Below are 144,179 nucleotides of genomic sequence, written 5' to 3' on the forward strand. Positions count from 1 at the left end.
AATGTGGGTCGTTTCTGGCAAACATGCAATGCTCTCAGCAACTTTTAATCTGGTTGTGAACCTAAAGTGGCCCATGTGATAAATGGTAAATATGGTTTTATAGCACAATTCAGGATGCCTTTAGCACCTGTGGTTGACATGCGGTATTGCTATAGCTATAAGCTATGGCCCAGAGCTGGCAAACAGGAGCAGACCGCCCAAGTGCCATCATCCACACAGTATATGGACTTGATGTGGGTCAAATCTGAGATAAAACTAGTTTGCTATGTGGGATGAGAGTTCTTGATGGATGCTGAACCCAGAATGTGGGAAAGGGACCCACACGATATGTGTACCTAAATTAGAATGTAAGTAAAGTGGAACGATTGGGTTCATGTCTGCTTGTTCATTCATTAGAAAAGAGGCTAAACAGTGGTGACAGACCAATTCTGCCTCTGAGTATCATAAAACACCATTCCACCCTCCTGGTAATCCAGATTGTCAATAGCATCAACATGAACTAAGCTAAACAAATAAAAGAGCATAATTGACTGTATCTTTGTGAGCTGGTATTGATCACATATCAATACCAATGCCTCACTGATTACGTGAACACTAAGTGTAATTGTGACATTTGGCGTGTTGTGTTTTAACACAGTGATTTCCTCATCACTCTGCTCTGTGGTGATTTGCAGTGTGCGCCAGTAGCTTACGTCACACTAAGCCCCTTTTGTTACAGAAGATGAACGCACTTGATCTGATCATTAGTGTGTTGGTATGAAGTCAGACGTCTCAGTATACATACAAAAAATACACACCGAACATGACTGTAGAACGGTACCACACTCTACAGAACACACTGACGTACACACACACACCAGTACACACAGCAGCTTGAGTAATACAACAGAGATTGTGAGTCCTCAATTGCGACCATGAGACGACATTCAGAGAGCTGAGGCTTGGGATGCATGTAACCTATTTCTTTTTGATGTGTGAACCCAAATGTGTCCTGGGCCACATATGAAGAACCGTCTACTCAGCTGACGTCCTCTGACCTGCTACAGTTTCACAGTGAATCTTAAGTGTTTTTTACTCTTCTCAGAGTATGCATCCAAACACTTTCTCCACTTGGAGGAGATGTTATCTGGGGAAGTATCCTCTGCAATTAAAACAGAGAAACACAGAACAAGAACATACTCAAAGTACTTAAGTACATTTAAATTAGCTCGGTGCAAGATTAATAGTGGAAAAACAAGTCACTGCACGGGGCACATGGTCCAAAAGTTTTTTGTGTTTTGGATGCAACAAGTATAAAACGAATCTGACTGCCGTCTCCCATTCTCTGAACAGCCCTGCTTTCAAAACATGATTCTCTGCGTGTGACCCTGTGGCCCTTAATAATACATTACCTGCTAATGGTGCCAGAGGAAAAGCCAAAGGGTCACCAATGTCATGATGATTCTTCTGGGCACCATGATATTACAAAATATCATTTAAATTCATCTCAATTTATGTTCTGTGTTCTATCTTTCCTTGTTTGTAAAGCACATGTGTGGCAATGACACTAATATGAAACTTATCAAACAAACCAACAGAAAACTCCTAATCAAAACAAAATATAACAGAAATCGAGTGTTTTTTCCTTTACTGGCTCATAGGAAAATACATTTAAAATGAAAAGGACTGAATAAAGCTGCTTCTTTCTGATGAACAGAGTAAGAGAAGTTGAACAGTTATACAATAACAAAACATGACACTAATATTCCCAAATGCATGTGTGAATTACATTCAAAAGATGTCTCTATTTTATGAATGGCAACCATGAAATGACACTGATCATTTTAATGGCGTTGGAAATGTCTCTATTACCAGTACTGCAACTGATAAATGGAGATCTTGGTCATGGAATACGATAATAACACTGCACAATACAGATCTAAGACATTAAGTGGAACACAAAGCAATCCCTTCAACGCATTAAAGGCGTATAGGACTGTGTGACTGTTACAGACAGATGTGTTTGCACTGGAGCAGCATCTTCAGCATCCTGAGGCGTGTGTCCTGTGATGGTGAGGATGCATGGTGGATGTGGAAACACAACAAAGCGTGCAGTGTTGGTCTTTCTTTGTTGCTGCGAGAAGCTGCCTGTTAAGCACTGTGCGTTATTCTCGCCATCAGGAGCTGTTTAGTATGCTCCGGGTGTAAATGGGAGATTGGCAGGGCACTGGGTGGCAGAGCGGCCACTCTATCATCAGCGTGCCCATCGCTGTTATCACACGCCTAATGACATCGCTCTCAGACGGCATGCTGGGAGCTCGACCGCGGGGAGCCCGGCTCAAATGTCTGCAGGCGCCGGCGCCTCCCATCATCAATTCTCCAGATAATGTCTTTCACGGTTCAGCAGTCTTACAGGGCTTCCCTCCTGTCTGGCCTTGAAATGGGCAAATTAATAGTTCCTTCGAAACAAATTGGAATTACACCCCTCGATGCCTTAATGTCAGAATGCAAGAGCGTTGATGTCCTGGGTCTGACTGCTGATGGAATATGAAGATCTGAGAAACACACTGCAGAGGAGCGCAGTGTTGGGAGGGGGTGTAAAGATATGTATGAGCCCCCTCGCTCACATATTCCCTCCCCCCCCTACTCAGAATGGACCTATACTGTGCTCTGTTGTCTGTGTGAGTGAAGACTGAAGGAAGAGTTTTAATCCTGAAGAGGGAAACCAACCCTGTGAAACGCTGTGGAAGCTCATGGCACATTATCCATACTGTGTGATTCTGATCAGTTTCGATCGAGCTGGTTATGTGGCAACAGAACAAGTTTAAGAAAAAAAGTTGGCGGTGTCTGCAAAGCTTTTATTTGTTCATAATGTTTTACTTCCTATCATATGTTTTGAAGATCTGATGAGTAAGATTCCTCCCAATTACAGGATTGATATTTAGCCCACGGTGGTCACAAGTTTTTATTTCAGAATGACATGTTTTTCAAATGTTGTCACACTCATTCCGTTGTAGCTGTGTTCATGTACGTCTACCCAGAATACATTGCAAATCCGTCATTCTTCAGCGATGGTCATTACAAAACCATAACAGTTGATTTCCATGAAATTCCCTGGATGGACTCAAGGAGGCAAAATCCAAACCCACATGACCCTGCACCTTACAGCCTGACAGCTGAGAGTAGTGAAGGTAGGCAAATATATCTTTGAAATATGTCACTATTTTGTTTGATGTACATGGATGAAAGTTTAATTACTGGACTGGTTATTACCCCACACATGTGGAAGCATGGTATATTTTCACCCCTGTGTGTGTGTTTGTGTGTGTACAAAATAACTCAGCACACGCATATGTTTACATGCAATACACATGTACGTAATTTTGATCATTATGTATATATTTATTTTTTTACCCAGTCTGACTTTACACATGTGTCTGTTGCCAACTTGTCTGCTAGTGTAAGTGTGAAAGAGAGGGGCTGAATTAATAAATGCACTGCTTGCAGCTCTCCTATGATGACAGATTTTAGCAAATTGAAACAAATAGGTGCTGGTCATTGATGTTGTTGTGGCCATGGCCACAAACAGTCAACATAGGAACTCTGAGAAGACTAAAGAAACTTATAGATTGATTGGGAACCTGTAGCGGATCAGAAGACGTCAGCTTAATAGGTGATGTTTCATATGTGGCCCAGGATGCATTCATGTTCACACAGAGAAGAGAATCAGGCTACATGCAGGCCTCACACCTCTCAATGTGGTCTGAGTGGTCGGGATTGAGGAATCAACTGGGTGAATTAAGACCTGTACTTGAGTACAGTTCTTAATTCACCCAGTTGATTGTACTCTGATCAGATCACTCAGGACGAATGTGATTAACAAGTCTTATCAGGATCCAAGATATCTGTTTATGTCATGAAGAAGTGTAATAAAAAATGAAATTATGCATGGTTAAAAAACTAAATGTTCTCAAGTATCTCTGCAGCCTTTAAGAATATAGACCAGACCTGAATCTTACACAGATTGAAAAATATCTTATGGCTATACAGTTGTATTTTACAGCTGTACATGCATTTGCATCTGTATATATGCTGACAGCAGCCTGAAATGTACTTTCATATTTTACTCAGTGTAAGAAAAAACTGATGGAGCGTATACATGTGTATACACATGAAATGAATGAAACTACCTGCCAATGTTGAGTCACTACAGTCAGACACCACAAATGCAGAAAACCACAGCGACTGAGAGATTTTTTACATTTATTGTACATCAAATAGCAGTGAAAGAGAAGAAATACTTTTTTGCAGTTCAGATTTATTTGGCACTTTAAGGGTTCAATTTAATGCTTTGGCCTGACAGCAGTCGAATACTCCAGCTGAGGAGACATCCAGTCATTCGTTGGCTCTTTGATAAATTATAAGATGTGGTTTCTAAAAATCAACTTTACATCGCCTCTTATTTGAGGCAAGTCCTCCTGATGTAGCATCAGACTGTTTGAAGTGGTTGATTTGATAATTAGACTATTGAGACTTCGGCTCTCTCTGCTGTGGCTTCACTTCTTCTGCTACACTTTGCTGACGAGTGAGTGATGAGACTCAGAGAGTGCAGAGGCCACGGGCCACAGCCCACGGTCAGGTCAAAGAACCATCTGGGAAAGAAAAAGTGCCCAAAACTAATTTGACTTTACAAAGAACATAAATATAATCTCTGAGTGGTCACATTTAATAAACATGGAGGATTTTATTTCAAATCCAATGATAGCATATTGGGTATAGCACTGAGATACTCATGCTGGAAAACAAACTCAATATTTCACATGAGCTTATATAATAAGTGCGAAAATAAGTATATATTTTAAATGAGGGGAGTAAGAAGATATACATAAAATATAAAAATAAAATCCGCCAGTCGAATGTAGAGTGAGATGCATTCACGTCACTGCTGCCGTCAAACCGGTGTGAGTGTGCGTTGCGGGCTCAGCCCCGCTCGGCCAGCTTCTCCTTGTAAACAGGACACTCTGTGTGAACACACTGCCTGATGAACATTAGTGTATGAAAATAGATTGCATGGAAAGTGTCATTAGTACATCAGGTGGCTGGGCGGGAACAGTCAGACACATATCCCTGCTGCAGAAGAAGCACTGTGGTGTGTGTGTGTGTGCACCTGCAGCTGGATGCTTTAATGTGCGGCTTCGTGAAGATGTCAGTGTGTTGAGCCCCGTCCATAAAAACTACAAACTCTGCCCTTATATTCAAAGATATCTCCTCTGAAATAGTGTTTTCTAAAAGACACCTCTGGTTGCTGAGCTCACTGAAGTGGAAACTAACTGCTGGCTGTCTACAAACTTTGGGAGGCTAGTAGAAAGTTGCATGTGCAATAAACTGAGGGTGAAGCCACAGAGTGTTTACGTCCCACTATGGGGTTTAGTTTGGAATCTCCTGCTCGGCCGTTTCCTCTTTAACAGAATCATCTTCCTCTTGGTGCTGCTCCTCCTCTTCCTCCTGAAAACACAGGACACATCACACGTTATATATCACACAGGCAGTCTGAACTACATCAGCCTTTTTGATTCACAGAGAAAAACTGAAGTGGGTGAGAGGAAACTTAGAAGTAAAAGTCTGATGCTGTCTGATCCATGTCTGTTCCAGCGACTGCAGGGATGTAGGCACACCGATGGATGTATACATGTGTAGAGTCTGGCACAAAATAATTTGGTTTTATGGCTGGAGCAGCGAAAACTCATGTCTGATTCTGATGAGCTCATACTCAAGTACACATATTCTCCAAGAGTGTGATATATAAATTAGCTGTTTTGACACTTGTAGTATTTCTTGAAATGAGGGAGTGCAAATAAATGTTGTTTTCTTGCAGCTGCAGCTTATAAAACCTGAGCATTTAGCTTACAAAGACCATCGGGCAAGTATTCAACATACCATTTTTTTTTTTTAGGGAATTAAATGTGGCTATTGCGTCAACTTGCTAATCAAGACTGAATGTGAAAAATAGGTTCTGCTTCAACAACATCTACGCTTTGTTTCAACCGTCTTTCTGAAAAGTGGCAGCTGTGGCTCAGGAGGTAGAGCATGTTATCTAACCAGAAGGTTATTGGTTCAATAGCAGGTCAGCATTGCTTGGGCAGGACACTGAACCCCAAGTTAGCCTTGACCGCTGTGCCAGCAGTGTATGAGTGATGTGTGATACGGAGAATGCTGCACACAGATGCACTGCATAATTTGTGTGTTTGCTTTGAGTGGTGATCAGGACAAGAAAAGCAATACAGATGATTTATCTCCCTCCATCTCAACTTTTCACATTTTCTTAAGCAATGTTTAGCCATCACATGTAGAGGAAATTCATGGAAACAGTTTATGAAGAAGAGTATTTGTGTTTGATGGAGAAGAATTCGCAGGACTCAGCCCCTGATGGTTAACAATCCAGCCAATGCCCCAGCACAGAGCAGAAATCACGGTGGGCCAGCCCAGGAGCCAGCAGAATTAGTAAAGCAGACTAAGTGAAAGTGACAGTGATGAGAGCTGCAGCGGTGATTAAACGACTCTGACAGATACAATTATCCCCTCTCCAAAGGTTAATAAACACATCTACACACCAGAATGTGTGATTACCAGGTTACGATCTGAGGACCACAACACCTCATGAATCCACATTCATACAGCGCAGAGCCCACACAGGGCAGATTGTAATTCCCAGCCATTTAAGCCTGCTTTTACGCCGATATGCATTTACTCACTCAATTATACATATATCGTTAGTTAAATATTGCTAATTTCATAATCTGAGCACATTGTGATCCATCTGACAATGTAAAATTTGAAACAGCTTAAAAGACAAACTTATGAATGTGGTCAGCTTTTAAAACAGACAAACTAGACTCTGAAAAGGTTCAGAAGACATGTTGCTGAAGGGATTGGGTGTGTAAACTCTACAGCTGTGCTTAAGAGATGCATTGCAATGTCGTTAAAATGTTTTAGCTTTTAGTTTTTCCCCCCAAATCAAATAAATAACTACATTTGAAACTAAATGTCTTTGCCTTTTTCCAGTCTAAATTGTGTTTGGCCTTCCGACACCAAATGGAATCCGGTTTGGTAGAAGGTTGTACAGTTAATTCCATATTGTGGTGACACCTCCCATGATTGTGGCTGGAGCTGTGGGACAATGCAGCTTCCCTCAGTGAGTGCAATTTCAGTGAGCAGATATAATGCTCTGATGTGTTAGTAGTTAGCATGCTAGCAGCTAGCACCATTCTAAGCAACATTAAACAATGAAGTAAATCTGCCGTGATGGGAATATTATTTTAGCTCTGCAGATATTTGGTCAAAAACCAAAGCAATGGAAAAAAGTGAACGTGAACCTGATGCAGGAGCTTGTTAAAAAACATTGCTGCAATTAACTTGTGTAAAAAAGATACATAATTATGGAGACTAGAATGTGAGCAACGGGCCCCACTGATACTGGTTTACTGAGTATCAGTGAAACACAGCGCTTGTAATGTTAGTCCCCATTCAGCATTAATGTCTGTGGAGTCTTCAAGCAGCTCTGAAGGGAAATTCCAAAGAAGCAATGAGTGACAAATTCATCCTCCACACTCGAGCAGAGTTATCATATGTTTTTGTATTTATATGTAATAAATACCTTGTGGAGTCACAACTTGTTTTATTGAATTGAATGTGATTAAACAGGATTTCAATGGTCAAATGTTTCTTTCATGTGTTCTGCCGGTGAAATTACTAAAGATTAAACTCAAACTCTTTTTCTTTAAGAAACAAAAGCTTTTTGGAGGACAATGAGTATCTAGCATATTATTTCAAAGTTCAAACAGCTCATTGATTGCTTTGATGTCTTGATTTTAGCCATATGCAGATACACTGTCATCATGACAAGTCACGGCCACACACTACACAGGGTATCACAAGGTCATTAACAACTTAGAACTCTCTGGATGGTACAATGAGCAATTTTAAATCTTAAGTCATCACAAAGACTTTAATAAAAACTTTTCTGATGCATTACCTAGAATATAAATAATGCCTAATGAAGGTATACACATAAACACCTACACACACTTTAATCTTGATAACCATTTAAAATGCTGACTTCCTGGTTAGAGGACCCAGGAGCTCCACCTCCTGAGCCACAGGCGCCCCAATATGTGGCACACAGGTACACAAAGTATATCTGAAGTTATCTAAACCCAAACTGTCAGTGTCTCTGTCGTGTAAACCTCTGTATCGCAGATGGAGAATTAAACTGTCAGAGACTGGGATGAAGATAAGCTGAACTGGTCTATTTCCTGGAATCTAATGTAAATAATTTAGAGTGGTTGCTGTACAGAGCTATTTGAAGAAGCTGTTGAGGTGCGTGTAGACAGTGAATTAAGGTCCGGGGTAATGTAAAGGGCGGCTCATACATCATCTCTTTACTAACAGAAACCTTGTCTTCTGAAGCCGTCTTGATATGCAGTCTCCCCCGGAGAAAAATATGCCCCTTTTCCTGAACTCTGGATACTTAGGGGTGATGGTCCATAGGGTTGATATATAAATCTAGCTGTGGGGTGACACCTCATGAACTCCGCCATCGTATACACTCATGCCATCCACCAAATCTCCCTGACAGCCCTGCCAATTTTCCAATTACCTGTGGCACCATCCGTTATCGGAGCACCAGTCAGCTCTTAAATGGGAAACAAGAGGGGAGGAGGGGCCAGCGCATGCTAACTATCTCATAAAGCCAGAGATGTGCCTCCTGAGCCTCCTCCACTGATTTAGCGTGTGTCCCTGGGGAGAGGGGTGACACAGTCCTCCTGGCCTCTCAGGGCCTTCTCTTGATCTGTCACATGCACTTTATCTGCCTCGCTCAAACCCCTCAGCCACGTATCAGTCGCGTCTCAGCTGGAGGGAAAGCAGACAGGCCTAAGTGCTCCGCAGCTTCACTGTTGCTGGTATTATCCCGCTGTCTATCTGGATGCAGAGCAGCCTCCTCCAGTCTGGGTGGGAGTCCAGCAGCGGAGACAGACACGGCCCAATCTTCATCTGTTTTCATGTTTCCATGAATGCCAATGAAGTGCAGTGCGGGAAGTGATAGTACATCTGAAGATTGCCTTGCGTTAGATCCGATCCTCATTTATCTGCTCTTATAGTCAGGCTTATGGAGTGAGTCTACAGATTTCGCCTGTGCAGCATGCAATTTAAAGCCTCCGACAGATGGAGCAGACTGCTGTTAATCATATTTGAAATGTTCATGTCACCTGGGGAGTGTCGGACGAGTTATTTGGATAGGGGTGTAATTGCTGGTGGAAAGCCTTTATTAGTCAGTCGAGGTTTTAATTCTTCAAAACAGCTCCCCCACGTGTCATAGTATCATTTCGCTGCACTGAAGTAAACTACAGTAGAATTTAAAGATGATCTAAACCTCCTTGAGAATGATCCCATCATTTACAACTGCATCCAGCCACTTCATGGTCACTCACCACAAAGTGGGAATCCATATTGTAATTTATGTATGCTCAACAACTTGAGCTATAGTTAATAAAAACTGCAATAATATTACATTTTGCTAACCCGCAGCACTTCTTGTTGTCTTCACTAATAAATAGCTCACTGCTGTTATATTGTTAGGTTAGAATTCCTTCAGTCTCAGCATTTAGGAGCTTTTTCGACAGGAGATTAATGATCTCCTCTCCAAAGCAAATGGAGCTGATCGTTTTAACCTCTCTTGATGCTTCTCTGTGTCTACATTTCTGCAAATCAACTTAGATTTCTGACATCTCTGCATTGAATGGTTCCCATCTTTTTTCACTTCTCACCGTTAAACATCTCAAATAACACACATGAGCGCTGTTTGTCAGGTGTGAATTAGCAATTCAAGCTAAAGGCAAGTCTGTTTCTCTTAATTAACTAACCAGACTTAGACAACAAATCTGAACCAGACAACTTTATGGATCAGTGCAGGGAAGGTGCTTTATACGAATTGCAGAGTAAACAAGTAAAATCTGCTATAAATACTAATGATGTTTAGGGGACTGATATTTACGAGTGATTGCAGATACAACATAACATCTTGATCTAGTGAATCTAGTGATCTGTGGTTTCATCAGGGGACTTCTGGGCCACAAATCTGAATCCTCTGTGTCCTCCTCCTGATTTCTGCTGCTCTTGTTGCCATGCTGTCCATATTGAGTGTGATCAGCTGGTCACTGTTGTACATGATTTATATTTGTATCCGCCCAAAATTGCAGACACTAGTGAGTATGAATTCCCTGATGTCTGTTTTTTCCCCCCATAATGATTGGTGAATTATTGCCTGAGAAATCAACGAAAATGTTGAAAAACACCAGTTGAAAAAAATCCTGGATCCACATACTGATCCGGATACAGACCAAAATGTAATGAATTCTTTCCTGACTCATAGAGCATCTTTCCACCAAGTTTTGTGATGGTCAGGTATGAACATCAAATGATGGGGAGGGATGACATTATATGATGTTAGATAATAGAAGCGCTGTATAAATGTGACTTAAACTGCCAAGTGCTTTGAGTACAGACTTCAGTAGTGCTACATAAATACAGTCAATTTATCATTCTATTTAATAGAAGAACTTAACCAGATGCTGATCAATGCCCATTAATTAATTCAGATATTTACGGCAGTTAATTTATTTGTCTGTAGCTCATTACAGATATTTTAGTTTTGAATTACTGATGTATGAGTTTATAATGACAGTTTTCACATTTACACTTGTTTCCCATAATTTGTACGTTTAAAGACAGTTTTAATGGTGCTATTGATTCTACTCTTAGGGTAGTTATGTCATTTTATTGCAAATGCATGTCCTTATTCCTGTGTAGTTACAAAGTTGAACATTGATATTTTCTGCGTGTGTTGTTTGAGGATTGTGTTAAAATATGTAGCAGGTCTAAAGTGAAGTTACAATGTCTGATCCACAGACACACGTAGCAGCGATGTTGAGCCTTTTGTGGACTGCTCAAGTTGCAGTGAGGAACTGTGTTTTGCATCACTTGCCACTGCTTCAGACATTTGCTTTGTGGAGAGCGGAGAGTCAGACGCTCTCCCACTGTCAGGCCTGCAGGAGCTGATGGGCTCTGGCATTGTGGGATATCTCCATTGAATCCCTCTGGGGAAACGAGGGAGAGGAGACAGGAGGAGGGTGGTTTTGTTTCCCCCACTTACTTTCTATAGGCTGGCAGGCCCTCTGGCACCAGCATATACAAATATGATAAGGAAATGTCACATTTTTCTTTGGAGCTGAGGTCGCCATTTTAAAGGGCAGGAGCAGAGCGTCGTCTCTGTCATGTGACGCAGAGAGAGAAGAGCTCGGGCTGAGCTCTTAAGGCAACAACTACCAATCCAGCTCTACCGCTGCTCAGCCTCAGGTCCCTGTTGCCTACAACATTAATTGCTACTCCTGAATGTGAAGATGTGCACACACTTACACACACACAAAGAGTGCGAGAGAGAGAGCAAGAGAGAGAGAGAGAGAGAGAGAGAGAGAGAGAGAGAGAGAGAGAGAGAGAGAGAGAGAACGAGAGAGAGAACGAGAGAGAGAGATCTGCTAACAGCTCACCCTATGCAATCAACCTCACAGGCTGGGATTAAAATTCCACTGTAAAGGAATAATGTGCAACAATGAGTGTACTTTAATAAGCTTTGCCGTCCTTTATCAAGCCTTTACAGTCCTCAAAAGAATTAGCAGTTAATTAGTGTGACAGATTTTCTTATCATGTTTTTTTTGCTTTCGCTGTATTTATTTATGAGCGTATCACAACGTGCGTGTGCTTTGTTGTATCCTCTCACTTATGATGGATTCACTGCTCTCAAAGCTGAATACTGAGCTGCACACATGATAGCATACCTATGCACAGTGCAATGCTACCAAATGAGGCTGAGTGGAACCAACAAGCACTATTGTGAGGTGAGAGGTAATTACAGATTTAATTTGGGTTTTATAATAAAACCAGATTTGGCTTGAAACTTATCTTGGTTTAAGGGTCAGTGTAATTATTTAAATACCAGTTTAAATGCAAAAGGATTTCGATCTAAAATGGTCATCATTACTTTAGGTAGCTGTAGCTCATTACAGATGAATATTTTCATTTTAAAAAGACTTTGATTCCCTGTATTTATGTCAAGCTGTTAAATCTTCATTTCATACTTTTGATGACATATTCCTTGAATCACAATGTTTTTTCTAATTAGTAGGTGCAATTCGTTCTATATTGTTAATGATTTTTAAATGACTGGCATGCCAAATACATTGGATTTGATGCTATCTAATCTAACTTCTTTGGATGATAATTTTTCTGTGGGTGTTTTACTCAAAACCACAGACATTATTTTTCATTTCAACTGATGTGTACACAACAAATTAAACTTCTGCATCAGATTGGACTGTACATCAACTTTGAAAGAGCTTACTATGCTGACTAGTTAGGTAGAGTCATGCATTTACTGTAAGTGTAATGACGTGTTTACTGCATCTATAACTCATCAGTTCATTTCCACATGTTAATAAATTAGTTGGCACATGAACACTCTGAGCAGTCACACACATTTTCTTCAAGAAATCTGTCTCTGAATCATTGCAAGATGCCTAATTCATGTATAGAATTTGGGGCATTTGGTGTGTATATAAGCTTGCTAATGTTTTCATTGGTTAATATGCCACAGCAGCAAATCATAAATCCTGCATCTCACTATAGACACACTTGTTCTATATGACCATTGTCTTTAAACTGTATTTTCCCTGTTGGTTTGGTGGCTGTACTAAACGTGTGCCTGTGTGTTTGAGTGTCGCCAAGTGTGCACTGGCATATTTTTGCCATTCAAGAGATGACACAGTTGCAGTGGGTCATAAACAGTGGCTTCATTAGCCTGCTCTGGCAGTACGTTACTCGCTACATTTAACCACCTCTGCACCCAGCGTTTCTCCTGCACTTCTGCTTTAGCACCCACAAACCAGTCACCGGAGAGCACAATTAAATTTCATGACGGTGCATATTTGCAATTCCCATTTCATTTATTACAAAGGGCATTCTTTAATGTCCAATTTTTTTCACAAAACGTATTTCCATTTTAGTGAGGCATGACTGATACCGAGGTGAACTTACCAGGCAACGGCTAATTTAATCAGAGGTAAAATGCACAAGCAGGTTTTCCTTTTTATTGCCTCAATAACTACAGATTCATCCAAGCAGAGGATATAGAGTCAGGAGTGGGAAAGCGACTTACTCTGTTTCCAATATGAAGCATTTAGACTAGAACAGAGACTCATAAACAGCTCTCCGTGTTCAGGCACTGTGGGGAAACTGGCTGTGTATCTCTATGTTATATGTAATGCAGTGCTGACAACTCTTCTCAAAATTTTAAACTTCTCCTCTGATGAATACAGAGGGTGGTGGAATTGTTTATATTGTATATTAAGTTAAATTAGCAGATTCCCCCAAATCTTACTCTATAAGTGCACAAATGACGAGGCACAGGAAACACAGATTCCTAGAGGCATTCAATTCATTGGCCCTTCTTCTCATTTCTTGGCATGTGAAGAAAAAGTTGCTTTTATACATTTAATCATTAAAAATTCTTTCTTAATAGTCTATTGAGTAAGTATTAACTCATTATTTTTTTTAAACTCCATTCCATCATACATGTGCAACAACCAGTATTTCAGTCTCCTTGGGTTTGATACAAAAAAGGTTTCCAAACTGAGCCTCCACAACATTTTGAACGTAACTTCTTTCGTTTAAACTGCAGCTTCAAGTCAAAAAGCAAAACAAATGAAATAAAGTGGCAGTCTGGCAGATTTCAGTCTTGATTGATTAGGTGACCCCTGTAGTTCCTGGTTGTTACAACAACCGTGGTTTAAAACTACAGCTTCCAGGGTTCTGGGGGAAGTAAAAAATACTTGTGGTTTTAATGGTTAATAATTTTTCTAGCACTCTGTGTTCTGATTTTAAAGTTGCACATGGCAGCGGTGTGTGAACAGCAGGGCACAGGGAGAGGAGCTGCTTATCATGCTGATGCTGCTGAAGTTGGAGGTTTACTGCTCTTCATCCAGCAGCTCACTGCAGCTCCTCCTCATTGCTTCAAACTGATCTGCAATGGCCGTTGTGTTTTGGGGTTTTTGATGAATGATAGCAATAAGTGCTGAGCTCATTGAGAAACACATTACATTTCCTGAAACCGCTTCATAATAAATGTCAGCCTGTTTTAGTCAGTTAAATTATTTTAATGGCAAGCCGCATCTGTGGCAAATTTACACAGCTTGTTCATCTGGGAATGTATCCACAGTTATCCAGTTCATAAAACTGCAAATATAAAGTTAGATATAGACAATACTTTCATCTGTTGGCGATAACCTCAGTCACCACTGTGTTACTTCTTTCAGCGACAGAGACTTAATAGACATCCAGTTAAATGAAAATCTTCAAGATTGCTGCTATGAAGAGCTTTTCCTAGATTGAAGCGTCCACATTCTCAGTGATGGCAAATCCTCCAAATAGCAGCTCCAGTAATGAGCCAGAGCGGTGAAGGGAGGTCTACAGCAGGCAGCATTGACATACAGCACATGTACAGAAGCAATAAGAAAAGCCGAGCTGGTAGCAGAGGAATGAAGACTTCAGCACGCTGCAGTTTATGAGACCTTTCTGTTATGATCAAGAGGCTTTCTGCTCATCCCCATTAGTGTGATTTATAGCACAGATGAGACGCAGTCCTGCACACCAGCATTTTGTTAAATGTATCTGTGTCTGCACAGTAAGTGTGTGGCTCGACACATGTTTTCATGAGCAAATCAGTTCAGTCTTACCTATCCCACATCATTATGAATTGGTCTCATTTACAGAATAAAGAGAGAACATTTTTATTTGATTTAGAAAAATCAAACAAATGCATGCTGAGTTAAACATCAACCCAGAAATTGTGTGTATTTTACAAATTATATTATACAATTATATATTCTCCGTCTGTCTCAAGTCTTAGATAAATAGCTTAATTAGAACAATGCCATGAGGTTTATGCCTACGTGTATTCTATTTAGTTTTCTACTTTGGCTGGTTCAAGGAAGTCATTACTTGATGAAGCTGGACTGTGTTGCCCTCTGGAGCAGGTTGGGTTCCAATAGCTGGCTCCATTTCGGATCTGTTTTCCAGGATTTGAATGAATATCCTATTGAAACTGCATCTCTCCTTGTTCTTTTTTATCTACAAAGAGCGGTGCACTCATTTTTCAGGCCACATTAGCAGGCTTCTCATGTTTCAGCTATAGCTGTGGAAACCCTAAAGGACAAACATCTAATCATAATCATAATTTGAGAACTAGCCTAATGGAACATTTTGCTGGTGTCCGTATAATGTGCTCACTGCGACCTGTGTCCGTGTCGGTTTGTGTTGTCTCATTGGAGTGAATGAGGCACCGTTGTGTTTTCGAACATGTGCTACTTAGAGCTAAAAATATAAAAAACTGGAAGATCATGGGCCAACATACTTATCATTCATGTCTCATGTACAGGTCCCACATCCATTAGTCCTCATTAGACCAGTTCCCTAAAAATGTCATAAACTCATTCATACATGACTCTGCATCAATAATTAATGACCTGTCTATTTATAGGGTTCATTATTGGCTAATGTTTACTTATACATATGCAGGACAAAAGATGCACTACCTGTGATCATCAGTGAAGACAGAGGCTCGGACATGATCACGTTATGTGTGAGAGTTGTTCTGTCTGATAAACAAATCCAACCTTAAACTTCCAGGCATCACAATATACAAACTAAAATAGTTACTGAAAGAGCTAAGTAGTACTCAGTGAATGCTGAAATAACTATTACAGCTGTTTGTTTTATACTTTTACACTGTGCCTGATTGTTTTACAAATGTGCTTTTCTTCTTTTCCAGCCAACTAGGAGATAAATACAACTGTTGTAAACGTTTTGAGGAATCATTAAATACTTCAATTTAAGTTCAAATATGAAACTCAAAGTTGAGGTTAAGGCTAAACATGTATCTATTAACACCATATTCAACTGTGGTGGGTTTCGGAAAAAGAAATGTTAAAGTAAACTTTATTATGTATTTCTATAGAAGTGTTGTTGTGTGGATGCAGAATACCCCCAGAATATAGATGCTTTCTACCCACGCAGCAGGAGCCCTGTTATCCTAACGAAGGCTGCTGGTGTGGCTGCTCAGCGCCTGCTACACAGTTTATGGCCATAAAATACCGTGGGGGTCCAAAAAGTGGCTTCATGTACACTCGCCGCTAAGAGGGTTATTAGAATGGTCCAGAGAAATGGATTGTCGGGGCCACCAGGGACCCCAGCAGCAATCACACACTCCTGTTTACTCCACAAATTGGCCCCTGAGAGGGGCGTGGGCGTCTGTAGCGCCTAGTTAAAGTGATTGAGGTGACTCCCAGCCATTGATTTTTCCCTTCGTCTTTGGCATCCTGCCTGGCCACCACTGACCATGTCGCGCTCTCCCTGCAGGCTAATTTAGCAGCTCCTGCTCGCCTTTAAATCATATTAAACTGTAGTTAAACTTTGGCCACGTCTAAAAGACAACCATCATTGACGAGGTCATCATGTTATAAGTACCTCATTCGCTTGAGTAAACGAGCAAACTCGACTGCGGGGCTTATCGATTGCGTATCCCTTATGGCATTAAGATTAAATATAAATACAGATAAACATTTTTTAGAGAGAAACAAATCCAAATCACACACAGGGATTAATATTCCTTCTATGAAGGCACCAATGCTCCTGATTAAACCAATCAGACGGGGCAGGAATAATGCCTCATTGAGAAAATAAAAACAGGCTAAAGGTCAGAATGTTCCACTAAGATAAACACTCACAACACAAGGAGCTGGTAAAGAAAGCATTCCCTGCCCTGCACTCTAAATACCAGACCATGTGATGAGTAATGATGCCTATTTTTATCTCAATTTACTCCACATAGTAAAGTCAGCCAAGTGTGACACTTCATTAACTCAATTAGGCTAACTTAATTACATTCTTTCACAGGTCAAGTGATGAAGCCTCTGATTGATGGCACAGCTTGTAAAGGTAATCTTTCACTGAATTGGGTTTGACATTAAAATGTACATTAGCGGCTACAAACTATTGAATAATTACAGAATCTTAAAGTACACGGGTCCTTGCTGTGTGAAAAGGCAAAAACTAACCTTAAGCACATAACTGTCAATATATGCACAAACAGAGCTGCATTCTCTGAGGTCATGACAGAACTTACAAACTGTTAGCTGAGGAGGAGTAGGCCTATACGTCTGTGGAGGAAGTGGAGAAAATGAAACTTTTACGGACAGTAATTTCCACAGTTCCAATCCTTTTGATGACAACAAGTCTGAGTGCAGCTAAAGTAGTGCATCCCACACAAGTTCACAGTTGAGTACTCTAAACACTGCTTGAGCTACTTTAAGAGCTTTTGGCATTTCAAACCTTTTATCCAAATCTTCTGGTGTGATTCACCGTGGAGCCCAGCATGCCAGGCAGCGCTGCAAGGGTGTAAATAAAGCCTTAAACAAGCACCCCTTGGCAAGGTAACAGGCTTGAATTAAAGGCCATCCGTATATTATGGCAAGACTGTCACTTTAGTACTGAAATCAATTCTGTGAGGGCTGGGGGCGACAGCGGGAGGGATGTGGCCTTGGTCGGAGCGAGGTTTATCTAAGTCGAGCAGGCTGAGAGAAACACAGCGTCTATAATGAACTCAAGCCTGTCTAATAAACCTTTTATTGCCCCTTTGCACGACTACAATGTGTGCAACAGCACCAACGCTCAGCTTCTGCATTTTCCTGCAACACTGTAAACCAGTGGCTCCTCTGTAATTTCTACTGTTGGACAAACAGCACAACAACACAAATCAGAGACACAAAGCCTCATCAAAAAGATATTTTGTTATTAATCACAACCTCACAGACCGAATCCCATTTACTGTGACCTTTAATCGAGAGACAATAAGAGAACACCCACGGTAACAAAAAGACTTGTATCTTAGGGTTTGTTTTCTTTGGCAGAACCACAGTAATGACATTCTGGTGTATTTGTATAAGGGTTGGTCACACATTCAACAAATGAACTGAGGATCGCAATAAAGATGCAAAGTTTTGTTGAACCCCCCCCCCCCTTCTCATACCTCAAATTTATGCCAAGAGCTCAAAATGTGATAAGAGTTTTTCTACAATGTGTTTTTCAGATACTCAAAGCCTTTGTTTACACCTCTGAACAATTGGCAGATTAATGAAAAATATGTGGTAGCGTGCTCAATAATGCCGTTCAGTTGGAGGACGATCAATTGATTGCACTTTTGTAGAAGAATGAGGATGTTACACTCTCACATTCCGGAAAATTGGCTTCAGAAAACACATTTTGTGTTGTAGATAACATTTTACAGGATTAGCAGAAATTGAAAATTCAGCAACCTATTATGACACAATGAAACAATGTAACAACCATATATGAATCATCATATCACTTCTGAGTAGCAACAGGCCATGCTTTAAATAAATAATCTGGCTATAGACCCTTTAGTCTTGTTGTGCAAGTTTTGCATCTATCGAAGTGCTTTGATTTGTCAGGTATTTCATTTGCTAGATTAAACAAAAAAACACCTATCAGGATTTTGTTCATTTACATTTTCTATTTAAATGGTGATTGAGTATATTATCCATATCTACCACAACTAATGAGTCGCTATTTCCATTTCTATGATTCATTGCATCTTGCCACGGTTTACGACTTATTGCCCCACCTTTAACTGTGGCAATCTGGAACAGGTAATAACAATCTGGCATTCCCCAGCTCTTCTCCAGGACAAGCTGACACAGCTGAGCGTGCCTGAGCCCACCTGCAGGTGGATCACTAACTTCCTGACCGACAGGAAGCAGCGCGTGAGGCTGGGGAAGCTTGTCTCTGAGACCCGAACCATCAGCACTGGAGCCCCACAGGGCTGTGTGCTCTCTCCTCTCCTCTTCTCCCTCTACACGAACAACTGCACCTCCAACCATCCCTCTGTAAAACTTCTGAAGTTTGCTGACGACACAACCCTTATTGGATTAATTTCCAATGGGGACGAGGCCGCCTACAGAGAGGAAGTAAACAGCCTGGCTTCCTGGTGCAGCCAGAACCACCTGGAGCTGAACGCTTTAAAAACTGTAGAGATGGTAGCAGACTTCAGGAGGAGATCAGCCCAAACCGCCCCCCTCATCATGTGCGACTCCCCAGTTAAAACAGTGGAGTCATTCAGATTCCTGGGGACGATCATCGCACAGGACCTGAGATGGGCGGAGAACATCACCTCCATCATCAAGAAGGCCCAGCAGAGGATGTTCTTCCTGCGGCAACTGAGGAAATTCAGCATGCCACGGAAAGTGATGGTTGACTTCTACACAGCCATCATTGAGTCCATCCTCACCTCATCCATCACCGTCTGGTTCGCTGCCTCCACTGCCAAGGACAAGGGCAGACTGCAGCGGATCATCCGGTCAGCTGAGAAAGTCATCGGCTGTGACCTGCCGGCTCTCCTAGACCTGTTCCACTCCAGGACCAGTAGGAGAGCCCGCAAGATCATTGCTGATCATTCCCATCCCGCTCACCACCTGTTCCAGAGACTACCGTCTGGAAAAAGGTTCCGGGCCATCAGGACTAAAACCTCGCGTCACCTGAACAGTTTTTTCCCCATGGCAGTGGGGCTCACAAACAAGCCCCCTGCATCACACTGACTCTGCTGACCCCCCCACCCCCCACCCACCCTTGCACATAATTTATAACTCTATATTACTGGCACTATTACCAATCTCTGCACCTTAAAACCGCACGTAACTCTTTAACTGTATATACTGTTGTTTTTTTTTATATTGTTATATTGTTCAATATTGTGTTTTTTAATTTGTTGTTTGTAAAGTGCACCAACCACACCAAGGCAATTTCCTGTATGTGCAAATATACATGGCAATAAAAAGAATTCTGATTCTGATTCTGATTTAGAATTTGATGGACGACAAAGATATAATTTTGATATTATTGTTTGAAAATCTGTTCAAATTATGTTGCCAATATTTCAAGCAAACCTTTAGAATCTTCAGTGGAAAACATAAGATGGCTGGCTTTCAAACAAGAGACCTGAACCAGAGCTGTGGTCAGCATCACATACTGTAAGATACTCGCTGCTCCTTCCTGCACCTCTTCCTTCAGATATCATGCATCTTCCTCTCAGATAAGAGCAGGGCTGCAGGGTGCTCTGACAAATCACTTCCTGTACCGTTCTTTGTAGCAGCCTGTCAGGAAGAGGGGCTCACCACCCACTATCTCTGCCAGCAGCTGAATCTCAGTCGCGACGATCAGGTAATATTCTGCACTTAATGTTGACATTTACGAAACATTCTCCCCCCACAGGCAAAAACGGTGCATGGCTTGGCATTTAAAAGTAGATAATAAAACTTTCCTTAAATACTGCTCTCATCTTCAGAGTGCTTTTTAGATGCCCTTAGTAGAGTCAATTATCTCCACACACTTGCTATTACAGAGACACTTTGTACACCACGCTTTCTCAAAAATGTCACATTCTTTACTGTCTCTCAAAATGGAGCCCTTGAAATGTTAGAGATGTTGTACACGTGTTGGCTTCTTTCTTCCATTTGTTGCTTAAACATGTCTCTTCAATGTGCTGAATAAATACCAAAAGTTCTCTTGAATTAGAAATTATTTACCCCTTTATGTATACATATAAGATAATTTCTAAAGTAAAACATGAACTGAATGGTAAAGACTGAGGGGCCTATAGTTATTGATGTTCGCTTGCTAAAGAAATGGAGAAAACGTTCACACTAATTTGTCACATCAACACAGAAAAACCTTGTATGTTGTCACCAGTGAAATGTCGACCTGCTCTGGGGCGGAGAGAGCCGAAGCCCTGAAGTCCTTTCATTTGATGTAAACAAGTGGGAGGAGGGGGAGGAGGATGGGAGCAACTTCACAGGGACAAGAAAGTCCAGAAGGAATGAAAACTAAGTTTATGAGATGGTAGGAGGGGGCGGAAGTAGCAGAGACTTGTTTAAATCTCACTATTCGTTTTAACTCTATAGAATAAATTATGAATCAATTGTAAATGCTCTGAGTTTATATAGTGTCTAATTAACAACTTAAATTGCTATGTATATATATATATATATATATATATATATATATATATGTAATGACATGAAACCTTTGACACAGAAAAACAAAGTTCCCTTCCCATTACCAACCAAAAGTCAATGTTGTAGTTATGACCTATCATCACAACGCAATGATGCAACTGACAGAGGGTTCTTAACCATCCCAACTGTCATGTTCAATGTGATGTTATATAACCTGAAAGGCACAGCATTGGTATGAACAAATGTCAAGCATCAGAGTGAAGCTCAAACCATAATTGGCGACATTCTTGAATTCTGGCAATTGGTCAATTACGTTGGCCTCAAGTAAAGTGGTCAAGTGTGAGATGGTGTGGTGGTAGTAAGACAATTGTTCAACAGTCCGATCCATACATCAGGTTGAAAAAAAACTGATGAACCATGAAGCTTTGAACCATATAATATCAGCAAATCGACCAGCCTGACATAACAGGAAGATGTACAATATACGTTTTTTAAAGGTTTACTCTTGCACTGCTTTAAAATCATATTTTGTACATTCTGACACATATTGAAAAGACTGCTGTGACTTTTTGTGTTCATGAGCAGATAACAAATCTTACTACTTTTGATTTCCCTCCTTAATTGCCATCACAGGCCAACATTTAATGCTTTAGACAATCAGCATAAAATCCATGAAATGAAATTAGCTTTACTCAAAACAGTACAACTTCAGATAATGTATTTTCTTTGATCTATGTGCATATGTAACCTTGACAACTTTGGGAATTCGGAAGTGTTCACTGCACTTTGTGTCATCAAATATTAAAGTTCTGTTAAAAATAAAAACATATCAAAGTATTAGTATGTTCTGGCAAGGTCTGATTAAATAGGGCTGGACCTGAGGCTCCTCTCAGAGACTTGACTGTCTCTTCAAGCTGCGAGTAAGAACATCTCTAAACAGTTTTGTTTAATCCTTGTATCCTCCTCCTCCTTCAACTCCTGCTGCTAAAAGCTGTTGCCTCTGTTCTAGCTCTCGTTCTGCCACGTCTGGTAAGTGCTTGCACGTACCAGCAAGTGACCAAAATAAAGCACTTCCTTTTTTGTTTTGTCTTATATAAACCTACGACAACACCGCCAATATAAATTGCAATGTCCCACGCGGACAGTTACAGTAATCTCAAAGTAAATTGAGCAAACAGGATGCACCAGACCACAGTTTGGAGTGACAAAGTGTCTTAATGCTTTTTTATATGAATGATTTCAGTTTTAATAAGTTTGAGAAAAACAACTATAAAAATGTAACAAACTGAGAGGCAAGAAAAGCAAATATATTCATTTAAAATTAGATCCATAACACAATAAAGTCATCTAAAAATGAAGGGGTCTGAAAAAGAAAAAGTCAGAAATTATATATTTTACCTTTTGTCTGTGTTTTGCTCTTTGGGTGGCCGCATAATTGTGATCCAACTGCTGCTACTTGCATGCTCTCATACTCACAATGCAAGTTATATAATTTTAACATTTAGGTTTTAGAAATCTGGATGTCTGACATGTCTGCCCAGACTGGAGTGAGTATAAAATTGTCTTAGCAGGACATATTAAAGATTTATAACATTTACAGAAGTTTGTACTTACAGCACTTTAATTTTTACAGGACACAATTACCTGAACTACTGTTGTGTTGCATCCCCCCACGTGAATGCAATAGATTGTGTAACGTGCTCCTCAGGCTGAGGGCCTCTGCTCTGGATCCTCCCTGCTTGTGTTAATGGTGCCTCTGAGGACCTGCTTGGATTAGCTTGTGTCAGGCTAAAACTAGAACTGGTTGTCCTTACTTTGTTAAATTCACAAGTGGATTCTCGTCCAGTCATTGGTTGTGTGGTTTCATGCTTACTTTGAACCCCTTACCAGGAGAACCAGCAGCTATTCTATTTCGAATTTCGTTTTCGCCTGTTCTTCATCCAGTGTTATGTTGCTCCTCTTTCTCTTGGGTTCGCAACAATTTGCAACTGAGTGGAACCATAATCAGACGACATTCATCTTTTCTTCATGTGTTATTCATTGGTATGAGTACAGGTCAATTATACCAAAGAGCACAGATAAGATTTTCAGCATAGCTAAAATTGGAATAACTTAATGGTAAGTGGTCTGTAAATGGTCTGTCACTCAAAGCGCTTTACAGTACCGTTTTTACATCCACACATTCACACACACATTTAAACAGTGCATCTCTGGGCAGATTTTTTTTTCTCTTAATCAGTTCAATATATAATTTAATATATCAGCAAATATGTGTAGTGTGTAAACACTACTGAATGTCAAACAGAAACGTAAATGAGTTGTTGCCTAAATTCAGGTAAAAACCCTAGTAGTACATATTGAGACACATCGTTTTATATGATGACTACTTCACAGTGAAAGAGAGCTTTAACCTTTAGTTTTTTTCATAAAAGAATATCTATCTTTTCTAATATGGCTTTTATAATTCCCCTCCTCTTTGCCAGCATCAATCAGCCCCCATTTTCCACATAGATTTAGCCGAGCAGGACAGACTTCTAGTTTCTAGTTAGCTGGAAATTGGGATACATTTATCACTTAGGTTGAGAGGCGGCCAAATGTTGCCCTTTATTGCAAAATAATTCAATAAAAACAAGCAAACAAGTAAGAAAGGAAATATTAATTCTGCTTTCAAATATGAACAAGTACTGTGCTGTGTTTATTAGCATCAAGCATCATTTTCATCATCGGTAGTGTGTAAATTGCTAATTTATGAGAGTGACTGAGGACAAGACTTTTGTCCTCATTACACAGAGAGGACCAAGTGTAGAGCAGAGGTGTGAAGTCATTGTTTTATATATCACATGGAATTCTCAAATCTTTCCATTTAAGCATTGGAAAAAGTCAAGTCAAGTCAGGTGAGAACTAAGTCCAATCTCAAGACCCAAACTGAGCTTTTTTGAGTAATTATTTGCATGTATGTATGATATAATTTACCTGGTTACTAATTAAGTTGCTTTAATTAATTGTATCTGCATGTCTTTACACCGAAATGCTCACCAACTCACAGAAATTGCATGGAAAATGTTGCTGCTTTCATCTTCATGATGTGGTCCTATTCCTTTTTCATTCAAGTACTAGCCATGAGCAGAACCTTTATTTTGTTGTTTATTCACCAGACAAGTCTTCCCAATTCCAGAATTATGAAGAGAAACAAAGCCAACATCCTTGGTGCAGTACTAACTAGTGAACATGATACTGTATGAATTATGAGTATTTATTCAACCAGATGATCACATAACAATATTCAACATTTGGCAGGACCAGCATGACCTACACGTCTGTGATCCACTCAGCGAATTTAAACTATTCAGCCCTTTTTTCCTACTATGATGAGTTTACTAGATATTCCTTTTCTATCCTATTACTTCAACACCTGCTGACTCACTGGTAGCAAGTGGGCACTGTTGTGTTGGTTATGACTTATTAGAAGTCAGAGGTCTATAAGTGTCAGCTGGCTTTGTTTGCTCTAGATAATTGTTTGATTGTAAAGGACTAAGATTGACAATTCACATTATACTATTGGACCGTACACCACATTTTCTGAAAAGTCACAGTCATTATACTGATTCTAATTCAGTGGGTTCGTCTGATATAACAGAGCTATTTCAGAGTTGCTCATATAAGCTAATTATTTGTATAACAACAAGGTAAGCAGTGCTGCAGTTATAGGTGAGGCCTGTTAGACTTTTGGAGGTGATATAACAAACTATTATTTCCACACAGACAAGTGATTTCAGTCGGTACCAATGAAACAAAAAACAAATCAACAATAACAAATCACAACAAGTTTGTTGTGATGCAGCATAACAATTAAAATTTTCAAGAACACAAGCCAAAAAAGGAAAGATGCAGGTTTTAATTTCTGTCCAAGCAGGAAGCTAAACCACAAGCTAACTCATCTCTTGCATTCTGAAAGATATATATGCACACACTGACCTTGGAGGAGGAATTGTCACACTCCTGGCAGATCCAGCCATATCCTGTCTGCTTAGGGGATTTCTTCAGTGGGGGGTCCAGGCACCCAAAGTGATAGCAGAGCCGGCACTCGTCACACCTGAGGCACAGACAGGAAGGGCACATGTTACATGTTACATAAATAAAGCCAGGGTCTTCCTTTAGCGAGGAGGCCAGCACCAGAGCACTGATGGATGATGACAAGGCAGCCAGTTGTCTGTCGGTCAGACTTTGTTAATGCATTGCAAAGTCCCTCTAATGCCTCCGCTCCCTTGACCTTACACGGCCATTGAATGTGCAATGGTTCATTCCAGTGACCAGATAAATACAGGCCTTGTTAGTGCCTGTCAGGTCTCCTAACACTGGACAGCCTCTGTCTTCAGATGATTCAACATGGGTCAGACCACACAGAGGACACACACTGACAGACAACATGCCTGCAGAAGATGATTACCATGCTAATATCTAGAGGTTGCACAGAATGATGATATACTGAATTAAATTTAAAGCTTTAACAGACACTTTGAAAATCAACAGTGCAGGTTTAATATGTGTAGAAGTTAACGAAAAAGGTAGCTTATTGTATCCTAAACTGTACATTTTACAGTATGATTGTGGAAGTGTGTAACCAACATAGGTTCCAAGTAACGAAGTACAAATACTTTGTTACCTTACTTAAGTAGAAATTTTGGGTATGTATACTTTACTGAGTATATATTTTTCAGACGACTTTTTACTTCTACTCCTTACATTATCATGCAAATATCTGTACTTTCTACTCCTTAAAAATAGCCTCGTTACTCCTATTTCGTTTTGGCTTGTTTTCATTCCGGTTTGTCATCGTTCAAAAACACACACAAAAAAAAAATTACTTTTTCACATAGGGCCAGGTAGGCTCGGATAGCTTTATTCCCTTAATAAATGATATCATCATATAAAAACTGCATTTTATATTTACTCGGGTTATCTTTGTCTAATATAAAAATTGGTTTAATGATCTGAAACATTTAACTGTGACAAATATGCAAAAAATTAAGAAACCAGGAAGGGGGCAAATAATTTTTCACAGCACTTTATTTATATATATATATATATATAAAAAGTATTTGCCCCCTTCCTGGTTTCTTAACAAATACTTAACATTAAAGAAAACTACAAATAGCTTGGAAAATTCCTGCATGTTTTTAATAGGACCACATGACACTGTTTCAGACACATATTTACCTTTAACAAAATCTTATTGTCCTCGAGTTAGGGCAACTCACCCCAAAGGAAATCATCACACCAATAGCAGGATAGCTTGTGAGATCCTAGGCAACCTCCCCCTTGCCTTGACAACTTAAATCAGTTTAGATTCATTCAAGTAAAGTCCAATCTTGACTGAGACACTGCTGTGATATTAATCTGAGCTCCGCTGCAGAATAAAAAACACAATATTGTCTCTTATTTTACCCTTTGCTCAACATTGGTAGTTGTGTGGTTGAATAAACTAAAAAACACGTAGTAAATGGTCTAAATGGTAAATGGCCTGTATTTATATAGCACTTCCCTTCTACAGTTTTACCACCCACCCATTCACACTCCCACTCGTACAGTGCATCTATGTGCAGCATTTGTCTATCATACATCAATCATACACTGCCGACACAGTCGTCAGGGGCAATTTGGGGTTCAGTCACTTGCCCAAGGCCACTTCGACAAGCTGGATGGGGGAGATTACCCGCTCTACCCCTGAGCCACGGGCGCCCATGTGAGTTTACACGATTTAGAAGATTAAGAAATATGCCCAGTGTCCGCCCGGCTTTAGAAGAAGCAGTAGCTGTCTAAAAACACAAGGTACAGCTGAAACAAATGGAAAGTCATGAGGACGTCAACTCCAGACCTGTACCAAAGTGATAAGGAGATGTTAATGCAGAATCAATACCACATTTCATTAATCTATCCAATGGCTGTTGAGATATTTCATTCAGTTATATAATTGAATACATCTTTAAATAAATCTGATAAAAGCTACACTATAACCCCACAGGGTCTTAAAAGTAAATCCACTCATGAGAATGTCTTCCACTGTGGAATGGAGGGTTTCCAAGCACTACAAGTCTGAAATTGATATTTCATTCACACGTGGTGCTCGTTAATAATTTTACATTTGCAATTGATTTCAAACTCTGTCCTGGTTAGATTATTAAGCGCTTAAAAACTATCTTTGAACCAGTGAGATACACTTGTCATTACTGTCTTCCAGCCCCTCAGTAATGGAGATGAATAGAGAGGGTTCAGGCTGACCTCCTGGTTGTTATCGCTGTTATCAGATCTCCACTGAAGAATGTGAATCTGCTTCATCGATTAGGATATAACTGGCTCTAATTGTGGAGTGTGTGTGTTTACCGGGCTGGGGGAGCTTGTTGAAGGGCAGACAGCCTCATAAGTGATTAAAAGAAAAAATCTGCTCTCCCACAGGTCAATTTCCTTGTTTTTCTCTCAGACCCATGCCTTTAATGTATTTTATTGTGTTTCAATGCTGTTTGTTTTTCAAACAAACAGCAAACGAGCCGGAATGACATTGTGTTGTTCTGACCAAACAAATTGAAAAGATGATCAACTTTTGATGATGAATTCACTTAGCCCTTTATCAGCTTTTTAAAATGTTCTTGTTTGAATAATAATATTACTAGTGTTATTATGTTGTTGTTGTTATTATTAAGCAGTTATTGAAGTAGTCCACAATACAACTTAATATATAAAGCAGTCATGAGTCATACATCGTCTGTAGGGTAAAGTTAGCATGCCAAGATGCTAAACTGAAATCAAGAAAATGGTAAACATTGTATTTAACATCTAAATAATCCTGTGCATAATTTCCCCCATAATCTGTCATTACAAAACACATATTTAAAACTGTAGACGGGGTCAATTAATAACATATGTGTTATAAATTGTAAACTGGGTGACACGGTAGGACAGTGCTTAGCACTTTCACCTCACTGCTGGAAGGTTCTGGGTTCGAATGCTATATCTGACCAGGGCTAGTGTTGAGTTTGTATGTTCTCTCCATTTCTACATCGGTTTTGTTGTTTTTGCTGTTTTTGAATAGTGTTCCTTTTCCAACTCAAGTACTGTGAACAGGGTTGATAATAACCTATAATAACAATGTCCTGGATGTAGACTGAAGCCGATTCGTTGGCAGCACGGTACGCTAATACTAGTTTTTTGAAGCGGATACAGGCAGCTACTGGTGACCAGTGAAGGAAGCGGAGGAGCAATGTAATGTGAGTGAACTTAGGTAGACCAGTTGAGCTGCTGCATTCTGGATGAGCTGCAGAGGTCTGATGGCACTAGCAGGTAGACTAGCCAGGACGGAGTTGCAGTAGGCTCAGCGTAAAATTAGTGTAAGTAGCTCAGTCATGTCAAAAATAGCTATTACATATCCATAAGAGAAAAAATATTGCATGAGAAGCACTCCATCATTTAAATGAAGATAATAGCTACAGGTACACTTTTTACTGCGACTATTAACTGATGTGAGTATAGTTGCTATGGTTACCATGGGTTTTACTTTATGGACCTATGGTGCAATAAGCAATTCAATTGAACAGTCTACAAAATTAGGTTAACTGTACCTTTAAATTATGTTTTGTTTTTAACAGACACCCCTGTAGAGTAACAGCATTGAGGAAGTGGCTGATCCCCCCCTCCTCACCTCACTATGATTCGGTTTCATTTTATTGGGATTGTTTAGGCTTTTTATGACGTGGTTTCAGGAGGAATTTTGTACAGTTTGTCCAAGAAGTTGTCTGTAAATGATTTATGGCAGACAGCATTTGGATATCAGCTACCAGTGAAGCCAGCTTTGTGTTGGACGTGTGTGCAGAAAGGAATTAGGTAGTTTGACAGTACCAGATCTAATGGATCTAAAGACCAACAAATTATAGTGGATGGCAGCGGTGTCTCATGCTTTGATAAAATGGCTGACTCACCTTCAATCTAAACAAAGATGACATCATCTGCCTAGGCCCTAGGGTCATTATTCAGTTGTTCACTTTGAATCATGAGGAGCCAGTACCACCTCACATAGTAAATATTTGATAAATTCATTTTTTATGGAACTAACACTGACAACCATTATAACCTTATTGTTTATAAACTATGAGACGGTGATAGACCTGATTTCCTCAATAACAGCAAAAAGACCATTTCTAATTGGCCCGCATCAATGTCTTAAAATCTAACATATAAAAAAATATAATAAAAATGTTTTAACTAACAATTTAGTAGCACTTAAATGGCACTTACTTATAGCACTTTGTTTTGCTTTATTTTTGAAGAAATTTTACTTTCTTGATTCTTGTTGTTCTGGGTTTGTACCCTCGGGGTTGATGCACTTAAGGCCGGTGGATGCTTCTGCGTTTTCAGAGACATGCAAGAAGGGGTACGCTCAAAAGCCCCTTGCGTGCGTTGCCAAATTTTTGTAACTATACGACAAAGCTACGCAAGCCTCACGCAGCCCGCAAGGCTATGATTGGTCCGCTAACTACATCCTTTCTGGAGTCACATTTCCGGTTTCATGCCTCATAATACCGGCAGAAACCACTGAAGATTTAGTAGAACGAATATGGACCAAATAGAAGAGCGTTTGGCAGAAGAGGTCCGAAAGTATGACCACTTGTATAACCCATCATTGACGGAATACGCGGACACGCAGATGGCCTGCATTTCCTGGAAGGACATCTCGGCTAACGTCGGTTTGCATGTCGACAAGTGTAAGACGCTGTGGAGAAGGATCAGGGACAAATTGTCTTCCAGAAAAAGTAATAAAGTAATAAACAGTTGACGACGACTGCCACACACAAAGAAGGCGTCTGTAAGGTCGTCTTTGACAAAAAACGTTACTCCACCTAGTGTTCTGGTCTTTATTGTAAGTCGCTTTGGATAAAGGCATCAGATAAATGAATTGTACTGTAATATAATGGACTATGGCCCACTGTATTGAACTTCTCAGCCCTGACTTGCCAGCTGTCCCTCAGAACGCCGCCACGCTGCCACGCACCCCCATCCTGAGCGACGCGGTTGAGTCGCACTGTCAACAGTCCGCTCCAGGGCAGGGGGTGTGGTGGGTTAGTGGCCCAGTCCTTCAGATTTGTTTCTGTATGTGGCCCTCGGGAAAAAAAGTTTGGACACCCCTGGTCTAACATAATGTAATAGATAGGCACTCCAGGAAGATTCAATGTCACAATCGGAATAATCAACGCAATTCATTCTGCGCGATTCCCTGCAATCTTTTCCAATCACAGCAGCTTTTCTACATATTTGACCAATCACTGATGTTTTATGCCAGATTCACCAATCACAGCAGTCCCTCTTGTAAAATAAGTAATTTACATGTACAGAGAAGGTCGTCCATTAACCAGGAGGTCTGGGGTTCTTCAGTGTTTTTCCTGTCCGCATTCGGAATTGTTCTTGGGCAAGATTACTGAACCCCAAGTTGTCCCTGATCGCTGTGCAAACAGTTTATGAATGTGTGTGTGTGTGTGTATATGTGTGTGTGTATGTGTGTGTGTGAATGAGTGAATATCACATTGTACTGAAAAGTGCTTTGAGTGGGCGATAGGACTAGAAGAGTTCTGATTTCCGACATTTCCAATTCAAGTCAGCAAACTTCCTTGCTTGTGGTTGTGGAAATCCCAGCATGTCTAACACTAATGTTGCACATTCACAGATCATAAATACTGCTAAAGACTATGTGAGACAATTCACAGATTTTCCTCATTAGAAAACTTCTTTTGCTCCATGTGCAATGTTTCATCACAGACAAGTTCAAAAACATAACTGTGTGCGTTTGTGTGACTGTATCTCTATTAAAAAGGTTTACATTGTGTGAAAATCGCTGTAAAATCATTCAGTGCAGTGGCCCAGGTCCACATGAGACCTCCAGAGGCAGGCAACTGTAGCAGTAATTATAACATTTTCAATATCAAATTTTAATTTTCAACTGAACAAGGTTTGATAACATCAATAGATGATGCATATTAATTGAAAGCCTTGTATACTGTAAGTGTCAGTCAGATTTTTCTGAAGATTAAACTGAAAGTGTGCAAATCAAAAACATTTACAGCAAACCAGAGAATCCTAGTGGAGCTATGAGCTGTACAGAAGGTATATGTTGAACTGGAGAATTGGTCTGTCAACTGAGAACATTTACAACAGGCAAGGCAATCGTTTCTACCAATCACAATCGTTTTCTGCTAAACAATTACCTGGGGGTGCGTTTTTGACTGTTAATGTTTCTTGCAACAGTAGACACAATGATCCCACATCTCTGTGATGCATGTGGTGACTTGTTATAACTAAAGGCCAATGTATGCTTCTCCGTTTTGACGAACACGGACAGACAGGACCGCCCTCTCCGTGCCTCTCCGCGGCTCCTCGCAGAGCTTTTCGTGCAGCTCTCATTTTTCTAACTACACGTCAAAATGACGGACAGCCCACGGATAGCCCTTGGCTGTGATTGGTCCGCTAACGCCAGCATTTCGGAATGGAAACTTCCTGTTCCATTCCCTACATCACAATAAACCAAAATCACAACTACGACTCTATGATTAATGTGACAAGTGTGTTAAGCCAGCGGCGTTGTCCGGCTGACGGTGGCTGGTTAGAGCACTTACAGCATGTGTGTACGGTCACATGAGGTTATAACGAACTTTCATAACGGGGCTAGCGGGCTAACCACCATGCTAACTGCGGTGGGAACAGCGCAAAAACCCGCTGACTTTAATCCCACGGCTGTCATGACACTGTTTCTCAAACACCGTCAGGTTAGAAGCAAACACTTGGTAGTAGTTAGTATCGGGTGTCCCTGCTGACTGTGTGTGGAAGCTGGGGGGGAGCTAGCTGCCTCCGTGTAGCTTCAAGCTGTTGCAGCTGTTGAATTAGTAACGCAGTTTGGAAACAAGACCGGGGAACCGCTGCGTTAAGACACGATAACAAAAGCATTTTGACCCGCTGGGTGTCACTTTATTCAGCAAAAACTGTCGCGTCATCAACATCCTTTTTCTGTTAGTTGCCATCGTTCACTGTGTGTGAGGAGCCGGGAGGACGTAAATAAACCAGCGTGGACTTCTTCTATATACCTCATGAGGTAGGCTTCTCTAAGCTCGACTTCAGTTGCGCCATCTACTGTTCTGGCGGTGAATTGTTTTCACAACAAAAAGGCTCGTAGAACTATAAATCAAAAAGGGTCCGTCCGATCCGTCCGTCAGTCAGTCCGCAACGGACTCGGAGAAGCATACTAAGGCCTTAAGGACGATGGCCACAACACAAAAATCCCAACGGTGTTGTAATAAACCAGAATGATCAACCAACAGTGAGCACTTAACCACCATTTAGACTGAGAATAGTTAAACTCTAATTCGCATTAAGTCATGGAATGCAGCCCTCTGGCACTGGACTAAAAAAAGCTGCAAAGCAGGTTTAATATTATACCTGTAGTGTTTACACATTAAGCATGGTAGATTTACTCAAATCAGACTAGAAATTTAATTGGCATAGATAATTGGCATCTTATGAGTTGTAGGCGCATAAGCAAACAGCTGCTGCACATAAGCACAAATATGCCGAGGCAGGTGGATCTCTCTCACACACTTACTGCAAGCCCCACACACACGCGCACACACACACACACACACACACACACACACACATAGAAATAATCTTGGATGGGCTGAGCATGCATATCTGCCATGGAACGATGGGAATTTAAAGTGCCCTCTTGCCACCTAGCAAATAGAAGAAATATGACCAAAGAGCACGAGCTCCACTAATGAGCACACTCCCATTGTTGCACAGAAACTGGCAATTGATTTCACATGAATCTCCAACCAAGGCAAAAAGGAAAGGGACAAACTGTTTAGTTTCGCTGCTGAAGACTCTCGAAGACCTTCCAAACTTCACAGGAGTGCTCTTTTCATTTACGCAAAACTGTCATGACTGCCCACATGCTGCCCTGATTACTGTACCTTAATGATGCCTTGGGAATGGCTGTTGTGTATCATGGGGAAGATGTTTGAGTTAAAGCACCTACTGCTCACTGACGCAGACAGGCTTTCGTCTCTCTATGTGCGAGAAAATGTGGTTTTTAATCTCCATTTATCCATGTGGGTGGGCTCAAACCTCTTTTTCTGCAAAACTGATGTTTACAGCTGGGCAGTTCATACAAGTACAAGAGACACACTTTTTGAGGCATTTTTGCTTGAAATACAAAGTGTCTTAGCCCAACACTCACAGGAATCATGGTTACGGCTTGCTTGTTGCAACTAATAGCCATCTAATGCCTATCTTACTTAAATATTACACGAAGGATGTCACGACTTGAGGAAAGGAGATGGACCCAGTAGCAGAGGTATATAACAAAAGGTGTATTTAATACAAAAAGAGACTTTAACTTAACAAAACACAAAACAAACACTAAAGGAATTACAACACTGAAAAGACATGAACTAGAACAAGAAGACAAAAACACAAGGAAGCTTACTAGACTCAGGAGAACAGGACATGGCAGGAACGCAGGACAGGAAAGCACCAAAAACACAGCAGGAAAAACGGCAACATGGAACACAGCGAGAACCGCAACATGGAACAAAGCTTGAAAAACAGACAACCCGACAGCGGACAAGGGGAAGGACAGAGGCTTAAATACACACAGGGAAGGCAGGGGTAATTGGCCACAGGTGCAACACATGAGGAGTTAGAAACACAATCACCAAGACAGGAAGTGAAGACAGAAACCACCCACAAGGAACAGAGACTACAAAATAAAACAGGAAACTGAAAACACAGAGGCAGAAATACACAAACTAAACTGACAGAACCTGACAGTACCCCCCCCTCAAGGACCGGATTCAAGACAGTCCAAAATGTGAACCGAGACGGGAGGGAGGAGGGGGGAACCGGAGAAGGGAATCCGGGAGATGCCCAGGGTCTCGGGCCGATGGCTCAGTGGCCTCTCAAGGGCAGAGTTCATAGGCTCGGGAGGACGGTGCCGTGGCTGCTCAGGGACAGAGTTCACAGGCACAGGAGGGTGGCACCGTGGCCGCTCAGGGGCAGAGTTCAGGGGCTCCGGAGGACGGCGCCGTGGCTGCTCAGGGACCGAGTTCATAGGCACGGGAGGACGGCACCGTGGCCGCTCAGGTGCAGAGTTCAGAGACTCTGTAGGGCGGCACCGTGGCCGCTCAAGGGCAGAGTCCAAGAGCTCCGGCTTCCGCCCTGCACATGGGGCAGGAACCGGAGTCGCAGCCGGAACCGGGACCAGAATAGGCGCTGTAAGGACTGCCAACGCTGGAACCTGAGCGACGCCAGTCAGGACCCTCCGGCGCGGGACAGGGACTGGAGCAGACTCCGCAGAGGCCTCTGACACCTCGACAGGAGTGTCGTCTGCCGGGACCCTCTGGCATGGAACAGGGACTGGAGCGTGAACTGGACCAGGGACTGGACCAGGGACTGGAGCTGGCACCGGGAGGACCTCCGACGCAGAAACACAGGGGACGCCAGCCGAGAGCCTCCAGCGCGGAGCAGGCACTGGAGCAGGCACTGGAGCAGGCACCGCGAGGACCTCCGACGCCGGAACACAGGGGACGTCAGCCGAGAGCCTCCGGCGCGGAGCAGGCACTGGAGCAAGAACTGGAGCAAGGACTGGAGCTGGCACCGCGAGGACCTCCGACGCCGAAACACAGGGGACGTCAGCCGAGAGCCTCCGGCCCGAAGCACGCACTGGAGCAAGGACTGGAGCAGGGACTGGAGCCAACGCCGCTGTGAGGATCTCCAACGCCGAAACACATGGGAAGTCAGCCGTGAGCCTCCGTCGCGGAGCAGGCACTGGAGCAGGCACTGGAGCAGGGACTGGAGCCAACGCCGGTGTGAGGATCTCCGACGCCGCAACACACGGGACGTCAGCCGAGAGCCTCCGGCGCGGAGCAGGGACTGGAGCAGGTGCTGGAGAAGGGGCTGGAGCTGGCACCGCGAGGACCTCCGACGCCGTAACACAGGGGACGTCAGCCGAGAGCCTCCGGCGCGGAGCAGGCACTGGAGCAGGGACTGGAGAACGAGCTGGAGCTGGCACCGCGAGGATCTCCGACGCCGGAACACAGGGGACGTCAGACGAGAGCCTCCGGCACGGAGCAGGCACTGGAGCAGGGACTGGAGACAGAGCTGAAGCAGACGCCGCTGTGAGGACCACTGACGTTGGAGAGCGAGAGACATCAGCTTGGGCCCTCCGGCGCGTGGCAGGGACTGCGTCTGGCTTGGGCCCAGTCGGAACTGGATGTGGCTGGGACCTTGGAGCATGCTGCTGGAGGGAGAGGCTTCTGCTATGGATGCCCCCTCTCCAACGTCCACCACCCTGAGCAGAACCCTTCTTGAGGCTGCGGGGTCCGCCAAATGCCAAGCGGCTGCCCCGATACGGGTTAGTGGATGAGGCTGGAGGGTTGAGGTATTTCTTTAGTCTGTCCCGCACCTCCACGAGGTACGGGACAAAATGGCTCACCCAAGGCCGATCCTTTAGCCATACCTCAACCACTGCAATTTCCTCCAGGGTCTCTGACTTGCTCGTGTGTCCCGGAAAACATAGCTCATCCACCAAAAATTCTAAATAAAAAACTTGCTCTTGAAACAAACTAATCTCCGCTGAGTCCATTTTCTGGTCGGGTTGTACTGTCACGACTTGAGGAAAGGAGATGGACCCAGTAGCAGAGGTATATAACAAAAGGTGTATTTAATACAAAAAGAGACTTTAACTTAACAAAACGCAAAACAAACACTAAAGGAATTGAAACACTGAAAAGACATGAACTAGAACAAGAAGACAAAAACACAAGGAAGCTTACTAGACTCAGGAGAAAAGGACATGGCAGGAACGCAGGACAGGAAAGCACCAAAAACACAGCAGGAAAAACCGCAACATGGAACACAGCGAGAACCGCAACATGGAACAAAGCTTGAAAAACAGACAACCCGACAGCGGACAAGGGGAAGGACAGAGGCTTAAATACACACAGGGAAGGCAGGGGTAATTGGCCACAGGTGCAACACATGAGGAGTTAGAAACACAATCACCAAGACAGGAAGTGAAGACAGAAACCACCCAAAAGGAACAGAGACTACAAAATAAAACAGGAAACAGAAAACACAGAGGCAGAAATACACAAACTAAACTGACAGAACCTGACAAAGGACACATTAGCTGTGTCTGAAATGACCCACTCATTCACTTGCCCCTTCAATTATGCCATCGGAAATAATAAAATAATAAATATAACCCAGTCTGACTTTCAACCTCGCGATAATTCTGATATTTTTTATACGAATAAGGAGGAACTTGAGAGAGTTCTGCACGCTCTCCGCTCGTCTTTTTTTCCCCTCAACATAGCGAGCGTAATGCATGAAGTTATATATTGCTAGGTAAGTGACTGCTGTTTGAGCATTACTTTTCATGAAAGCTGTAGCAAACAAGACTGACCGGGGGGAATTCACAGAAAGATATCATTGTGGAAAAGTTTGCAAAAACATCAGAGTGCTCAAGATACACCAGAGCAAGTCTATGTGTGGAACAGCAGTTTCTCCAGACAGGAAGCACCTCAGAGAGCTGAAGATGTCTTGGCACCTGAGTCAAACCTGACTCCTGAGAGTGACAGCAGGGATTAGACCAAGTGAACCCCCCCCTCGGTTCCCCAAATCCATTTGTCAAGGGAAGACATGATCAAATGGCCTAGATCAGCAGACGACCCAATGTGGACACAGTTCGATGAAGACCTAGACGGTATCCTGGAAACCGCCCTAACATGTCTGGCCCACAGAAAAATCTATGAACTCACAACCATAGTATACAACATTGCCAAGAAGCAATTTGGCCCATTCAGGCAGAGAAGGCAGCCCCAACCACCACCGCAACCAACAGGAGAAAAGGGGAAATGAACCACCTGAGAAGGGAGATAAAAGCGCTCAACAAGCTGTTTAAAACCAGCTCGCCGGCTGAAAGAGAAGGTTTTTAGAACCTAACAACAAGAAGAAAAAAGACCAGCACTTTTTTTTTTTTCTTTTCAGCCAGCCCAAGTCTGGCATACTAACCAGTTCAAGACCAGAGGTAGAGGAGTTCCTATGAGAAGCTCACAATGATTCAGGCAGGTGCCGAGAACTTTGTGCCAATCAGACCATTCACAGACCTGGAGAACCATCAACTGTGCTAAATGTGAAGGAGCGGACATTACAGGAAATTCAAGCCATCATCCGGAAGGCCAAAGCTCCAGCCGGCCCAGGCCCAAGCGGTATACCGTATAAGGTTTACAAAAAAGGCCTCACATTTCTCAGGAGGCTATAGAAGATGTTGAGGGAGATCTGGGCCAAAGGCACAAACCTAACTAGCTGGAAGCTGGAAGAGGGATGTTTTGTTCCAAAAGAAGATCATTCAGTTCAGGGAACCCTAGACCAATTTGTTGTCCACCAGGCAACGCCCGAGGCACTACAAATATGCACTATTTCAGGATGGATGTTCTGCTTTCTATCTATTGTTTTATATTAATGTATACAGTTTTAAGTTAAGCAAGACAGGTTTCTGTTTAAGAAAGATGCCTATTTTATTCAGTTAATTTAGTTTATTATTAAAGTGAATTGCTGGATAATAATTTGTTTTCCATGTGTTCATGTCACTCCAAAATATGCATATAATTTGATTCAGGGTCAAATAGTTAAAAAATCGTTTCGGAAGGGTGAAGGCAATCGGGTCGGCCGGCCCTGCCATGAGGTGTCCCTTATTTATTTTTCAGGGAGTTGGCAACCCTAGCTAGCATGTTAGTGTTGAATCAACACCCTTAAGCACCAGTGCTCATCATCACTATATAATGCCAGTGTTGATGAGCACTGGCTTTATAATGTGCGTTATTATAGTTTTTTTTATATTTATATTATGAAAAATAGATGGTTTAATGTTGTTTTTTGAAAAATGTACTTAGATAGGTGAAATATTTTAAATAAAAAAAAGGTTAACACTTTCTACCCTTCGTCGGTGTAAAATATTATTTCTAACATGATGTTGACGAATGCTGTTGAGGGACCCACCTGGGAATTTTTGATTTGGTCCCCAATAGACTCGAGAATCCCCACTGGGTAAAATAAGCTGAAATACGTCACTAAACACAAGGACAGCACTAGAAGTTATTATTGAGTGATTTTGAAAGAGCCATTGTCCACGTTCTCCTACAGTCTGTGGTTTCACTCAGCATTAGGCTGTTGAACTATGGATGGTAGTGAGGAAACATGCATCTGGCCACATACCTTGCTGTCTCAGCATTGCTCCTTTGGAGGGTGGCGAATTTGAAGCCTCTCTGGCTGTTCACCGTAGCATGTTCTCAGTCTCTCAGACAGTGTCTGAGTCACACAGCCTTACCAGCAGCCTCTATCTGGTTTACTGCCCTTACACACCCAGCCACTGCAAGGTCCTTGATGTTATCAAAGCAATTGGGCCCTGCTTTAATCATTGGGAAAATTGAGTAACCCCCCAACCCCTCCTCACACCACACCTTGTACTTTTGAAGCTGACAAATCCAATCACTCATAAGAGAGGTTATTGATTGATGTAATCTTATTGGAGGTGAGGTGGTGGAGGGGACATGATTGATCGCTTTTGTCTGCTACACGTGTTGCTCTTAGTTGACGATTCGTGTCCACTTTTATCTGGTGTTTAATCTCTGAGTAAAGTTCGCAGACCCACCGCCCCCATAGCATCACCCTGGGACCCGTTCCTCGAATGGGTCTCATAGCCTGCAAATCGGAGCCGACTTTGATCTCATCTACCTCTTCAACATCGATGTCGCATTTCTGTCTAGGTCTCATGACGAGTAAAGAGTCATCACTCTAGCAAATGCACAGAGCATCCATTCATTCATATAGCCTGCAGAAACATTCACCGATGTATCACTACAACTAAATCCCACTGATGAGGACAAAGATAAAACTACATTAGATTGAGTATGTTGAGTATGAAAAGATAATTCAACTAGGGACAACAAACATGCTGAAGCAGGGGAAAGCAACAAATTGTACTAATACTAAGTGACATTATAATAGGTTTAGGATAGGAAGTGCTCCCAGCAAACCTTTTTTGTGTTCAAACAAATCTACATGATATTAATTTCAAATGTAGAGAAAAATATGTCTCCTGTCATTTGTTTGTGTACAGTCCATGAATGGTTTCCTGAGACTGCTCCAACACGTGCACTCCCATTTGAAAGATGATCACATCTCAACCCTACGACGGAGGGCCTTTTGTCACCGCCTCTGACAGCAGAGGTTCAGAACAGCTGCTTCCCTTTTGTTGTCAGACACGAACACGTCCACATGTCAACAGATGTGCTAGTTGCTCTACACTGTCATCAATAGCCACGCACTAAATTCTTACATGTGATTTACATGTGGACAGATGTAACAATTATGTGATGATGCTAAATCTGAAAATGCCCGAACAAAGCCTTTCAGTGTACCGAACTGCAAATGAGTTTGTTTAAATTATTCATTTGGATTTAAAAAACATTATTTGTAAGAGAAGATTTTGTTATTCTAGACTGTAAAAAAACTCACTTTTCTCACTTCATGTTAACATATCAGTGAAATGTGTATTTGTCAAGGAATTAATCATTCTTCAATTCTTTCTTAACTATTGTGATAAGCTTCTTTGTGCCTGAACCTATTAAGTAGGAGATATTTAGTTTGTATATTATACTTCGGTTTTCAATTTATTTTCTAAATCAAATCAGATTACAAAAACAATGACCAAAATCAACATCGCTGAAACACAGATTAATGAGATGTAAAACCTATGGAGGTACTGATGCTTGTTGCTTCCCCAACGCTTTGTACCATCACTTTTGCGTCCATGTATCGATAGTAGGTTTGTGGCTTCAAGAACTTCTTTTGTCTCCTGCAGCCTTGGTGTCTGCAACAAAGTGGCTGAAACAAGGCAGTAAATTTATCACAAGTGGGCATTGCAATTACCTTGGGGCTGCTCACGTGACAGGAATCAATATGACACAAAGCGCTTACCCATTGACTCTCATCCATGACAAAGTGCGCTGGTGTCTTTCCGTAGAAAGGAGTGCATTATTGGACTCTGTGAGGCCCCTACATTTTGATTTACTGTTGGGTCATTGCAACATTATAAAAGAGCCATTGTTTCCCAAGACGGGGAAGTAACGCATTGATTGCTGAAGAAGGACCTATGGAGACAGCCCAGGCAGAGCTGGACACAACTCATTCACAGCTGGGATGAAAGGGAAAGAGAGGGATCTCTACAGTCTTTTCCTGCTGCTTTGTGTCTGGCTCAAGTTTGTCATGTTTTCCAGCAGGGGGCCTCAGTGAACTGAGTACAAGGCTCGAGCTGGCTGTCTTTCAGCAGCGCCTCCGTGTCCTCACCTCCATGGGATACACTGAAACTCTGACCTCTCCGAAAAGCTTGGTCTACTCTACCAGAGCATCACTAAAGAAATTAAAAGAGAAATACATGCAGCTTGAAGCACGCTGCAACTTTAAAAGAAGTCTAAGATGTGACACTCATTAAGATATATAAAGCACCCATCGGCTTTTGTGGTTCATGTTCTGTGTGTAATGATTAAAAATTGGGATAGGAGGAAATAGTTCAGTTAAGAGAGGATGAGACAGAAACCATTAAAGGAGGAGGAGGGAAGAGCATTTACCCCAGGAAGTATTTGAGCAAAGCTATACTCTGGCAGAATCAGTGGGATAAAGAGAAGGGGGAAGAAGCAGGGGAGTAATAGATTTTAGCTGCTTGGCCACACTTCCCACACAGCCACAGTACCAGCTCTTGTGTTTTCTGTTTTAATAGGGGACAAAAAAGGGTGAAGTCAGCAAAAACAAAATGCCGCCATTAAATCATCTCCCCGGATCCGGTGTCAGAGCAGTAATGGGAAACGCACTCATCATCGGAAAGGTTACTGCTTTCCAGAACCTCCCTGCTAGCTTTTCTCTCTCTTTATCCCTGGGCCCCTCCTCCTCTTGCACCTTGTGGCCTCAGTCTCATCCCCTAACCAGGAACCAGCTGTAGCTGAGCTCATCTCATGGTTTGTCAGCTGCTGTTCAGTCCCCGGAGACCCTGGGGTTGAGAGTGAGGGATTGGGGCATCTACAGTTTGCCACGGTCAGTTAGTCCCATCTTGTGGAGATGCCACCAAATCATGCAGACACCTTGCTGAAAACCAAAATACATCTCTTTCCGCCTTCTCCCAGAGCTGTTTAAAGAGCAAAGTGCCCATCCAATTGAAAAACAAAGTTGCAAGTGGATATTGGCTTTATACTCGACTGTGGAAAGCAGCTAAATATCTCAAGAGCCCGAAAACAGATATGCATTAAATCCAACTGCCAATTCTTTTGGGCTCCATCAACTGGTAAAACTCGAAAAAATCTGTTCCAGAAAAAGAGCTGGTGCTGAGGATATTGGGGAAAATGTCCATGAGCAGTAATGAACATTCAAGCTGATCCTATGCCATACAATTTTTGTTGTGAATCATTTCTAACTTCCCTCTGACACAATTACCAAGCGCATTTAAGCTTAGAGCCTGTCTTAAATAATTAGAATTATTGGATCATATTGGTTCAGTTCAATTTCATTGTTTATCCAACGGCCAACCAACATCCTACACATGACCTTTTTTTCACACGGTGTATAGTAATTGATGCAAATTCCCTTGAGTCAGTCAAGCAAATGAAAGTGAGAGAAGGCTGACTTTTACAACAGGACAATATTAAATGACTTCAAAACCACCATGAACCACTTACAAAATCCTTTGAGAATCTGTGGGTAGAATCGAAACATATTATGTGTGTAGGGAGGCTGTTGTATATTATTATTTCTAAATCTAAATTAGACAAATTCTTAACTGGGTACGAAAAAAGAATCTCCAAGCTTCTATATCTTCCAAAATGAGGATAACTAACTATTTGAATGACTTCAAAGGTATGTCCCAATTTTAATATTTCTATTACTTTCAATTCACACACAGGTTCCTTCACCTTTGCTTTATCCGTGTTGTCATTTTCCATCATTACATGACTTGGTAAATACTTTAGAACTGATTAATTCTTATTATTCATCTTTGGACTGTCAGCTTTTGTATCCTATGTCTTAAGTCTCATTTTCAGAAGGTTTTTTCAGGACTCGAATTAGAGAATTAGACCGTACTCTATGTGGGATGAGCGGCAACGTTTCCCGACAAGAAGGCCACTTCCCAGGTGATAAATCACAGATGACAGAGGGCATTACACGCACAAACGGACCGCCGCCGCTGCACCTTTGGAACGATTAATTAGCTGGCTGACACTCATATATCACTGCAGCAATAAGGTGAAAAAGTCAAGAGTTTATTAAAGCTCCGCTTAATTTTCAAGAGCTATAGGCCAGAGGCTGAGACACTTCACATACACAACAGCAGCAACATTCATATTCTTACTTCACACAGTATCACAGTAACACAGTACACATTAGTCTGAAAATTCCCTCCAAAGCATTTCTGTAAACAAATGTAAACAAATGTTTGACAATTAAAAGAAAATATGGTAGTCGCTTCAAGGCTCCACCACAAATCAGAGTTCAACTTTGTTCACAACGCAAGTGTATGATAATACGTATAATCAAGTATGAAGGTACAAAAAGAAAAGAACACGTTTGGCCTCTTCAATAAATACTGTACACATCCTCGCTCTACGCAACTACCTGGCATTCAGCTTCTACAAGACCACGCCACTTATTTTTTGTCATTATACAGACCTGGGTAAACAGATAAAGCCATGCATTGTAGAAGTGGCACATGGTCTTTGAGACAGACTGAATATGAGTGATGGGAGAGAACTGGTCAGGAGTCAGCAAGTCATTCTGCATCTCATCTCTGAGGACAAACCCACTGTGGTGGTATTCATGGACACACACCGGAGAAGCAAAAGGCAGCAGAACCGTACGAGTCTGACTGCTCCCAAAAGCATGCATATTGGGCCCTGGATAGGCAAGAGAGTGGCACATGAGGGCAGAATGTGACACTTGTCATGAGCCCTGACAGAGCAGCAAGTAGCTGTTTTGACAGCACTGACTATGGGCCACCAGGGACGTGGAGACAAAGCTTGGTTTCTGTCTGAGGACGTGTCAGTTTAACTGTCACTTTAAGATATGGAGACAAAGGAAGACTTCTAAATGCCTAAAGATACTTAAGACATTTGGACTAATAGTAAGGGTGCTATTACCGCTAACTACACTAGTTTGTATCTACTACAGATGCTTTATGATACTATTACTTTACTGCTAAGACAAGAAAGAGTTGGCTTTTCAATAAACAATTACTTTTCTAAATACTCCTGGTCCCTCACTTACTTAAAAAACACAAACCAAAAACTCACATCTTAGAAAGACTAGGTTCAAGTGTGTCTGCAATTAACCAAATTCACACTGAAATTCTTCGAGTGTTTGGGTGGAAAAGACTTCAATCAATACTACTGATTGGCACTGATGAGAAGTCGTACGGGGAGGTCACAAGTGCAGAGCAGCAGACAGAGACCAATGACAAAAAGAAATCTGTTGATCTCAGGTATTTCAACATGTGTGGGGGAAGCAAGTGAGCGCCTAGAGGCATAGAGAGGATTGATTCAGGAGTCGGATGTCAGTTGCTGTCAAGAGTCAAGCAGTGACTTTTACACTTTCTGCTGTGCTTCCACACTAAAATACCACCAACAAGCCACTCTGTTTGCCACGGGGTAAAGAATGGAACTTAGCTGCCATACATCAATTATGCACAACCAGCTTTCAACACATTTAAAATATCTTAAGACCTAAAAACCGTAACCTTCCTGGAAACCAGTCGATCTTCAGTGGTGACTTTATTTTTGCATTGTGTGTAGGTGTTATTCCTTAACTGTGAAGCCTCTGCCTGTATAACATGTACTCCATAGCAATCTGACCATAGTTGACAGAACATTGGTTTATACTTAAGACTGATGGCTCACTGACAACGTCTAATACCCCAACATCCTATTTCAAAATAAACATTTAAGGAAGCAATGATGGAGTTAAAGATTACAGGGCTCAGTGTCTAATAAATGATATATACGAAATAGTTGCATCAATCTATCAGTTCTAACTTCACTGGACAAGCAGAACAGTTTTATGTTTAGTCACCAAAATGTTTCAACACATGAACTGTAAAAATAGAAAACTAGTCAGAACTTTGTAGATGCAGACGTCTGCATAGATGCAACTGAAGCCACAATTGTTAAAAAAAAAACAATAAAACATACTTGTGGTGGATAAAAAGCAGATGGAAATTCAACATAAGCCAAACATTATTGGCTTAAAGCAACCTTTCGAGGTTTGGATTCCATAATCTATATTTAGACAGTTCCGCTGAATTTTCGTTGGACAGTTGTTGGTCCAGTTAGGGTCAGGGTTGGTTGTAGGGTGGCGTGACGGTCTCGTTCTTCAGCCTGACCCGAGAGCCTTTCTTCAAACGCCTCAATTTGTCTCTCTCTGTCTCTAAGCCAACGGTCATCTGTCCCAAGTTTGTATGGGAGGTGAGGTGGCTGCCCCGGCTCTCACAACCTGTGCAATGCAAAGATAGAAAGAGTCAGGGCAGCACACCTCACACCACGACACCTCACAACCCTCACAAATTAAACGCTGCTTCAACAGCACGACAAGTACAACACAAACACTTTGGTATTCAAGTGTTTTCATGGTCTTTCAAAGGACACAGGTTCATTATAAAAAGTCTGAACAAGCTGTCACTGTAAGGATAGAAATTAAGTTTACGATACTTTTTTATTCACTTGTGTAGATTAGATTTGTGGCCTTAATTTAAAGCTATGTCAACTCAAAAAGCAGACTTACAGAGGACTTCATATCTGAAATCTTGGATAAAAAACAGTATTCAAAAAAACATTATAATAATAAATTATCTTTTATAATAAGCCAAGAAAAAATAAAGGCTTGCTGATAACATCAGGCAGGTAATGTGAAATGAACTACCTTACATCTTAAATTCAGCATATTGTACAGTTTGACAGCGTTAATTTAATTTAGTAAGACATAAGGGTCATATGATATTACATTACACTACATATTCATTACACGTGGCATCTATTGCACCTCTGTTCATACTGGGAGAGGGATCCCTCACATGTGGCTCGCTCTGAGGTTTCCACGTTTTTTTTCCCTGTTGAAAGTTTGTTTTCGTAGTTTTTCCTTACTCTTTATAAGGTTAAAGGGCAGAGGATGTCACACCTCTGCCCTGTGAGACAAATTGTGTTTTGTGAATATGGGCTTTACAAATCAAATTTGATTGATTGATTCATTGAGGATGCTGGTCTGAAGTTTCTCCATTTTACACAAACATGTACACAGAATGATTCAAAGTGCCTCGACTGTGTCATTGCATTTGCATTATTGTGAAAGCATAAATTTAACCCAGCAAAGTGAATTAACAATTCCTGCAAATATCTGACACTAACAGTCTGCCTGTAAATGAGGGGACTTAGTGCTGCAATTAATTAGGATTAATATGATTAATCCCTTGATTGTTTTCTGATAACTGGTCCATCACTTGGCATAAAAAAACATCAGAAAATAATGAGAATATCGGATTTTTGCTTAAAAAGGCAACTTAGATGATTCTACAATTGTTAAAGGAGAAGGCAATTTAATTTTCTGCTGACTCACTAAATTGGAATATTGTTATTTCTATTGCTCGACTGTTAAAGATTTGAACAAAGGGAGATTTAGTTTTGACTGAAAAAAGTCGATGAAGGCGGACTGAATTTGTGATTTAAGTGATAGCAGTGGTGGTGTTAGCATGACAGGACTGTTGAAGTAATGCAATCAGCTCTGCAGAATGTACAACACTCTGGATTTATAAAAACATCTTGTAAAGATGGTGGAAGTGATGGGTTTGCATCAACAGAGGTTAGATAGATGGCAGATGATGTAGTAAAATAACTGTTTAACTGTTGTTCTGACTGCAGCTTAATAATAGGTAGAATGGAGAAAAAAAATGGGAAAAGAGTATCGCACTCAAATGGTGAGTTGTTTCAACCCAGTAATTCCAGAAGTCGTTAAAGTGGTTGTGAATTCTGTTCAGTCAGAGGTCTGGTGAGATTGGAGAGAATCTTTGTGTACGAGATTTATCGCATGACAATGGGCTGACAGGCTGCCTGTTGTAATCTATATTTTTTTGTCCCTCCACAGAATTCCAATATCAGAAAAGAATCCTGTTTATTAGATGCCTGACACCTGAAATCCCAAGGCAGGAGCAGAATAAACTGAGCTATTCATTAGGCCATAATGAACTGTTCAAATGTATGTGGCAGGTCAATATAGGAGGCCTATGGAGAAGATACCCTCAGCCCCCTCGTTCTGCACAGCACAGGCGGCCAGAGCCTAATGAAGACTGAACTTTAATCACCAGGAGGATATGGCTGCCTCATGAGATACACATACACACACCATCACATCACCGCACCCACACATAATGTAAAATAACCCCACCTCCCTGCTCCCTCTCTGATCACATAGAAGCATGCACACGCGCACACAAACATTCTCTCACCTCACTAGGTTTTCATTGTCGCCCGGTCCTTTGCAGGTTGTACAGTCGGTTCTCATGTCTTCGGCTTTAGGTTTTTTATGCAGTGCAGACTGCCGCTGACGGCGTTCCCGTGGCAGTGGTTCCTATGGAAACACGGCTGATTAGAATCGAGAGCTGGATGGGCACTTGTTGGAGAATGGGATGTAAACAGAAATTATATGTTAATCTGGGAAAATACAGAAACTACAATTCCTGAATGCAATTCATCAAAGTGACTATGAGGGTTAAACTGACATTTTCTGACTTTAAATTGCAGCGTTGCAGTTTTAAGGTGTAATCTATAAGACTGGAGATCAAATTAATGGAGCTTTTGCTTTTAATTTACACCGTAGTGATTTATCTGACTTGATATTGACAAATACTAAAAACTTACTGAGCTGACCGGGGTTGATGAAATGCATCAACCGATATGTTAGTTTTAACAAGAAAAAACATGATGGGGAAATAAATTGGCCTGAGACAAATAAACCTGTATAACTCAAGAAAGTAAAGGAGGTTAAACACGGGTGATGTTTCTGATCAGAGCTGAACTAGTTTATGAGGAACAGAATATGTCAGTAGAATGTAAACTACAACAGCAGTGTCTTTGAATAGCAGCATTAGGAGATAAACCTCTGTTTTGTCTTCTTTGTCTTCACAGATGGGAACTCTCTTCCTCTTCTGTCCTCTGGTTCTCTGTGAAACACAAACAAAGCAGAGTTCAGACACATAATGCCCTGCAAAGTTACATTCTCATTCAGGTTAGTGGCTAAACAACTTCTTAGGATCAGAGCTAAGGATTTCAGTTTTAATTTACTCTCTACAATCTCTGTAAACAGTGTACGGCTGACAAAGGTCTGAGCTGATAAAAATAATGATCTAGGCTGCCTTTGGTTATTACAATGCACTCACAGTGATAAGCTTTGCAAGTTGCACCGACTTCTGTATAAACTTTTTTGCCCAGGATTTTGTTTCTCAGGCAACAACCCCATTCTATATGATTTGTGACTATAAGTTGAGATGGAGCTCTGCAGACACAGCTCAGGGCTTAAACAAGTACTTCCGTGATAGATACTTATCTTTCTCTGTAAAACATGAAGCCAGAGTTGTCTAGGGGAAGAACCTACCTGATAATGAGCAGACCTAAAAGGTGACTGTTGTGTGAGTGAACTGTTTTGTATAATAGTTAGAGAGTTCTGCAATTAATGTCCCCCATCTTTCGTGTTGTAAATATGACCTTTAACATCTGTTGTTTCTCAGTTTGGGTTCTGGTTGGGTTTGGAATAAAGTGGATCCCTGCTTTGATTTTTTACAATTCACACACAGGGAGAAACATGTGGTTCACATTATGCACCTAGCAGTTGGGTGGTAAAGCACTGATAAATGTAGTAATGCAGAAGAGTGAATGTAAGCTAGGGATGGGCATAATTAATCGACGATCGATTAATTGATCATTAAGAATTTCGTCTATGACATCATTTTTTCATCCATAAAACGATTGCATGTTCGCTATGTGGCGGGAGGCCGTAATATCCGAGTTGCCCTGAACGCAGCACAGCGAGGATGTTAGCAGCTGGAGAAAGCAGCCCGGAGCTAGCCTCCGCTGCTCGGCTTCATGTCCGCACACGGACCGTCAGTCCACTTGGAAGGGAACCCGGACAGACCCGGGTCTGGGTGAGGGGTTCCGGGAGTGAAGACGTGACAAAAACCTGACGTGTAATAAAGACCTCAATGAGGAAACACGCTGTATTTTTTCTAATTTCACTGCATTTTAATATAGTGAATTTTAATATAAAAATATCAATGATTAATCGAAAATCAATCGTTAATTCTCCGACGATCGATTAAAACAATTTAATCGAATACCCATCCCTAATATAAACCTTCATAGTCAACATATTTGTACAATCATCTTCCTACTATGAGTAACATAATTACTCATGACAAACTCAGCATTCATGGTTATTTCGTGGACATGAAATGTCTGCAGTTGGGGTCTTGTTCTTCCATGCCGTTACAGGAAAAAAACCTTGACTTCACTGCCCCCCCACTTCTGAAGCCCTTATATTAGGAGGGCCACATTCCACTCAGTCAGTGGGAGTAAATATATGTGTTCATATGAAATGCGATTTTATATTTTACCATTTGTGAAGATGTTGTGGTTTTGATTGTGAGGAGCTGAGCTGATCGATTCAGCGCCCCTCTGTGTTGTAACCACTAATCTCTTGATTTGAACAAATGAAAGCAGCCGTACTCAGCAGCATTGACAGCAAATCACTTGCATTGCTGCTCATGCTGTGGCAAATAATGTGACTTCATTATTTCTGTGAAAACTAAACAGAACTGGATGAACATCTAGCAACGCCACCATCTACTGAACAGGTCTGAGGGACAAAGAACCAAGCATGAAAAGAAAAAGAAATCAAACATCTCCTCCTTTCAGCAAGCAAGCAAGTGTTGGAGCTGCTAAGGAGGGTTTAAAAGGGCTAGAAAAATCTACAACATATTTAAACAGATTGTGAAAACAATTCCATCTGTTGCCTTTGGCTCGCCACTGCTCGCCAGATGGAGCACTTATCATTAAGAATGCTAACTGTAAGAATGCTGCCAGTTGGCATTCGCAGACCCTCACCGTATCTCATGCAAAAGCAGCACCGGACAAAAGGCAAGACATTATTTAATCATTTCTGCTTTAAAGTGGCGTCTGTGAAGGTAATCTATAAGGCCAGTGAGAGCTGGCTCAGCTGAATGAAGCTCAGCCACACTGCACAGCTAATCTCAGGCTCTACTCAGGTGAGGAAATTAAAACTGCAGGCAGTTTATGAGTACCAGGCAAAATCAATCTTTTAATTAAGTACATCAGTGCATCTTTAACAAGCATGAATCATTTCACACAGGATTAGAGAAATTAACAGAGCATAGGAAGCGGCAGTAACTAGATATAGTAACTTAATTCTCCTAATTTCTAAATGATTAATGGCATATGTTGATATGGGAGGTTTTGATGAGAGCGCTGTTGTGGGCTGCTGCAGCAGCAAAACAGGTCCCATTAGCAGGATTATTTCGTTTCCACCTTAAGCAAGCTCTCAAACCCGAAATTCTATTTTAAATTCCCTCGGATATATCAATGGTTTTATATCCTTTCACAAATAGAGTCTAATTTCTACATTTCTGCATATTATTATTTTTAAGAACCATTTAACTGCAGCTGAAATAATTAGAATTATTTGGCAACAATTCTAAAGGATGAGGTGAAAAAAAAGCTGTGACACAACTCCCCCTTATGTTAACTGAGGGCAGTTATGGTAGCATTTACATTGTATTTATGATTGTAAATAATTGTTGGACTCATGTATGGAACAACAATTTGTAAGTCCTGCCACAAATTCTGACCTCGATCAAGTCATGGACACTAATATTGAATACATAAAGAAGCAAATATGACTGAACTCATCATTTGGATTCCTAGGTTTGCCCATTTGTTTTTTTCCCCCCAATTCTAAATAATTTATATCAAAACTATAGATTGTGTGACCCTCCACAGAAGGTACAGTAACTGCTGTAAATGGAACGGCTGCGTCCATGTTCAATGTCACAAAGGTCCCGCTCAAACTTATATCTGTGTGTGTGTGTGTTTGTGTGTTTGTGTGTGTGTGTGTGTGTGTGTGCGCGTTGTGTGTGAGAGAGATAGAGGGCTGAGTCGATAAAAGGGCAAATAATTTGAAAGATTGCCCCCAGGACACATTTGCTTTCACGCAGTAAAAAGAATGGGGCTACAAGCATCCCAGACACCTCTGAATGTGGTCTAAGTGATCAGATCTCATACGTGTCCTCAATAGATCATGGGTGTGTTTAAACCTGAACACAGCTACTTGTGATTGGATCACTCAGGTCTGATGTCAATGTTAACCTTGAACCCTCTGAACCTATTGTTTATCTATTTACAAGTGTATGGAAAAGTCACAATTGCTGTTTTCAGACATGACCTCCAGATGGTGTCCGCATTATTGGGTCTAGACTTTCTTTGGCGGTTGTCCGTCACACATGAACAACGCAGCGGGAGATTCTTGGCTCAGACGCATTCACAACATAGAAATCTAGGGAGTGGTCAATCAAGGGGTGGTGCAGCAAGCTGAGGCCGGATCTAACTATCACGTGAGATTACGTATTTTTCGTTTACTGCACATTGATACCGACATCGGCTCTCATCACCAAAAGCTTTCTTAACATCTTCAACGGTATCGTCAATGTGTGCACCGTTTTTTTTTTCTTCATTTCCTGAACTGTCGCATGTTAAAAAACGTCATCAACCAACCCACTCCCTCGCACTCAACAACTAATCCATGATAAAGTTCCCAAGGCAGAGGTCATGTTTCAGTTACATCTCCCACACTGAAGAACAAATGTGTGTTAATGGACTGTGCTTGAATGAAGCTCAGGCTTGCTACGTTCAGCAGGGCAGTGTAAAATCTGACAGTCTCATGGAGCATTAATTTTACAGCTGCGACAGTACGCACACAAAATGCAAATTAAAATCCAGCTCGCAGGTTGACTTTAGCAGTTTTACTCCAGTAGGCAGTACTAACTACAGGCAATGAGTTACAGTCAGACTTGTTAACTGAGGGCCATATTAGCCTTTTTAGCCAGGATATGCATGTGTGTTCATGTTTATACACACACAGTCCTATCGGCCATATGAACTGCCTGACTCACACACACACAAAGACACACGGCAGCCGCGGAGGCCAGCAGGAGGTCGATTAGCCAGTCCTGATAAATTGAAACATGGCTTTAGAGAAGTGCCAGCGCTTGGGTGCCCTGGTAAAAGCATTAAACATGCAAAGCAGGGCCCTTTTAGCGGCTGCCATTGCACGCCTTGCATTTGAAGATAAATGCTGCACTGAAGTACTTCGCCCGAGTGGCTGTGGCTCCATAAAAAAAAAAAAAACCTCCTAATCCCTGAGAGCTCAAGCAGTCCTCAGCACATGTCTGGACACAGGTTTCTAAACCTGAACAGAAAAACAAATTAACCCAGACTGACACTGTGCTCCAACACTACACTATATTACCCTCTGAGAAAGATAGAGTGCAGAGTGTGGAGAAATGTCTGGGACACTCCTCCTTCTCTTTGTTAATTTCTCTATTTGTAACAAGAGACTGTAGACTAGAACAGCTTCAGTGGCTCTCACGCCACTGTGAGCATTCAGTTACAACAGAAAAGAGCCCTCAAATCCCAGGTGAGTGGCAACGGGTCACACACTGACAGTGGAAAAACAAAGGAGAAGTGACAGACAACCCCAGCCCCCCTCCTACCAGGCCCCTCCTCACCAGCAGGCTGTCGGATATCAATCTGGAGGGTTTTTCTTGAGGGAGCGAGGAGGCAGCTCAGTATCACAAGATCAGAGTATGGTCGGTAGAGATAAGTGAGAGCCAGTGAGGGGTGGAAAGAGGGTTCTGTTCCCTCTCACAGCTGACACAAAATATTACACCACCAGCCGACACAGTCCTCACGCTGTCGCTCTTTTATGGACAATGGAAAAAGTCACATGGAAACTAACAGAGGATTTATGGCCACATGGACACAGTCGTAGTCTGGATGACTTTCAAAATCACGTGATCATCTATCACACTGAACTAACACTTTTTGTGCGTGAAACTATAAATATGAACATATCTATTGTTTATCTGTTGTCATTATTCTATATTGAGTCAGATTATTAGGTTTTGCTCAATCTTGAAGATGAACAGATAAATTAAAAGGATTCAGTTTTGATTATTTGGTAGAAACCCCAAAAACCTGCTGAAGATTGATGTGCATTAGGGATTTCAATCAGTGACCATTTGACCATTAGCAAACAATTACAAATTTGAACTATTAAACATTCATCTGTCATCTCAGTATACTTGGGATATCCGTTCAATCTGAGCCCGTGCGCTGAGTTCTGACTGAGGATTGTAAAAAATCTTCAGATCCAAACAGATATCTAGCCCAGTTCGCCCATCTCAAGTCGTGATATCAAGGGGATCAAGAAAATGTATATGCTGATTACATATTCATATTTAATTTCAAATGTAACTATATATTTTATCTTTTTAGCTTAAAACAAATTTGGCTGAAATATGCCCTTTCTGAATTTAAGTTGATTGATTTGATCTTTGCAACAGCTCCCTCCGTCGGGGAACAACAGATCTATTATTTGGTGTGTGAATGCAGTGTGGGTCCACATTTTTGGGGCAGACTGAGAGTAAATGTCTCCATCTCCTAAAGATTGATTATATAAAATCATCTGACCGCCGACCCTCCCACAAAAGATAACACAAAAGTTCTCTAGATTTGGTTTAGTTTTTGAGATTGTGAGTTACTGACTTGTATATTTCGCCACACTGCCTTCTGCAACAAAAGCTTACAAATGTTGATTTTGAGCTCTGGGGAAAAACTACCACCTTGTGTATCTTTGTGATAACCTTAAGAAAAGACTGAGACTAATGAGAACTTGAGTTAATCATTGGAAATCAATAAATATCGATAAGTTAGAAAAGAGTTTCATCAGTAAAACTCTGATTAGATTAGAGGATGCTAACTTGCCTGCATACCTTTTTAGTTAAAAAAACAACAGGTTTTCTTTAAGAAATTTGTTTCTGCTGATCACATTTAACATTTCTCACTTGTTGTTTCTTGGGTTCTGGCGACATCTCCTGTGGGATGAATTTGATTGGTCCTTTGATCTGTCTCCTGGACCTCTTGGTGCCATCAGGTAGCGTCTCCATGGCAATATCGGCCTCATCACTGCTGGCCTGGTCACACTCGGAGCATTGCCTGAGGAGGAGGAAGAGAGCAGCTAATGTCGTAAAATGTTCTTGTAAATACATAACACTGTCCTCTGAAAATATGAGGTCTGACTGACTGCTTGGACATTAAAAACGTTATGGACCATAACAAAAGTATCTGGTAGCATGAGCATGCAGTGGCATAACAGCAAATAGTGCTGCCCACTTACTACACACTGTTATTATTATTATCTGTTATTATGAGAAGTGTATAAATGTTTTGGTTCATTATGAAACCCTGGCGGGACAAATTAAAATATGTTAGGCTGCCACAGTCTAGATTATTTAGGGGAAACACTCCAGTAAACCTGAGATAATTAAAATGAAAGCAATCTTCATCCAGACAAGCGCTTGAAGGTATAGTTCACCCAAAAATGAAAATTCCCTCATTATCTACTCGCCACTATGCCAATGGAGGTTGAAATGTTTGAGTCCACAACAAACTTGTGGAGTGTCAAGGGTAAACAGCTATGCAGCCTCCATCAGCATAGTGGTCAGTAGATAATGAGTGAATTTAAACTAGGCCACCTATCAGGAATAAGCGCTGTCCATTCGAAACATACAGTTTCACATACACTTTCATGTGCATGCCACTGTAAAGGGGAAGCAGATTGTTTACTCTACAGAATGTTGTTTTGTTACAGAAAATACTAAGAATGAGGAGCAGTAATAGTGAAATGAAGGAGCAGGGATTTCTCTTCTTAATGACAAACTGATGAGGAGGAGGAACAGTGATGTTGTTGCTGTCAGTGAAGAATAATGATTTCTAGTTGACGAACAGTACCAGGAACTAATCCTGGGTTAACTGTGGAGTCCATTTGTAATAGCCTTTATACAAAGTGTATATAAATGAAGATCAACAGATTAATACTCACAAATCGTAAAGTGGAATCTTTCTAAAAAGGTAATAAACTACATCCAGGTAGAATTTATTGAAGGGGAATTGTAGTACACTGCATTGTAAGGGTACTTGAAGTTAAAGTTCTAGTTTAAGTCCGAAGGTCAAATCCTGAAACCTTTTCGGAAACTGTAGTATATTTTGAGAGGAGATGGGGGTCGTCATTGTGATTTAGTGCCAACAATGGATCACACATCCCATCACATTTCATCCACAAGGTGAAGAGAAATGGAGATAAACATCCTCACCTCCTGGATTAGTTTTACCCTTTGGAAACTATAAACAAACCTTATCGGAGGTCCTTGCCCATACACAACCCACACAACCAGATAATACTGATATTTACTGCATCAAGTCAAAGTGAGACCCGAGTCAAAGATTATGCCTCCTCTGTTTGTGTATCATAATGGCACAGTCTCAGTTCTATAATTACTTATTATTCTGGCATCCACACATCTATTATTTACAATTGTTTCTAATAAATGAAACGAGCTTTGTGCTCATTTTCTTCTGAACGTCCATGCACAAACAAACTATGCTACACACTCACAAACACACCCTGACATGTAACTGCAGAGTGATCTCTGCATTTCATCAATTTACAAGAGCAAGAGGAAATGCTTCTTCCTTTTTTTCATCACCAAATCTCCTCTCTAGATAAGGAACTGTAATCGAGACTAGAGCCTCTAACATTTCTCCCATCTCCGCATCAATCACTTGATAATCCTACTGCCACTGCCTGGCCTCACATGTCAGGATTAATATGAATAAACAAACTCTAACGTCATGATATATTACGGCTCAAATCTGACGGAGAATGAGAATCAAACCCTGTTCACACTCACATAATGAAAGTGCTCTGTGACTCGAACTGTCAGAAGAATTCTTTTTTTATTTTCACATCAAAACAAGAGAGCGCTACAGCTGAAAAAGGCTGCAGTGAAACTGAGACAATCACCAGGAATGTGCCTGCTGATGACCGATGACTTTAGACAGTTAGGCCCTGTCCCAATTCCTCTGTCTTGGCCCTACCCCTAGATAGGAATTGCCCTTCGCTGGGAGTGCCCCCCTCCAAACAAAGCCACAGGGGAGAGGGCGAGTTAATCTTACCCCAATAATAAGGCCATCACTGGCTACATAATCAGTCAACCAACATTATGACAGGGACAAACAATATCAACCAACGCTATTATACTGACACGTCACAACGATTGATCTATTGATCGATACACAGTCAGTCAGTGTATTTACATCAGTCATTTCACTGTTATGTTATCCTGTACATAGAAACTTCTGCCCAGTATTAAAAACGTTATAACATGATTGGAGGAGGATTTTTTTCTTTAATTCATATACCGGGGACGCAGGAGTTACAGACGTTGCTCTCACTCAGTCTGTTTGCATGCTCGTTTTGACAGCCTGAATTGCGTTTTTTCTGTAACCTTTGTCAGAAAGGTTCAATGACATCTCAATTGCTACCGGATTAAAATAAAATATTCCGCGGGGTTTCAAAAAAAAATGTTTGGTTATTTCGCAAGATTGAATTCTTACATTTCTGAGCATTTTACCTGCAGCAGTCGCCATCTTGATTCGCTTTGTTTGTATGTAAAGTATTATAGTAGTATAAAAGGTATTTCTTTCTATCCCTTCATTTCTAGGGTCATCCTGAATACACATTGGTTTAAGGGTTGTTTGAAGGGTTAGATGGCCACAACCGCTACATCACATGGAGAAACGGGACAACTCTATCCCTTCACGGCCACGCACAAAACTATAGGGGGAGGGGCAATTGGTAGGGCTGAGGAGTGAATAGGGACAAGACCTTACTGTACGCAGAGGAATTTTACACCAAGTATGAAATATGATGATTTTCATTATGTGTGACACTACCTTTGAAAATATAACCTGAGGAAAGTTATTTCTATATTGATGTAAATCTTCTCAAATGAAAGCTGAGACTGGTCACTTTAATGTATTATCTATTATTACATTTCAAACTGAATTGAGTGAAACTAAGGCTGAAGAACAAAGTGTTTAACTGTCTAAAATATATATGTTATGAACTGTATATCTATTGCTTTATGTCCTTTAATTAGTATGTTGTGTTCAAGCTTTTGTGTAAAAAAAAAACCCCACAGCTTACATACAGTGGCCCTGCCTCTACCTGCCCTGTCCCTCTGATATACAATGTGTCGTTTTCACTGTCATGTTCAATCATGACAGCCTCTGCCTCCCGGAGCACCACATTAATATGCAAATGTTGCTTCTGTGGAATCTTAACCTTCACAAATGGCTTCCTAGAGCAGTCTGGTTTATGCTGCAGTTACCTCAAGATTAGAATGGTTTTCCGGTCTGTACAGAGCTAAGAACACTTTAATACGTTGAAACGTCTCAGCTTATGACAATTTACACTACAGAATTTTTCATCAGAGAGTTTTAAGCTCACATAATATAAAGACCATGTTATTTCCTGTGGATTCCTTGATTAAAAATCTGTGCAAAGTGTATTTCAATGTCTCACCAGTAACTGTTCTTGGTCTTCTTGGGCATGCGTGTAAGTGGTGGCTCCAGGCAGCCCAGGTGGTAGTAAAGCTTACAGGTGTCACACAGCACCAGCAGATGTTGGTCCTGGTTCTTCTTACAGATGCCACAGCTGCAGGAGCACATGAGGTCAAATGTTGAGGTACAATCCATCATTTAATAATAAAATTAGCATCTGAGAAAGCATGTTTTTGTCTTACTATAAAAAAAAACACAAGCGTTAATTTCAAACTCACACATTCACTTATGAGTTTCTCTTCAAGAAGTTCCTGAAACTGCATATTTGCTCACTCTATATCATATTATATTATTGTTATTTAAATCCTCTATTACACAATACCAGTTATTTTTGCACAAATATGTCTCACCCAGATGTGTGTAAGTTTTGTGTTGGTGAAGGTCAGCCTCTTCTTGTTAAATGCATTGGTGGGTTTTTAGGAAATTTTTGAATCGAAGAATGTTTTGAGGATTAGGCCTAACAATGGACATATGCAATGAAGCATGTTGCTTCTGCCCAGGGCATTTCCTGATATTCTACAAAAGACAGCACATTAAACAAGTGCACCCTGGTTTTCACTGTCATTACTTTATCATTTAGTCATCATTGCTAAATCTGCCTTTGCCCTTGCATATCTTTAGACCCTTTGTGTTCACCTGTAGAGGATTGCTGGCATGTTTGATGACTTCCCTGGGGTTCCTCCCTCCTTTTTGCTGGGCTTCCTCTCTTTTGGGGCTTTCAGAACAGCTGGAGTGTTTAGTTTCTAACAAAACAAACAAAAAAACAGTTTCATTAATATTTGCATTTAACAGCAATGAACGGCAATCAGTAATAAATGACGTGAAATTGACATTTTCTACAGAAATGACCCACAATGTGAAAATTTATAGCAAATTTATTAAAAACAGATTTTTTTTTTTCAGTATTCAAAAGCCTATTCTGACACTCCCTGTGGTCTAGTGCATCCTTTCTGCTTTTATTATCCTTCAGATGTGTCTGGGACTCTGTCCAAACATAATCACTACTGACTATGTACATTGATTTTACCATTTTGTGGTGCCGTCCAAACGCTTTGTAAGAATTATCAATCCCCATGTAGTGGAATCATTTTATCCCACAATGAAAACCAATTGTCACTAGCCGGATTTCCATGGATAGCTTGGGAAAAACGATTTAGAAATAGCTACCACTGTTTATCTATTTTTGAAAAATATGAACCAATGACAGCTCAGCAAGTAGTTTGCTCATCCGATCAGAAATGGGAAGAGTTTGTGCCGCTGAAAGAACAAACTTTATCCTTCATCATTAATTGCACCCGAGGAAGAAAAGTGAAATGATATGCACATGTTGCTCAGGTAAGTGTTGTAGTAACTGAAATATAAAGATTCAACAAGAATCAAGTGACACTTATTGACTGTTAGCACAGTTTGTACAGTCAAAATAAAGAGTCTGTAAAGTTCCCTTACAGCAGAGTTGTGTGGAGAGGGGAACCTGCTGTATGTGGCAAGTGAAAAGCAGCAGCAGATTGTCTGTTTATTCTCACTGCATCTCAGGTGCATTGCTGCCATACGGGTTAATTAGAAAACTTATCTCATAGGGACAAAGTGTGACACTAAACAGACAAAGTTTTCCCCCGAGGAAGCTCTAATCTGAGCATGCTCCCTCTGCCTGTAGCACAGAGGGAGCGTCACCGCAGGGAGACCTGATAGATGGGGGGACACAGTGACCAAAGCACAAGGGGCTACTGGGGTTATCTCTCCGACCAGGACTGCAAGTCTGCCTGCATCCAACCACAAGAAAGTCTCTCTATTGCTGATATGGAACAGCTTCAACGTTGTTAACATGCTTTATCGGACAGATGAAGAAGTTTAAAGGTAAATTTTAGATAGCAAACAGTGAGTGGAGGCAGTCAGGAACGCAGACAAGCTGTAAGCTGTGTGGCCTCCTGCCACTCTGCCGAGTGTCTCATGGAAAACATATCAAAACAAAACAGTGCAGGAGCAACTGTGCACATTCTGTGGCTGACCGCATTTTTATCATATTCAATAGAGTAAACTTGTAAATATCAAGTGGTTGAACAGAGTAACACTCAAAAATACTTGAAGACAGAAAGCTCCTTCATCTTTACGTTTAACGCCCGCGCCACACACACGCACATACACGTTACAGTGGCCACACAGCCTGCTCGAGACACGCTGCTATTCTAAAGTGCTGGAGTCCATGCATGTTTCATACAGTTCACAGTTAAATAGACAGTGATAATCATCTTTCCCCACAGGTTTAATCCGTCAAATGTGTAAAAATAAATATTTACAACACATCAGTTCCTGAGCATAACACTCAAGTGTTTTTTTTTTTTGAGTGATTAATTTGTTAAAACTATGTTTTTATTGTTATTGTGGAACTAGAAGATGCGCAGAACTATTACATGTATTGGTCTTGACCAAGTGGTTAGCTACTCTGTAGACAGTAAAAAACCTGAATCATGTCTTAACAAAATTTCTCGATAATACTGTCTTAACAAGGATGAACAATGTAATTAACATTTGTATGATTATAGTTTAATGTTGTTTTCAAGAGGCATTTCTGAAACGTAATGAGTATTGTTTGCTCAGCCTCCACCATCTGCTTGAAGGTCTATTAAGCATTTTTTTTTTCTACTGATCAATACAGAAGTAGAGTGCATTGTAACACATATGACTGTTGTATCCTACCCTAGCTGTTTGAGCCTCGAAGCATTATATCTAGGTTGGTGGATAAGGAGGACATGTGCATTTTTTTTTGTGAAGTTGCCAGGAGTGCTAAACTTCGAAGAGCATAAGGAACAAAAACACTGACTGTGTACTGGAAGAGGGATGAGAGTCCCAGTTGAGGACATCAATAATTTCTGCAAATGCACAGGCAGGATGACAAATAGAAGATGAAAATTTGGCAGATAGATGGCACAAAGGCAGGCCGTGCTGTGACTGATGTTGCTACTTAAACCATGCGTGTTCATAATTAGGTGATTTATGGTGGTCATTGCAGATTCACTGCCAGTCTCTTTCTCGTTCCTGTCCATTTTGCTGCCTCCCCGCCATATTAACATCATCTCACCATTTATCTACACGGCTCATACTCAGCGATTCTACTTTTAATGAGGCTTTTAAGGGATTTAGCTGTGAAATACAATATAATATATTTATAGGGTGACTGGGAGATGCTTTTGAAAAATCTGAAAAAGCTAGAATATAGACCCTAAGATTAATATGTTAAAACTATGTTCTGATCCTTGTTTTTATTGATCATGCATGTTGCCACCATTCGCTACAACCATTGCACCAAAAGCTACTTATGTTTTATTTGTAACTATAGGTTATCCCTTACTAATACATAAATATAATTATAAGCAACGCTCAAGATGAGCATTTCACCCAGTGATGACATGGAGCAGTTGCACAAAGTAAAATCTTTTATCTCTCACACCGACCTGGAAAATTAATTCAAGCCCTCATTTCCTCTCGCCTCGACTACTGAAGCTCCCTTTATCAATCAAATCAATCCACAATCTTGCTAGCCATTCCAAACTCAAGTCTGAAAACCAAAGAATATAGAATGTTTGCAGTGATGACCCCTTTGGAACAATGTGCCAAGAGATCAGACTAGCAGAATCGGTTAACTGTTTTATCTCTCTTCTTAAAACACATCTCGATAGCAAACTTTTATTGTAAGACATCTATGACTTTCATTATTTGTATCTTTATTTATTAAAATGTCTTTACTCTGATCTGTTTTAGCAATTTCATATTGTTTGTTGTAAAGCACCTTGTAACTTGTATTGACAAGTGCTATACAAATAAAGCTATTATTACTGTTTTTTTTTATTACTATTTCAGGCTTGTTAATACGGACAGAGATTTTGTTAAACTTATCAAAAATAATTAATGTGAACGCAGTCTGAAATGACCTGGGAGCTGCACAGGTTGTTATCTCGTCTCAGAGCTGCTTGAACAGTTGACAGAAATAAACACAGACCAAAGCCGAGCAACTCATCTTTCCCTCACCTCTCCCTGACTCCCTGGTACCTGTCATACTGCCCTGCATGTTTAATGATCAATGCTGCTTATGACTGCTGTGGAAGAGCAGCCCTCTCCTTGTAGATCAGACGGGGAGCAGTCACATTAAACTCTACAAAAGAATAATGAACTGTCCACCTACTCAAACAGCATATCTTCCGGGTAAAGCTCTCTACTAAACCTAAAAAAATTAACTATTTTTTACCAATGACCTTTCAATCCTTGTTAAATTAATAAAACATTAATATAAAATCAAATGCGGAAAAAAATATAAAATAAAATGTTGCAGAACCGCCGACCTTCTGGTTAGAGGATGACTGCTCTTACCCGAGCCACAGCCGCCTTGTGTTTTTGGATTGTAAAATGTCCCTCTTATATGTCTTCAGTTGACTGTTGTACTGTAATATAAATTCTGTAATTCAATATTGTAAAAATAAGAATGTTAAACAATAAATAATTATGAAAACCTATAGATTTTAAATGTGCAACTCAGTGGTTAGACTGAGCTCAATACATTGTAGGTATCAGCTGTGAGCGGGAGCTTTGAAATTATATGTGAAATAAAAATCCTGACAGTGTCTTTGTGAGTAGATTCAAGTTTGAGTCTGTTATATCCTTAAAGTCTATTTCTGTATTTCTTAATACATTAAATAGCTCTTAAACCTTTGTGGCACGTCTTGATAATTGGTTGCCATAGGAACAAGAAGTGGAAGAGCGATTTTACCTTCACAGTCAGGTGTGAGTTTATGGAAAATGACAGGTCAATGAGTTAGCACAGAATAAAATGATTTTTTTATGAACATCAGGGGAGTCCTAACAGGTATTGCGCAGAAATTATTTGTAGGGGCTAAAATAATATGTTAATATTACATCACAGGTACAGAAGCCGGTTTAAATGAACTGAATGCAGCCAGTGGGAGAAATAACATGAGAGCAAAAGCAGGAAACTGAAAGAGGTTAGAATGCAGCTGACTAATAAAAACAGAGAGTCACTTCGGATACAAGAATCACTTATGTTTTAAAAGATTGACACATACAATGGATGTGAAGGAATATCAGGGTCCCAGCTTTACTTTCACTTTCCAATATCTAAAGATAAGTTGAATTAGCTTAGTAGGGAATAACCCTTGAAACGCCACGTTTATCTCACAAACAAAACCGTTAGACAGTAGGTGTCTATGTATCCCAAATCTGAGCAAATAATTCTGGCCAGGGTGCTTAAAGAATCAGTTATCAGTTCCATTTTGTTTTAGTGTTATTACATGTTTATATCTGAAATATTAAAAGTCCTCAAACTTAGTTGTATTCTTTGAACACATTTAAGACTTTAAGGCTTTCAGACTTTTCAAGACCCCCACTGAGTTCCATGTGTTAATTGCATTTTTTTTTTTTTTAAGTGGGAGGGAACTTCAGACCAGCCATGACTGCATAAACTTCTAAATCCATATTTGGACAAGTTTTAAAGTGTTAAATTAACGTAACAATTATGGGTCAGGTTATGGTACTCATATTTGATTGAGAAATAAGTTCAAGTAATAGGTTGGATCCGTGCAGGACTCTGCAGCCTGCCTTCATTTTACATTACAGACCTCAGTATCACATCACTGTTGGCCATGCCTGTTGCTACTTGCAACCAGCAAAAAAGGAAATCTACCAACAGTGTTGAAGAGTGTTCTGCAAATGTTCACAACAATGAGTGTGTGAATGTTGAGCAGAGTGGTTGGAGTTGAAAGGAGGATATGGTAAGTGGACTGTGGTAGTACCTGGCCGAGGATGTCCCCCAGCAGAGTCCACATGGCCTGGCCTTCACCCCGCAGCTCTCCATTCACATTCAGCAGCTCCTCCAGAGACTCACAGAGCTGCAGTGGAAGAGAGGAGACAACATGAGACAAGGACACCAATGTCTCCGCCCATTTTAGTGCAAACACACACACAGACAATTAGATATTGTAAAACATACACATTATGTACTATTCCTACTCAAACAGATATTACACTCCACTGCTATGCGGATGACACCCAGTTATACTTGTCATTAAAACCTGAACAAAGTAATCAATTAACTAAACTTCGAACATGTCTCAAGGACATACAAACCTGGATGACCCGCAATTTTCTCTTATTAAACTCAGATAAAACAGAGGTTATAATACTTGGCCCTAAACACCTTAGAGATACATTATCTCATGATATAGCTGCGCTAGACGACATTGCCCTTGCTTCCAATGAAACCGTCAGGAACATGGGAGTAGGGTTGCAAAGGGGCGGAAAATGTCCGGTAAATTTTCGGTAAATTTCCAGAAACTTTCCATGGGAATATTTATCTCGGGAATTTTGGGAATTTTGAAGAAAAAAAAATTACACAAATTAAACGCTGAGGACTAAAAACATCATTCAAAACTATATTTTAAAGATGTATGGAATGCAACACACGCTGCACGTTTGAATTTCAACCCTGCACTGTACATTTCTCCATCACATGCACAGATAATTGCCAGCATCCTGCACACTACAGCAGAGCTATTGAGGCCTGCTGTAGTGTGCAGGACTAGTCAGTTAAGTTTAAAATAGGCAAGGTATGACAAGGTAAATACAGTTAGTATAAATTACCCACACAATTTCCAGTTTATTCCCATTAAATCCCATGGAAAGTTTCCAGCTTTGAATATTCCCAGAATTGGGAGTGATCTTTGATCCTGATTTGTCCTTTAATTCACACCTAAAACAAATTTCTAGGACAGCCTTTTTCCACTTGCGTAATATTTCTAAAATTAGACATGTCCTTTCGCAAAAAGATGCAGAAAAACTAGTCCACGCCTTTGATACATCGAGACTGGACTATTGTAATTCATTACTATCAGGCTCCAGCAGTAAGTCGTTAAAGACTCTGCAGCTTGTCCAAAATGCCGCAGCACGTGTCCTGACGAGAACAAAGAAAAGAGAGCACATTTCTCCAGTATTAGCATCGCTACACTGGCTTCCGGTTAAATCTAGAATATAATTAAAATTCTCCTCCTCACCTTCAAGGCCCTGAATAATATAGCGCATTTTTACCTTAAAGAGCTGTTAGTACCTTATCAACCCACTAGAGCACTCCGCTCCCAGAATTCAGGCTTACTTGTTGTCCCTAAAGTCTCTAAAAGTAGAGTAGGAGCCAGAGCTTTTAGCCATCAAGCCCCTCTCCTGTGGAATAATCTCTCACTTTCAGTGAAGTTCGGGAAGCAGACACTATCTGTTCGTTTAAGAGTAGGCTCAAAACCTTCCTTTTTGATAAAGCTTATAGTTAGAGCTAATTAGTGCGGCAGAACATTACTTGTCCTATGTTCTAAAATAGGAAGAGTTTAGTTTAAAAAGGCATAGAGGTATTGATGGCTGATCTACTGAGTGGGCCACATGGTTTTCATCGTACTATCATACAAACCAGTATCCAGTCAGATTTACCTTGAGCCTCAGTGTACCCCCAAGTTCGGCCTGGTAAGGCAAAAAACCCTGATGACGCTTAGACGCAAAGGGAATTTATGACACCTGGCACACGGAGCTTGTACATGTTACTGACTTGACCCCTTCCCCGAGTCCCTTTGCTTTATAGCCCGCAGATCCGGGCCCGCTGTGGCCGCACCATGGACTACGATTTGTGGATCGCGCATCAGAGGTCGCAATGGTGGATCCAGTATGGCGGATTCTATATCGTGCGGGCTGATCGTAGTGGTAATGGCGGATCCTGTGTTGCGTTGGCATCATATAATGGTGGTGGACCATGACCGAGGCGGCGGCTGATGATGGATCCTAATAAGCGGCAGTGGACAATGACTGTGGACTATAGTGGCATCCGATCTGGATGGCGGATTGTGGTCCTGCTGGTTGCTGACCATAGACATGATTGCAGCAGGACTGCTTGACATATACTATTGAAGTTATCCTTCAAAATGTTTACCCTCATCAATGCTGCTAAAACCTTTAATCTTTATGATGTTTTCCTACACCTGACATCTATTGCACTTCTGTCCGTCCTGGGAGAGGGATCCCTCACATGTGGCTCTCTCTGAGGTTTCTACGTATTTTTACCTGTTAAAAGGGTTTTTAGTAGTTTTTCCTTACTCTTGCTGAGGGTTAAGGACAGAGGATGTCACACCAATGTTAAAGCCCTATGAGAGGAATTGTGATCTGTGAATATGGGCTATACAAATAAAATTTGATTGATTGTTTGATTGAATAGATCTAAAGTTAACCGTCCAGGCAGGGGAGCAACATAAATATAAACCCTCCTGGATTTGTGTAAAATTTATAAAAATGCTGTCCCCCCCTGGCCTTCATTTAATTGGCTCAATGTCGACCAGATACAGCAGTAATGGGAAGGGTCACAGCTGGGTATAAACATAAGTGATTATAAAACCTGATTAGTCGTATAAATGTTATACAGTGGAGCAGGTGAACCTTTGAACCAATGTTGCAGTCAGTGTAACTGTTTAATGTCAACATTACATATGATGTGCAGGACTTGGGCCTTGTGTCATGAGTAAACCTTGTACTGGGCTCCATGACTATATATCAGTTAAAGCTAGCCTGGATGCCAGACGAACTTAGCCCCGCCCACAACATTTTGGTCGGGCAGTTCGGTCTGGAGTCGCTCCATTGGGAAAAAATTATGGGGCGTGTTTCAACTGACCAGGAAGTAAAATTCCTCTTCGCTCAATTGGATAGACCTACAACCAATCAGAGCAACGTATGTGACGTATGCTAAGCAACGCATTGTGAGTTATTTACTAACGACGGGTTCACACCGGACGCTTCAGCGCAGCGCCAAGCCTTAAATAACAGCTGGCTCCCATCCACTCCCATGTTAAAACTTTGTGCCGGTCACACCGGAGGCTGAAGCACCGCGAGGCAGCCTTGACGCAGCGCGGTGCTTCAGCCTCCGGTGTGACCGGCACAAAGCCGTGCAGCGATCTACTGGATCAACGGATGATATTATTAGCGCTGCCCGTCGGTTCAGCGTCGCTTCAGTGTCCGTTGTGAACAGCCAAGCGCCGGGGTGATAGGGATTAGCGCGGTGCTTTGGCGTCGCCTCCACGTTCTGTGTTCCTCTTTCAAAATGAATGCGCTGTCGATGTCTTCTAAAACAGACTCAATGGCAGCATCTACACATCTCAGCTCGCCAGCGGCAGGCATGTTTGTTGAAAACGAATTCAACCCGAGGGCACTGTGATGACGTGGTTGATTACGTTACCGTTGATCATCTGTCAATCATCGTATAAAGCCCGCCCTGACAATCTGATTGGCCCGGTCCGGCCATAATTTTTTCCCAATGGAGCGACTCCAGACCGAACTGCCCGACCAAATCTGTTGTGGGCGGGGCTAAATTCGTCTGGCATCCAGGCTAAGTTAAAGCTACACTTGTAATGAAATTCCATCACTGGCATTTTCTCCAAGGCCAAAGCCATGTAAAACCAACTCAAGCAGTGCAATTAGCAACACACACTCCATTAATAACTCTGTACAAGCACGGCAGAAGACTGAACGCAACATTAGCTCTTGTGACTTTTACTCTGCTGTCGTATTCCCTTACTCATGTTGACAGATGGAGCGGCAGCCTCTCCGCAGAGGTCATGTTTGAGGAGAGACAGGGGTTTATAGGGGTTTTATCATGTATCTGAGTGAGGCCATAATAATATGGTGAAGCAGTTTTAAAAAGCTGAGCTGAACATTGTCCATTAAAACACCTGTTGGGACCTACAGCCACAGAGAACCATAAAATGAGGACTGGTGGAAGATTCCACTCCAGCCTAAAGTACGGGGGGGGGAGCAGGCTACAGTTGGAACTGTCAATGACCCCTGCTGTGTCTCTAGCCGCGCCTCAGATTTTGAACTCTGACCCTCCTATTGGCCTAAGACCCTTAACCCTGCTAGAAGGCGGGAGTAACCTCTAAGGTGCTATTTAAGGGCAAACACACCGAAAATAGTTCTTTCCAGTTCCACTCACATTAGAGCTAGCATCTCCAGTTTAGTTCTCAGTGATTCACAGGACACAAAGGAAACAAACTTAACAGCTGTTTGATTTTTCATAAGTTTATTTTAAACTTATCTTTTCGTAGTTTCACTTTTAGTTTAAAGCTATTTTTTTCTAATCCAGTTTAAGCTTAACTTATCCTTTTTTAGTACATCGTAAACTTATTTTTCCTATTTTTACTTAAAGCTTTTAATCTGAATAGCGCGCGGCAGAAACTCCCCCTCACTCGCTGGCCGAGAACAGAGACACTTTCCCCGCTATCCACGGACAATCCGGCGACGGTTGTTCCTTCCTGCAGACGGGCAAAGACCTTGCCAAGGAGAACGAGAAGCATTCTCTCCGAGACGGGCAAAGACCTTGCCAAGGAGAACGAGAAGAATCCTCTCCGATTCGGCCCAGCGCAATCTCGCCGTCGCCCCCAGCGGCTCCGCGATCAGCGGCCCGAGGCCAGGACATCATCCACTTCCTCCTTCCGGGATTCGCGCTACTCCGGTCGTGCACGAAACCCCGCGAAGCAACACGAAGTAAGAGACATATGTCTGGGCAGAGTCTAGTTTAATAATTAGCGTGTTTTTGTATATGATTGTACTTTTATAGAAAGACCGCCGTGTCGATCTTATTGTGAAAAGCGCGCGGTGACGATCCGGCGCTTCCTGTTTGATTCGTGTTTCCGTCAGGCCGATCTCACAGAAGACGTGCATCTGTTAAAAGACACCTCTTACGTAGCTGGATTGCCGGCCTCACTGTGTGATCGCCTCTGACGGCGTTTTTAAGATCATCTCCGATCTGTGTTACTATATGTTTCTCTCTTTCTCTCTATTGTATTCTCTCACATCCGCCGACATACACATCCTCGCCCACGCACCCACACATAGTCGCATTACATATAGTCATTCTGATATCAAGGAGGGCCTGAACGCACCTCGACGCCATTCGGCGCTAAAGCTAAGCTAAGACAAAGAATCCCTTTGTCCTCCCTCGACCTTTGTCCCACGTGTGTTTAAGTCGGCCATCTTTGACCATCTTGACTCTAAGTTACGTGGTCCTTCGACCATTGATTGCAATACACATCGAGGCCCGCCCTCCATTCGGACTCTAAATTCCTTAGGCGACTCCGCCATTTTGAGTTGTAGTCCTGGTGTATATTACATCACCAATTTTGTAGTCAAACCCCCAGGGTTAAGCCGGCCCTCTTAAACTTCGTGAGTCATCGACCCCCCTTTTTCCCTCTCTCTCTCACACACACATACACTCCCCCCCACTCACACACACACACACACGAACACACACACAGCCCTATCAGAAGGATGGCAGTGTGATCAATTGTGCTAAATGTGCTGCGACTGTATTGGATATAGCGGATTGTGTTAAATGAAGAATCATTTGGAACAACTTTGACTTTTATATCTTTTTAATAAACCCCTTTTATACTTAAAGTATTCGAATCTTGTGATTATTGGTGCATATTTATGTGAACACAGTTGGATAACGATAGCCAGTGCTTGAACTCAAACCCTTCATCGTTTATTATATAATCCCTAATATTAACTATTGAGATTATTAATTTAACTTTATCAGATGAGACTGATACTTATAGACTTATTCGTTGGTCCCTGTAACCAGGGTGGTGCCCCTTCTCGAGTATTAATATAGATAGTAGCATTCTTAAATTGACGATTTTATTGTTGTGACTAATTATTTCATTATTCTTGGTTGATAACCTTATCATTATTAATTGATAGCTTGTACTTTCTAAATTGATAATTACTTGTTTTTCATTAGTAGTTGTTATTCATTGATTGATTATTCTTAAAGTTTACATTAATTATTTAATTATTCTTAATCAATAAACTTTATCATTCTCAAATTAGTGATTTAATAATTCTTAATTGTTGAACTTCCTTATTTACTCATTAATGGTTTTATTGTTATTTGATTACTGATCATCTTCAATTAATAATCTAATTATTTTGTTTAATAAATAATCTTTATTGTTTCAATAATCATATTCCATGATTATTGATAATTAGCCAACGTCGAGTCCCCCTACTATTGCACAACATAAATGGTGGCCCGTGTGAGGCTATCTTATTCCAACTGTGTCATAATATCTATGTACAATAATCCAACTTAGTTTTCAATAAATTGATTTTTCAATAAGTTGATTTTCAATAGAGTAATTTGTTTCAATAAATAGATTTTTCAATAAATTAACTTTTCAATAAGTTTAATTTTTCGATAAATTGATTTTTCAATAAATTAACCTTTCAATGAATTTAATTTTTCGATAAATTGATTTTTCAATAAATTAATTTTTCAATAAATTTAATTTTTCAATAAATTGATTTTTCAATAAGTTAATTTTTCAATAAATTAATTTTTCAATAAATTAATTTTTCAATAGTTAAATTTTTTAATAAATTTAATTTTCGATAAATTGATTTTTTTTTCAATAAATTATTTTTTTTCAATAAATTTAGTTTTTCGATAAATTGATTTTTCAATAAGTTGATTTTTTTTAATAAATTAATTTTTCAATAAATTAATTTTTCAATAGTTAAATTTTTCAATAAATTTAATTTTCGATAGATTTATTTTTCGATAAACTCAATTTATTTTTTATTAAATTTAAATTTTATTAATTTTTTTTCTTCTTCCAAAATTAATAATTTTTATTTTTTCTTCTTTCTCCGAAATTTCAAAATTGATCATAATTGATTGTTAAGAAAAAATATTCAAGAGATTTATTTTTCTTTTCAAAATTTTATTTTTGATTCCCTTAAACCTTTGCCAAGCAGGTATATTAGGGCTTTGCGTAACCGTGGTTGGTTGCTGACCGCATTTTCAGTTGTTAGTAACTTTGATTGGAGATTTTCTGCATGTTAGTTTTGATTTTGAGATTAATTGTTGCTTACTAGGTCTAGAGGATTGAGCCGCCGAGCTATCCTGCCTAAAGTTACGTGATAGACACAGGGTAGAGCTCACCCGTGTTTCTGATCGTATAGTGCAATTTAAGATTGTTACCCGCTGGTATCCCAGCGAGCTTAAGTAATCCACTGATTGTCTTATAATACTTAGACAATGAGTAACTCTGACCAAAGTGGGGCGCAGGCCTCTTCAAGGCCAGACGACATGCCACATTTGGTCGCAGATCTGGTGAAGCTGTCGGTTGATGAGGTGAGTGAGTTCAGTGGTTACGATGTCAGTGCCTGCGATGACAAGATAAAGGAAATAGTCACGTACATGGAAGACCCTTTTGGCCCCCAACGCTCAGTAACCAAACTTCTGGGCCAACTGGCCATCCTGTACGACCGCCGATCCCAGATGAAAGCCAAACAACACTCTGACGAGATCAGTGCCATGGAAGCAGTACATCAGGCAGAGCTTAATGAAAAGTCCCATTTGCAAGGGAGGAATTCCTCTTTACAACAGGAAGTTGATAGGTCCCGTGAAGAATGGGACCAGACACTGCAGGAGTGCGAAAACCTGCGCGAGCAGGTCAAACGTCAGAGGGAAAGAGAGGCAAGATATATAGGAAACGGTCTGTGGCCCTCTGGAATGGAAACAAGGTCAAGAATTGACACCTTATCCGGAGAAGCCAGTGAAGTAGAGACACCAGAAGAGCAACTGCAAGCACGGCCACGCCAACGTCAGGTGGCCGAAACTGATTCACCCTGGCTTATCAATAACGTTGATCAGAGATCCACCCCGGCCAACGCGAGGACGGAGCCAGCAGAAACCCCTAGGAGCACAGTGACTCTTGACCATCAGGCAACACCGAACGCCCGTCCAGCTGACGTTGGAAATCAACTCACCTTAGAAAGGGCTCCCCCTGTACGAAACTTACCTGCTCCATATCAGGACGACGGAAGAACGCCGCCCTGGATGGCTGAAGGATATTCACAATCAGGGAGGAACCCGTCTAACAACCATCCTCCACCTACCACGCAGGCGGCTGCACGATCTGGTTCTGGGTCACATCCGAACTGGTCCACCAATCCGAAGGCACGCCAAGAAGATGGTTTCTATGACCAGCACCAGGAAGAACCGGATTCGGATGACTCTGAGCACCATGAAGCACCAGTGGTACAGGGAATTCGCACCCGACAGATCGAGTCCCTGTCTAAAGACATCGATCGGTTCGATCCCGACGTCCGAGGGTCCAACGTAGACGATTATCTTCGTGAGGTAGAACGCTGCCTCTTGGACATAACCAACCCCTCATCCAGAGAAAAGCTGAAGCTAGTCTGGAAGACGACAGCCAGAAACGTCCACGCCTTCATGGAAACTCTGTCACATAAGGTCAGAGACAATTATTTCGACCTATGTCAGGCCCTGCGCGAAGAGTACTCACTCTTCACCGACCAGGCCTCCGCAACCCTCGGTGCCTTCGCTGTCCTGCAGAGGAAGAATGAATCTCCGAGGGAATATTACAGACGTCTGAGAACGGCGTACTTCCAAGGGCGTAACGCCCCCGGGCTGGAAAACGACACAGCTTTCAAATCCTTGTTCCTGCACAATCTCCACGATAGTGTGCGATATGATGTTACCATGCACTGCAGAGCTGGTGACCACTCGATGCAAGAGATGAGAAGGTACTCTCAACTAGCCTGGGAGACGCGAACACGCCAAAACAAAGGACAAGAACAGGACGTCAGGGTTCTGGGGATCCAAGCTCAACCCCACATGGATCTGGCGCTGGAGGGTAACGAGATACCTCTGGCCAAAACACACCACAGGAGAGAGGATCGTGAACGTCGACCCGTCCAACAGGATCCTAGAAGGAACCAAGAAAGGGAGGGGTCAACCCAGCCCCGCAACCAGAGGTCACAGCACCTAACAACCTCTCAACAGAGAGGCAGGGATTGGGCTGAGCGAGGACGCCACGAGAAGTATGACAACAAATATCCCAAACAAGGGAGGTCACAAGAACATGGGAAGAAACAGGACCCATGGAATCCGCAGGATAATTGGAAGAAACAGGACCCATGGAATCCGCAGGATAATTGGAAGAAACAAGAACATGGGAGGAGACAGGGACCCATGAATCAACAGGAACGCTGGAATCAACAGGAGCTCCCTCCACAAAGGCATCAACAGATGCATCCACAAATGGAAGATCTGATACGCCGATGGGTGTCAGAGGCAGTAGGGAAACAAGATGCCTCTAAGATCCCCACTGCACCGCCGGGTCCCCCAAAGAATCCAGACGGTGGTCCCCCATCAATGTGACTAGAACAGGTGTCCGCCATCCCCACCTCCAGAGTGTACTTTGTCGGTTGGGGAAACTCAAGCACCACTAGACCACACCCTGAAATCTTCACTACAGACACTGCTCCCTTCTTAACTTTCTTGGGCGACCTTGTCCGGAAAGGCAACGCACAGCGCATATATACCTCAGTGGTAATAGGAGGCTGCTTCAGCTCCCTGGCCCTACTTGATTCAGGCTCGGAAATCAGCCTGATGTGTGCTAACACTTTCTCCCAAGTCGAAACAACCATGTTATCCCTTGGAAAACCCCTGCAAATTGAAACCTGCAACATTAATATCACCAGCTACACTCAGGACCAGTCACCCATCACAAAACGTGCCTGGATCGATATCACCTTCCAAGAGATGAGTCTGGCACATCCCATCTACATCTGTTCCATCGACACAGAACCACTGCTCATCGGTCAGGACCTGCTGGATCGATTGGCCCCGCTCATCGACTGTCATCAGGGACGCATTTGGGCTCAAGTCGATAACCCAAAACCTCTCGAGCCTAACGCCAGTCCTCCCATTCAAGTCACTGCCATCCAGACACCCAGCAGAATCTCCCCGATGTACCTGCCCCTTCCAGAAACGGACTCCAGCCCGAATCCCATCAGGACCACGGCAAGTGGGCCCGGGCCACCACATGATTCAGGAAACACTTTCAGAACCCATGATTCATTCCTATGTTCCTTAAACAATGAGAACCCGTCATTATACGTTCCCCGCATCAAAGAAGACGTTTTCCTAAACGGCATCCTGACCTCCAAAACCCTAGTAGCACTCTGGTCCGAGAAATCCGCAATCAGTATGGAAACGTACACTGATCTGTGCAGACTGGAACCCCCACCTCTTTTTGTGCGACGCTGCCACCGACTTCTCTCAGCAGAGATACCACAGACCCCTATCAAAGCGACTGGAGTGTGCGCTATCTCCGTGCGAATCGGAAAACGACAGATCTGGCATTTCGTGAGCGTAGTAGCCCAACTTCCCTTCTCATTCTTGGTAGGAGCAGATCTCCTCATCAGACTTGGAACACAAGTGGACACCATAAACCAAGTTTTGTGGTCACAAGTCAACGCCGAGAGATACTGCCTGTCCAACGACCCAGCCCAGATGCTCTCTGGACAAACGATTCCCCAAGCCTGCCAGGTCGCCAGTGAGGTTGACATGGTCATTCCTCCACGAACCGCCGGGGCCCCGATCCGACTTGAAATCCTCAAGGGACAAAGGTTACCGGGTCCGCAGGCCTTCTTCCAACCGCTGCCCCCCTTTCAGGAACTCAACCTGGCAGTCTGTGGCACGCCACTGCTGGAAGTGAACCACCGAACGACGTATGTGCTTGTGAAAAACCTCACGCACTGCCCCGTTCAATTGAAAGCACACCAAGTGATAGGAATGTTGATTGACAGCTCATTCCACGATTTCGAGCTGACGATACCGGTCATTGGGGAACTTCCCCCTTCTCTAGCCAAAGACGACGCCGTGGATCAAGTCCTTCACACATTCCCAACCAACATGATCACGGTTATGCGTCATGAGTCACTGCAAGATGAAGCCATTTGTGGAGCCTCCCTGACGACAGAAGGGGACATGATGGTGTATGCTCTAGCAACTCAACCAGGGCAGGACAGCCCAGGGGATGCACAGGCTGCAGAACTATATCCCGGGTTCGAGGCTGAGATCAGACAACAACTAGAGAAAGCAGATGCCCTGACAACAGACGCACAGAGAAAAGTGCTCCGGGATCTGTTCCTTGACTTCCAGTCAATTTTCTCCAAAGACTCTACCGATTGTGGAGTCACTGACCTCCACATGGTGCGTATCCCCACGGATCCAAACGCACCTCCGACCTTCGTACGTCAGTACAAAATCCCATTGGCAGCCTACGAGTCCATTCAAGACATCCTCGACACCCTGTTAGAGAAACGTATAATCAGGGAATGTAATTCAACTTACAATTCACCCATTTGGCCAGTGCTAAAACCAACCGGAAAATGGCGTCTCACCATCGATTACCGTCCTCTGAACAAACAAGTCCCCCTGTCCCGCTGGCCCATGATTCACCTTGATCAAGAGCTAGCCAAAGTAAAAGGAGCCACGTTCTTCTCCACCGTAGACGTGGCAAATGGATTCTGGACTATGAAGGTAGACCAAGCCGACCAATATAAACTAGCTTTCTCTTTCGGAGGTAGCCAGTACACCTGGAACCGGTGTCCTTTCGGATATTCAAACTCTCCATCCGAGTTCAACATCTTTCTCCACAAAGCCATGAGTGACGCCGCAACACGTGGAAATCTCATTTATGTGGATGACATCCTCATGAGGAGCCAAACCTTTGAGGAACACATAACTGAGATCCGACATGTCCTCAAGCAACTGTCCAATGCAGGAGCCAAGCTGGCTCTCACCAAAGGCCAGTGGTGTCGCACCAAGGTGAAATATGTTGGCCTGATAGTCGGCGCTGATGGCATCGAACCCCAAGCAGGGCGGATACAAGCCATCAAAGACATCAAGGCCCCCAGTCGCCTAACAGAACTCAGAAGTTTCCTCGGGGTCTGTAACTACTCCCGCCAGTTCATTGAAGACTACGCAGAGATAGCCAGACCTCTCACCGAACTCCTGCGCAAAGACAAGCCCTTCGAGTGGGAAGAATCCCAAGAACAATCTTTCCGTCAGATGAAAGAAAAACTCTGTTCGGCACCCTGTCTGGCCTACCCAGACAAAGACAAAGAGTTCCACCTCGAGGCGAGCTTCTCCTCCCACTGTCTCAGTGCGGCCCTGGCACAGAAGTACGACACCGACAAGCGTGTTGTGGCCTACGCCAGTCGACCCCTTAGCGGTGTGGAAATCAAATTTTCAGACTGTGAGAAAGCACTCCTGTCCACAGTCTGGGCTGTAGAACACTTCCGCAGCTACATCGGAGGACAGAAGGTCATCATAGAGACGTGCCACCAACCCGTAGCCTTCCTGAACAGCCAAAGACTTAGAGAAGGACGGGTCACAAACAGCCGCATAGCCACATGGATGATGGCACTGCAAGGCTACGACATCGAAGTGAAATACGCCCAAAACAACAAGATGGCCCTGGGTAAAGGCTTGGCGGAGTGCCACCATTGTGATGAAAATGAACAATCAGACCCCATCTCTCTCCCAACAACCACTCCATCACTGCCTTCCAACCACCGTTATTATGAAGAAAACGTCTGCGAAGATCTTCCCAAGGTCTATGTTGATGGCTGCTCGTTCCACCACGAGAGCCAGCTCCGGGCAGGAGCTGGCATTGCCTGGGCCAACTACAGCAGCAGCGAACCAACTCACTACAAGCTAGGGCCCAAGACCAGCCAGTACGCAGAGATCGCTGCTATACTCATCGTCCTTCAACAAGCAGTCAAGCTGGCTATAACGCAGTTGGTGATCTGTTCAGATTCAAACTATGCCCGTCACAGTTTCATCTCCCATTTTCCCTTATGGAAGGAAAAAGGAATGAAAAATGCCAGGAACAAGGAAGTCAAGCACTCAGAACTCTTCCTGACCTGTGATCAGTTGGTAACAGACCAAGGGCTGATAGTTTACTGGAAGAAAGTCAAAGGTCACTCCCAACTAGCTGGACCAGACAAAGACGGCAACGACGAAGCAGACCGACTAGCCAAGCTAGGAGCAGACGAAGGCGTGCACTGGGAACTACAGGGCGATGGACTTCAAAGTCCCCAAAACTGCGTGGTGAACGCGATCACCCGACGACAGGCAAGGGAGCGACAAGAGAACCCCCAAGCCTGCGACCAGATCCTGCATCTGGGTCGTAAACCTGAAGATACAGACTTGGTTGCAATGCAGGAACAGGATCCCGTCATCAGTGCCATCCGCCAGATAGTCGCGACACCTCCCCCGCAAGACTCCCAACCATTCACTGACCAACCCAAGGAGGTACGGGCATATCAAACGGCACTACCCCACCTGAAGATGGAAAAGGATCTGCTCATCTACACCCGTAATGGCCAAGGACCAAACCGGTGGGTCGTTCCGACCAACCACCGGGGGGTAATGTTGTCCCACGCTCACGATTCCCTTGTCGGTGGCCATAGAGGTTACAAGGCTACTCTAAGCACCCTGCAGCAAGTCGGGTACTGGCCATCAATGGCCCATGACACCCAATCATACGTCCGAGGGTGCCTTACCTGTTGCCAGTTTCAACCGTCATCACCACTGAGTCGCGCCCCACTTCAAGGAAGGGGGGTCTCATTTCCATGGTCCCACCTTCAGATCGATTGGATTGGACCGGTCCCAAAGTCATCACGAGGCAACAAGTACCTGCTCACCGTTACTTGTGCCTTCACCAAATGGGTGGAATGCCTCCCAGCGTCCAATGACACAGCCGTCATCACAGCAGTCCTACTGCTAAATCATGTGTTCAGTCGCTGGGGCCTACCACTTTCAATTGATTCGGACCGGGGAACCCATTTCACATCTCACGTCATGACCTCCCTCTGCGACATACTTGGAGTTGAAGTCAGATTCCACATCTCCCATCACCCCCAATCGTCAGGCCAAGTAGAACGTGCCAACCGGACCATTATCCACATGCTGAAGAAGTACGTAGGAAGCAATGGAAAGGACTGGGACGTAAAACTTCCCCTGGTGCTGATGGCAATCAGGTCCACCCCGCACCGCTCCACAGGTGTCACCCCCTTTGAGATGATGACAGGAAGACAAATGACTCTCCCCCTGCATCTGTTGTACCATGCGGAAGACCTCAGCGTTGTGACCGCATACACTGCACATCAGTACGTGGCAGAGCTACGTGACCATCTGAAGACGACCTTTGCACTGGCACAAGAAACTCTGGAGGCCAGTGTGAAAGCTTCAAAAGCCTACTATGACAAGAAAACCTCCCACCATGAATACGAAGTGGGTGACAAGGTTTTCTATTTCAAGTTCATAAGACCAGTGGGGGTCTCCAAGAAATTCCTCCCCAGCTGGATAGGTCCCTTTGAGGTCGTGGGGAAACTCTCACCGGTAGCATACCGAATCAGGATCCCGAAACAGAGAAGACCCCCCACGTACAAATGGGTCCATTCAAACCAGATTAAGCCATACCATCCTTCCCCAATCTCAGGAGCAGAGGCCTACCCCACGTCAGAAAGGGGGGAGGCAGCCCAACTCTTAGATGAAAACCACTGAACCACTCACAGCATCAATAGTCGCATGCGTAAAAATCAACCCACCAGCATGCATTAATATAAATCTTCATTCCATTTTCAGTATTAACTAGGGTTATTTGTTTCAAATTTAAGTTTATGCACAAAAACGAAGGACATACATTGGATTTGTCCCAGCACACCCTTTATCAGGGATGTTACTGATTACCTCTGTGGTCTGCGAGCCAATGCCCCAGAACAAAAGTGCCAAGGCAGCATGTCCACCAGGAATGAGGAAACTCCTACAAGAGTAGAGCGAGCTGGTGACAAATGGTTGGTTAACACACCCGCCACTGAAGCCATAATGGCCTATGACCGTCATGATTCATCCACTAAACTAAAGCTGTTAAACCAGACGATGTTCTTGGTGGTTCCTCAAGGAGCCACTGTACATATTGGTGACATTGTCCTCCATCATCTCAACTCCGACAGACACGACACAGAGATTGAGATCATGGACGCCTTTCAGGGTCACAACCTCACAATTGACACCGATATCCAACAACAGCTTTTAGCTGAAGGAACAAGGGAGGTAAAGTTCCACGTTAGATCAACTGGACTTACCACCGAATTTGGTAGACACTTTCATCGGACAGCAGGAATTACAGAGCATCCCATTAGCATGGTCGCGCTGGTACTGCTCCTTAGTGGATGGGTTATTACGATAGGTGTGGCTTTCTTTCTGCACAGATACATTCAGAAACTCCAAGCGAAATTGGACTCACTCCTTTTCATTCCCAAAAGAAAGGCTAAGATAGCTCCCCGGGCTACCCAAGACATCCCACTAATTTAAGAAATTTCTGTCTGTCTCTCTTGCGCCGTTTTTCCTTTCCTTTCTTTTCATTTCACCTTTCGTATCAATTCATAGGTATGTTACAATTACTGCCGAGAAGAGGGTGTGAAACTGAAATCGTGTGCTGTGTTTTAGGAATAGTAGATAGTCTCTCTGCCTAGATTTTGCCTCTGTCTGCCCAGACATAAATGTCTCACTCTGTCAAGATCATGCCTCCGTCTGCCCAGACATATATGCTCTCTCTCTGCCGAGGACAAACACCTCATGTAAAATGAACTGACTTTTCACTCTTCCCACTTCACTCAAGGATTATCCCATGGATTATAATTGGACTGTTGACCCTTGTTTGCTCTGAAAACCGCGACTAACGTCCCACTCTCCAGACCAAAGGGGGGATGTTGGGACCTACAGCCACAGAGAACCATAAAATGAGGACTGGTGGAAGATTCCACTCCAGCCTAAAGTACGGGGGGGGGAGCAGGCTACAGTTGGAACTGTCAATGACCCCTGCTGTGTCTCTAGCCGCGCCTCAGATTTTGAACTCTGACCCTCCTATTGGCCTAAGACCCTTAACCCTGCTAGAAGGCGGGAGTAACCTCTAAGGTGCTATTTAAGGGCAAACACACCGAAAATAGTTCTTTCCAGTTCCACTCACATTAGAGCTAGCATCTCCAGTTTAGTTCTCAGTGATTCACAGGACACAAAGGAAACAAACTTAACAGCTGTTTGATTTTTCATAAGTTTATTTTAAACTTATCTTTTCGTAGTTTCACTTTTAGTTTAAAGCTATTTTTTTCTAATCCAGTTTAAGCTTAACTTATCCTTTTTTAGTACATCGTAAACTTATTTTTCCTATTTTTACTTAAAGCTTTTAATCTGAATAGCGCGCGGCAGAAACTCCCCCTCACTCGCTGGCCGAGAACAGAGACACTTTCCCCGCTATCCACGGACAATCCGGCGACGGTTGTTCCTTCCTGCAGACGGGCAAAGACCTTGCCAAGGAGAACGAGAAGCATTCTCTCCGAGACGGGCAAAGACCTTGCCAAGGAGAACGAGAAGAATCCTCTCCGATTCGGCCCAGCGCAATCTCGCCGTCGCCCCCAGCGGCTCCGCGATCAGCGGCCCGAGGCCAGGACATCATCCACTTCCTCCTTCCGGGATTCGCGCTACTCCGGTCGTGCACGAAACCCCGCGAAGCAACACGAAGTAAGAGACATATGTCTGGGCAGAGTCTAGTTTAATAATTAGCGTGTTTTTGTATATGATTGTACTTTTATAGAAAGACCGCCGTGTCGATCTTATTGTGAAAAGCGCGCGGTGACGATCCGGCGCTTCCTGTTTGATTCGTGTTTCCGTCAGGCCGATCTCACAGAAGACGTGCATCTGTTAAAAGACACCTCTTACGTAGCTGGATTGCCGGCCTCACTGTGTGATCGCCTCTGACGGCGTTTTTAAGATCATCTCCGATCTGTGTTACTATATGTTTCTCTCTTTCTCTCTATTGTATTCTCTCACATCCGCCGACATACACATCCTCGCCCACGCACCCACACATAGTCGCATTACATATAGTCATTCTGATATCAAGGAGGGCCTGAACGCACCTCGACGCCATTCGGCGCTAAAGCTAAGCTAAGACAAAGAATCCCTTTGTCCTCCCTCGACCTTTGTCCCACGTGTGTTTAAGTCGGCCATCTTTGACCATCTTGACTCTAAGTTACGTGGTCCTTCGACCATTGATTGCAATACACATCGAGGCCCGCCCTCCATTCGGACTCTAAATTCCTTAGGCGACTCCGCCATTTTGAGTTGTAGTCCTGGTGTATATTACATCACCAATTTTGTAGTCAAACCCCCAGGGTTAAGCCGGCCCTCTTAAACTTCGTGAGTCATCGACCCCCCTTTTTCCCTCTCTCTCTCACACACACATACACTCCCCCCCACTCACACACACACACACACGAACACACACACAGCCCTATCAGAAGGATGGCAGTGTGATCAATTGTGCTAAATGTGCTGCGACTGTATTGGATATAGCGGATTGTGTTAAATGAAGAATCATTTGGAACAACTTTGACTTTTATATCTTTTTAATAAACCCCTTTTATACTTAAAGTATTCGAATCTTGTGATTATTGGTGCATATTTATGTGAACACAGTTGGATAACGATAGCCAGTGCTTGAACTCAAACCCTTCATCGTTTATTATATAATCCCTAATATTAACTATTGAGATTATTAATTTAACTTTATCAGATGAGACTGATACTTATAGACTTATTCGTTGGTCCCTGTAACCAGGGTGGTGCCCCTTCTCGAGTATTAATATAGATAGTAGCATTCTTAAATTGACGATTTTATTGTTGTGACTAATTATTTCATTATTCTTGGTTGATAACCTTATCATTATTAATTGATAGCTTGTACTTTCTAAATTGATAATTACTTGTTTTTCATTAGTAGTTGTTATTCATTGATTGATTATTCTTAAAGTTTACATTAATTATTTAATTATTCTTAATCAATAAACTTTATCATTCTCAAATTAGTGATTTAATAATTCTTAATTGTTGAACTTCCTTATTTACTCATTAATGGTTTTATTGTTATTTGATTACTGATCATCTTCAATTAATAATCTAATTATTTTGTTTAATAAATAATCTTTATTGTTTCAATAATCATATTCCATGATTATTGATAATTAGCCAACGTCGAGTCCCCCTACTATTGCACAACACACCTCACGAAATAACATATTGATTTAGCTTTGACTTAAAAATTTATTGCCTTGATCTTTTAAAAGAACACCAATAGAGCGCTGTGCTCCCACAATTAAGGCTTTCTTGTCGTCCCTTAGGTCTCAATAAGTCGAGTAGGAGCCAAAGCTTTCAGCTACAAGCTCTTCCCGTGTGGAAACATCTCCCTGTTTCAGTTCGGGAGACAGAAACCTTCTGTACATTTCGGAGTAGGCTTAAAACCTTACTTTTTGATAAAGCTTATTATTAGAGTGGGTTCAGGTCTGTCTTGGACCTGCTCTTAGTTAAGATGCTATAGACTTGAATTTTGTCGGGAGTCACATGCATGAATTTTGTCACGCATGTGAATTTTGTCACGCATGTGAATTATTTTTTCTCCTCCTTCTTCAAAACATTAACATCTCATCAATATTTTTATTGACTTGACTTCTCCCCAGAGTCGTTTAGTGTTTTATCATTGCAGACCTAGGACCGTGGCTGCGGCCACATTGTGGATCGAGATGGTGGTTTGTGTTGGTATCCTATGATGGATTATAATTAATTTCTCTCAGACCCTTTCTTTAATATTAATACTTTAAACACTGATAAACCTCTTTTCTCATGAATGTTGTAAATATTGCAATCATGTTGATGTGTTTAGCTATCGCAGTCCTGTCTGTCCTGACAGAGAGAGATCCCTAACTCTCAGCTCTCTCTGAAGTCTGTAGAGCTGCTGTCATAGACATAGTTATTAGAATAAGATTGTCTTCTGAATTGTTTTTGTATAATTACTTTGATTATATTTTGAATAAATAATATCAAAATTACCATATTAAAGTAGTTAAATGAAATGAATAAGCCACAATGAACCACAATTAATCAATATGTCACTTCATCTGCATTTTAATTACTGTATGACACAGGTGGCTGTAGCATAATTTAATAATAAATAATAACGACACAGGTGTCCTCGTTTACTCTTGGTTTATATGGCTATTTGTTTAATTATGTGTGTAAGAATTATTATCTACTTTAATAATAGTAATAACACAATCAATGTCCATTTCAATTTTCAGATGAGCAATTTGTTTTCAAACATTTGAACAATAAACCGGGCGAGGATGGATTCTGCTGCTCACCTTGTTGTACTCCACATGCAGTTTTTCTTGCTCGCTCTCCAGCTTGTCTTTTAAGTTCTTCTGTTCAGAGATGTTGTCCTGGATCTGGATCATTCGCATGTTCCGCTCTGAATATCAATGGGACAAAAATCAATAGCAAGATCGCAATCTATAGCCAAGAAAGAGCACATGAGAGTGTACTGATGGCAGATAGGCGCTCTGCTGCAGAGTATGCTCTCAAGGTTACTGTCATGGAGTCTGCTCCACATTTGGCAAAATAATCACTTTTGGGGGAGAAAATGATGAATAACCTATTAACATTATAGAGTATTAGATAAATGTGTTTAGCTTTCTTAAAATTGCAATCACGACGCCAAATATTACTCCCCCTCTTTGGATCTCAAAATCAGAAAGTTTACCTTCATATTAAAAAAATTATTAGGTATGGATGGTTTAGTGACATAAGAATCATGTGTTAAGCTCAGTGCTCTTCCTGAAGCAGCTCAGTATGACCATGAAGGGCGATGGAAAAGAGGGAAAAAACAATGCATCAGATTTAATTATTTTTTATACTAAGATTTACCCTTTGTATTAGGCAAGGTGGGGTATTTTCAAAAATGCAGGAGCCTGGTAATGTGTTTTTAATTACACCCTATACCAACTCAAAGCCAGAATTAACATCCAGTGTCAGAAAAGGGGAATATCCGTCCACTCAAAGAGCAGGATGATCCTCAGTAATCAAAACTGGAGAAGATTGTGTTTGGTTGTCAGTGGATTTTTTTCAGACATGAACTCCAGATAATGTCTGGAATATAGGGTCTGAACATTATGACTTTCACTTATGAACAAGGCAGCAACAGTGTGCTCAGTTTTCCTTGATTAGAAATCATTTTTACCAATCCAAGCTTTTTCAATTTCCATGCCATGTTCTTTATGCGCTTTTCTGGTTGTAGATATCTACAGCATCAATTAGGATTTTAATTCACCGTAAACAAGACTTTAAAAAGTGGAGAGCAGAGGATATAATCTGGAGAATCGGCTACAGAGTTTATACAGAATTTGCCTTTCACACATGCACAACACAGTGGGAGGTTGTCTGCCTCAACGCTTTGACAATAGCAACAAATCCTCCGCATTAGGAGCAGCCAGGTACAGCAGAACGAGGCATGAAGTGACGTTTTAACCCCGAAGATCATGTGATATTCACAGTCAACGGTGTAAGCTCATAACACCGCAAACTCTATTGACGTCAGTGTCCTATCCTGGGTTGCTTCAGACATTATACCAGGAGGCCAGGTGGAGAAAGTCTGCAGAGACTGCAACACGTCTCACTCAGACATTTGCGTTCACACATGCACTGCTGAGTTCAGTGCATGTCTGAAAGCAGTAATATAGAGACATCTCTATCCAACGTTATGCTAGAATAACTGACAAAAGAACACTGGCAAATGAATGAGTCCTTACCGAGGTAGTAATTGACAAAGTCAGCTGTGAGGGCAGGCTGCTTGTGTTTCCTGCGTCCGTCCATGCTGGCACTGGTGTCAGACGTGTCCACTGGGAATATGTCGGTGCTGATGCCCATCAGCTCTGCCTTCCTCATCAGCTTCCTGATGGCTGAGGCACTGGAAGTGAGAGGGCGTGGCAGCTTTTCCCGGGGCACCCACGCCTGAGGCCGAGTGTTCCTGGACAACTCTGCTTTTGCCCTGTACTGCTGCAGGCGGGTGGTGATTCGGGCCTGCAGGTGTGACAGACAATTACATAGACTAAGGCCCAATCACATTTCTCCGCTCCTCCCTACCCCTTAGCCCTTCCCCTCTATTTTTGTGTGTTCTCGTGTTGGGTTAGGTTTTTGCCGATTCTTGTTTTGAGGGAGAGGGCAAGTGTTTAAGGCTGTAGAACCCTCGAAAACTGCGATTTTTCAGACCCACACTTTAAACCAAACTTCTAAAATCAAATATATTTGCATTTTCTCTGGATTTCATACGATCTATATTTCATAATCAATAACCAAGACAATCATGGAGACTTGTTTCCAAGAAATAAAAATCATACTTAGGATATTACATTTTTCTCTCTTGCTTGTCCACAAATGACTATTCCCCTGTTAGTATATATTGATTGTTACCAAAATTGTGATGTTTTACACCCCGCCCCTCAGAATCATTATACAATTTGAGTGTCACAATTTCTAGCATGTAATAACAGTTCTACATAAATATTTAATGGACTTATGATGAAACATAAATTGCAAACCAAAACCTGGCTCTAATCTCCACTCCTCCACTGAACGCTTATCCAGTAGCAAAATAGCCAAGCTTTGGGCAAATGGCTGGAGGCACAAACACGTATGCACATCTGAAAAGTTGTTGTGGGCTTTGGCTGTTGCAGCCGATATGAGTGAATGAACCTTACCTGAGCTTCAGGAGTAAGCTGTCTTTCTCTCTCCTGCAGAGAGACCTTACAGTAGGATTGCAAGGCCAGATAATTCTTCCTTTTCCACTTCCTGTCAAAGCGGTCTGCATGCTGTTTGCAGTACGCAAAAAATGGGTCTGCAATATCCTGAGGAAGAAGAAATTACATACATTAACGTAATAAAACTGAAAGACTAATTAATTAAGAAAACAGGGACGGCTTTTATTACATCTGACTTTCACATCCAAGCTGCCTCCATTTCTCACTGTGACACAAGAACAAATGCAGAAATAGTTGTTCCAGGTGTTGGCTTCCTGGAAGCATTTAAGATGGACAAGCTGCAGTGGATGGATTCAACAGTTTGACTTGTTGATAACCTGAACCTTTGTGTCCACTAATTAGAAAGTTCCAGCAAGCAATTGGCTATTCTGAAAAAAGAAAAACAGCAGCATATCGGCTAATTTGGTGAGGTGTCCTAGTTGCTGAAATGTTACTCTGAGATTAGCTTGTTAGCAGTTAGCGAAAACTCAAACTCAAGTCCACCAGATCAAGTTCCGTCCTCAGAAAACTATACATCACATGTATTTCCTCTGATGTTCTGCTTCAAGAATCCCTGCAAGGTGTCATATAGGACACAGCGGTCAATGTTTTAATCACCCTGCCTGTAGCTTACAGGTTTCGGAGGACTGAGGCAGCAGTGACCTGACAGACAAAATGAGCATGATCACATTATCGTGTACATTTTTCATCAGAGCTGCTGGAACTTAAAACGTTTCTGTTAACTCTGATAAACCAAATACCCCAAATGATGAGTCACTCACAGTTAAAATCAGAATGTCCAAAATGTCTGTTAGTGGTAGACTAATTATATTCAGGTAGGACATATCTTGTGATTTCTCATCCTATGTGTAAATCTAACAAAGATGAGATGTTTTGTAGGTGTGACAGAAGTTTAGCTAAAAAAGGCCTTTTTGAGTGGTACTGCACCTGAAATATTATACGTTAAGAGAAAACAGAAAGGAGAGTGCTTCACTTTAGTGTGTCCTTCAGACAGCTGACCAACAACATTGAAACGCTTTAACACCTCACAAAGTGATAGGCTATCATGTATTGAATATCCAGGTTGCTCCGCTTACCTCCTCTGCTGCAGCCTCAGACAGGAGCCCCTCCCTCTGTGCACAGGTCACATGGAAGTAGGACCTACACATCCCTGCATCACAGCTGATGCACACACCAGTCCTGGCAAAACGGGCATCCTCACAGAAACTGCATTCCTACAGGCAACATAGTTCAACATAGAGAATTCAAGTGCCATCTGCGACATTGAAACGTCTAACATTTCTCCCATTGTCACACGGATTGCCTTTTTTATCGTAATATATGCCATTGAGTTCATGCATCCTCCAAAATAATGCATTATATCAACAGTCACTAAACACCATGCGAGTATGAAATCTGTATGGATTATATAAAAAAATGCTGTTCTTCCTTGAAACTAGTATCTGGAAAAAGTCTCTTTAATTGACATTCAAAATGTCCAAACACTTTCAGCACCATTGTCAGGTATACAGCAAGAAGAGGAGCATATCAGGCATGCCACAATTCAACTATGTAACTGTAGACTGTCGTTCATAATTTCACCTGCTTTCCCACCATATACAAACAGACTTCTCTCTTCAACTAACATTACACTGCTGCTACCTTGTGATGGCTGCTGCCTGTACTGATCTGTTTGTCTGTTCTCAGTCTATAAAGCTTAAGCTGCTGGTTCCAGGGTCTATTTTGCTCTCTTCTTGCCTGTGAGTAGTTGCTTGGTTATGGTGCTTTGGTTCCTTTTCAGTTCTTTACTACACACATTCCTTTCTCATGCATACGTTAGACAATCGATTCCATTGGATCCCTTGGCCAGGTTGGGCTGGGTTTAGTTTAGTTTTGGTAGATGCTTAGATGGGAGGCAACCCAGATTGGGCAGCTTAAGTGTGTGGAAGCAATTGTACCCCTCTTGAGAGGTTGCATTTGTTTGGGGCTGAAGAATAAATGAATGTTGCCACCCCTTGGCAAATGTCTCTGGAGAACGACCTCGGGAATTTGTGCATTTGCTTGTTTGCATGTCGCTTCTTAAAACTTTTTTTTCAGTGCCAAAAAAAACTACCACAAGGCTGATTAGATTTGGTCTATTACATTTGATTAGGCAGTTTGTAGGAAAATCTGTGGTTGGTTTTGCCATGTGGTACGCTTACTAATGTACATTGTGTTTGGTATATAATGTTTGCCTATTTTCATATGCCCATATTCTTGCTGTATTTTCCTCAATTCCTTTGTTGTAGAGCAGCAAATTTAGTTGCTTTTGCTGCAGTTGGAGGCTCAGGAAGGTAGGCACACTGCTTATCCAATTCAAATCCAGATTAGGAAAACGTCGTTGAGGGGAGGCCCTGAAAGTTGATGATCCTGTTGTGTGTGGTCAGTTTAAACTTCGGATGCGTTAATGGGGATTGCCTACATCCAGGCACAGTGTATTGGTTGATCTGATTAACAAATATCCCTCTTTGTTTGATCCACATCTCACACTCATCTGCTGGAACTGTTATTGATAAGGGGAGCACTAAACCATTTCTGCAGCCTTTTGGGGACACTTTAATACCAATCTTTAATGGTTTGAATGTCACAGCCTATCTGGGTATTGTTGCTGATCATGTTCATTCCTTCATGGCCACAGTTTACCATCTTCTAATGGTTATTTCCAGAAGCCTAATGTTCCATGTCACAAAGCAAAAGACCCTCTTCCATGAACACTTTAGGATGTGGTAGAACAGATGATTGGCAGCAAGTGTAGTTGAGGGTAAAAGGAGGCTCTGTCTAATACTAGAGTTGTGTTCCCGATAAATTGCTTAGTGAGTGCATTAGGATATAAGTCAGGATAAAGTAATCCAAAAGGACATCTGAAACTGGGTCCTGCAGCATGTTAAAGTTGTCAGTAAAACTTAACAGAAGCTATGCATCAATAAGCTGCATCAGTATGTAAAAGAGTACTTGCCTTGGCCCCGTATTTTGAATAATTCATTTCCGTGAGCGTCACTGGTCGTAGTTTATCAATGTCTCCAAATGCTACTCCAGGAACATAAAGTGCACAAACGACATGCACCCATCTGAAAACGAAGATAAAGACAATCAAATTGATGATAAACAGGTTTGGTATTTTGATCTTTTAAGTAATTTTTCTACTCAAAAACACAGTAAATGAGGACCGTCCTGCTATTTTAAGGATAAAGATAAATAAATATAGTCATAAAAGATGTAATTTAAAGTAAATCAAATAATGCATTTAAAATGATCAAAATCTATGATGATGGATACTTTGCATTCAATGTAGGGATCACTGCAAACAAAAAAACTTAATATCATGAAATTGGCTGCAATGACTTTCCCAGACACTTCAAAAAGAAATGGATTCATAGATTTATGTAGCCCCAGACTCTTGACTACAGTTTGCTGTGACACAATTTCAAATGCGGACTTTAGGGAAGAGAATCCGAAGTCCAATATAAAGATATCCATCTCTGGCAAGCAACCGCTTCACAGTTTAATTTGCTGTGTTTTTCATGCTCTAGTGAAGTAGTAAATTCGGGTGCAGCCTGGCTGAGGAGCACTATCAGCGATAACGTGGCTGAAGTCTCCACGCTTCACATAACACACTCTTTTCTCTCACTCCTTTTATTCCTCTATCTCTTCTCTTCCCTCCATCCCCTTTTCTCATTCGTCTACCAGCTCTTTCTCTCTCTAACTCACTTTTCTCCCATGCACTGAATATATATATATATACAATTTAGATAGCCTTTGGCTGCCTGCAGCATTTTGACCAGTGAAGGTCATTAGGTGATATTTGTTTCTGAACACGTTCCACTAGTTGGCCTCGTAATTGGCAACTGACCACCGGGTCAGTGTGCTGCTGTATCCCACCTCCCAGCATCCGTCTCTTTGAAGATGCCATCCTGGTTGGGGCACAGCTCACAGCTCGGAGTCACTCCGTTTTTACAGGCGTCACAGAACCAAGGCTCGGTCGAATTCTCAGAGGCTGAGCTCATGATCGAGTCACTTTCGCCATCAACACCATAGCACCCTGGAAACACAGAAACGGTTTGCCGGTATGGCAAAGTCAATTAAATTGTTCAGTCATCATATAGAGCAGTAACGTGAATATCACAATTTGTCACTACAACTCAAGAAGCAAAAGAAACATTGGCCAGTGAGTTAAGTGTTTCATTGGACAGAGAAGCTCATTTGAAAGCACAAAACCATGACAATAATATACCAAATACGGCGAAAACTCTAAACTGTATAGTCTCTATTAAGAGTAGAGGGGTTCCAGCCAAGCTTATAATATTTTATGTAGAGTAAAGTTCATTTTTATATAATTTGAAGGCCAGCCAAGCCATAGAGATTGACTGACAACCCAACATACTATATTTTTACATTTATCAAAATAACATGAAACATGTTTGTATTTTTCCCTAGCCATGTGCAGCACTCTTGCCTCCTATGTTACTCTTTCTCTCTTCCTTCAGCTTTCAAATAAAATGTACCTTCATTAGACTGTCTTTGCAGTGCAAATTGATTTTTGTTCTGGTTTAGCGTTTTGGGAGCTGGTCTTGAAGCTGCTACAATTTAAGGGCCGATCACTATAGTTAAATACTGGCATTGCTTAATAAGGTGCATTCAATTGTCACAAATTTGCACCCTTTTATATAGTTTACTGTACTCCACAGAACATTTAACCAAAAGCTTAGCTTTTTTTATTCTTAGGGAAGTATGTCTCTCTCTCTCAATTGGAAAAAGATCCAACAGCTTTCTGTCCAGAGCTGTCCATCTCCTGTGACACTGCAGCACCACAAAATGAAAATTTAATAAAAAATCTAACCTTAGAGAAGCAAGAAGAAGCAAAGTGAAAGCATTTCAATGTTGTCCTCTTAATTTTCTGAGGCTGCCTTAACAATTACAAGGCTGATGTGGTTTCTATGGCAGCTATTACACCAGACAAACGTGCTCTTCCCTACCAATGAGGGCAGCAATCTGTACTCTGCCTCCATAGGGGAGATAACATTCTAACTCCTAATTCAGTCATCCAGCCTTCAGGCTTTTTAAGAAATAGGAAAGACTCACAAATCAAATGCTCAGTGTTCTGCATGCTCGTCACTATATGCCACACTGGGGAGCTGGGCAGCCAATCGAAAGCAAACACTGGGGCAGGCGGATTTATTTATTTCGCTCTAACTTTGTTTGGGGGTTCATGTCCTTTTCTGATTGAGAGACCTCTTGCTGTGTGTCCTGGTGAATCACTAATTTTGACCTCTTTGGGACTGGGGGTATTTTCAGTTTTTTCCCAGGTTTCTGGTCCGTTCCTTAAGGTCAACTCAAAGAGATAAACCAATCAAGCCACTGATTGCTCCACAGTGCAAATTATGTCACAGCTGGATTCCATCTTGACCTTCAGAACAGAAGACCTACTTAGAATCTAATTACCCAAGATGTGGGTGTAACTACTGCCTATTTCTCCACCAATTTCCTCCACAGTGTGTGGCAAGAGCAGGGTGCTGGTCCAATATAGTAAATAGGTATGACTAAAATACCTTTTGACAACAGTTGGGTGCTTCATCTTCACTGATTGGACTTGGAACTGGGGGTTATGAATGACCACCATACTGGCTTAATCGTCTTAGGGCTGAACCGTGGCACAAATCTTCGATGTTCCTTTTGAACTGAGATACAAAGCTCAGACCGTTAAGCCACGGGTTGCTGGCTAATATGAGCTAAGCTGACAAAAAGTGATGACTACAGGATAGCTTTATAATCCCTCAAGGAAAGATTATCCTTGTCAGAAATGACGAGCTTGGCAGAAAAAAGAAGGGGTAAGGTACAGTCAACTAAACCAGGAGAAGTACTTTTAACCGCATTGAGATTTAATACAAGAAAAATTGTGCTTGCCGTCAACAAAGCAGGTGTGGATGCATTCAGAAGTAGAAATATAAAAGCATGTTTGCATAAAGACATTAAATAAATGTAATGAGGGGGATGTCCATGTGATGAGCAAGCATACATTGTATGAATAAATGAGTAAAAAGACAAAAATAAATGCAGATGGTTCAATACAGACTCAAGAGCCATTCATAGTTTGCTGAGAGAAATTACATAATCGTGCTGAGGCTTTCAGTCATCAGATCTCCACCCAATTGAACACCCATATTGGACATCACGCTCTTCCACATGAAAATGCCAAACAAAAATGAGGGAATAACAAACTTGGGAGAATCTATGACAAGGAGAACTCAAGCTGCTTGTGTGGACACAACACCTTGACAAGCCAGTTTGTGTCGTATATCTAAATTTTTATGATTTATACAAAAATGTAATACTCAGATCTATGGAAAATAGGGGAAATGCCCAAACAAGGGTGTCCCTATACAATATCATAAGTATCTCTGTAAATATGAACTTTTGACATTTTAAAAGAAATGCTGTACTTTAAATGATTCTGATGTACTAAGATCTTTGTCTTCTTCCCACCACAGAGGATAAGAATAATAAAGTTCAAGATAATAATTTCCAACTAGGCTTCCAAGATGAGGCTCCAAAGCACTACTATGAAGCAATGACACATAACAAAAAGGTAGGGCTCTTTTATAATATTATGAAAAGTAAAAAGAAAAGGTTTGGATCAATATGAGTAATAAGTAATAATGAATATTAAGTTGATAACATTAGGAGAACTAAATACATTTAAGGCGCATTTGATAATGTTTTACTCATGTTTGGGTATAAAAGTCAGCCTAATTTTTACATCAGAAAAGAAAGTCGGTGGTTGGATATTAACATTTACATTGTATATAGCAACCAATTACTGATAAACAAAAACTGTTGTCCTATAAGGGACAAAATTAGCAACCTGGATTTACATTCTATTTAATATTTGAGCAAAAAGAGCCTTCTTTGGCATTTAGAGTCAAAGACAAATGAAGGTAAGACTAGACCTTGTGTACTAGTATTGCATCTGTACTGGCAAGCATTTGATTATTGTTAGAAAGGTCAGTAAGAACAGAACTTCTCCATGTGCTCCATGTACATGCTGGCTTTGTGGACACCTGCTCATTCCATCTTTTGATCTCTCACCCAGGTCCTGAGTGCCTACCTTTCATGTCAGTCTCTCTTCTCTTCTGAGAAGGAGTGATGTGTAAGGAAACTGGTTTGAACACAAGAACAAAGTGAAGCAGTGGAGTCGAGGGTCAAGACTGACTCCATATACCGACAGTTCAGCCCTCTTCCCTACCTCAAAGTCCTTCCTGACCTCATTTTATACAAGCAGCTGTGTCTGATAGACCTAGTTCACATGTTAAGTCCACCTTTTTAGCAGAGGTGCATCTCTGCTTGTCTCTGTCCCTCTTCGCACAAACAAAACAATCATTTATTTTGTTACTAATCGACAGTGTCGGATCATGAATCCGAATTGTTCCAGTCACTTTAACCCTGATGTCCTGGCTCTGCACATCTCTTCTCGTGACACAAAGTAAACCTCAATGATGTTTTGATCCTAATAACTTCTGATTAGTGATGGTGTTTATTGTTAAGTGAGTGCAGGTTAGCAGGGCTGAGGAGGGAGGACATGCAGCAGGGTAATACAGTATGGTACAAGGATACCCAATTCATAACGGTTTTGCCCTGATCCTGGAGCAGCGGATGCTTAATGAAAGTAGGGGAAACTATGATTTATTCACTCTATATTCATTGAGTGTGATAAACCTCTAACTACACTAACTAGTATGCCAAATGTCAGCAGACCCCCTTTTTACTCCATTTACCTAAGCATTTTTTATTCAGTTCATGGGGTAGGGGTTCCTGCACCAGAAATTCTAAACTAAAATAAATTTCTTATAAAACATGCCAACATCAACAATTAATGTTACTTTAGAAAAGAACACACTTCCACTGCCAAGGTCAACGACCCTGCCTCAGCAGCAGTTCTTCATAATCAAATAGCTCGATCTCAGGGTGGCAAACTTCCAGCTCAGCTCTCCTCAAAATAAAAGCATGGAATGGCCTGAATTCATTACTGCTAGCAACACCTTAGATCACAGTGCAATACTTAAAACTACAAGAAACGAGAACAGAGAGGAATACATGTATGAGTCAGAAGCCAAGTATGCACTAATACAAGTTAGTTTCTAAAGTCAGGGAAATTCTTGCCACAGTTTTTGTTTCTTTTGTCTGAGATCTCTGAATTGCTTACACAGCTGCTGAATAACATGTACCTGAGAGTCAAGAAGGCAGCTGGATGTGACTGGAGGCTTCTCACTCTGCAGTCAGGACTTACGTCTCAAAACCTGAATAAACTGAATCTTAACCATCTACATGTATACCACTACAAAAGTGGTAATAACTTAGATTTATTTTTGTTGTTGTTTGATTGGTTGTTTTTTGTGGCAAATGAAATGTCCCTTTAATGAACACAGGGGTGTATTGGAGGAAATAAGGATCAAGTAGGGCTGTCAATGATTATTCCAAATTTGACTGTATCAACATTTTTTCATTAAAAAAAATTGACTGTGAAAAAGTGAGTGAATAGCCTTCTGAACCTTCAAAAACTGTCAGAAAATGGCAAATTCGTTTGACTATCAAATTGGTTTGCCTTCTTATAGACATAATGCCTATAAAATATATTTTTAATTTTATAATATTTCATTTTGAGATTTATAAACAATCAAATCATAAAAAGAAAATCATAAAAAGTGATATCTTGAGAGAGGGCGACTGCTCAGTAAAATGTGTATCACTGTCTCTTTGTTTGAATTGGAAACTAAAAAAAAACGGAAGTATGCATTTGCTTGTGTTCAAGTATTGAACAGTGGTGTGACAGACAGTGGCTAAGCAAGGCCCTATATGTGAAGACACATGTAGTCCCAATACAGTCAAAGTTTATGAAGTAATAAATTACATTTATCTGGTAATTTTATAGTGCTGATAGACAGCCTGGGAATATATACTTCCTAACAAGCCAACTCCAGATACAAGTCTCTGAATTATGAATGTACTCACAGAGTTCACTTTTAGTAGCTTATCTAGTTTAATGGACCTGGTATCTTTAACCAGACTGTTGTTGCCTGACATATATTTATGGTTTTAGGCGCACTCTGTATATGTCAACACAGCGATGCATTGAACCAAATATGTAGCGTACCTTCGTGCACAGTGACCCCACAGTTGTCACACTGAATGATCTCGTCTGCGTCCTCGCTGTTGTCCCCCAGACAGACACAACAGATGAGGATGTGCTGAGTGCTCCAGGTCTGGGACCGGTCCAGCAAGGCATCCTGGGGAATCCAAAACGAAAGACACATGTAAGAAATAAAAGATGCAGTTGCTTGATATAATTATTAATTTTAAAAGGTCAGTTATAATTCTCAGGTAAATACAGTATCTGCAATGGGAACAAGCAAACAAGACTAGGGGTCTCACCATGGTTTCAAGTATTGTGGCAGGAAACAATTTCCCAGCCTCTGAACAACTTTTATTAGAACTGGTTTGGTGTCCTGCACTTCCCAAGAAAAATATATATTGCTAAATGTGTCTATCTGCTCTTTGTTGCTCGGCAGGTAGAGGACAGTTTGTTTATGAAAGCACCGTTTTATTCCTGCTGGCAACAAGGCTGATGAGAGGGAGCTTGCAGCCTATGAAAATCAAAACGATGAGCTAAAACAGGCTCAAAAATGTGGTTCTCTGTGGTTATCTCCACAAGTGATATCTGCCATATTGCACAGTCAATTTGTCCCACTGTGTGAAAAAAGGGAATAATGCAGCCTTAAATCTGCTTTGGAGTAAACTCACTCTACGCTCAACCAAACATCTATCATTCCATTACTGAGCCTTTGTGAGACTGGAGATTTACCTCATTGCCCTTTCCCTGGGACATGCTGTCATTCGTAAGCTCTTCATCGAAGGTACTGGTGTTCTTCGCCTTCTTCATGGGCTTCTTCACTTCTTTATCAGTATCACTGCTACTGTTGTTGTTGTCATCACCCTCTTCCTTGTCATCGTCGTCATCGTCATCGTCATCATCATTATCATCGTCGTCGTCGTCGTCGTCATCATCACTTGCGCTGCCACCCCCCTCTTCATCAGTGCCCCCTTTCTGGGTGGCTGCTTTGCCTTTTTTCTTCCCTGCTGTGGGTCTCCAGTCATTATCATCCTCGCTGTCATAGTCGTCCATCTCGTTTAGCTCTTCCATTGTGGTGAAGTCCAGCAAGGGACGGTTCCTGCGAAAATTCCATTTCTTGGGCTCTGCCTGACTCTCATCAGTGTTCACACTGCCAGAGCCAGAAGCAGAAGCAGTATCAGAAGCTGGAGTGGGCTCGGGCTCCGTCTCAGGCTCAGGCTCTGATGTTTTCCTGCTCTTGCGTCTGCCTTTAGGCGGGGTGACAGTAGGTGTGTCTTTGGTTGGGCTGTCTGACGAAGGTTGCTGTTTGGTCTTCTCTTCATCTCCTGTTAAATTTTCATCAGCAGCCAGGTCTTTGGCCTCCTCCTTGTCTATACCATCGTCTGCAGAGGCAGCATTGTCCGATTCGCTTCCTGTACCTGCAGCACTCGCTTTAGACCCTTCTTCATCACTGCCATTGCCTGTGCCGTCTGATCCTGTCAGAACACCAAACAACCACAAATGAATCAAAACAGATTAGAAGAGTAGGAAATGGGTCATTTTCAAAGGCCTGGTTGGTGCTCAAGCATTTGTAAGGAAATGTGTAGGCAGGTGTGTTTAAATTAAACTCAAAATAAAAATTATAATAATTACTAAGAAACATTTTTTAAGACATTCCATCAATTAACATACTTTGTGGGGCAACCTTGACCTTTGAGCTTTGTCTACAAAAATAAATTCAACTTCAAGCGAATGTTTGTGGCAAATGTGAAAGAATTTCCTCAAGGCGTTCCGGAGATATTGCATTTACATGGAAAACATTTATTTGTGAGATCACAGTGACCTTGACCTTTGACCACCAAATTCTATTCAGGTTACCCTGTATGAATATTTGTGTCTCATATAATGATATCCTCTTCGGGCATTCGCTCACTCGATTCTTCCTGATAATGTTATCAGAGAGCTGTGGTCACAGTGAAAGTTTTTATTGGAAAAGCCTCGAAATGATACAAGGGAAGTCAAGAAGACTATTCTTGGCTGCATATTTTCGAGAGCAATGCAGAAGCAACAACACAGCAGGGTGTTCAATTAACGAAACAAACCTCAGCTAACTGATGTACAGGGGCAAGAAAGACGAGTTATGCATTAGGAATGACCTGTTTATTCTGCATTATTGGTTATAAGATGTGACAACTGTGTGTCATACAGAACAATATCAGTTGTCAATAGTTTGTGTGTTGCCAGTTTAAGCACATTGTATGTGTGAATACATGCGACATAGATGCAGACCAGAGCACATTTTATCATCAATTAATGCAGAAAAACAGATTCCCTGAAATTTTCTTGCCACTGTAAGTAGGTGATAGAAAAGGAAGGCAGCATGACACTGGACAATGACTGGCAGGGCAGTTTGCTCCATTGGCCTCTCCAACCATCTCTACTCCAGTGCTGACTTTCAATGAAGTCAGCAAAGACACTTCTTTATCAGACGCGGGTACGGCCTCCCTTACTGCCATCCAGAATGACTGAGCATTGGGCCGACAGCGTGGTCAGCAGCCAGGCAGGACAAATGCTGCACGACGCACTGGGATTTTATGATTGAGCTAAGAACAGCACTCACACTCATCCTTTCTCTGACTGTGCTGTTTTCACATCACAGATGATGCACAAATGCAATAAAACAACAGACAAATGTCGGCTGATATGAAAGTTTAGTGAGGGGCAGCTGCTGTGAAGGTGAGCTGAACTGACACTGACAGGGCAGTGAACAACACATTTCTTATATTTGTGTGCACAGTGATACAGCAGAGTGTTCAAAAAAGAATAAAATACGAGTTGAAAAAATTAACCAATAAACGACAAGCACATTGCAAATTAATTAAAAGAATATAATCCAGTTCGATACTTTACTTTAAGATGCTGACTCGGAAAATCTTTATTTGGGGGCAGCCCTACAAATGCCTACTCGTAGGTTAAGGGCTTTCAGCCAATTAATTTTTTCTGAATCTTTACGGTCATAAGGGTTAAGTCAGCTGCTAAGGTCTTAGGGGATGCCGACTGTCCGCACCACAAATCCAAAAGTGGGAGATCATTGCCTTTTCATTCCCATAATTTTTTCCAGAGGAGGTGCATGTGTTATCCCAAATGACGCAGTGAGACACTCCGTAGTCTACATGCTTTAAACGTGCGACAGATGCAAAAATAAATATATATATATATATATATATATATATAGATGTGCATACTGTCTCCACAAAGGGGTCCAAAACAGTTTTATCCTCCTTTCAAAAATGGAACGATAGCTTATAAGCTGTAGTATTATTACAGTTTATCTTTTGGAATATGAAATGAGGGGAACTCTTCCATAAATCAACTTTAATCTCAAAACATAGGTAAACATATTGTACAGAAAAACTGCCACATTACCATTTTCCATTAATCAGGTAACTATTGGTGAGTCTGCATTTGTTCTTTTTGGACAAAGTGAAGGGTAAGCAGTTTTCCAGATCGCTACACACTAAGCTTCAGTGCCGAGGCCTGTTTGAGCCCACAACTCTAAAAAAAAAAGTATAAACTGGCCCTGATAAACGTGGTGTAATGGACAAGAGGTGCTTGAGAGACTTGCGCGACAACTACATTAGACAAAGATCAGTAAATAAATCACTGGCAAAATTGTGGGAAATGTGGTCTTCATTAAAACTAGTGCCAGTAAGATGGGGGAAATGTGCTGTCATCACTTGCAACATTAGGTCGCAGGATACAGACTATTGTCACAAGCTGAATGTTTGGAAACCAAATTTGTATGTGTACACAATATCTATATATGGCAATGTTTCATAAGAATATGAAATTACATACTGTACAACTTAAAAGGTGACTGGATGTTTCACAGTCCATGCTTACCTGAGGCATCTCCCACTTCAAAGTCACTGTCATCTGAGCTGTCATAATCCAAGGCATCTAAGAGGGAGGCAGCGAGTGGCTTCACCTGCCGGCGCTTCAAACTGCGGTCCACTGACAGAGGAGAATCGCAGAAATCAAAGTCTGAGTAAACGTATGTCAGTAAATAACACAGATCCTCCAGTGTAACATTATGGCATCAGATACCAGTTTTGAACAATATTTGTTGTTTTAAGTAGTGACTGTCATTGAACCACAAAATGCTTCAGTTTGTAGGTGAAGAGCAGAAGCACACGAGTCAAATTGGCATACTAGTAATGATGATCATATGACATTAAAACAAGACTGATATAATATCAGTATTTGATAGTGGAGGGCAGTATCTGTCGTGATGAAAATAATGATAAGCCAAGAGACCCCCAGCAATGACAAACCATACAACATAAACATGGAGGGTTAGTGGGAAGGAATATATGTCCCAGTGAACATTAGTAGGACATTTGTGTGTGCCAGCAAATTCACATCTGGTTAAACTACAGCAGTTACAACACACAATACCACATATTGAGAGCTTCAGCCATGTTGTGCTCCATGCATCTCTCGAAGTTGGGTGAATCTGCAGCCTAAACTTCACTGTATATCTACTGTAGCCCCAATGGTACATGATACATCCTAGCAACACTAAACTTCTCTGTGGCTTGTGGAATACTGTTATTCGTGTCAGATTGTCTTTCTAATTGCCATTTACAGTTGTTCTGCCTGTTCTTAATTCTATTATTGAGCATCGATGTCCTGAGTCAGACCCTGACCAGCTCTTTCTCCATCAGTGCTTTAAGGGTGGCGGGTGTTGATCGCTCTCCTTCCTGTACAACCAGCCCCGCGACCGATGTTTGTACAAACCTTGCTAACGTGAGGCTCAAGCACTATGGTTAATTTAATAAAAAGGTAACAAGTTTGATCGGATGTCGCCGAACAGCCTGGTGAGATTCATGAACACTCCTCACATGCACACTACGTTTAGCGTTAGCATAGTGTTAGCAAACAGAGCGCACCACTGTAGCTCCGCAGCTATCAAGCAACTGCACAACACTGTACTATAAACTGCTGATAGAAATGTCCTGTTCCTTCAAACAGAAGTTAATCACGGAGACTAGGTCGACCTCAAAAGCTACAGCGTACATAGTTATTCTGTCTGCTTCAAGCTGCGTTGCTACCTCACATCGTCAACCAGGGGAACTAGCTACTTGTAGCAAGCATTGGCTGTAACAGTAGCATTCAAATTACAACGTTGTTATGTAAAACATTGAGGCAGTTTCACGTATTTATGAGGATGAACACAAAGTAAAGGGTAGGATTTACACACTACACGTATACCACATCAGTATTAGCATTAATAGCAACCCCACTTGCTCGTCACAAAGCATAGCTGGTCTAGCTTAGCCGGCTAGCTGCTACTTAGCAGCAGTTCGAGCCTGGAAATGAGGTTATTATTCGGCACACGACAAATCTAAATCCACACAATCGTACAGAATCTAAGAGGAAAATTGCAGCGTGGAAAGCAGCACTCACTTTGTGGTTCGTTATTACTACAAGGAACGAGGCAGCTCTCCTGTTAGCAGCATGTTATGTGGACAATGGAACACACGGCAGTGACGTACACACGACTGGATGTTGTTGCCATGGGGACAGTAAAGGATGACGCTACAGGATGATTTTTTAAACAGAAAAGCAATATAGGCCTAGAAATAACTTAAAACTACATATATTATGTATTGTTTAATATTTTAGTTTTAAGAGTTTTTACATGTCAGACTGCATATATACACTCCTGATCAAAATCTTAAGACCAGTTAAAAAATTGCATGAATTTGCATTTTGCACTGTTGAATCTTAGGAAGGTTCTAAGTAGAGTTTCAAAATGCAAAAAGAAGAAATGGGAACAAGAGACCAAAAGTTGTGAGCAGGCAATTTATTGAAAACAACAATTTAACTCAAATAGGCTGTTCATCAACTGATCAAAAGTTTAAGACCACACCTAAAAAATAAAAAAAACCCCTCCTAAAACAGAAATTAAAGTGTCAAAAACTGACTCAGTAATGAGTAGCTCCACCATTATTGTTGATCACTTCAAAAATTCGTTTTGGCATGCTTGATGCAAGTGTTTCCAAAAGGCTAGTGCGAATGTTGCGCCAAGTGGTGAAGATGTCTTCACCAAGGGCATCCACTGTCTGGAACTGAAGTCCATTTTTGTAAACTTCCCTTGCCATCCATCCCCAAATGTTCTCAATTGGATTAAGATCAGGGGAACACGCAGGATGGTCGAAAAGAGTGATGTTATTCTCCTGGAAAAAAGTCTTGGTCAGACGGGCATTGTGAATTGGAGCGTTGTCCTGCTGAAAAACCCAGTCGTTACCACACAGACGAGGGCCCTCAGTCATGAGGGATGCCCGCTGCAACATCTCCACATAGCCAGTTGCTGTTTGACGCCCCTGCACAACCTGGAGCTCCATTGTTCCATTGAAGGAAAAAGCACCCCAGATCATGATGGCGCCCCCTCCACTGTGCCGCGTAGAAAACATCTCAGGTGGCATCTCCTTGTCATGCCAGTAACGTTGGAAGCTATCAGGACCCTCAAGGTTAAATTTTTTCTCGTCAGAGAATAAAACTTTCTTCCACCTTTGAATGTCCCATGTTTGGTGCTCCCTTGCAAAGTCTAAACGGGCAATTTTGTGGCGTTGAAGGAGACGTGGCCTTTGAAGACGTTTCTTGTTTTTGAAGCCCTTCCTTCACAGATGCCGTCTGATGGTTATTGGGCTGCAGTCAGCACCAGTAATGGCCTTAATTTGGGACGAGGATTGTCCCGTGTCTTGACGGACAGCCATTCGGATCCTCCGGCTCAGCGCCGGTGAGATTTTTTTGGGTCTACCACTTGATTTTTTTGTTCCATAACCCTGAGGATCTTTTAAGAAATGCAAAATGACTGTCTTACTGCGTCCAACCTCAGCAGCGATGGCACGTTGTGAGAGGCCTTGTTTATGCAGTTCAACAATCCTACCACGTTCAAAGACGGTGAGCTTTTTTGCCTTTGCCATCAAGAGATCTTCACAGTGTGATTACTTGACAGGAAATGACATGGAATCCAAATTTTTGCACAGATTTTAGCTTTTAAAGGCTGTGGTCTTAAACTTTTGATCAGCTGATGAATAGCCTATTTGAGTTAAATTGTTGTTTTCAATAAATTGCCTGCTCACAACTTTTGGTCTCTTGTTCCCATTTCTTCTTTTTGCATTTTGAAGCTCTACTTAGAACCTTCCTAAGTGGAGGAATGTTAATGACTTTTTCAATCACTACAGTTGCTATTCTTTTAACCCTTACATACTGTTCATATTCCATGCCTTGACAGTATAGTCTGGGTAATTTTTGACCCGGGCCAAGAATTTCCTAACAAAAATTGTCTCTGCCGTATTTTGAACTACAGATCTATTTAGAATGTATAAATAGACTATTTGGCATTAATAAATTGATGATTTATTCTAAATTAGTGCTTCAAAGAGCAGGGAGAGGGTATTTTTTAGGTTTACACCACCCGTTTCCAGAGACAAACATCTACTATCATGTCCTGTTTAACCTAAGACATGACAACATACCAGCCATAATGATTTGATTACATTTTATTGAAGGTGAAAATGGCAAGAATATTCTGGTATTTATTATATAACCATGTATAACCATTATAATCGTTAAAACCGAGTCACTTGGATGACATTTTCTGCTGCCATCCTGCCTGCAAGTTGATGTGGAAGTGAGGACCAACGTCGTTTTTCGACATAAATGTCTCCACGCTGCCTGCTCCTCTCCTTCAGAGTCATCTTCGTCAGAGGGACTGTAATCAGAGTTTTCCTCCATGTTGTCTTCCTGCATTGACACATCCTCTTCTCTAAATCACTATCAGTTTCCTCGTCTTGGAAGATCGGATCAAGGGCCTGTTGCACAATATGACTTGCTGCCATAACCTCAGTCACTGAAATGGCAGCTAACTTTCCTTTATAATCTGATGACCACCCAACACCTCTGTGATCTCAGTTAGCTCAGAATAATGGATTCAAATTAGTTTATTTTTAGATTGCTTGTGCTTACAGGTGCAGATCTCGTGTTAGGGGCAAGGCATCCTCTGACCTCTGTTTGACTATATGATCACTTCTATGCTGTTTTACTCTTTCACTGTCTGAGATTCCCCCATGAACCTTCAAAGACCAGCAGGTGCCTGTCTCTGAAGGAACCCGGGCAGATGTGGTGGGAACAAAGACACTTCTTGTGAGAGTGTCAATTTCCCCCCTGAACTCTGTCATTGCTGTTCCATAAAAAACACACACAGACATGGCACGTACAGTTCACCCTTTCAAGATTCCCTTAAACCACAGTTTTCCTTGATTTGACGCTGGTGGCTCTAAAATCCAGCCTCAATGTACTAACATTTGTAGCATCTCTACGTCTAGTGTAAGTATACATTGTTTGTGTATTTTGGGTCATTATAGGAAATGTCATCAAATTTCAGGCTGAGAGAATGAAATTTACTGTATTTTTACTGTTGTCAGATGTGAAAAAGGGTCAAATTTGACCCAAACATTATGTAAAGGTTAAACTGTTGAGTGTTGTGTTGTAAGATGGTTTCTAAATTGTGTTGAATTAATGAATATACAGCCATGTAACATTGGTTTATGTGTGTGTTCAGCTTTGGCTTGTTTGGAAGTCTAAGCACAGGTGGATCCGCCTGCTTTGGATTTCTGCCTTGCGCAGGGTCTTCAGCTTGGAGCCCCCCTTCACAAGAGTGTTATCACTGTTGATAACCTGAAGAAATTCAAAATGTGTGTTTGAAATGAAGGATAACTGTAAAAAAAACTGCAATGAGGTTGGTACAACTGTATAGTTGCATTTGCAGAAGACATTTTATATTTCAGTGTTCAATATTGGCGGTTGGCACAACAAAATCCAGTACCCTGATATCAACTGCATTACATAACTCAGGCTTATCAGTCCATGTCGAAGCTTACAATAGAGGAAAAAGAAAAACAACAAAAGCAGGGCAACAGAAAAGAAGGAAAAAATACAAAATCAAACACCATATAGACAAACATTACAATAATTATATGACAAATCACTACATGAGAATCTCACCCCCAGGTCAATAAGTTGATTTTAAATGAACATGTGTCACAACATATCCAATAATAATGATAAACATTCATACATTGTTATATCTGACTACATCTGTTTCCTGGGTAACAGTTAAACAATGTAATGCATCCCAATACATCAAACAACTTAAATAGCACTGTACACATAATGCATACAGTACCTTCATGAAACCACATTTAAAGTCACTAGGAAGATTCCTGCATCCACTGCCTCATTTATATAGCCCTTTAACAAGGTGTGACATCCTCTGCCCTTAACCCTGAAAAAGAGTAAGGAAAAACTACAGAAAAAAAACTTTTAACAGGGTAAAAAGAAAGTAGAAACCTCAGTGAGCCACATGCGAGGGATCCCTCTCCCAGGACGGACAGAAGTGCAATAGATGTCAAGTGTAAAGGAGAACATCATCAAGATAAGGCTATTTAAAACATTGGTTAGAATAAACAGTTTGTCGCATAATGGAAGGTCAATGAATTGATGGATTACTGTCAGTAATGGTTGAGTATCTGAGGAGAAATATTGTATATCAAGCACGATTAGCCAGCACGATTCAGGATCTGCCATTATGATCGCGATCTCTGATTCGCGATCCATCATCTTAATCCACAATGTGGCTGCTATCGCCCTGGATCTGCGGGCGATAGCAGCATAACTAAGAGCAGGTCTAAGACAAGCCTGGACTGGCTCTAACTATAAGCTTCATCATAAATGAAGGTTTTAAGGATATTCTTAAACATAAGTCCAATACACCCCTGTCACCAATAATTAGATTATCTGTTGCTTCTTAGTTTTGTATCCTTGCAAACACACACACACACACACACACACACACACACACACACATATATATATACATAAATGTACTGTATATATATATATATATATATATATATATATATAATCCCCCAAACTGAAGAAATGGGAAAGTTCCTTAAATAATGCAGTCACATAAACTTGTACTTGGGCTCATGTTGAAAATGTGCTTTGTTTCTGTTGTCCTCCTTCGACTTTGCCAATTTAGCAAATAAGAAACGATTAAAATAAATGAGCCTAGATTGATCCTGATCCACGGTAAGGGGAAGACTGATGGGCCAGGCAAACAAAAAGGATGATTACACCTGTCGTTGCTTGATGACAAATGGCCCTGTATTGTGCTGGAGAGGGGAAGTTTTTTTTTTCTCAATCAGCTTGTATCAAAACACTTTGGGGATATCGTGGTAACCATCAATGTCATCATCACTATCGGTGTTTTCATCGTTTTCTCTCATGCTGTTGCTCTGATCAACATCGAAGCCTGTGATGAAGCGCGATAGTTTTTAAAGGGATATGTCAAGCAGTTGGTCTGAAAGTGGAACCAATGTATTATTGTTTGTGAGTCCAGCTGGGAATTTAATAGAATTACATTCCTTGTAGGGTCACGTTTCCCCCAAAATTGGAGTATATACAATTCCTGAGTAGTTAGTGCAGTGAAAGCTAGCTTCTTAACATTAGGTTCAATTCAAGTCAATGTTATTAGTATAGCGCCACAACACAACACACATTATCTCAAGGCACTTTATAGTAAGGTTGAGACCATACATGATAATAGAGAAACCTTATGAACTGGCAAAAATCTCTGGCAAAACCAGCCTCGACTGGTTGGAATGAGCAGAGAAATATGATGGAGAGAGGAGATGATGGTGCGAAAGAGGGAAGAGAAAAGAGAGAGGGGGATTTCAATGGGACATTTAATTCCACACAGTATGTTTATGACAATGACTGAGCTTCATGATAATGCAGATTGTGAACAGGGGTCGTGCTGAGCCACCTTTTTTTTACTTTTTCCCACTTAACAATTTTATCGGTCTCATGGCATGAAAATTCAAATAACATTTGAGTGTTCGAGTGGTGAATGCTTTATTTTATTCCTTTCCCACAGAAATTCATGGAACAAAACCCGAGAGAGAAATCCAAACAGTCTCCTCAACAACAGCAGGTGAACACTCAGTTCAAGGTCGGGGGTTAATACCAAATGTTGAGACAGGATGTGAGGCGGATTTTGGAGGCATCATTAACACAGACAAAGTGGAATGGAAAGATGCTGAGTCTGCCTGGGTGCTGAGAAAAGAGATGCAAGTTGAACGTTTTCAACCTGAGCACTGAGGCTTCATAAAGTACCAGAGTTCAGTCAGAGGCTGAGCTGCACACAAACACTCACACACACTCCACACACACTCACCTGACTTTTGCACAGAGGAAACATTGGGTATTTTTGGTCAAAGTCACACAAAAGGCAGAATGTTAAAACTTGCTTTGCTTTCTGTTTGAACAAAGCTTTATTTAGTTCTCCTTCAACCTTTGGCATTGAACTCAGTCGAACGACACGAGGTGTGAATGTGTACTATTTTCCTTTCAGGTCCAAATGGAAATGATCATGCTTCCAGACTGAGGGTGGAGGAATATCTCACCTCAAGATGAATATCTCACCTCAAGATGAATATCTCACCGAAAGCTTTCGGTGATATCACATGACCTTCATTAGCCGAACATCAGATCATGTTTGCTCATTCATCACAAGCACCTGTACTTCAAAATTATGATATTAATATAATGATGATGTCCTCACCAAGATACTACTACTACTAGTTCACACAAGTATTCCAAAAACAGAACAAACAAGCTCAATAGAATAGAAATAGAGAATGTGTACCTGTGTGGTTATAACATGTTTAAGGCACATTTAGAAACAGGTGAACAAAACTAAATATAAACATAAATACCATTAATATGGATAAAATACAACATCAATATTAATTATAAAAGGTTGGAACCATTATATTCATGAAATAGTATTTTGCCATTACTTCCACCCAGGAATGGCTCGATATTATAATTTTTTTTGAAGATATTGGCCGAAATAGTTTCACAGTTTTCACTATTATCATTAATGTATAGTGTCAGCCGCTCCTTCTGCTGAGCAACCGAAAGTAAACAAGGATTTCTCGTCTTGCTGTGAACTCCTCAGAGTTTTTGGTTCGGTGATGGTAGAAATAAAGTTACTGCAGTTCCCTCTTCTAAACTAAGGTTTCAGTCAAATGGCTCGCACACACAAACAAGCGCACTGCTCACACACACCATAGATGCAGGACACTATTTGGATATCGTAATTTTTACAATTCTTATGGTTATTAAACCGAGACCTTATGAAACCGTAGTTATTGTAAAATCGGTTCATCCCGACTTCCCTACTTCCACCCTGCTAACCCGAACACATACCCTGCCTGCACTGCTGGGCTTTGACTTTATGTTATTGGACAGGACATCTTCTCGATTTAGACCAACCCAAATATACATAGCTAGCAAGCTAATGAAGAAACGAGATATGGCTAATCAAGTAAAAATGATGGTAAACATCATAAAAGAGTATAAAATTTAATACAGGATCCAGTGATGCCAGGCTTGTCAAGTTGTTCAGGAATGCCAGGCCAGACAGTGATCATATTTTAATCTGGAATACTTGGATATAAATTACTCTCTATTTCGTAGAAAATTACGTCCTGGATGCTTGAGTCATTGTAAACAATGAACCTTACGAGACTGAGCCCCCTGTGTCGCAGCCCCACCCTCTGGAACTCTCCACGCTGAAATCTGCAATGCTGCATCTCCTGGATGTCTTTAAAATGCTCTTCCAACTCCACCTGTTCACCAAGGCCTTTGTCACTCCTCCCTGCTATTAGTGCTGTTTATTTCTCTACTGTTTTGAATAGATTCTTTTCTTTTCTTTTCTTTTTTGGTCCCAAGCGACACATGTAAAGTACCTTGGGTCTCTTGAAAGATGCTACATAAATTATGATAAAATTATATATTATTAATTGGAAGAACAAATAAGGTACAGAGAGATAGTGTATACATACTGACAATTAAGCTCAACCATTTATGACCCCTACGGCTAAAATGAAATGCAGCAGAAGTGGATGCTTTTGGCTTGAGTGAAGTTGGATTTAAAGTGAGCAGTAGAGGAAGCTGTGCAGGCACGATGCAGGGAGCAAAGATCTTGAGGAAGCGTCCTACCTCAGATATCAGTCAGCTTGATGAACCAGAGGACAGAAGCAATTACACTGAGAGCGAGAATAACACAGGGTTTTGGAAATAAAAACATTACTATAAGGACGCACCATGACAGGTAAGGTTTAAAACCTCATTTGAAGAGGAGTAATTTCATTGGACGTTATTTATGCACCCTGTGGTAAAATGTACCAAATGTCTGTGTTGATGTACAGCCCCCTCCAGCCCAAGAGTTTGCATTTAAATTGGACTATTTATCCATTCATATGATGTAAATCATGTGACACAATGTTTTGCATATACTGTATCTTTCGTGAAAGCGCTTTAACATTTCATTCTAGACAGTGAATTGTATCACTACTCCACTAGCAGTGCCTGATGAAGTCTTAATGCAATAATATATTCACTGGTACGCAAACAATTACTTCTGAGGCACGCCAAAACAAATAATATGTAAGTGTCATTTTCTGCTCTCACCAAAACTAACATTTAAATTTGCTAAATTAGCGACTCACAACTGAGGGAAAACACTAAAGCTTCAGCACAGGTACAAATTCAGTCTGATAAGGCAATCTGATTTAGACTTTTGTAGTCTATTAAAAAACTGTTTAAAAATCTGTTTTAGACATTATCTTCCATGTCAAATAAAAAAGTTGGAATGTGTTGAATTCTTTCATTATTCTGGTTCTCTAACCGCTCAGATCCTTCACATCTGTCCTTGACCTCAGAGGTTGAGGAAAAGTGATGATGTTTTTACATTGACGCCGCATGATGGTGCTTGGATTTGCGGCTGTTGTACTACTGTGAGGGTTATAACAAGTGGCACTACGGCCAATACTATTTATGTTTTGTATAAAAAGGGCTATAAAATATGTTGACTTAAGTAATAGGGATATTCCACATCTTGTCCTATATTCTAAATGTTTTGTTATATTTTTCTATATTGTATTGTTTTAAAGAGAAACACATGAAAATGTCATGGCTAAAAAGATAAATATAATATTTTATGATGTTAAAAGGGTAAAAACTAATTCAAATTAATCTATGAATTGAATTATTCATTGTAGACCTATTTAGGGATAACAATAATATAATAAATGCCTATAATAATTATAATAATTATATCAATAATAATAATAATAACAGCAGACTCGTTGGTGTTTAGGTAAAGTTTTGACAATAATGGAAAACACTTTACATTTAACTTGGATTCTCCTCTTGCTGAAGAGGGTGGGCCTTTGTTGGACCTGTCACCTCGATAACTACAAGTCCTGCTTCGTACTACAGGCCCGGGTTTGCTCCAAATTTTTCGTTGCTTCTCAGTTTCTCAACATCTCAAAAACGTATACACTGGTCGATTGCTCAGTTTACTACCCCTCAAACACATTTACTCCAGCTCTTTGTTCTATTCCTTATTTTCGACTCTATCATAAAATTTAATTAAAAAATGTCCTAACGTCCCAACCCTTTACTTCCCCCCTTTGTACATCCAGGATGAGTCCCTTAAGAGGAGTTATTTCAGCTGTTCTCATCAGTGTAAACGTTCACAACAAACTTTAGGACCCACACACATTAACACATATACAGCACAAGTATAAGCAAGGTTAATAGATGTCATGGAAAGTCTATTCATTAGTCCTGGTATCTTGACACTGTGTTACCGGGTCGTGAATAGACTCCTCTCAGTGAAGCGGCAAATCCAACCGTTTTCAGATAGGCTTTCAGCTCTGCCACTTTGCATGTTACGAGTTTTCAGTCATGTTCAAAGACTGCCTCGACTGGAGATATTCCCGAAAAAAATGCAGATGGCATGTGTCTGACAACTTCCAATTTCCTTTAAAAGGTGCAACTATTTATAAAACTTCCAGACACTGTCTCCTTGGCACTTTAGACACAGCTTCCATTTCTCTGATGGATTAGCTGTCATATCCCGACAGCGCAGTGCTTCTTTCACTTTATGGACGTCTCTGTGCTCCTGACTGTGCACTGCAAACTGTAGTTTTTCTCCCGTATAATTACGCTGCTGTTTCTTGCCTCTTTGTATAAACAAACAGTCAGCACAACTGAATAATCATGACTTTGGGAGGGTTTAAGTCTGGTGGTGCTCATAAACCATGTAAGGTAATCATCATCACTTTCTACCTCGTCAGGAATGTTAATTACCTCCGTCATCATGATGTCAAAGTGATATACATGAGCCTTATGTTAGTGTGCAAGCGTGTGTTGTTTTACTTATACAGTAATAAGAAGTAAATTAGGTGATATAATTACAGAACTGTGAGTAATGTCTTTAAAGAGTTACCTTCATAGCCCTATCCATAGCAGTAAAACATAAACTCATTTAGCAAGTAAAGCATTTAAACTTTTTAGAATTACTTAGTTTTCTCCATTAACATTGATACACAAACAAGTATAGTCGTTTTGTGTCTTTACTGAACACAGCAGTGCTAGTTAACAAGTAAGTGAACCTTTGGACTCGAGATGTCTCATACAACTGCATTAATGGAAAACAGAAATAAAAGAGCCACAACCCAACTGTAAAAGCCACAACGCAAACAAAACCGCAACGGACAATTGATGTTGAAAGTGAAACGGTGGTTTGTAAATACCTGAACAATCCAGTCGCTGCTTATATTGTGATACTTGTTTATTTAGGGTGTTTGGTTCACATGCTTGGACGGCCAAACATGATTTAGTAAAAATTGATTGTATTATATATCGCTTTTCTTGTCTTAATGACCACTCAATGTGCTTTACAGTACAGGTTGTTGCCATTCACCCATTCACGCACACATCCATACAGTGCATCTATGGGCAGCACTTTTTCTATGACGTGCCATATGGGGTTCAGTATCTTGCCCAAGGACACTTCGGCATGCAAATTGAAAAGACTGGGATTGAACCACAGACCTTCTGGTCAGAAGATTACATGCATGCACACGATGAAGCAGCATCACAGGCAACCCAGATCGATATGTTTAGACGGTATGTACTGCCTGAAGGGGCAGCGGCCCCTAAATGGCATCAGTGTCACAGTTCCTCTGTGCCTCCAGTGGCCCTCCCCTCTCGTTTCTCCTTTTCCACAGGTGCTGTACATCCCGGTGATGACCCGGCTCTCCAGGCGCACCTGCACCAATCAACTCCGGGCTTTATCTGCCCTGGCTGTGCTGCGAGTCATCGCCAGTTCGTCCTCGTTACTACAGTGGTAGTTATTCGTTCTCGAATCAGTTAACTATCTCTGGATTAGAACCCTGTATTCTAACCCCCGTGTCTTTCCCTCTGTGTGTCAGGAATTAACCCTTGGACCCTCGTGTCTTCCTTAACCCTGAAGATCTCACGGAGCTCTCAGCCGTCCTGACTACCACCACCCTGAAGATCTCACGGAGCTCTCAGCGGTCTCGTCTACCACCACCCTGAAGATCTCACGGAGCTCTCAGCGGTCTTGTCTACCACCACGCTGAAGACCTCACGGAGCCATCAGCGGACCCGCAATTCTGTTCTCTCCTACGATCAATAAACATCCTTGAACGCACCACCACCGTGCTCTGTGTTTTGACTCTGTTCCAGGGTCCCTCTCGAGACCTCAGGTGTCACAGAACGAACTGGCCATTAAAACATGGACCCTGCAGAGTCCAAGGAACTTCACCACGCCATCACAGTACAAGGGAGCCTGCTCGGACAACATGACCAGACGCGCCACGGACTGGTAGCCTCTGTGAACGCCGTAGGAGTCCTGCTGACGCAGCTTAACGAGCGGCTTAATCCCTCCTCCGGCTCTGTCTCGGGAGAACCAGCAGCCCCGACGCATTCCGACCACCCGGGATCCTCACATCCCCACCCCAGAACGTTACTCCGGTGAGTTGGGGTCTTGTCGGCGCTTTTTGCTCCAGTGCTCTCTAGTGTTTGATAACCAGCCCCGTATGTATGATAATGACCGTGTTAAAATAGCTTTTGTTGTGAGTCTCCTCTCGGGTCGGGCTGCGCAGTGGGCCACGGCGCTGTGGGATCGAGACTCACGATTAAATTTTTCATTTGATCAGCTTCAAGCAGAAATGAAAAAGGTTTTTGACCACCCAGTTCGGGGCAAGGAGGCAGCCAATCGCTTGCTTTCGCTCCGACAGGGGACACGCTCTGTGGCAGATTACGCCGTGGAGTTTCGCATTCTCGCTGCGGAGAGCGGCTGGGATTCGCTCGCGCTGCAGAGCATGTTTTCGTACGGTCTAGGGGATAACATTAAAGATGAATTAGCAGCTAAGAATGACTCTGATTCCCTCGATGATTTAATTTCCCTAGCCATCAGACTTGATAACCGGCTTAGAGAGAGAGAGCGAGCAGGGCGCCAGCAGACCCCAGCTTCACTACCCCGCACCTCATTCAGTTCTCCTCCACCATATCCTGCTTCCAGCTCCTCCTCCAGGGAGGCCACGGAGGAGCCCATGCAGGTTGGGAGGGCCCGGCTAACGGCTATTGAGAGAGAATGGCGTTTCGGGAGTGGCTTTGCCTGTACTGTGGTCAGCCCGGCCACACTCGCTCCTCCTGCCGCCACCGGCCAAACGAGGAGGCTCATTAGGAGAGGAGGGAATCCTGGTGAGCCACACTCAGTCCTCCACGTCTCTAACTCCCTCCAGAACATTATTAGAGGCAAGACTGTTTTCCAATGAGTTGTCCCTTCCCCTCAAGGCTCTATTGGATTCTGGTTCGGACGAGAACTTCATTGACACGGACCTGGTCACGCAGAACAACATTCCGCTAACTCTCCTCCCTCAACCTAGAGAGGTTAGTGCCTTGGATGGTCGACACCTGGCCAGGATAACCCATCAAACCAAACCCCTCACCTTGGTGGCATCAGGTAATCACCGGGAGATCATCCAATTCCTGGTTATCTCCTCGCCTCATTCTCCCCTGGTTCTGGGTCAACCCTGGTTACAGCTCCATAATCCCCACGTCGACTGGAGGAGAGGCGTGGTGATCGGATGGAGTACACATTGCCACGCCAACTGCCTTCGTTCAGCCAGCCCGTCAGCTTCTCTTCCTCCATCTCCTCCTCCTCCAGACCTATCTCTGGTTCCCCCTGAGTACCACGACCTCCAGGAGGTGTTTAGTAAGGACAAGGCCCTTACTCTACCCCCGCACCGACCCTATGATTGTGCCATCACTCTCCTTCCGGGACACACACTTCCCTCCAGCAGACTTTACAATATATCCAAGCCCGAGAGAGAGACGATGGAGAACTACATCCAGGAGGCACTCAGAGGAGGACTCATCACGCCCTCTTCATCCCCGGTGGGAGCAGGGTTCTTCTTCGTTAAAAAGAAAGATGGCTCCTTACGGCCATGTATAGACTTCCGCGGTCTTAACAACATCACTATTAGAAACAAGTACCAACTCCCCCTGATCGACGCTGCTTTCAGCCCTTTACATGAGGCTGCAGTGTTCTCCAAACTGGATCTCCGCAACGCCTACCACCTGGTGAGGATCAAACAGGGGGACGAGTGGAAGACTGCTTTCAACACCCCGCTAGGACACTTTGAGTATCGGGTGATGCCTTTTGGACTCACCAATGCCCCTGCAGTGTTCCAAAACCTTGTTAATGATGTTCTCCGTGATATGATCAACCGCATTGTCTTTGTTTATTTAGACGACATTCTCATTTTTTCACGAAACCTGCAGGAGCACAGAGAACATGTCAGATTAGTGCTGCAGAGACTGTTAGAGAATAAACTGTTAAAGCTGAGAAATGTGTGTTCCATGCTCAATCGGTTCCCTTCCTGGGTTATATCGTGGAGAGGGGCCAGCTTCGGACGGACCCGGCCAAGGTTCAGGCAGTGACCGAGTGGCCGACTCCCGGGACCAGAAGACAGCTGCAGTGCTTTCTTGGCTTCTCTAATTTCTACCATCGCTTCATACGGAATTACAGTAAGGTAGCCACACCACTCACCAGACTCACCTCCTCTAAGATCCCTTTTACCTGGTCCCCTAGTGCGGAGAGAGCGTTTGTTGAGCTCAAGACGCTGTTCTCCACCGCGCCTGTACTGGCTTACCCGGATCCGTCCCTGCAGTTCGTGGTGGAGGTGGATGCTTCTGACTTTGGGGCCGGCACAGTCCTATCCCAACGTTCCCCAGGGGACGGTAAGTGGCACCCTTGTGCTTTTTACTCTCACCGTTTTTCTCCCGCCGAGCAGAACTATGATGTCGGTAACCGGGAGTTGCTGGCCGTCGTGTTGGCGCTGGGAGAGTGGCGCCACTGGCTGGAGGGAGCTGAGCACCCGTTCATCGTTTGGACGCATCACAAAAACCTGTCATACCTCCAGTCCGCTAAAAGACTAAACCCACGACAGGCTAGGTAGGCACTGTTCCTGGGACGTTTCGACTTTACTTTAACTTTCAGACCTGGATCCCGCAACATCAAGTTGCCCTCCATCCCGGCAGATGGCCCCCGTGACCCCTGTGACCCCCTGTCAGTCTCCGGAGACCATCCTTCCACCATCGTGCATCGTGGCAGCGGCCTTTTGGGAGTTGGAGTCCCGGGTCAAGGAGGCCCAGCTCACGGATCCCGGCCCAGGTAACGGTCCTCCTAACCGCCTTTATGTCCCGGTCCCCCTCAGATCCCAAGTGCTGGTATGGGGACATGCGTCCAAGCTGGCCTGCCATCCTGGGTACCAGCGAACTCTGGAGTTCATCCGACGACGCTTCTGGTGGACCGGCATGGCTCAGGATGTCCAGTCTTTCGTCGCTGCTTGCCCAGTCTGCGCCCGTGGAAAGGCCTCTCACCAACCTTCCTCTGGACTCCTCAGACCGCTCCCCATCCCCAGCCGTCCATGGTCCCACATCGCTGTGGATTTTGTCACAGGGCTTCCCCTATCCGCAGGTAACACTACCATACTCACCATAGTGGATCGCTTCTCTAAAGGCGTACATTTTGTTCCTCTCCCCAAACTCCCTTCTGCGCTCGAGACAGCTAATCTCCTCACCCAGCATGTGTTCCGGTTACACGGTCTGCCTCTGGACATTGTCTCCGACCGTGGACCCCAGTTCACCTCCCAGGTATGGAAGGCATTCTGCCGGGCTTTGGGGGCATCGGTCAGCCTGTCCTCGGGTTATCACCCCCAGACTAATGGACAGACCGAGCGAGCGAATCAGGATTTGGAAGCAGCCCTCCGCTGCGTTTCTGCACGACATCCCTCATCCTGGAGTGCTCACCTGGCCTGGGTCGAGTACGCCCACAACTCCCTCACCAGTTCTGCCACAGGTATGACCCCATTCACTGTAATGTACGGTTTTCAACCCCCCCTGTTTCCCTCACAGGAGGAGGACGTGGCCGTCCCCTCCATTCAACTCCACCTACGCCGCTGCCGGAGAATCTGGAGGGAGGCTCGTGCTGCGTTGGTTCGCACATCAGCCAGAAATGAGAGGATGGCCAACCGCCGTCGTACTGCTGCCCCTACTTACACGCCTGGACAGAAAGTATGGCTGTCCTCTCGGGACCTTCCACTCCAGGTGGAGTCGAAGAATTTGGCTCCCCGATACGTCGGTCCATATGAGGTGGTGAAGGTCATCAATCCGGTCACAGTACGTCTCAAGCTCCCCGCCGCTCTGAATGTACATCCGACTTTTCACACCTCCCTCATCAAGCCCGTCTCCACCTGTCCGTTGAGCCCTCCGGCCGAGCCCCCACCACCCACCCGGCTCATCGACAACCATCCAGCTTACACTGTCTCCAGCATCCTGGATGTCCGAAGACGAGGCAGGGGGTACCAGTACTTGGTGGACTGGGAGGGATACGGCCCGGAGGAGAGGTCTTGGGTCTCCCGACAGCTCATCCTGGACTCGACCCTTCTTCGGGACTTCTATCGTGCCCATCCTGACCGTCCTGGTAGGACGCCCGGAGGCGTCTGTTGAGGGGGGGGTACTGTCACAGTTCCTCTGTGCCTCCAGTGCCCCTCCCCTCTCGTTTCTCCTTTTCCACGGGTGCTGTACATCCCGGTGATGACCCGGCTCTCCAGGCGCACCTGCACCAATCAACTCCGGGCTTTATCTGCCCTGGCTGTGCTGCGAGTCATCGCCAGTTCTTCCTCGTTACTACAGAGGTAGTTATTCGTTCTCGCTCAGTTAACTATCTCTGGATTAGAACCCTGTATTCTAACCCCCGTGTCTTTCCCTCTGTGCGTCAGGAATTAACCCTTGGACCCTTGTGTCTTCCTTAACCCTGAAGATCTCACGGAGCTCTCAGCCGTCCTGACTACCACCACCCTGAAGATCTCACGGAGCTCTCAGCGGTCTCGTCTACCACCACCCTGAAGATCTCACGGAGCTCTCAGCGGTCTTGTCTACCACCACCCTGAAGATCTCACGGAGCTCTCAGCGGTCTTGTCTACTACCACGCTGAAGACCTCACGGAGCCATCAGCGGACCCGCAATTCTGTTCTATCCTACGATCAATAAACATCCTTGAACGCACCACCACCGTGCTCTGTGTTTTGACTCTGTTCCAGGGTCCCTCTCGAGACCTCAGGTGTCACAATCAGCTGCTCATCAACAGTGGCATTAGGCCCAGGGTTGGAAAATAGGTTGAGGCGGGGCACCCACTTGTCCCATACTGTCCTGATGGCAGCTAGCTTGTCTTTCTGCCGCCGAGCTGGTCTGTCGGCTCTGTTATCAAAGCAGATAATCCTGGAAATAAGACAGTGTTGCTCGTAAAAATTTTCTGCCATTTTATACACCCCACAGGGATTCTGTGGATTCCCCTTTTGGATTTGAAAACTTCAGCAAGGATAAGAACCCCAAAGCATGCCAAAAAAAAGTTTTTTGTCCATCTCATTCCACCTCTCGCCAAAACACGCTGTCCCTCCAAATTAGTGGAATCCAGAATGATTTTCTGGATGGAATCTGAAATGAAAAGTTCAAAGACTGACCACTATCCGTGTTGGCCCTGGTCCATATTTGTCCACTTGCTGGCTGATGACAGGTTTTTCTTGGAGTTGGCTGATGGTCATCTCATCCTCTTCTTCAAACTCACTCTCAGAATCTGAATTGACAGAAATAAGATCTTCATATTCGGAGAAATCTTCCTCGTCATTGTCTTCCAAAGCTTCTCTCTCTTCAAAAATCATTTCTAAGGCTCTCTGAGCTGAGAATCTTTTCGCCATCTTCATTGATTGTGATAAGGAGCCACATGTTCAAAGTTATGTATTTGTTGTATCCAGCCCCAATTTGTAGCTGAGATAGTGTGAGAGAAAATCTAGAATGTTTTCCGCAGGACAGAGGGTAAAATGTCCAGGAATGTGGGAGCAGAGGTGCTTAAAATGTCTAATTTACAAACTTTTCTTACCCCTGGGTCCAATGGACCTGAATCCCATAGGTAATATAAATGTGAAGGGGAGGTGTACAGTGTACAGCCATTGAAAATATGTTCTTTTATATATTCCTCACAGAAAATGAGCCAAGGCCAATGAGTCTGAGGTTGAACAAATTATGATCTGCATCATGTTTCTTTGAGCAAACATTGAAAACGGGCCCCACAGACAAGGGTTTTAATGAAGGAACAATTCATTCAGGACAATTCTTCTATTCCTCCTTTGAACAATTCTCTGAGCTAGATTCACAGCCTCTCTATTGTGTTGGGGTCTGGGCTCTGACAGACACGCAGTGATGAAGCTTCCTCTGTGGTGTCCTGCCATGGACACTAAGTGTAAATTGCATAGCATATGGTTGACTCAACCGAGATGAGCGGCGGCTGTGGCTCAGCAGGTAGACGATCATTTGTTTGATCCGAGTCGTCTCTTTCCACATGCTGTAGTGTCCTACCGAACCCCAAAATTGCCCCTGAAAAGCTGTGGCTGCACATAGATGTAATGTATGAATGTCTGTGTGGCAAAACAAATGTACTGAAAACAAAAACTCTTTAAGTGTTGTTAGGTGGTAGATGACAAAAGACCTATGTATGCATTTTACCAATTATCCTTAAAATGTCTTTCCTTGGGTTTATGTTTTTCTCCAGTCCAGTCCCAAAACTTGTGTAAACTTCCTCCGGTTTGCAGCAGCCAAAAATGAAGCGCTCATATATCCCACATTTAGGTGGTTTGAAGTTGTTCAAATGAGTCTAGTATGACCGCTCTTCATCTCTCGGGTGCAAGAAGTATTTGTCGACATGTCAACTGTCTGCTCCCACGTCACTGCTCAGAGACGCTGCCTGGACCTTCCCTGGTCTGTCCACCAGCCGTGTTGTGAGGACATAATCGCAGAAGATTTCCCATTTTGCACTTAGATTGCTGCTCACCATCATCCAAGCTGGTCGGGTATGATCACGGCCATGGCTATTCACTGCTGCTTATGCATTATAACGTTAGCAAATGAAAAAACTTGCAAAACTCACCAGACAGCTCATTTTAGACATAGATACTAAACTGCCAAATGGAAAGTCCACTTCTGACACCAGGTTTAGGTTGGTGCTGTTATAAAGATGCAACTGACCCTCATGTTAGTTGACAATAGGCTTTAGTAAATCAATGTCATTATTTTTCATACCAGATCCAGTTTGAAAACCACAGGGATTTTTTTCTTGAACGTAAAGGTTGGAGTTTGTTGTAGAAATGGAGCTGATGTCCTCTCAAGTATGGTTTATACAAATGAGTGTGCACATTGTGGTTTTGTGCATGTGTGCGTCTGACCTGGTGGACATTGTCTTCCTGGTAAATCTGGTCCCTCTAGCAGGCCTGCGTCTGAGCAGCAGCTTATCAGCTCCGACCAGAGTTACTCTCACTACTAACCACCTTCATCGCCTGAGAGGAAAATAAATTGCACCCTTGCAGTTAATAAGAATAAAAAATATATTGCGATCGAGTCTCACACAACCATTACAAATACCACATATCTGTAGCTGGGAGGGGAGAGGGAGCGAGAGGGAGGGAGAGAGGGAGAGAGTGTTTGTGTGCGGGTGTGCATGCTTTCGACAGTCATTGGAATGGTGAGACGTCTCCTAGTATCAGATGGAGGTTGGACCTGCTTCTCATGATGAACAGCTGAGGTGGTTCTTGCCCTCCGCCACACAAACATTTATTTCTTTTGCATTAAACCGCCAGTGTCATGGGTGCACATTGAATTCCTGACAAGACCGTGACGATGTCTATGGAAGGTAATTACATATTGAATGTTCTTTTTCTTCATTCAGCTCCTGGAGGGGAAAATCCATCTGTTGCGCTCACAGATTGTATGGTGAAATCATGTTTCCTCAAGCCCTCAAACGCAACCATTTACATCGATATCAAAACAGGTAGAGCAGTGCATGGTAAATTAATTTCTGGCAACGCTGCACATTGCAACACATGATTTAATAGAAAGATGTTGTGTTGGGTTACAGTGAATATTTTCGGAGATCTACTTAGCAACACAGTGCTTTTCTGTTAAACGTTTCTGAGACCTTTGTGAAGACAAGCATTGAAATGAGCTGGACTGGCGCATTGGATTGGTAATGGACAACCAGGTCAATACCATGTATGTCTGCTCCACTCTGCAAAGTAAAAGTGAATAATATGGCTATACCAATAACTGAAGTTCACTAATTACCACGATAATAATAATAATAGTAAAATCATAATCATATAATTCAGAAAAAATTACATTTCGGGTTATGTATTCTGTTTATCAAACTGAGATGTAGATTTATATTCATGTGATAATAGCACCTTTTAAAAGCTGCAGTAGCAGGCAACGAGGAAACATGTTGGAGCCGCTTTAGTTTAGCCTTAATACATTTTTGTATGTATTCTTTTGCCACAAAAAACAAACACACACATATATGCAGGCATATTGACTTTTAATTTGAAATACTAATTTAAAAAAGCATTCTGAAATTTTGGGGGGTAACCTTGCCTCTAGTAGGGCATGACGACTCAAAGATAATGCAAATAGTGCAACAAGTTCTGGCATTCCTTCCAAAAATAATTAAGAAAAATATTCCAATAACTCCAAGTCTGATCTATTTACCGATTGTTACAAACAAATTCTGTGGATTGAGGAACCAGCTGACTTGTGGGAAAATACAATTGTTAACAGAAAAGCAGGCTTTCTTCTGACTCCTGTCTCTGGTCCAAGCTAGACTAAATATATATTCTCAATACTGACCATAATCAGTGTCTGTGCTTTTAGCCATTGTTTTGTTAGCACGTTCTTGACAACAATTCAGGAGGATTCATGGTATCATAATTTGGCCCCTTAAAGGGTTACAACAAATAAACCTGTCTTGATACTTCACCTATTTCTTTTGCTTTCCTTTAGTCCACAGCTTTTTTCTTATCATCTCTCTTAAAAACATTGTGTCTGTACCTCCGTCCTGTCTTAAACCCTCCTGGGCAGCACCCTGAGGACGCTGCTAAACCTTCGCTGTGTCTGTGCCTCCGTCAGAGAGGAAATAGAGCTTTTGTTCCCTGTTGTAAGATCCACAGCTTCCGTCTGTGGGATTAGCTCTGGTAATTCACCGTCTTAGCAGGGGCTGGCTTTGGTTTTTCACGTCGCACAGCGGCTGCAGAGCACCACTGCTTTGGTTGTGTGAGGGGGCCCACATGGGATGGACCTACATGGTTCCTGGCAAATATTGGTACAATACATGAAACTACTGTGACTATCAGAGACCTATCTTGGAAACTGCTTTTAGACGAACATGTAGTGAGGACGAATTTGGAACCACTGAAACTACCACTATGTTACTCATATAGTTCATTTTACGGACAACACTATTTATAAGAGAAATGTTTGAAAATAGTTTCTTGGAAAGAGTTGGATAAGAATAATGATAAATATTGAGCTTGAGCCAGCAGACGATTCAGATATGAATCAGTTAATTATTTCCTCCTTCAAATACGTTCACTCCTGGATATTTACGAGTCATTTAATAAAGTTTCAAACTGAGATTTATATTTGACACGTTTTGTAAAAAGTCACATTGTGCGGATATGCTCCATCTGCTCAGAATGATCTACATCTAATTATGGAAATGTGTTCAAATAAAAATGTACTGTTTTGAGCATATGAATATTTAACATGCATTTGAGTTTATTTATATTTTTCCAGGAATCGTGTTTCATAAAGCCTTAGGTTTTTAATTGGATAAATTATATGATATGAAATAAAATGGGTTAGGGTTAGTGAATTTTTATATTTGTATTAATGATAAATACTGAATTTCTCATATTCATACCCTTGGCTATTAACCCATGAACCAAAGGCCAACTGTGCCAAAGTGAATTGAGAATAATTTAGAAAAGCAGACCAATATACAAGGTCCCACAATTAGTCTGCAGGACAAAAAACAGTCTGTGATAAAACTGTGGTGAGGCAAAGATCAGAGCAAAGGTAAAACATTTCTAAAGCTTTGATTGTTCCCAGAACAACAGTGATTGAAGGGAGATTGAAACCACTAAGACTCTTCCTATAGTTGGTTAATTGATCACTGTAAGGGTCCTTGTCAGGGACGTGATCAAGAACCACACAGTCAGAATAACCTCCATCATCCACGCGACCTCGGAACCAAGATAATAATACAAATTAAGCAAATCATAAATACAAAAAAAGCAATAAAAGATAATAACATGAAGTAGTAGATTAACATGTCCTCCTGACATTGGATGAAACACATATATGTAATCATGTCATCACTACGACCAAATATTTGTTATACTATCTTATGGTTATTATATATTATCTCATCAATATGACTTACTTTATCATATGTATGACTTTTTATGTCATAATTATGTCCTTTTATTTTACAGATATTACTTAATATCTCTTAACAGGCAAATCTAGAAAAATATGACTGTCTTATGAATGACTTACTATGTTATCGTTATGACTTTTTATGTCACAATTGTGACTTACTATCTCTTAATAGATGACTTAATGAATGTCATGTGATATTTATGATCCTGTATCGAATAAATATGGTTTTTTTGCTTCATAATTATGACTTTTTATTTCATCTTTTTTATTTGCCTGGCTGATGGTTCCTCAATATTGAATAATTATGTCTAATAATGTGATATCTCAAGAAAATAAACACTATTAGTCACAAATAGAAATAAAGACAATAGCTTTTAATATTCACATTGTGTAAATGTTCTGTGCTTTTTCTTGTGAGAACAGATACAGTCCCGGTAGTGAATTCCAGACTACTTCTACACAGAAGCAACAGGAAATTACCTCCAGATGACTGCAGAGTAAAATGATCATGTCTGTCTGAGAAAAATAAAAATAAATAGTTTACTATGAAGTGTTCATGGGCTTGAATATCTCTAATAAAGCACACTAGAGAATGATCCTGATAAACACCGCCTGCTCAAAGCCCATCAGGCGGCAGGAACACTTCACACTTCAACACAACAGGTGGAAGATGTGGCAAAAAGAAGGATTTAGTGAGAGTTACTGAGGCTGAAAGTTGCCTTCAGCTGATTGTTTGCTAATCCTGTTAGAGAGTGTAAGTGCTGATAAAGAGCTCTGTTGGTGAGTTCGGGTCCGCAGCAGCCTCAGATGTTCTTGGCTGACAGGAGTGGAACCTAATGTGGTCTCTGTTGTTGTAGACCATCACCTCAAGGTTGGGCGAGTTGTTTGTTTATTTCAATCTCAAAACTATTCGAATGCTAGTTTCAGATATAAATGATTCCAAACTTATTCCATTTCTTGAAATTGCTGTAACCACTTTCCTCTCCGGAACACCAAGCCTCAGATCTTATATTTGCACTTGTCCTGAACTGGAGCCTCATCACAGTATTCTCACATTGGTCTACTGAGCATTCACTAGACTTCAGGACTTGGTTTTTGAACTGACGTGAGTAGCTTTTCCTGCAATACGCAAGAGGAGCAATACGCAGAAGCCACCAACATAGATATCAACCTTTAAAGACAATGAGAGCTTTTGGGGGTAAGAGCCAACACTGGTGTCAATGCGCTTTAAACACAGATATATACACAGGTTTGTGCGTTTTTTATCTCAAGTCAAGTGAGCGTTAGAGTTGAGTTTGCAAGATACCAGCCGAGGTATCACCCTTGGCCATTGTGCTTTCAAAACATATTGCAGAAAAAGGTCTCTCCACATCCTCTGGGGGTCACTTACAGGGAGTGTTGTCTTCATAGTGATTTTGACACTAGATTCACAGGCTTTTTTCAAAAGAGCGTACATACACCACTCTCTCGTGACGACAATCAGCAGCAGTGAGACACACCTGTCGTCTCTGTTCAACTCTGTGGCAGAGTAGCAGTTTGTTAGCTGGACAGAGGCTGTGTGCTGTTGAAGAAAAAAAATAAGAGAGAGATTTTACAGGTTAAAATAACTGTCTGAGCAACGATTTAAAAAACAAATTCAGCTAAAATCCTACTAATCGGTCTTTATCTTTGTATATATATTCTCTGGTGATTTTGTGAGATGATGTCGTGGTTATAAAATCAGGAACTTATTGTGGCAGAATAGTGTTTCGTGCTATTGATTATTCGGTTTTATCAGTCAATCACATTACCGGGACACTAAATACAGTAGCTGTCTTCTGAGCTCTCCCCTGATGGCACACCCTGTTTCAGGTCCGTTCCCCTTCCAGCTTTTACACAGGTATGTCCTCTCTCGGTCTTTCCTCATTAAAGCCTATGACTTTGTAGGTGTTTAAGTTGGATCCCCACTCACCAGAAGTGATCCTGAAGACACTGTTGGTCAGTCACTCTTCTCTTACACTGGGATTACTTAGCAGCCCTACTTTGTTGTAGGTGGTGGTATTGCTGTGCACCGCAGGCCCCCTCTCCTCCTCCCTCCCCTCTGAGCTAACGGATGCTAATGACTAATCGGTATGCAGCCCTGCTGTGGTGCCAGATTTACTGTGTTTACACAATTTGATTTAATTTAAGGTTCATTTATGATCCTAGGGACTGTCAGCCCGTGTTTGGCCATTTCACTGGAAAAACGCTTCAGCTCCTCATCACACGCTGCAAGAGTGCTACTAATTTGCTTTTCCTTGCATTGTTTTACCTTACTTTGCCTACATTGGCCAGGTCATTCCACCGGCTGGGGCGTTTATTTCCTTTATTCATTTGTTTTGATTTGGGTTATAACATGTCTGCCTAATCTATGTGGGTCTTTTATTTCCTATTTATTTTAGTTTATTCTATTTAATCTGCACCCACGTTATGACTTGGTTATTTAGACTTTATTTTGTTTTTATTAATTGTGTAGATTAGGTTCTTTTTTATTTTTATTGATATAAACTAGTATTGTTTTGGGGCTTTTTCTTTACTTTTAATTCTTATTTGAATTGTGTGGAGCCCTATTGATGCGGGTGTGTCTTTTATATGTTGCAGGGGTCGCAAGCCTAAATCAAATGATATCCTATCAAATCAAACTGTTATATTTCATACATTGCAAGTTGGCTATTTTAGGGGTCTTAGCAAGTGACACAATCTTCCGACCCTATTTGACGATTTTTCAAAATATAAGCTCTGTAATTCCATTTGGCACAACGTTCTACTTCAAGAATATGAACATGTTTTACATTTAGGACAACTTACTAAATAGGAAGTGATTCTATGAATACTGTTGTCATGAGCTCCTGTCCTGTGTGGCTGTGTCTGTCCAACATGGTGAGACGAATATGATGAAAATGATCTGGCAGGCATCTTTACTCACAGTTTGACCCAGTTGCGACAACTGCTGAAGTTTATCTGAGGACTATAGAGGAAGACATTTTTAACTGGGTCCACAGACTGACTGTTAAGACGCCGCCTTCACCCATTCACACACACACAGACTGCTACAGAACACTGGCCGCCTGTTTGTTAAATTTGTATTAATATTGTTTGAATCGTTTAATTTCCAATAGGCCTACAGATAAATAGTGTGAACATAATATGTATTGTTTAAAGCGCAGACATATTATGTATTTAATATAGCTGTTGTTTGTGCATAAACTGTACATGCCTGTGTGAGTATTGTACAAATCTGTTGTTGGTAACCAGTATGTGTTAACTACCTGAAATGTATTGTAATAATAGAGTTCATTTACTGAACCACCGTTCAATATCAGTAAGGTCAGGACATTCAGCAGAGCTCCCCACTCTCACAAAGAACCCTTCCCTCCGTGTTGTGATTGCTCTCTTATGAAATGGACGAGCACTTTTCACATCTGTCACTTATTTACTCCTCAAACAGCGCTTTTCTCACCGAGCACAAATGGCAGGGACCACATGTTTTCCCGCTGTCAGACACAACACATTTGTGTCGCACACCTTCAGACCGTTCCAACACAGCGCAGAGTGTCAGAGTGCACTCCGCCTATGTTCATATTCATTTCCTCCTGATTATGTCTCTCTCGTGTCTCTGATTACTCCCAGCCATTGTGCTGGGCCTGCTCATTTCAGAATACATCATAAACAATTTACACGTCATTAGTTTTGTTTTGATCATATTTGTTTGACGAAACGTCTCCCTGCATGGTGAGTGCTGAGGTTATTTACCCCATTTAAGGGCCCAAGGAACACCATGCAGCGTGTGTTATGTTGCATTGTGTGATTAATTGTCATGGGTCTGTGCCGAACTTTGAATGAGATGAAGAGAGTGTGTGTGTGCGTGTGTGTGTGTATGTATGTGTGTGTGTGTGTGTGTATGTTTTTATGTCGTGTGTGCGGGTGTCCTGCAGAGGGCAGTAGAACTAACAGCTAATCTGAAGGCTGATGTAAGCCAGAGCAAATAAAAAGCAAAACCCCAACATCTCCACGTACTGATAGAGAGTGGAGCATCACAGATTTGAAACACGGTGCCATTCTTCCACTGATCTGTGGGACGAAATCCTCTCTCACACACACTTGTTAATTTCACATTTTCAGTTCACTAGGCAGAACTGTTTAACCCCCACACACGCACAAATACAGGCCTAGAAAAACACATTTCCTCAGCTTCTGCCTATGAGAAAATGAATACGACATCATTTAACTTGACTTGGGGGCTACAAAAGAAGATGGGTTAAGCGATCAGGAAGTATCAATACTCAGAAGATGACAGTCAGATCAGTTGAGTTGTAACACCCACATGAGTTAAATAATACTTAAATAAGGTTTCGTTCTCAGATTTGATAGCCACTTTTCCACAGGCTTTAAAAATTGCTGCTTTAATAATATCTCAACACAAGACTAAAAACCCTTGTCCCCCCCCCCCAACCCTAATTAATTAAGAAAATCGTTTAACCTTGTCAAACTGATGTGCGTCCTGAAATACTGGGGTCATGATTTTCCCATAGTTTGTGCAGAAATGTCACTTTTTATTTATCTAACTGTTCTGTTACAATTAGTGACAATTTCCTCTGTCAATTTATTGTCTAAAGAACGTTTTTCAAAGAGATCTGCAGATACATTTGCGGGGTGAAAAGATGAACTGTGAAACATTTATAAATATAAATATAGTAGGGGAGAGCGGGGTAATGTGAGAAATTTTTTACATTTGCTCCCCTCTAGGCGAGCTAAAATTATATATCAGTCAAATTTACACATTTCCCATTAATTCAGGATGTTTTCTAGCAATGGAAATGATCAGAATGTCTTCAGGACAAAGGGCAGTGAAAATATGATTGTTTTTTAAAAAGTGGTCTTGTGTCCCACTTTACCCCAGCTTAGGGGTAAAGTGAGACCAGAGAAATCAAGGGGATATAGTGATCCACTTACTTTTTCCACTTTAAAACTAACATAACAACACATGTTGTAATAGTTAAAATCCTGACAGCTAGATTGACAACCACAAATTCCAAAACTAATATCGGACTAGTAACGGAATCATGGGGATTGGTCCATTAAGCACATTTATGATTATTATGATTCATGTGATCTGTTGCACACCCTAGCTTACCTGCACATTGGGTCTCTGTCCAATTGGCAGGGACAGGGATATTGTTTTTCTCTGCGTATTCAAATGCCAGTTCACGGCACTTAACTGGAGCAAGGCCATGGAACTGGTCAGCTAGTTGTTTCAAGTGTTTGGCCAGCTCCTCCTCCATCTCATCTGTGAATATTCTCTTTACCTCAGCTACTGCACCCCAGGCTACTGATTTTACTTTCCCTTTCTATTTTTTCTTTATGAATCTTTTGAGGGCTGTCTTATCAATATTTCTATCCCTTCCAGCTTTTCTTAAGGACTTCTTTCCTTGCATGACCTCAGCGGCTGCACTCTCCATCTCTGCGAGGGGTGTTTGGCCCCAGGTTGTCTTCCTGGTGTAGTTTCTTGGCATGATGGCTTTTCTACAATGTTTATGACATTAAAAATAAAACATATATAATGTAATATTACACTACAATATTTTTAAGACTAAACTTAACTTGTGCTTCATGTCTCACTTTACCCCACAGCATTTGTCTCACTTTACCCCACAGCTAACATTTTAGAAAAAACAACATCTCTTAGCAATTCAGGCTAATCTTCAGCTAGCATCAATCACATGGTTTTATATGTTGGAAGTTCATCAACATGCATGATATAAGTTTTTCTATCTGAATCAATTTGTGTTTACACAGCAGTTGATTAAGTTCAAAGCAAGAAAATTTACTTTTACATGCAAAAAACACATTTTCGTGAAAAAAACCTACTTTCCACAGCACCAGCACCAACTTCTCCTTCATGGCAAGGGGGGAATGGGAGGGGCTAGAAAACATAATGGTCACATGACCACAAATGTGTTACGTTGCCTAGATACAGGGGAAGTCTCACATTACCCGATGTCTCACATTATCCCGATCTCCCCTATATTAAATACTCCTACTAAGTGAATGCAGAAAATACATTAGGTCCCAAAGATGCACTAATTTATATTTTCATATTCATAATGGATCAACTGACAATTCTTTGTTTCAGTTTTCAACTACAAACTCAGTCTCCGACTTGTTCCCAGCAGCAGCCGCAGCAGCTCATATAAACCCACTGTACACCACCTGCTCAGCACCAGTATACAGACACACTTAGTGACTAGCTGGTTTACAAAGCGGAGCAGTTTATGCTAGTGTGGCAGACTATACATTCTTGAGGCCTAACAACCACAACGCTAGTCATGACAGGCAACTCCATTTGCTCTGCTCTAATCGTGTGACATGCCTCACTGTCCCCAACCCTCTATCTTACAAACCCTCCCAATTTGGTGGTCTAGTTAAGCTGCAAACATTTCCCATAGCTCCCTTTCAATGCCTCTGTTGCCCTGCATCAGTTTAGCTTCCTCTCTATTCAGCCCCTCCACCGCCCCAACATCCACATGTAGACTTTAACAGGGGGGTTAAATACATTTGCTCATCACTCCTCATTATAATAATATAATCTTAACTGCAGAAGTGATGGAGTCAGCATCTAGAAATCACTCTCTATGCTCTGCTTGTGCAATTAACATTTCAAACCTGAGTTGTCTTACTTCCGTTTTATTCTTAAGCCATTTTTTAAACTTAAGTTATTTTGAGAGCCATGTCATGTGTACGTCTCTGTTGATGCAGGTCTATGTTTATTAGTGTTAATTGTTACTCAGATGTCTGATCAGTGGAACTGGAATAATTTTACATTGTAACTTTGTCTTTACAATGTACCAAATTCCCAATAGTTTGCTACAAGCTCAGTTGACAGTTGTTCACTATCAGTCGTAGAATATGTGAATGAAAGCATTATACCCTCCACTGCTGTTTTGTCAACAATAGCAGAATGAAACTGTTTGTGTTGCTGATTCCATAATACCCACTGAAGAAGAAAATGATGCAGGAACATGTCCTATGACAGAAAACAAATCACACATCCAATGGCGAAAAGCAATGTAGAAAATATCCTGGGAATATGACATTTATTTTATTATTATCCATTAATTATAAAGTCCAGTTTCCTTAAAGCGTGACACAGATCTGGCACTATTTTATCTTCATTCATTGCTATAGTGAACACTTCTAGGTTTTCGTAATACTATGAGAATGTTATGACTATGTTTTTAGGTTCTCTATACTTTTTCACCCCAGCTCACTGTAAACATCTTTAATGTGATATTTCCAGATTTTTCCCTTCAGGATTACGTGTATGCAAACTTTAAATATGCAATAAAAACAGGATTCATGGAAAATCTACTACAGTCTGTTCCAACTCTGTCTTTGTACAGACAGAGGGATTGTACATGAGCTGGGGCACCTGCAGGGAATGCATTTACTGATGCTGCTGCAGGAAAAATAGTGAACCCATTTCATAATCCTTGTCATATGTTGTTTACTGCTTATCTTTGTACCTTGTGAGTTTGTAGACTGGAAATGCAATGAAAACTAGAGAAATGAGTGGCCAGATGTGAAATGTATCGTATAACAAATGTTAGTGGTGTCATTCATATTCGTTGAATGACGTCACTTACTAAAGTTTATTGGACCTGTCAGTTGCTGTGGATAAGAACAGCAGCTTCGGCGTTTGCCTATAAACAGAAATGTAAATGTGTGTTAAGTGAAACTGAATTTCGCCGACTTGTATTTGTGAGGAGAACAACAGACTTAAGCAGTTTGTGACACGGAAGATGTAGAAGTGGTTGAGGTGCCAGCCGCTGCTGAACACTTGCCCACAATCAGTTAATTGGCAGTTGGAGTAAAGCTTGGTTCTGGCAGCGGGTTCAGCCTCAGCTTTGTTTTCCCTCTTTATCTGCTGACTGTTTGACAGCCCTTCCAAACGGAGTTCATTCCATGGCTCCGCAGCTGTAAAGTCACATGACGCTGTCTCCCCCCTTAAATCACACACAAATCTTACATGAAAAGTACTGATGAAAAACACAGGGCAAATTAAAAGAGAAAATTGTGTATCATATAGTTAGCATAATGAGTTTAACCTGATATATTTTGTTTTTGCTTTCCTCTGAAGAACATTATTTCGTCCACACAAGTCACATGACATCCACCCCCTTCCCAATTGAAAATAAGAGGTTAACATCATCCTTTGTTCATGTTATCCCAGTTGAAGCTAGAGGCATCTCTTGATGGTGTCTGTCAGTGTTATTAATAACCAGTGTAATTAGAACACTGAATGAACTGTTATCTTGTTTTGAAATGCAGTTGATGGCGGGATGAGATTGTGTGAAAAAAAAGAAATGTGTCCATGATCGAAGCTGCAGCTAATAAAATCAACCAGGGGAAGATTTTATGAAGCTGTATCACTTTAGCAAGCACTGCCAAACAATACTGTTGTTGTAAATGCCTGTTCATTATGTTCCCTAAATCCAACCTATCCATTAGCTATTACTTTTATTAGCTGCAGCAGTGTTTTCAATGTTACAAAACATCAGTGAAATGGCTCTAAACATACAGTGAGCATTGTGAGCTTTCCATTGTGTGCTGTGCTCGGCAACTGACCCTGGACACATCTGTCATGAACTGGCAATGTCTCAACCTGCCTGTGTTATTTATCTACTGCCTCTAAAAGAGGACTCAATAAATAACATAGATATATCAATCTAAAATCAAGTCAACGAAGAATTACATTTGAAATCTGTTACATAGAATCCCGTATTGTGGGATGGGGGGGATTTATGCTGAATCCTGCCAGTCTGCCTACCGAGGATAGTAGACCACTAATGCTGGTGGAAATTCTCCCAATGCCACTAATGGTAAGCATAGCTGTGACAGGTCAAGGTGTTAATGTGCGAGAGAGAGCGATAGTGGAGGAAACAGCCCTGCACCCAGCATTATCACCACGCACCCATCATCACCACCATACACCAAGCACCAGCATGTTCCCAGCATCATCACCACGGTCCCAGCATCATCACCACGCACCCAGCATCACTAATAGTAATTTCCCAGCATCATCACCACATTCCCAGCATCACCACCATACACCCAGCATCACCAATTTCCCAGCATCATCACAACATTCACAGCATCATCACCACGCACCCAGTATCACCACCATACACACACAACCAACACGTTCCCAGCATCATCACCACATTCCCAGCATCATCACCACGCACCCAGCATCACCACCATACATCCAGCACCACCACGTTCCCAGCATCATCACCACATTCCCAGCATCATCACCACGCACCCAGCATCACCACCATACACCCAGCATCACCACTTTCCCAGCATTATCACCACATTCCCAGCATGATCACCACGCACCCAGCATCACCACCATACACCACACGTCATCAGCATGGACCCAGCCCCAGCAGCAACATGCTTTCGTCTGATGTATGAACTAGTTTAATTTATGCAATGTTAAAGTAAATGGTACAGGTGTAAATAAAAAAATATATTGTATAAACACATTCACAAAACATCACCAATACCTGTATGAAGTGATGCAGAAGGCACTAACGGTTTAATACACCCACGTGGGTATACCTCTGAGGCTGCTCGGGTTAATGTGCACTGAACTGTAGAGGAGTTGACATTTTTTTGTCACCTTTGTGTGTGTGTCTTTGCCCTATGGGCACAAAGACATTATAAAAATATAAAAATAAGTAAATGACATTTAAATGGATGGACAAAATAGATGTATAAATGGTTGAATCAATGCAAGGATGAATGAATGATTAAATGAATAAATTGTGAATGGATGGTTGAATACAATGAATTTTGATGCATGTAAGGATGAATAAATGAATGTCCTACTGAATAAATAGAAGATTCAGACATGAAAACAGATAAATAAGAATTACAAAGTGGCAAGACAAACTCAGACAACCCTTTAGAGTGACCTACTTTTTAGGTGTGAAGTTGTCCTGAAATGGGATCTGAACAACAGGTAAAAAGTATATTTATTGAACATATCCATTCACAGCACTGGTGGAGAAATCAAGTGAAACCATTGATTCTATAACTGGTAGAACTTTATTTGGCAGCAATAACGTCACACCAGCTCCTCCAATAGAGCTATGGAACAGATGTGCACAAGGTTCGGGAGGAATTCTTCATTCTTCACTTCAGCTCAGCCACATTCATAGTAATAAAGGTAAATGGTAATGGTCTGTATTTATATAGCGCTCTTCTAGTCTTGATGGCCACTCAAGGATCTGTACAGTTATGTCATGTCACAAAGAAAGCAAAGCAGTCAGCAAATTATGACATGCTTATAGAGTAAAAAAAATAATTTCTCACACTACAAGACAATACATACGATGCATTTGTCATGTATTTGACTCTCTTGTATGTGTCAATTTGCCTACAATTTACATTCCTCTTCACTACTATCAAGGCCTCTTGCCTGCCAGTGTAATGCAGGCTAACACGACTAAGACAAGGCAGCTGGGTGGAGCTGTTCCTAGCACGGAGCAGGAATATATCTACTGCAGATCTATAGGCAAGGATACATAAGGTTTGGTCTATGTAACATGCTTCTCATATGGTGTAAAATATTTACATGCATACAATAATATAATGCCCATCACTTCCAGGGCTGTTTCTCTTTATAATACACCTGCACGTGAAGCATCAGCTCCCTATCTCCTGAACCATGTTGATCTGGGGCGGACGCTCCTACAAATGAATGCAAACTGCTCTGACCGACTATCATCGGCCTATCAGTCATCTCTTCAAAGCTGGGGTGTGAGCTTGGCAGGCTGAAAGCTCCCTGCTCAAGAGTCTGATTAAGGAGATCAGCCCAAACAGCCCAGAGTCAATTACCAAGCTTAACTAGGATATGAGCTAAAGAATCTAAGATGTCGACCATGGTACAGGAAACCGAAAAAACTGCAGCAGAGAGAGAGAGAGAGAGAGAGAGAGAGAGGCGGGACAGCTATAGAAGAGGGAAAATATCAGCGACAACCTTGGAGCCCATTTCAATACTTTTTTCCCATTTATCTCCCTCGTCACTCCTCCCCTCTCTCCACCAAACGCCTGTGGCAACAGAACAGACTTCCACTGAGCAGATTTATTTGAATAATTCCTTTTTATTATATACTTTTACACATATATATTAAAGCAAAATCAGGGGAAATCAGGGAAAGGGGATTATGCCTGAGTGGTAATCAGTCTCGAGCTGCAGTTTTTTTCTTCTTCACTGGTTGTGCGTGAATAGAATCAGTGTGAACAGAGCTGGGAGACTTTAAACACTCAGATCAGTAACCAGGCACTTTCACCAAGACAACTACAATTTTAATGCGATATATGCTATAACAATATCATGAGAAATTTGAATTATGCCAAAATCTTATGGGGCACAGAACTAAGTTAGGAACTCAGACGTGCTCTATTACTTTATCTTTAAAGCTGCTAAATCTGTTTCTAATTTTATGTTACAAATACCACATTTTAATGGCCGTCTGTAAAAATAGCCTAAAGGCCGGCGCATGCTTCTGCGTTTTCACGGGCCTGCAAGAACCCTTCCGGGCCCCTTACGTGCTTATGTATCCCATCTTACGTGCGTTGCCCAATTTTTCTAACTATACGGCAAAAGTCCACGAGCCTCACGCAGCCCGCAAGGGATGTGATTGGTCTGCTTACTACATCCCGCCTGGAATGTAGTTTCCGGTTTCATGCCCCATAATACCGGCAAAAAAAACGGAAGATTTAGAAAAACGAATATTGACCAAATAGAAGAGCTTTTGGCTGAAGAGATCCGAAAGTATGACCACTTGTATAACCCGTCACTGACTGGCGGATTTGTCCGCCAGAAAAAGGCTATGAGGAGCCGCAGTGGTGATGTAAATAGATAGTCGAAGAAGAAGAAAGAAGGCGTCTCTAAGGTCGTCTTCGACAAAACCCGTTACTCCGCCTAGTGTTCTGGCGGGGAATTGCTTTGTAACACTCGCAACGCTTGGAAAAGCATGAATGACAATGAGTCCTTCGCAACAGCGGCGTGAAAAGCCGCAGTTGCAGAAGCATGCGTTGGCCTTAAGTGCTCCGCTCACTATTCCTGCCCCAAGCACAGCACACTCAGGGGACTTGCAAACCAGCTAGCAGCGAGTAAGCATTGTTAGTAAAGGCGCGCTGTGTGTAAAACTTATAAAACTAAGGTGTAGTCCTTGGCTCTGACTGAAATTACCCACTCAATCACTAACTCTTATACCATATCTTCTATACAAAGCAGATTCTATATAGTGAGCTTATCAGAAAAAGAAAAAAAAACGCTTTTGGACACTACATGAGGAGTTAGAAAGACAATCACCAAGACAGGAAGTGAAGACAGAAACAACCCACTGGGAACAGAGACTACTAAATAAAACAGGAAACAGAAAACACAGGCTGAAATAAACAAACTAAACTGACAGAACATTACAGTACCCCCCCCTTCAAGGGCCGGATGCCAGACGGCCCGAAAACATGACCTGCCACCGGAGGGAGGAGGGGGAGACCGGAGAAGGGACTCCGGGACATGCCCTGGAGCTCGGGTGGACGGCTCCCTGGCCGCTCAGGGACAGAGTTCTGAGGCTCGGGAGGGCGGCGCCGTGGCCGCTCAGCGACAGAGTTCTGAGGCTCGGGAGGGCGACGCCGTGGCCGCTCAAAGGCAGAGTTCTGAGGCTCGGGAGGGCGGCGCCGGTGGAAGGGCTCCGGTGGACGGCCCGGAGGCCGGTCAGGAGCCAAGCACGGAAGCTCCTCCGGCGGGCGGCCCGAAGACCGGTCAGGGGCAGAAGGCAAAAGCTCCGACCTCAGTCCCGGATGTGGAGCAAGAACTGGAGCTGGCACCGTGAGGACCTCCGACGCCGGAACCAGAGTGGCGTCTACCGGGACCCTCCGGCATGGGACAGGGACTGGAGCGGGGACAGAAGCAGGGACTGGAGCTGGCAACGCAAAGACTTCCGACGCTGGAACCAGAGTGGTGTCTGCCGGGACCCTCCGGCGCGGGACAGGGACTGGAGCAGGGACCGGAGCTGGCACCGCGAGGACCTCCGATGCCAGAACCAGAGTGGCGTCTGCCGGGACCCTCCGGCGTGGGACAGGGACTGGAGCTGGCACCGCGAGGACCTCCGACGCCGGAACCAGAGTGGCATCTGCCGGGAGCCTCCCGCATGGGACAGGGACGGGAGTTGACACCGGGACGACCTCCAACGCCGGAACCAGAGTGGCGTCTGCCGGGACCCTCCGGCGTGGGACTGGAGCTGGCAAGGTGAGGACCTCCGACGCTGGAACCAGAGTGGCGTCTGCCGGGACCCTCCGGCGTGGGACAGGGACTGGAGCTGACACCGCAAAGACCTCTGATGCCGGAACCAGAGTGGCATCTGCCGGGACCCTCCGGCGCGGTACAGGGATCGGAGCAAGGACTGGATTAGTTACCGCGAGGACCTCCGACGCCGGAACCAGAGTGGTGCCTGCCGGGACTCTCCGGCGTGGGACAGGGACTTGAGCTGGCACCGCGAGGACCTTCGACACCGGAACCAAAGTGGCGTCTGCCAGGACCCTCCGGCGTGGGACAAGGACTGGAGCTGGTACCGCGAGGACCGCCGACGCCGGAACACAGGGGACGTCAGCCAGGAGCCTCCGGCACGGAGCAGGTACCGGAGCAGGTGCAGCGAGGACCTCCAAAGCCTGAAGAGGAGAGACGCCAGCCAGGACCCTCCGGCGCGAGGCAGGTACAAGAGAAGGTGCCGCGGGGACCTCTGACGCCGAAACACAGGGGACATCAGCTGGGAGCCTCCGGCGCGGAGCAGGGACCGGGACCGATGCCGGTGTGAGGACCTCTGACGTCGGAGAATGAGAGACATCAGCTGGGAGCCTCCGGCACGGAGCAGGGACTGGCTCTGGCTGGGGCCCAGTCGGGGCTGGAGGTGGCTGGTGCCTGTGAACATGCTGCTGGAGAGAGAGGCTTCTGCTGTGGATGCCCCCTCTCCAACGTCCACCACCCACACCAGAAGCCTTTTGGATGCTGCTGGGTCCCCCAAGAGCCCAACAGCCCCCCCCCCCCCCCCCCCCCCAAGTACCGGTCAGCGGATGAGGCTGGTGGCTGGTTCCTCTTAGCAGGATGTAGAGGTGAGGGTTTGCTGCATCTGCCCCCCATAGCAGACACTCTTTGCAGGCTCCGGGATCCACCCAGAACCAGACGGCTTCCCGTATCCAGATCTGTGGCTGGGGCTGGAGGGTTGCGGAGTCTTTTTAGTCTCCTCCACGAGGTACGGGACAAAATGACTCACCCAAGGGCGCTCCTTCAGCCAAGCCTCAACCACTGAGATTTCCTCCAGAGTCTCTGACTTGCTCTGGGGTCCCGGAAAACGCAGCTCATCAACCAAAAAACTAATCTCTGCTGAGTCCATATTTTGGTCGGATTGTACTGTCACGGTTTGTGGAAAGGAGATGGACGCAGGAGCAGAGATGTTTAAGATAAAGCGGAGAATGAGAGACGCCAGCCATGTGGAACATTATCCACCAGAGCGACCAGAGGAACACGAACGAGCACAAGCCCAAGAAATACTGGAAAAAAACAGGAAGCAAAACAGACAATCCAACAGAGGACAAGGGGAAGGACAGAGGCTTAACTACACACAGGGAAGGCAGAGGTAATTGGCCATAGATGAAATACATGACACTAGGCGAAAAGCAGAATAAGTGTCATGGGAAATCTTATGGAAGTTACCTGATCCACCTGAAGTTAGTGCCTTTTTACGGCACGTCAGCACCGCGTTCTTCCGCGACATTAACCTTAAGGGAAGCAGACTAAACGTACCGCGGAGAGGGGGTCTGGAGAACAAAGGGGGAGAGCAGCTGGGGGGGGGGGGGGGGGTCGTGGAGCGAAGGTGTTATCTAATTAGCATATGACTCAGGGCGAAGCCGCTGCTTAGCCTCTCTCGATTCCCCATTGGAGGAAACCAACCCGGAAAGTCACTCATGATTGGCTGGTATAAGTGTTGCCATTGGTCACCCTGGGTCATTGCAGCACACACGTGGGGTAAACCCCTCCCACACAATATTAATAATAAAAATTTATATACAGTTGTTACAAGTAATATATATAATAAATCATTATTTATTAGTAAGCCTTTACCAAAAGCAATGTAGTTAATTAAGACTATACATTAATTCATGTGATGCTTGATGTTATATGTGAACATATTGTATAGGGAAGAAAAAACATGAACGATGTTGTGAGTCAAAGCTTTATTTACGTACAGCACAAATATTGTACAAACACAACTAGCCTAGCCAGTGAAAAGCTAATCAGGTGAAGGTTGAAATGTTTCTTTGCAGCCTCTGGATCATATGTTCTTTGTGGGACTCTGTCCGAATCTGCCCCAGTGTGTAGACATCTGTGGTGTGTAGCTGTGAGATCCAGTATAGCCTTCTAGTCTTATTTGAAGTGTGGCACACAGGTTGGTGAGCTCCTGGCTGTGGAAGGATGGATCCATGTCATCTGTCCCGCTTCAATCAGCTGTAAACACAATCAGTACAAGTAGCACAGTTCAATGACAACATACACCTACACATGGATCTGAAAAATGATTTAATGAATCTAACCTCACCCTCTTTCTTCTCTGCCGACTCCTGAACTCCTCAATGCTGATTTAAGGTCCGTATGGATGAACTGGAAGCTGCTTCATACTGGCTCATAGTGGGTCTTAGTAAGTCATAGTACAGGCAGCCGGAAAACAACATGAGTTTATTATTTATAAACGGAAATAGCCTCGCTGCATCACCGTTGGAAGATCCACAGTAAAATTTAAAAAAAATCCTAAACAGATACTTACGTACAATGGCGTAGTTTTCCCGCACTGCAAATGCAGACTTTCAGCGAGTCTCGGCGTAATGTGCCGTGACTGCGTCATTGTGTACAGGAATCCGGCTATGAAAACAAAACGAGGAAAAAGATCAGATGAAGTAAAGCTGGAGGATGTATTTTAAACAGCACAGCTCTTCTTTAATCATACCCAAGGAGGACAGATATCTTTATGGAAAGCCCGTAGAAGTTTGGAGCTTACAGGACCCAGACACATCATATCCAACATAATTTCTGCCTGTTGAGCGGATTGCTCAACAGGCCAGTAGTATACCATTTAGGGCCTTGGTATCCAGTGGAACAATGAGGAGCTCTGTTGACAAACCCTACTATCAACAAAACTCTCATCAGCCCCTGAATCAATTAGAGCTTTGAATGGGAATGACCTCCCTCGCCACAAGAGGGAGGCATCGAGCTGCGGACGGTCCGGAGGAGAGGGACTCACAATACGGCTCGACAGTATCTCTCCCACTACTGCAGAGCCGGACCTTTTACCGGACGGAGCGGGGCAATTAGCAAGAAAATGACCAGCTCGGCCACAGCACAGGCAGAACTGAGTCTTCATTCTTTGGTTCTTCTCCCCGGGGGACAGATGAAGACCTTCTATTTGCATGGGCTCTGGTTCGGGAATCTCCGGTATTTCTCAGCGGGCCCCGAAGGAATTCAGCTGTTCAGAGCGACAGTAATCCCGGGAACAAGCGGAGTCAGCACGCCATAGGAGAAGTTTGTCGCTGGTCTTAATGGCGAGTTGAATTGCCTCGTTCAACGTTTTAAACTCTCCCCGGAGTGCAATCTCCCTCCCAATGTCCTGGTTTAAGCCATTTTGTAACGCCGTGATCAGCGCAGCCTCGTTCCAGCCCGACTCCACCGCCAAACTTTGGAAGTGAATCACAAACTCCCGGACGGTCAGTCGTCCCTGACGGATCCTCGAAAGCCGCTGCCCGGCTTGCTGACCCGTATCGGGTGATCGAATATCTGCTTGAGCTCTGTAGCGAAGGCTTCAGCAGACACGGCCAGCGGGGAGGGTTGCTCGAAGAGGGCATTATAAAAACTGAGCGGACGACCCTCCAGTAAATTAACCAGGTAAGCGATTTTAGCATTATTACTAGCATATCTAATGGGATGTGCATTAAAGGCTAACTGGCATTGGGTGAGAAACTGGCCACAGGTGTTGGGATCACCGGAGTACTTAGCTGGTGGGGGAATCCGGGATTCGAGGGCAGCAGTGCCCGCAGCAGGGGCAGGTTGAGCGGCTGGGGGGGCTTGTTGAACAGGAGCAGGAGCCTCAGCGGCGAGGACAGGAGCCGCGTCCAGCCGGACGATAAGAGCGGACAGGGCTGTGGTGGTCTGATCCACTTTGTCTCAGATGCTATGCAGAGCCTCGTCGTGGTGGCCCAGTCTTGCTCCTTGGAGAGCCATTGCCTGTCTGAGGGCCTTAGCTTGCTCTGCCAAGTCCATTGTGGCCGGACTATACTGTTAAGGCCAGGCTTCGGACATAGAGGCCGATACAGAGGCTGAGGCAGAAGTAATGTCAAATGATAATTTATTGGTAATCCAATAACAACAACAGGCAGGTAGGTAGGTAGGTAGGTAGGTATGCAGGCAGGCAGGCAGAGGCTGGAGTTGGGGAAATAGTCCAGCTGCTGGTCCTGGGAAGGGAGACAGAGAATGAACAGAATGTTTCAGAATCTTGAATCTACGCTATCTTGGCTGCTATCACTGACTTGAGCTTAGTCTATAGTCCGGCGCAGACTGAGAGCAGGAGTGGAGCTTATATAGGCAGCTGGTTAATCAAGACCCCAACTCCAGCACACCAGGCCCTCATCCGCAATTAGAGACACCACCTGCACACACAAGAGAGAGAGAGAGAGAAAGAGAGAGAAAGAGAGAAAGAGAGAAACTAGGAGGCAGATGAGGCAGAGGCCATGACAGTACCTCCCCCTCTACGGGTGTCACCTGGCGCCCTCAAGAAGTGGTCTGGGTGATCCCGGCGGAAGTCCCAGATGAGAGAGGGGTCAAAGTTGTCCCGCCGGGGAACCCAACAGCGCTCCTCTGGACCATAGCCCTCCCAGTCCACCAAGTAGCGGAAGCCACGCCCCATGCGCCGCTTATCAAGGATGCGCTGCACTGTGTAAACGACCGCCGTCCACCATCTGGTGGGGAGGGGGGGCAGCATCAGGGGGAGAGAGGGGACTCAACTGAACAGTTTTAAATGGGACACATGAAAAGTGGGGTGAATCCTACGAAAGGAGGCAGGGAGCTTCAGCCGAACAGCACAGGGGTTCACAACAGCCTCGACCTCAAATGGACCAACTTACCGGGGCTAAGCTTCCTAGAGTCCACTTGGAGAGGAAGATCCCTGGAGAGGAGCCATACCTTGTGCCCCGGGGCATAGGCGGGCACCGGGGTACGGCGGCGGTTGGCCTGGGCCTCAGTCCTGGAGGAGGCACGGAGCAGGGCAGCACGAGCACGCCTCCAAGTGCCACGACAGAGACGCATATTGTCCTGGACCGAAGGGACGGTGATCTCGGCCTTCTGATCTGGAAACAGAGGGGGTTCGTAGCAAAGAGAACAGAGGAAGGGAGACATACCGGAGGAGGCGTTAGGGAGTGTGTTGTGGGCGTACTCCACCCATGGCAGCCGAGCACTCCAGGACGATGGCTCAGCAGCGGAGACGCAGCGGAGTGCCGCCTCCATCTCCTGATTGGCCCACTCGGTCTGGCCGTTGGATTGGGGATGATAACCAGAAGTCAGGCTGGCGGTCGCTCCCAGGCTCGTGCAGAAAGCCCTCCAAATGTAAATTGCGGCCCTCTGTCAGAGACGATGTCTGACGGCAGGCCATGAATGCGGAAGACATTTTGCACCAACAGGTCAGCCGTCTGCCGAGCAGAGGGTAGTTTGGGCAGGGCAATGAAATGAGCAGCCTTGGAAAAACGGTCAATTATAGTTAGGGCCACAGTATCACCTCCAGACGGGGAAGAGAGGTTACAAAGTTGTAGGGCCAGAGCCCAGAGTGAACTGACCATCTACACAAAGGCCTGAAAATTTGAGGCCCTGTGGGACATTCTGTTCCAGCATAGGAATTTCACCTGGCATTTTCGAGAAACCCGAGCAGGTTTCAAGACCCCCGCAGGAACACGGGGACCCCTGCTGGGTCTGAAGAGCCCAGAGGGTGGCCACCAGACACTGGAGCCGAGGTTAAACAAAGGGTTGTTAAACTTTTGGAGGGAAAACATTCTCCAGCAGGCCCAAGAGTCTCCCCCTGGTGGTGGAAAATGTCCTGGGAATGCTTTGGTACCCCCGCTGAGTTCCAAGCCCCGCCCACTCAGATTGATTCCTGACAATTCAATTGGCCGATGGCCTATGAACAACTCCTCAAGGATGAAGACCTCTCAGGTAATTTAAAAGCCCTGACACCCCAAAAATCTTCGCCATTTCCCAATTCCCTGAAGATAGAGCTGACTTTTCCAGTTAGTTGATCCGGAGGTATTTTTAGGGAGCAATTACAGACGTTTGTTTTATTTTCCTTTTTTCCTTTATTTCTTTATTCAGTCAACGTTTTACTAGTTAACTTTTACTAGTTTGGTTTATAACTTGAAAAGGCGGCGCACAGGAACTCGCTCGTAGGCTGAGCTCAGAGACTTTCTTTTCCACAATCCACAACTGTGCCACAGCGGTTAATCCCTGCAGGACAAAGCATCATTCTGTCGCAGAAGGACGAAGCAGAATCCCGTCGAAGAAGACGAACGACGTTTAATACCGTTCCAAGAGCAAGAGAAATTCGCTCTATTCGGCCCAGCGCTGACCTCCGTTGCAACCACAAGACCCACCGGAGCCCCGCTTAAGAGGCCAGGACTTCACTCATTTTTTTCCAGGAATCCGCCCGTTCGTGCACGCATCCTGAGGTTCAACAACGATCATTCACTGGACTTCCGGAATATCCGCGCGACACCCGCATGCAACACCGTGAAGGTCACAGTAAGAGGCTTTATTGTCTGGGCAGAGAACTACTTTAAATACTTAGCGTGTCATTTTATTTTGAGTGTATGTTTGTTGGTAGATCGCTGAACTGTTTTAAGCCGTGTACCGCACGACGAACTGAGACATCACATCCGGTTCCTTTGTCTACTGTGTTTTGAGAAGCGCGCGATAACAAGCCGGCGCTTCCTTTTAACGTGTTACCGTCAGAGATATTGTGCGGAGATTTACATCTGTTAAAAGATAAATCTCACATAACTGGACTGCCCGCTTCACCGGAAGTTTTGTCTCTGATGTCTTTCTCTCTCTGATCTCTCTCTCTCTCTCTTTTCTCCTAAACCTGTTTTTACACACATCCCGACCTACACTTATACATTTCATGTTGCACAGCTAAATCTTGACTAAAAGAGCCTAAATTCATCTCGACGCCGTTCGGCGCCAGAACCAGGAGATAAGAAATCTCTTTGTCTAGAAATATTCCTTTGTGTAACTGGCGACCGACCGCCATCTTGTCTTCGACCTCATGTCGTCACAGAGGTCATAAACCTCCATCTTGAGATTACTTGAACGTAACATCTTGATTTCGTCCAGACGACGTCACCAGGTGATATCGTCATTACGCCTTAGCCAATCCCCTTTCTCACACACACACACACACACACACACACACACACACACATACATAGAGTCACAGAACGGCAGACACACGACCACACACACACATAGATACTCAGTATTACATGTGTGACAATTGTGATAAGTTCTGCTGCTGCTGTTGTCATCTTTGAAATATTGGAGTTTGTTAAATGAAGAATCATTGAATGACATTAACTTTATTTCCCCTTTAATAAATACTTTTGTAGTTAAAGTATTTGTATTTCTGTGATTATTTGTACATATGTATGTGAATACAGCTGGATTACTATAGCCTGTGTTCGAACTTAAAACCCTTCATTGTTTATTATATAATCATTAATATTGAATATTGAGATTATTAATATAACGTATATCATTTGAGACTGATATTTAAAGATTGACTTGTTGGCCCCTGTAACCAGGGTGGTGCCCCGCAACAATAAGCAATGATTACAGACTGTATTATTCTTAATTGATAATTTTATGTTTTCATTAATTATTTAACTATTATTAATGGATAACTGTATAATTTCTAATTAATTATTTTACTATTCTTAATTAATAGCTTTATAATTTTAATTATTTTTAATAAATAATTTTTATTTTAATAATCACGTTTCATGATTATTAATAATTAGCCAATGTCAAATCTACTACTACTATTGCACAACAAAGTCCGGGGCAACGTGGGACCACGGACGACCGGGGATTGGCAGAGGAAGAAGCAAACCAGAACTGCGCTTGGTGGAGGTCTTATTCCGACAACAGACGGTGCAAGCTGCTACAAAAGAGCGAGTATCCGTTTCCATGATCGGCCACCAGAAGCGTCGCTTGAGGAACGAGATGGTTCGGTGGATCCCCGGATGACTGGTAAGGTGGGAGGAGTGTGCCCACTGCAAGACCTGAGAGCGGACAGAGTCTGGGACAAAGAGGCAGTTAGGGGTCCAGTACCTGGATCGTGCTGGGTGGTCTGAGCCCGACGGACCGTGGCTTCGACCTCCCAGGTGAGGACAGCAACGATGCGGGACGGAGGAACGATGGTCTCTGGTTCAGCGGGACCCTCCTCCACCGTATACTGGCGGAGACATGGCATCCGGCTTCACGTTCCTGGAACCTGGACGGTAAGTTAGGGTGAAATTGAACCTTCCTAAGAACAGGGCCGACCCGCCTGGCGAGAGTTCAGACGCTTGGCAGTCTTAATATAGGACAGGTTCCTGTGGTCGGTCCACACAAGGAAGGGGTGCTCCGCACCCTCGAGCCAGTGTCGCCACTCCTCCCACGCCAACACCACAGCAAGTAGCTCCCGATTGCCGACATCATAATTCCTCTCCGGGGGATCAAGCTTGTGGGAGAAGAAAGCACAAGGATGCATCTTGTTGTCATCGGGAGAGCGTTGAGAGAGTATACCACCTACCCCAGTCTCCACCTCCACAACGAACTGCCGTGACCGGTCAGGGTAGGTAAGGATGGGTGAGGAGACGAACAGCTGCTGGAGGTCGGAGAAGGCCGCCTCGACCTTAGCATTCCAGTGGAATGTGACTGAGGAGGAGGTGAGTGCTGTCAGAGGAGCTGCTATTGTGCTGAAGTTCCTCAGAAACCTCCTGTAGAAGTTCGCGAAGCCATTGAAACGCTGCAGCTATTTGCGATTGGTGGGAGTGGGCCAGTCCGCGACAGCAGAGACCTTGGCAAGATCCATTCGGTGCTCCCCCTGAGAGATGACAAAACCGAGAAAGGATGTGGTGGTGGCATGAAACTCACATTTTTCGGTCTTAACAAACAGTTTGTTCTCCAAGTCGCTGCAGCACCGTGCGAACATGATCCTGATGTTCCTGAAGAGAGCGGGAGTAGATAAGAATATCATCCAGATATACAAATACAAAACGACCTAGCATGTCCCGGAGCACATCATTAATCAGGGCTTGGAAGACTGCTGGGGCATTGGAGAGGCCGAAAGGCATAACCCGGTACTCAAAATGACCCAACGGTGTATTGAAAGCCGTCTTCCATTCATCGCCTTTCCTGATGCGCACCAGATGAGAGGGGTTGCATAGGTCCAGGGTGGGGAAGATGGAAGCTCCCTGAAGGGGAACAAAGGCTGAGTCGATGAGAGGCAGAGGATACTTTTTTTTGACTGTGATGTTGTTGAGCCCTCTATAGTCAATACACGGTCTTAAGGTGCCGTCCTTCTTCCCGGCGAAGAAAAATCCAGCACCCACTGGAGAGGATGATGGACGGATGATCCCAGCCGTCAGGGACTCCTGGATGTACTTCTCCATGACCAGCTGCTCTGGACGATTGAGGTTATACAGTCGGCTGCTAGGATGAGGGGCCCCAGGCAGAAGCTCAATGGCACAGTCATACGGCCGATGAGGAGGAAAAGTGAGAGCCTGCTCCTTGCTGAAGACTGGGGTGAGGTCATGGTAAACTTGGGAAACCGAGGCAGGTCCTGGGGGCTCCGCTACAGATGGTGGCTCCGATGTGGGGTTTTGGGCAGAACGGCAACAATGAGAGTGGTAACATGGACTCCAGGAATGGATCTTTCCTGTAGTCCAATCAAAATGTGGGTTGTGGAGTTTCAGCCAGGGAAATCCCAGGAGTAGGGGAACATGCGGACAGTCGATGACGTGAAAATGGGTCTTCTCCTGGTGATTTCCAGATAGACGTATGGGTATGGGGATGGTTCTTCGGTCAACCCTGGCCAGTAGTATACCATTTAGGGACTTGGTATCCAGTGGAACAATGAGGAGCTCTGTTGACAAACCCTACTATCATAAAACTCTCATCAGCCCCTGAATCAATTAGAGCTTTGAATGGGAATGACCTCCCTCGCCACAAGAGGGAGGCATCGAGCTGCGGCCGGTCCGGAGGAGAGGGACTCACAATACGGCTCGACAGTATCTCTCCCACTACTGCAGAGCCGGACCTTTTACCGG

At 42.7% G+C, this 144,179-nt stretch overlaps 1 protein-coding gene and 1 long non-coding RNA gene across 3 annotated transcripts; one reads left to right on the forward strand and one right to left on the reverse strand.

Annotated features, from left to right (window-relative positions):
- Nucleotides 1-4,230: 4,230 nt before the first annotated feature.
- On the reverse strand, nt 4,231-99,414 carry phf14 (PHD finger protein 14). 2 transcript variants are annotated; one of them, XM_053446453.1, is made up of 18 exons: nt 99,309-99,414; nt 97,743-97,853; nt 94,593-95,335; nt 93,885-94,017; nt 88,619-88,778; nt 87,696-87,807; nt 85,798-85,935; nt 84,662-84,808; nt 83,714-83,984; nt 82,271-82,377; nt 62,902-62,997; nt 57,740-57,846; nt 57,066-57,197; nt 53,485-53,635; nt 47,452-47,514; nt 46,801-46,922; nt 25,149-25,266; nt 4,231-5,484 (listed from the first exon to the last, which is right to left on the reverse strand). In XM_053446453.1, coding segments are annotated over exons 1-18 (2,790 nt in total). In that variant the 5' UTR covers nt 99,310-99,414; the 3' UTR covers nt 4,231-5,406. The 2 variants fall into 2 exon arrangements, with proteins under 2 accessions (XP_053302428.1, XP_053302429.1); XM_053446454.1 differs by lacking the exons at nt 4,231-5,484; nt 25,149-25,266 and adding an exon at nt 42,557-44,798.
- LOC128461518 (uncharacterized) lies at nt 98,572-105,893 on the forward strand. The gene is made up of 4 exons (XR_008342270.1): nt 98,572-98,719; nt 102,472-102,604; nt 104,851-104,907; nt 105,328-105,893. It is a non-coding gene; the product is annotated as an uncharacterized LOC128461518 (long non-coding RNA).
- The last annotated feature ends 38,286 nt before the right edge of the window (nt 105,894-144,179 follow it).

This window comes from Pleuronectes platessa, chromosome 18 (genome assembly GCF_947347685.1).
Source record: "Pleuronectes platessa chromosome 18, fPlePla1.1, whole genome shotgun sequence".
NCBI lineage: Eukaryota > Metazoa > Chordata > Actinopteri > Pleuronectiformes > Pleuronectidae > Pleuronectes > Pleuronectes platessa.

Excerpts from the sequence above, each read along its gene's own strand:
- phf14 (XM_053446453.1), bottom strand. Across the intron at positions 84,809-85,797 it reads CTGAGGCTGCAGCAGAGGAG|GATATTGCAGACCCATTTTT; the intron begins GTAAGCGGAGCA and ends CTTCTTCCTCAG. Across the intron at positions 5,485-25,148 it reads GTGACAATTCCTCCTCCAAG|GAGGAAGAGGAGGAGCAGCA; the intron begins GTCAGTGTGTGC and ends CTGTGTTTTCAG.